At 40.3% G+C, this 144,179-nt stretch overlaps 3 protein-coding genes across 5 annotated transcripts; 2 read left to right on the top strand and 1 right to left on the bottom strand.

Moving 5' to 3' along the window:
* The first annotated feature begins 45,054 nt into the window (after positions 1-45,054).
* LOC132769142 (high mobility group protein HMGI-C-like) lies at positions 45,055-60,532 on the top strand. Its single transcript, XM_060765790.2, has 6 exons — positions 45,055-45,409; positions 46,190-46,325; positions 49,421-49,504; positions 51,738-51,785; positions 54,913-54,985; positions 57,050-60,532. Exons 2-6 carry the CDS (start codon positions 46,233-46,235, stop codon positions 57,091-57,093), a joined length of 342 nt encoding a protein of 113 aa, XP_060621773.2. The 5' UTR covers positions 45,055-45,409; positions 46,190-46,232; the 3' UTR covers positions 57,094-60,532.
* Positions 60,533-62,205: 1,673 nt separating this feature from the next.
* On the bottom strand, positions 62,206-82,263 carry C2H3orf18 (chromosome 2 C3orf18 homolog). Of its 3 annotated transcripts, none has more exons than XM_060765791.2 (6): positions 82,077-82,263; positions 73,144-73,546; positions 72,459-72,484; positions 71,958-72,087; positions 69,438-69,464; positions 62,206-67,483 (listed from the first exon to the last, which is right to left on the bottom strand). In XM_060765791.2, exons 2-6 carry the CDS (start codon positions 73,375-73,377, stop codon positions 67,412-67,414), a joined length of 489 nt encoding a protein of 162 aa, XP_060621774.1. In that variant the 5' UTR covers positions 73,378-73,546; positions 82,077-82,263; the 3' UTR covers positions 62,206-67,411. The 3 variants fall into 3 exon arrangements, with proteins under 3 accessions (XP_060621774.1, XP_060621776.1, XP_060621775.1); XM_060765793.2 differs by having other exon boundaries at positions 69,438-69,459; XM_060765792.2 differs by lacking the exon at positions 69,438-69,464 and having other exon boundaries at positions 82,077-82,260.
* A 4,038-nt stretch (positions 82,264-86,301) lies between these two features.
* Positions 86,302-134,109, top strand: HEMK1 (HemK methyltransferase family member 1). Its single transcript, XM_060765794.2, has 11 exons — positions 86,302-86,383; positions 88,391-88,857; positions 90,751-90,842; positions 97,779-97,872; positions 113,255-113,416; positions 114,996-115,060; positions 120,621-120,670; positions 122,299-122,404; positions 123,745-123,840; positions 131,459-131,572; positions 132,809-134,109. Exons 2-11 carry the CDS (start codon positions 88,597-88,599, stop codon positions 132,843-132,845), a joined length of 1,077 nt encoding a protein of 358 aa, XP_060621777.2. The 5' UTR covers positions 86,302-86,383; positions 88,391-88,596; the 3' UTR covers positions 132,846-134,109.
* The last annotated feature ends 10,070 nt before the right edge of the window (positions 134,110-144,179 follow it).

The following is a 144,179-nucleotide window of genomic DNA, read 5'->3' as shown; positions in this document are numbered from 1 at the left end:
GTCCAGCAGAACCAAAAGGGACACACTTCCCCTGTCTAGCTCCCAGCGAAGATCATCCACTAAGGTGACCAAGGCTATCTTGGTACCATGTCCCAGCTTAAAACCAGACTGTGCCAGGTCCAGATAATCCGTGTCTTTCAAGAATACCTGGAATTGAGAAGCCACCACACATTCCAGGACTTTGCCCAAAAAGGGGAGATTGGAAACAGGCCAATAGTTGTCAAATTGAGTGGGGTCCAGTTATGGTTTTTTTAACAGCAGTTTTATTACAGCCTGTTTTAAGCTCACTGGAATGTTGCTTTCCCGAAGGGAGCTATTAACCACCACCTTTATCCACTTGGCCAATCCCCCTCTGGCTTCCTTTAAAAGCCAGGATGGGCAGGGGTCTAGGATGCGTGTGGCCACTCTCATCTTTCCAAGTATCTTGTCCACATCCTCGGGTTTCACCAATTGAAATAAATCCATCAAAATCAGACAAGCAGATATTCCAGCTACATCCACAGAGACTGCAGTTAACATGGTGTCCAGGCCTGAATGAATCAAAGCGACTTTGTACGCCAAGAACCGAGGAAATGCTTCACAGCGAGCTGCTGAGTTCTCAGGGCTCCCGTCTTGAGAAGTGGGATATAATATGCCTCTGACAACTCGGAACAGCTCCACTGGATGGTTCTTTGAGGATGCAATCTTGGCTGCTGGAAAGGATTTCTGAGCAGCTTTTATTGCCGTGGCATATGCCCTTAACAGGGCATCAAGCCATGTTTGATTTAGCCTGCTCGGATCCGAATGCCACATGCCCGCTAGTCCCCTCTTCCTTTGCTTCATCACTGCCAACTCCTCGTCAAACCAAGAAGCTGGTTTAGCTTGGCTACTTGAGAGGGAACGCTCCAAAGCAATCGTGTCTATTGCCCTGGCCATCTCCCTGTTCCAAAGAGTGACCAGAGCATCAACAGGATCACCAACCAAGGGGGTGGGAAATTCCCTCAGAGCCATCAGGAATCCATCCAGATCCATAAGTCTCCTGGGGTGGACCATCTTAATGGGTCCTCCACCCCTGCAGAGGTTAGGGGGTGCAGCACATCTAAACCTGATCAGGTGATGGTCGGTCCATGACAATGGAGCAATGGTCAGCTCCTCCACACCACCATCTTCCTCCCATCCCTGACAGAAAACCAAATCTAGTGTGTGACTAGCACTGTGGGTTGGGCCAGATACCCTTTGGGACAACCCCATGGTCGCCATGGAAGACATGAAGTCCTGAGCCACTCCTGAAAGGGTGGACTTGGTGTGGATGTTGAAGTCCCCCAGGACAATGATTCATTGGGACTCCAACACCAGCCTTGAGTCAAAACCACCCCTGCTAGCTCAGGTAGGGAAACTGTAGTGCAGTGGGGTGGACGGTACACTAACAGAATCCCTATTCTGTCCCAGTCACCAATCCTCAGGTAGACACATTCAAAATTGGTAGACTGTGGGATGGGGCACCTGGTCAGGAAGATGGAATCTCTATAGACCACAACAACCCCATCTCCCCATCCTCCAGATCTCAGCCGGTGCTGCACGGAGAATCCTAGTGGGCAAAGCTGGGTCAGATTTATACCTCTGGCTTCATCCAACCAGGTCTCCGTTATGCACGCCAGATCTGGCCATATTATTATTATTATTATTATTATTATTATTATTCGACCTGGCTCTTCGAACAGGCTTTCAACTAAGCAGTGCAATTGACTGATTATTGGAATATGGATTAACGGATAAAGAGAGTGGATGCTAGTTCTATTGATGAGATGTGATGGATTGTTCTTTTGTTGTATTGTTGGATTGATGTTTTGATGTGAATTAATTGATATTGCTGTTTTAATTGACTAATGATCTGTTTTGTACTGTTGAATTGGTTGTTAACCGCTCTGAGTCGCCTGAGGGCTGAGAAGAGTGGTATACAAGTGAAGTAAATAAATAAATAAATAAATATTATTATTATTAATAATACCCTGCTTTATCTCCCCCAAAGGGGACTCAAAGTGGCTCTATATTTCTTTGGGTGAACCCATATCTCAGTCACCCTCTCCACTTTGGCAGTGTAGATTACAGTTACAGATACAACATCTAGCAAGAGTGTTGAACTTTTCTGTTCTTCCACCCATCCCCCAACCCCTGATAAAGTTCAAAAGCATGCTTGACTACTAGTATATTGGTGGCCCAGTAAAGTTATTGGATAACTTTACTCATGAACTAAACAAGCTTCCCTCTTTCCATTTCTTCTCTTTTTAAAATAATATTTCCTTTTTCACTTTTTTGAATTTTTGCATTTAACAGCAATCTGACTGGAGAGTTTTAGAAGCTGAAGCTTTCCTCGCTTTTCTCTGTGCTTCACTGGCTAAATCTTTATTTGGTAGACTGCCATTAAATGTATAGGTACCTCTTCCCTGCCTCATGTCTTGCAGTTATACATTTTACTTAGTGCAAATTGCCTATTACAGAGCAGTTTTGACAGATAAGAGGCAGGTAGGGGGGAGGCAAAGAAATAGAAGAAAAAGAGGAAAGAATGGGAAAAGGAATGAAAGGGGGAGAAAGTAATGAAATAATTGTTCATTGGACTGGACTGCTATTTATGCAAGTCTCTTACTCTGCATATTGTTGCAGGAAGAGATGCCAAATTGTTGAAAATCTGTCTTCACTTTGCAGGGAGCATATAATGTTTATTCATGGGCTGCCAATATCAGATCTTGAATTCATGTGTTTTTATTCAGAGTAGTCTTGAATTTCCAGTTTTGCATGATGATGCATTTGATTGTCAATAGTCTGATTAAACCCTTTGCATCTAATGAGTAAAAAAAGAAAATAACTGAGTTTTTTACACATATTTATAGGACGACTTAATTCCATAAGTTTCCCAGTCAATTCTAGACAGAGATTTTTTTTTTCAAAAAATATATTTCGCTCAGCTTAATGAAAGAACATTTCAGTTCATCCAATCACGATGCATCAAAATCTCTCTATGCATTCCAGCATTCGGTTACTCAGAGTTAATTATGCCAGGTTTTTCCTTTCCTTCATACAAAAAAAGAAGAATGACAGCTACCTCTAAGCAGTCATTTTGAAGTCACCTCCTGGTTTAAAAAAAATATTCAAGCCTTTGAACTCCTGCTCTAAGAGCCAGTGTATCTGTGTGCTTCATTCTATCTTTAGTGACTGCCAGATCTGGAAGCCTAATCAATGCAAGTTATTGATAGCAAATCAATTAACTCTAACAATGGATCAAAATGAAAGTGCTTTCACTAAATTAATAAGTGAGTCCAACTCCTTTAAGGAAAGTGTCAGATAAGAACAGCTTAGCCTTCTGGGAGAAATGCCTCCAGAATTTAGTATCCAAAAGCAATCATCAGGGAAAAGCTCTGTCTTAATGGTATCCCCCTCTGTCCCCACCTTCCTCAAACATTCTGATTTTCTTAATCATTTGAAGCATGATTGCAAAGAAGCTATGAGAAATCTTAGGAGGAACTGTACATTGATTTGAACTACCTATGGTCTTGCTCAGCATGAAATATCGCATAACCACAAAGCACCTTTGTCTCATGTGAACCACACCGGCAATGGATTGCATATTAATATATGGATTAAAAGCATAGCCCATCTCTTTGTATTTAGGTATTTTAGGCAGAAGCTATAGCACAGGTTTGTACCCTCCTGATATCTTGAATTACAAATCCCCGTAACCCCAGGCCAGTTCCTTCTTGAAAGGGTATGAAGCAATAATTGGTTGCAAAAAAATCAACCTTTGCCTCCTCCCCCCCCCCCCCCCACCTCTTTCTTTGTTATGAACGGGTGTACATTGCTTGTTTTCCTCACCAACTCAGAGCCAGAACAATCCAGTTAATTCTGTTGGAACAAGAACAAGAGAGTGTCAGAGGCAAATAAAGACTTCCCCTTGGCATTCGAGCTTGGCAAATTTACTTTTTGGACTAGAGTTCCCCAGATCAACCATGTAGCATAACCAGTGGACATGCTGGCTGATGGATTCACAACTAAAGAGTAACTTTTCCAAGATCTGCCTGGCTTCATTGGGATTTATTTCAAAGAAAGGTTCCCTCATAATTCAACCTCTTGGTAAAATCGTAGAATAATGGAATAGGAAAGGGGCCGTTCAGTCCAACCCCTTGCAATACACAAACACACAATCAAAGCCGACAGATAATACATCAGTCTCAGTTTGAAACTTCACTGCAAGATGGCAGTGTAGATCCAGCTTCAGTTCGGATCTGTGTCTGGAACAGACTAGACCATGTTCAGGTTGATGCATCTGAATTGCGGAACTGGTCTTCAAACCAAATCATGCAAAACTTTGTATGCAATAATGGCTTTTTATTGTATTTCTTTTTTTTATTTTCCTTTGTTTATTGCTGTGTTGATCTACTGATGTATGTATTGTTGGGCTTGGCCTCATGTAAACTGCCCCAAGTCCCCTTGGGGGGATGGTGGTGGGGTATAAATAAAGTATTATTATTATTATTATTATTATTATTATTATTATATTTGTGCAATCCTAGTTGGCACTGTGGTGAGAGAAATTCCCTATCCCAAACTCACACTCCTCAGACTGTTATTTACCCAACAAAAATGCACATTAATTGCATTCATGGGATAGAAATAACTTCTAATTCATTATATAAAGAAGAACCAAAATAACTGTCTGTTCAGCTGGTTGTTCACTGAATGTGTAATGTTATCTTGCTCTGAAATGTGTGTGTATCTGGAAAAATACTTTTCTAAGTATCTTTTAATATTCCCATATTGGTAAAGAAAAAAAAGCCTGACTGAAGACACTATTTAAGTGACAGTCTCATTTGTTTACTCTGACACAGTTATATAAAATAATAATAATAATAATAATAATAATAATAATAATAATACACATCAATAAATGGTTAGATTGTATTTCCCACCCCACTCTAGAGTTTAGAAAAGCACAACTGTCCCCTGAATCCCACCGACTGACTGGGAGGTTTTGTCATTTATATAACTCCCATGACATCAAAACCCTGGAGGTAGGCAAGGCAGTGATATGGAAACTGCTCCATAGCCACTTGATTAACTTCATGGCTCAGCAAGGCCTTTCCAAAAAATTGTGTCCAAAATGGAATTCATGCCATGATTTACAAACAGCGAACACTGTTTATGACTGGTTTGGCAGCTTCTTTTGGGGGGTGGGGGTGGGATTGGTTTCTCCATGATTGCCATTCATCTGCTACATTGTGTTGACACAGCACCCCCACTTTGATGATTTATAGATCATCAAGGACACCTAAGTCAAATGAAATGAAATTATTTCCTTTCACCCATTCTCTGCGAGGTCTCAGCAATCCCCACAGCAGACCAGCAGCAGCAAATACCCTCAGAAGCTTATCCCTTTAGATATGTGTGTGTGTGTTTAAAGTCCACAGGTATGTGCTGATTGGTACCAGCGCATGTATGAATCAAGTCTACAACAGCAGATCTCTTGGAAAAGCAGCAAGCTCTAACCTTCTTTTCATAAAATGTATCTCTCACCCTCTCAGTATGCCTATTTTGTATCCCTCTCTGCAACCTCTTGCCCACATTATATTTTTATTCCCTACCTCGTCCTTTCCTATATTGTATGTCTGTGTCTATATGTCAAAATATATTAACCAAATATGATTCTCACCAGAGGCAGACCCGGGGTCATCACTTTCCTGTTGACCTCATGGAGGAATTTCCTAGACTTTCTGGTTAGGCTAATTTTGAAACAAAGATGACAATCAAGGACTCATTAATCATAATCACTCATTCACTGATTTTTAAAAGATATCTTTAATAGGGTCAAACAAGTAGAGTATAACATTTCCTCCTGAAGTTTAACAGATAATATAGGTGAGATTGTATATGTGTGTATATGTATGTGTGAATACACACACACACAATATAACAAAAAGAGAAAAAATCATAAGTAATCGCCCATGTCCCCTACTTATATTTATCCGTTTTCCATTATTTTCCCCTTCCTCTCCCATTCACCCCACTCCCTCCAGGAACAGCAGTGCCTTTTCTTTATCATTCATTCTATTTGTTGGATTGTAAAGATAGTCTGGTTAAATTTTTTATATTTTCTGTTGCCCTTAGCCTTGGCTATCAGTTCTTTCACTTTCCCTTCCCATTTCCCCCTATTTCCTATCCATAATATAATATTGAATACAGTCTGCTAAAGATTCATACAATTTTTGTACATCCCATTTTTAATGTTCTTTCCAACCCAGGGTAGCTCGTGATGTAACTAACATATATTTAGTCATCTAGGCTCATTCTTTATTACCACTTTTCCCTTCCAGTTTCAGGGTGAAAACTGTTTCTTGTTCAACCCTATTTTTGGTTCTAATAATTCCTCAATTTCCCCTTTATTTTTCTATAGAATTATCGTACCTTGGCACAGTCCCGCCATATAGGGATAAATGTTCCAGTTTCCCCACATTCTTACCACCAGATTTTATAAATTCTTTTTGTAATATGGACTATATGCTGGGAGGGTCTTATACCATTTTGTCAGTATTTTCCATTGTATTTCTTTGATCTTTAAATGTTTAAGTTTTTTTAATTCAATTTATCCACAGTTCTAAGTCCTTCTGATTACAGTTTATGTCCTCTTTCCATCTGTCTAATGGGGTGGTTATCTGTTAATTTGTTATATATGAATCTGAAAATTATTTTCCTTATCTCGGTCCAGAGACAGATCTAGATCAAATATTACAATGGAAAACTGAGAAACTGAGAACTGAACTCATCCACTGATTCGTATATGTGCACATACACATGAGCCGGGCACCGGCTGGGAAAGACAACAGCAGCTACTGGTCTCATACCCAAAGACAATATTTTAACCCCTTCAATGAAATGTAACAACTTGATTCCTTCCCTATCCCTTTTTATGAAATGTGTTTTAAGCTATATGAAATGATATAAAAGGACAAGCCACATAGACTTTTAGGGCTGTGTGATCGATGAGAAAAAATGTTTCAAAACTCATTACAAAATTAGGGAGTGCCAGCATTTTGTTTCTAAAGTGTTTCTAAAGTGACGTTAGTAAAAATGTTATTACTATAATGGGAATAACAAAATGTTGTTACTTTTTTGTTATAGTAATTGTGCAAGTGGGGAAACTTCAGGGGCTCCTTTCTCTCTTATTTTTACAGCTATTGGGGTGAAACTTACTACTGTTGGCCAATTAAGTTTCAGAATGTTTCACTTATCCATAGAGTTTGGGGAAATTTTTAAAGGTTTTATAAACATTTTTAAAAAGAAACTACAAGGGCTATCTCCCTGAATTTTCTGTACAATGACAAAAGATAATGGGATCATACCCCCCCCCCAACATTGAGAAATATACATCTACTGATTTAAAAAATTTTATTTTATTTTAAAAAACCAAAACAGCTATCTCATTGAATGTCTCTTGTATTAAGCAATTTAACTTCCATTTAGGGATTTTTTTTCCCAGCCTAGCACAGAGATTTGTAGAGATCTCCTCTTTGCAGATTGAACAATTTATTGGAACTCTGGCTGGCTGCTGCTATGGAGGGACAAATCTCTCCCCTATTGTGATTGGAGCTTTATGATGCTGAATTATCTGGCATAGGTTTACTCACCTTCCCAAACTACATTTCCCATAATTCTGTGCTTTCAGTCTCTTTCCCAGCGGACTCTGCTTTCTCCCTACAGCCTCCCTCTCCTAATAGCAAGAGGCCATTAATTTAAAGAGGAAAGGCAGCCTTTTTGGCTTTTCTTTGCTTCCTGCACTAAAAATGAAACTGACTTTTGGAGACTCCCAAGATTTACAAAATGCAAATGAAAAAGTATTGGGCAAGTTTTGATTTGTAAGTATTTGGCATGGGCCATGCCCGTGCTTTAGATATTGCATCGTAAGTATGAATTTAACAGATATGATGACTAACAAAAAAAATGCACACCTCTGTTGAGTTTCCCACCACTGCCTGACCCAAGCCAAATGTGTCTAAATCCAGGAATGTCCAACTGTGCCTCAGACAGAGGGCACAGCCTGGGCAGAAACCATCTGGCCATTGTCTATTAATAGCATTAGTTAGTGAGTTCACCAATCCCCATCTGGGGCTACTCCAGGTGGAAGCAGAACATCAGCTAAAGGGAACTCAAAACAAAGAGACAATAATCACTTGGACACTCAAATAGACATTTTGAGAACTCTCCCTTTACTTGCCCTGTCTGGGACAGGACACAAGGATCATTACCTTTTGTGCCAGGGATCTAGGACCCTTCATCTCCATAATTCCATCACCGCTGCACCCAATGGGGAAAAGGCCTAATCCTCCAACCACCTGATTGGGCAGTGCTGGGCTTCCCCACCTGGCAAGGAGGAGATTCCCTGCCACATCATCAGACCTTCTACCATTTGCAAGACAAGCTGGTCTAGCCCCTGCTCCTAGCCAATAAGGAGCCGAGGTGCAGCCAGCTGGCCCCCACGCATGACCATTCATGGTTGGAACAGGAAAAATTAAGCAAAGACAATATTAGAAAATGGAATTATACTGTATAAAAATGCTTGGACACAACAATATGGTTATGCTTGTACTTTTATAGTCTCTGTCACTTGTCTCCATACTGGTTAGTCTTACTCTGCCTGGGAATATTGATGGTTAGCTGAGCTCACCATGAACGTATCCTTATTTAAACTTCGACATGCCATAGTCACTTTTATTGTCTGCCCTCTCTTGAAACTTCCACTGAGCCTAAACATCAAACATCACAAACCAGCACATAGCAAGTGGGGGGGGGGGGGTTGAGAGAACACTCTTTCATGCTTCTCTTTCCCCATCTATTATTTCCCTTGGATAGGTGAAAAAAAACTGTAACTAGCAAATCAAAATCTATTTGGTATTTGTTCTCCCTTGATAACCAGGCAGCCAATGCCTATCACCCCTGCAGAGGCTTATCGGCTGCTTCCAGCTTCTCTCAACTCCAGCAGTTAGTTCCTCAAGAGTCACCGAGAGGGACTGATAGTACAGACCAGGCAAGGGTTCCTTTCCCTCCTTCTCCAAATCACCCACAAGCTGTGTGCTTAGACTGAATGTTCCTGAGCAAGCAGGAGATAAGGAAGGAGAACTAGGCCTGCATTAATGGTTCTTGGATCTTATGAAAAGGTTGTTACCCTTTCTATGTATCCATTGCCTTGAGCCAGATATACTTCTAGGTGTCTGTATACACTCACACATATAACAGTTTAGCCATCCAGACCTTTGTTTCTAGGGCTGCCATCTTCCACTTCTTCAAATCTGATCATATAATTTGCATATTATGTATATTATGCAAATTACTCTATATTGCATTCTGATCATGCAAATTCAGCATTTTACCATAATTGTCACATTTTTCATTCCATTACGTTTCAGTCTTCATACTATGTTTTACTGTTTCAACTCTTCTAAGAAAATCAGTACCGTATATAGTATTTAAAGTGTTGGACTTGGAACTGGGGAACCAGTTCAAAACTTTGCTTGATAATGGAATTTGCCATATGATTTTGGGTCATCACTACATCCATGTTCCATGTTCCTTGCAGAAGGAGTGTTTCACATTTTGCTCCCTTACCTCCATTCCTACAAGGGCTAGAGACTTACCACCTCATCAAATGGACAAAATTGCCTGTCCCATACTTATTTCACCCATCTTCAGGCACAGAACCCATCGGCTCCCATCACTTGATGTCAATCTACTTCTGGCAGGGCTCTGTGATTTAAAGGGTGAAATCAGCATAGGTGGCAGCAGCGGCAACATGGGATGCTTTCCATGTTGCATTGAAAACAACTGGGGAAAGTCAGGTGGTGGCACTTCCTCCACCCCATGACATGAGGGAAGGGCAATGCAGAGCATGGGGTGATAGGTTCCCCCATGCCCACCACCAGGCCCCACCGGATTCGCCATGAACTGTGACAAATCAAGGGCTTAATTTGATAAGGTCCTTATTCTTTAAACATTAAATCATGGAATCCAGGCCATATGATGGCCTATATGGGTGGCATGCCTAAAACTCAGACAAACCAGGGGTATTGCAACCCTGTATCTACAATGCCCAGAGAAGATCTGACCAACTATCATTCAAAACATCTAACGGGCCTTCTCCACCCCAACCCACACTATCCAACCACAGAATAAAACATGGATTCAAGTCTTTGAGAGCAGAGCTGCAGAAAAGCATGCTTAATAAAATTATACTCTGATTCTCCTTTACATTTTTAAATGAAGTTGTTATGTCTTTGCCTGGAGACAGCATTCTGTAAACCAAAATACCAAGAAGCCATGGTTTCACCTCCTGTCCTTTACCTGCAGAGTTTTTGAGCTCAGGAGCACTTCTTCTGCCCTGAGATCTTATGATATAGGGCAAGACATACATATTTTAATAAACAAAAAAGTCTATCAGAGGGGAAGAAAGGCAAACAGGGAAGAATGAAGTTAGAGTCATTCGTGTTCTTAATGCATTGAAATTTAGGCACAATCTCCAAACCAACTTGCCTAACGCATACATTGGCCTTCTACAGAGGACAGGATCACTGTGCCTGTAATAAGGGAGATTTTTTGATTAGGCTACCCTCCCTTCTTTCTTGCTAGTGCACCCTGTTTAGTGAATGACAGACTCTGCATTTGCCTCTCTAGCTCCTATACAGAGAATCTTTAGTATTTATTTATTTTATTATCGTTATACTCTGTTTTTCTTCCTGTGGGGACTCAAAACAGCTAACAGTCCACACTAGGCAAGTTTAAAATGTGCAATACAAAGGTTAAAAAGCAAAGAAATATGTTGCTGCAACAGGGGGTTGTCCGCTCCCTGTAGCCAGCCCCAGTTAGCAACCTGACTGCAGTTGTTTGGACCAGCTGAAGTTTCTGAGCCTTCTTCAGAGGCAGCCCCATGTAGAGTGTGTTACAGTAATCTAGATGGGGTATAACTAAGGCATGGACCACTGTGGCCAGATCTGGCTTCTCAAGGAATGGGCACAGTTAGTGCAAAAATTTTAATTGTGCAAAGGCCCTCCCAGCCACCACCAACACCTCAAACAGCAGGCGTGTGTCTTCAGGGGGAGTGTGACTCCATCCAGCACAGGCTGGATCCCTATACCCTGATCTTCCTTGCAACTGACCAGAAGTACCTTTGTCTTGTCTGGATTGAGTTTGAATTTGTTTGGCCTCATCCAGTCCATTACTGGTGACAGGCATTGGTTTTGGGTCAGGACAGCTTCCTTGACATTAGGTAGAAAGAAGTAGTAAAGGTGGGTGTCATCCCTGGGCAGAAAGGCACCCTCCAGCGATTTCATGTATATGTTAAACAGCATGGGAGGGAGTGCAAAATGGAACCCACAGGTCAATAGCCAGGGGTTCAAATAGGAGTCCCCCAGCACCACCTTCTGGGTATGGCCTTCCAGGAAGGACCGGAGCCACTCTAAGACAGTGCCACCCAGTCCCATCCCAGTGAGATTGCCCACAAGGATACCATGATAAATGGTAGAAAAAGCCTCTGAGAAATCCAAGAGAACCAACAGGGACACCCCCCCCCCACCCCCGTCTAGCTCTCTTTGTAGGTCATCCACCAAGGTGATCAAAGTTGTATCTGTTCCATAGCCACCCAGAAACCAGAATGAAATGGATCTAGATAATCTGTTTTATCCAGAAATGCCTGGAGTTGGGAGGCCACCACATGCTCCAAGACTTTCTTCAGAAAGGAGAGGTTGGACACTGGCCAATAATTATCCATTTTAGAGGGATTCAGGGATGGCTTTTGTAATGTAGGCCTCACAACCGGCTGCTTTAGACAAGCTGGAATTTTGCCTTGTTCCAAGGAGGCATTGACTACCCCCTTCACCCACTCTGCCAAGTCCCCCTCTGGCCTGTTTGATCAGCCTGGAAGGGCAAGGATCTAGAATACATGTGGCCACTTTCACCTTTCCAAGGATCCTGTCCACATCCACAGGCTGCACAAATCAAAAGGTATCCACACTGGACAAGCAGGAGCCAAAGTTACATCCATTGGAACTGTATCAATAATAGCATCCAAGCTGGAACGAATCTGAGTGACTTTATCTGCAAAGTGCCTTGCAAATTCTTCACAGCGAGCTGCTGAATGGTCACTGATTTCTCCTTGAGGACCAGTATGCAATAGCCTTCTGACTATTCAAAAGAGCTCAGCTGGACAGTTCCTTGCAGATGCAATTGTGGCAGCAAGCAATGATTTCTTTGATGTCTTCATTGCCATGAAGTAGGCTTTCCAATACGCTCTAGCCCATGCTTGGTCTGATTCACTTCGAGTTTCTTACAGTGTTCAGAACTGCCAGATTTCCAGGGTGAAAGTTGGATGTTTCAGGAAATTACAGCACTTACCTCCAGATCCAGGCTAGAAAATATTTTCTTCTTATATGTGATGTAGCTTTAAAGCCTGATTTTAAATGTGATTTTAAATAACCTACCCTACTTTAAAGGTGTGACTTTAAAAATATTCCTCCTTAAATTTGTCTAATCCCCTTTTAAACCTATCTAAGGCTAGAGACTCTCTGAACATGAACAACTAGTGGCAGTGAGTTACACAGATTAAGTTTGCATTGTGCAACCATAGTGATCATGAACAAAAATTTCCCTCTCTTTCTTTTTCTCCAGAAAGGCTGACTGGAGCGAAAGAACATATTTTTGTTTTAGCACAGTGCTACGTGTGTGTTTAAAATTAGCCACATGTTAAAATTAGTTCCAAGTTTTGCAGATGCTGGTGTAAATTGCACTTAGTAGTATCTTGAGCATCCTTATTATTATGCTCCTAAATCAAGGGCATATGTAAACTTTACAACCAAAAGTGGGGGGAATGCTTTCTGATTAATATCTCTGAAAATGTGTAGCAACACACATGTATTTTATATAGATGTAACCAGGGCATGTTTGGCAAGAGGTGAGTACAGAAAATCCATTAAGAAATAGTTGCCTGCACTGCTCAGAGGTGAGAACTGAATGGAGTTGCCCTTGTTTGCTCTGCTGGATGAATTAGCATTTCTTTAGAGGCTGGTTGTATAGATTAGTGTGCACTGTTGTCAGCTTGACAATGTGTAAAATGCCACCTAAGTTTCAGTGGCAGCTTTTTTCAGGAAGATAAGGCATAAGGAGGGGATGAGAGTGACAAGAACCATGCAGACCATGCAATCAATTATTCGATGCTAACAAATGGCTAGATATAGTTTTTCACGTGGGTGAAGTTATGACTTAGGTGCTAAATTAATAGATGGTCAGGGCCATGAAGATTAGAAAAAAACTCTGGAAATCCAGTGTTTGCTGCTTAATGCAAAGATCCAGTGAAAATGCTTCTAAAGGATGGGTTGTCAGTGACCAAGTGGCATCCTGTCCTCTATCCTCTAATTGTCATGCAATGAGACTTTAACTGTGGAAAACATAGCCAGATTTATGCACAAGCTAAGTAAGCCATTGTTTAGGGCTTCAGATTATGAAGGTGTGCGAATAGTTGTCATTCATCCTCTCTCACTCTCACTCTTTCACACACACTTAGCCAATAAATACTCATATGACTCATGAATAAGATCGCTTCTGTCTTCTTTGGTGGTTACCAAAGAAGACAGCAGCCTAAATGTATGATTTGTGATTCATATTAATAACTGTTACTGTTTCATTAAATTTATCATCTATGTTATGGTTGATTATATCCTTCTGGAACACAGGTTCTGCCTGTTTGCAATGCCTTTTAGTTACTTTACTCACCTATTTATCAATGCGCGCACACACACAGAGGCGACCCTAGGTAATATTTAATGGTAAGCAAACAGTATTTTGGTGCCCCTCCCCCCAACCAATCACTGATATATATTTTCTGTTCATTGTGGGAGTTCTGTGTGCTATATTTGGTTCAATTCCATCATTGGTGGAGTTCAGAATGCTCTTCGATTGTAGGTGAACTATACATCCCAGTAACTACAACTCGCATATGTCAAGGTCTATTTTCCCCCAAGAGTGCCTCAAGAGCGCCCCTGGGCAAAATCAACTATACTGCAAATGCTTACTTTGCATAATGGTTTGAGCCGCCCCTGCACACACACACACACACAATGGGTGAATGAGGAATAATATACCCTTTTATATATAATGCTATGGGACCTTTAAATATTAGCATGGTTTAGGGAAGGGGCCCTCAAACTAAGGACCAGGGGCCAGATACGGCCCTCCAAGGTCATTTACCCAGCCCTCACTCAGGGTCAACCTAAGTCTGAAACTACTTGAAAGCACACAACAACAACAATCCTATTTCTTCAGCCAAAATGAGGTCCACGCTTCCCATTGAAATACTAATAAGTTTATATTTGTTAAAATTGTTCTTCATTAGAATTATTGTATTGTTCTAAAGTGTTTTTTGCACTACAAATAAGATATGTGCAGTGTGCATAGGAATTCATATGTTTGTTTGTTTTTTCAAATTATACTCCAGCCCTCCAACAGTTTGAGGGACTGTGACCTGGCCCTCTGTTTAAAAAGTTGGCATTAGGAAATGGATGCACGTATGGGTTACTACAGAGACCTGTCCTTCCATCTTACGACCACAGTCTCGGACAATGCTTTGCTGCTGTTATGTCTAATGGTCAAGAACAAATGCCAGCCAAGGTGCTAGAAGGAAGGGGCAATCAAGGACCTTTCACCCACGCAATCACTTAGCACAAGTGCCATTCCTTTCAATGAAAAAGGGCTGTCCCTGAAAGCAGCCCACTGTTGCAAATGAATGTTCATGATTGCAGGAAGAAATAAAGTTTATAGAAATGGGGTTTGATCACAGCAAAGGAAGGAAGGAAGGCAAATGGAAGGCTTTGTTGCCTCCCTTTAACAACAAAGAACTTTGGAGAAATTCAAATGGATGGAGATGAGCTGATAAGGAATTATTTATATGCCTAATAGCTATGATTTATCTAATAATAATTTGTATTATTCTAAATCTACAGTACCATGCAGGGCTACTGTTCTCATTACTTGTAAAATTCATTCCATATGAACTTTGGTATTATATGAACTGCTAAGTACTGGTAATACTGACTATTTATTTAATGTCATTTTTCTCAAGATATAACATCATGGAAATAGTAGTAGGCATGTAACGATCAATTTTGAAGTTGAGGCTCTCAGCATGGAAGCCAGCATAAGCATTCAAATATAGTTCAAAAATGCAAGAAGTTGGGTTGGATTGATGCTCATTCCTCTCTCTGTTCTGAGATATGTAGCATAACAATCAATTGATTATGATCAGCTAAAATGGATGGAATAGTGAGTTACTTGATAGAGCAGATATGGGCAAACTTCGGCCCTCCAGGTGTTTTAAGCATCAATTCCCATAATAACAGCTGGTGCCAATGCCTGTGGTAGAGTGTGAAAGTAGGCTATGGCTAGGGACACCCAGTTGAACCATTTCATTTGCTGGATGGCCTATGACCAGTCATTGTCTGTGCTTCACTAAATTCATAGTATTATCAAGCCACAATAACCCCCCTATCCCAAAATTTATAGTTCACCAAGGGCTCAGAAATAAATATATGTGTTTTTTTCTGGTTACAAAAACTCTTTCCAGACTTGTGTAGGCTCAAAGCATCATAAGGTCAATACCAGCAACATCTATCATATCAAACCCTTTACTAAATTGTTTTTATTCTTCATGACTTTCTATATAACTTTCATATTTTATATACTGTATCTATTTCATAAATCTGAGATGTATAAACTGTTTATAAAATGTATCAAAACAGCCAACGCTACATGACCCTGCAAAATAATCTCCTGAGAAAAGTAAGGTTAAACAAACGCCTCTGGATCTGTTCCCAAACCAAACCCATTGTTCATGTGTTTGCAAAGAGGGTGACTGCCTGCAAGCTCAGATAAACCCAAACCTGTTTTGTCTAGCTATGTTGTTCACTTAAAGCTGAGATATTGTTGCCTACAAAAACAGGGAATTATAATGTGCATGTGTTAAACCTCTTTTGTTGACAGCCAAGACTTTGAATACCCAAGATCGATATTTTATTTATTTATTTATTTATTTTATTTAGTACACTTGTATACCGCTAATATCTCAGCCTAAAACAGCGACTCATTGCGGTTTACAACATTTACAACATATCTCTGTCTTACACCTTTGTTTTCTGAAGCTCCTATCTTTCTTTGGCATAGAACTAGGCATTTGAGTTCATCAAAAGTCATCAAAATATTTTTACTCTGTGTTTTCCATACTGTGCCATCCCAGGGGGGAAGCTCTGCAGCTGACCCATCCTTCACTCTGACCAATCCCTGGTTGCCCTTCTCCCCTGCAAACCAATTCTGACATGAATCCTAGCTAGTGTCTTTTCTGGCCAATCAGGAAAGGGGACGGGAAGTCTGAATAGCCAACAGAAATGTATATGATATCCTGAATTTCTCTATATGTTTATGCTTGTACATTTTGAAGCAAAATTGCTGTACATGCATCCCTTTTTGGCTGAATTGAATAAACCTTTCTAGTGTGTCTTCAACTGGGGAGTTGGTTTCTCTCTCCTGGTCTGTCTGGTTTTTAGCATATGGCACAACAGGCATGGATCCTCATTAACTGAGGTCCATATCCCTGAATTCAACAACAATAGGATTACAGCATGATCTCTCTATCCATGTAGGATAAATTATAAGACCTCCCATGGATATCTGAAACTGCAGATAAGAACAAATCATATATGTTGACCATACTTGGACCAGAAACATACCAAAGATTAGCACTTGAGGACCAAGAAAGGCCCACAGACACTTCTGGAGGAAGCAGGGGTATACTTTTTCAGATTATGGGTAAAAGGAACCAGGATTGAATAACTTTATTGTCATTGTGCTATTGCACAATGAAATTCAATGTTTTCCCCAGGACACACCAGAAAAACAACCTATCCCTCCACACCTCAACCACCATTGCATAGCCCTCAATGCCACATCAGTGTGAAAATATGGAGTTCAATATAGTCACCGCTCTAGGATAAAAGCAATTTCCCAGTCTGTGAGTGCTTTTCTTTGTCATCCTGTATTGTCTGCCAGCTGATAATATTTTTTAAAAAAGAATATGCTGGGTAAAATGGATCCCCAAGTATGCTCTGAGCTTTCTTGAGGTTACAGAATCTATAAAGTTGAAAATGATTTGATTGGTGGTGAGAGATGGCAGTAAGAAGAGACCCATATTCTAGTCAACTGTTGCCTAGTGCAAGATTACAGACAGGATGGAGGTGCAATAGTGCAACCAAAGTTGGGAAAGGAAGAGCTACTGGAAACAGAGTCTTTTCATTGGTGGCTTTTCAATTGTCGACTGCTCTCCCAAAAAATACCCACTTGATATCCATGTTTGGGGGTGTTGGCACGGCCTGAAATCCTTTCTATTCTCTAATGCTTTTCAGATACCTGTGGTGTTACTGCTTTGTGCCATTAGTTTTATTTTGAGTTTGATCTGTAAGTATTTTAATTTGTTTTAGATTTCACATTCAACTTATTTTTCTTGTGCATTACCATTTATGCAGAATTTGGAAATGTTGCTCTTGGACTGCAATACAGTCAGCACAGACTTGGCATGAGTGCTATGGGATGCTGAATCTGAAGTATAATTTTTCCAAACTCTGATTTTATCTTTATTTTGGGGGTAGGGTGGAAAGTCCGTAAAACTGTAATGGGCAAGAAAGAAACGTAATAAACAAATAAATGTTGGTGTACATACACATATGTATATGTCTATAACTAACCATTAATGTACTATTTCCCTTTTGAATTCCTCTCTTAAGACCGAGCATTGATTTATGAAATGGGATTTCTTTTGGAGGATATTTTGGCACACAGTTTGTGACATCTCAGCTCCAGAACTGATGTTAACAGTGTTATGTTTAAAAGAAGAAAGAGTACAAAGACCTACACAGTCTACATCCCTAAGCTGTCCAATAGAAAGCTGGCTAACTCGCCTGAAATCCATTTCTGCTCAGTGGCAACATTCAAAAGCTGGTTTTCTCCTGCAATTTTCTTCTTCTCGTTGAACTGTTGGGTCATGTTTCCATAATTGACAGGAGATCTGTACGTTTCACACATGCCACACGCATGCAGCTAAAAATGGACCTCAAGAAAGCAGACGTTATTCTTTCATCACAGGCCTGCCTGTGTACACGATCACCAATAATCATCTGCAGAGTAGCAATTTGTTTCCTGCTATCTGGCTAGTTGGAAATGATGTATGAAGTATAAAGAATACAGTGAAATATTTTCCTTAAGCTTTGATAAACCCACTGTGCTGACAGCAGCAAAACACAACTTGCTTTGATGGGGAGCTACGCTAAAGTGACACTGAAGTTAAACATGGGAAGGACAAGTATCACAATTAGGCTCCAAAATCTATTTTTCATTTATGAGTCACAAGGAGAGGCAAAGGGAAATCTATTTGTCCCTGCTTTCCAAGAGATCTCTTTTATGATTCAGAATATAGTTGCAGATGAATTTATAGTCTATCAACACAGCATCTAACAACAAAAGCTATAATTTATGACTCCATCGCATGTAATCGTGAGGTTTTTAGGTTGATGAGGAATGGAGAATTGTCTGCTAGACAACTCTAATCCACTCCCTTCACATACAGCACTTCTGCTACTGTATCCAGAAAAGGATTTTAAATAATCATCACCAAACCAAAAATTCCAGGATACCATAGAATGAAGCCACAAGAGTGAAAGTGGTACAGATTAAGCAAGGAGTTCCAAGATCCAAAATTCTCAAAATCTAGAAAGAAGATGAAGCGGCTTTGGGTGTGCTCTACATTAGGGAAAGGAAAACATGTGTTTGTTGAAGTTGTGTGCCTCCAAGTCATTTCCAACTTATGGCAACCCAAAGGTGAACTCATCACAATGTTTTCTTGGGAAGATTTGCTCAGAGGGAGGCTGAGAGAATGTGATTTGCCTAAGGTGATCCAGTGGGTTTCCATGGCCAACTAGAGATTCAAAGCCTTGTCTCCGGGTTTGTAGTCCAACACGGAAGCCACTAAATGCTCACTCGTAAGTTTAGATGGTGTTAAATGACTGGGGGAATTCACACACAGTTACATATACACACCACCCAATGACAAGCTTCTTAAATAATATTTAAAGTCTCAAGCAGATATGATAAATGAATAAGAGGAACTCATGTGCAAGCAATTCATGGGCCATTGCTTCAGTGTAAACAGCTTGGAGTTGTTTATAGGGCCTAGGCAAACAACTGAAGTAAAATGCTCTGGGAAACAAACTTCTAAGCCTGTACTAAGTCTCAAGAAGTAACATTGAAGCTTTTCAGCTAAAACAAGGATCTAACTGGTGAATAATTTAGATCTAAATGCTTTGCATCCTCTTTATATTACATCAGAAATCTTAGCCTAATGTGAAATTGGTCTTTATGTTATGGGTTAAATAGTGATCTCCTTTTTAAAACCACCTTCACTTTGTATTACAATTTTAGTTATTATTTCAGAATTCTCATCCCATCTAGAAAGCATAGCCCACTTTCTGAACTTTCAGTCTTTGGGATGAGTAACATTACAGCATAACCAAATTTAACCATCCTGTACACTGAATGATCCCAGACAGAGTCCCAGATCCCAGTCTCCTATCAGGAACGTTTTAGCTATAGATTCTTATTGGCCTAAAAATCTCTTCGAATGCCACTAATTCAACAATTCTGTGATTGTTTTCCACAGTGAGGCCAACATATGGCTAAATCCGTTTGACTATATAGCATCACGATCACTTTCCTAAATTACTCTAGATTGGCTGGAATCATTCGTGTGATTCATCCACGTGTACTATATTGCTGGGGACACACCACTTGTCTCTATACAAGCCAACAAATTTGTTGACACATTTACTTCTTAGGAGATCTGAAGTGTGTACTTTTGCTTTCCAAATTATATTCACACACTAGGAAGCCATAGAGTTTCCAGAAATAATGGCTAGAACCTATTGGTGCATTGCATATTCACAAGTGGACTTAATGCTTGTGGGAATTACTGCACAGTTACCTAACATCCATATCCAGTAGAAAGGCTGCTAGCATAGGTGCAAAGTGACTGATACGAATTAGTGCCCAAAGTACAAAGGGATCAATGCAAAATGAGACCCATATGCATTCCATCCATCTCAATATGACTCGCATTGATCCAGATGACCACTGGGCACAAATGCACATTAGGCAATTTGTAAGTGTGTCTGTGCTGTCACGCCCTGGGCCTGTAATAACTGTCTTTTGAACAGGACATGCACTTTGTGCCCAGCGGGAAGCCAGGGTGCCTTGATAGAGAGGCCCTAAGGATTTTCCTCTGGAAGAGTCTTTAGAGGCGTCGTCTTTTACTGTGCTGTCACGCGCTGGGCCTGTGAAAAGGTCTGTAGACAGGATGTGCTCTGTATGCTCAACGGGACGCCGGGGATGCCTCGGATTAGAAGCCCTGTAGATTTCCCTAAGCAAAGTCTTTAGAAACTTGGTAAGTTTAACGAAGTTCTTTATTATTGAACAAATTAAACAAATACTTCTTCAAACTTCAACGACAATCATACAAATGACTGGTGGCTTTCTTTATCTTGTCCACAAGGGACAGGCAACTGGCTTTGAGAACTGTTTCTTTTCTTTTGAAAGGAAAACCCTTTTTTTAACCTCTCCCAGGCAATGTACTATCTAGGCTTTGCTGATGTGGGTCCAACTACCAGTTCCAAACTACGTCTTGGGTCCCGAGTAGACCTACCAGTCAAGGCTTTGTAGACTCTCCAGCTGGAGTTCTTTGGGTCTGCAAAACTGTTTCCCCCAAATGCTGTAAGGCTGAGAGGCTGTAAGTTCCCAGCCAGAGCTTTGGGACTATTTCTCCCAGGAAGCTGTTTCCCCCAAAGCTGTAGGGAATGAAGCTTTTCTGCAGGTGGAGCTGGTCCATGTCCTGTAGCTTAATTTCCTTCTGTAAGACTGAACTAAAAATGGCTCCCTCTCCTCCCAGGGCCCTGGGGAAAGGGGTGGAACCAAAATTTAACAATGATTGATGGGTCATTGGCCCTATAATTGCAAAACAAGGGAAGTCACCTTTGCAGAATGCCTGAAACCTTGGAATGCATGCAGACATTTAATAGAAAGAAAATGAAGTTGGAGCTCCTGGTACAGCCGTACCAGCACAGTGTCAGTACACTTTTTTTTCAGTTCGGTAATTGAATTTATTAGCACCTCTAAATAAACAAGCACAAAGATAACGGGTTGTGATGGATCCCCTTTCCAGGTTGACCCCACAGCACGACTCTTGGGCTTCTGTCACTAACTTTGAAATTTCCCTCTACTGAAGCCCTTCCTGGTTTGAGTCCTTGGGTCTCTGACCGATTACCAGAGGAAGTTGTCCTAATGGGTCTCCAACTGCTGGACAATTGGCAAAGCAGCTTTCTCTTCCAGGCGAGATTTCATTGACCTTCACGAATATTCCCTCAGTCATCATTGTACCCATAACCATTTTATACCTTCTTTTGCTCCATCTTCGATGACACCGCTGCCACCACCTATGCCAATATAGTTTCTCTAGCCACAGGGATCTCAGACAGAAGGCAGGTTCATTTGATAACATTTATATCTCCTTTTTGTTTTCAGATTTTGTTTACAATAAGATGGGAAAAAATTGCAATCAGTCCCAAAATCACCCCAGAAAGCACTGCCCCTTTACCAGATTCAACTGGAGAAAAGCTATGTGAGCCAACAAAGCCTTTGCTTCCACAGATTCTGAGGATTCTGTCCACCAGGCCCTGGAGATAGCATAATCATGTTTCTTTGGGTTACCCACCAGGAAGGCACATGAGCAGGAAATCTGTGATCAGACTTAGGACCATATCAGGGACAAAGAAGACTACATCTTTTGGTTTCTGCACATTGGCCAAATGGAGTCCCATCACATGGTGCAATGAACTCCACCAGTGAACCTGCAGAAACAAAGCCAAGAAGGGCTTTGGAGAAGTTGGGTGTTACCCGACTCCTCATTGAAGAATACAAAGACGAAACGGGACAGGAAAAGGAATTCATCCTAGAAGGCAGGGAAAGATGGTTGTGAATGAAGGTGGATGGTTGCTTCCACTTTCCCCCTCTTCCCACCTTCCCATCTGATGAGGTCCTTAGAGAGCTAGGCAAATATGTCTATGGTCAGTTAAGATGATCTGGAGGGAGATGAATATGAGAGGGTTATTCAGACTACCTGGTACCAATTGGGAACTTATCTGTTTCAGGCATAGGGAGCTTAATCTTCATAGGTAAATTTTTATTCATTTTATCTGCTTCAGATACTTGCAGGGGGAGAGGAAAATACTTTTCTCCATCCATTGTCATTGAAACATCCTTACAAATTGAGACTCTCACTAGCACAAAGTCTAATTAGAATATCTTCCCTATGTTTGGTGTAACTTACTCCCATGTTACCCTTGCAGATTGTAGGCAGCCTTTATTATTCATTGGAGGGCTCAGTGATAATCACTCTTAATATTAATATAATTGACATTAATATTAATATTGCCTCAATATTAAGACAATCACTGTCTTAGTATCCTCAGATGGCCAAGAAGGGGAATGGTTTCTGCCAGGATTGAAATTCCTCCTGACATCGTAACTCACAATCAAGTAATATCTGAGACAAAAGCTAGTTCCGTGATTCTGGCATCATTACCTTCTTTTCCTGTATGATTTTAAACATTTTTGCCCGATGAAGAAGCTGGTGAAGCTTTGAACGTTTACATAATCTACTCTGTGCTGCTAATTGGTCCTATAAAGATATTGCTTTGTGTATTTTGTAATGTTTTGCTGCATGGCCAACATGGGTATCTCTGCATACTTTTCCCAGATTTGAGGTTTTCTACCTTCAACAAAGATAAAATTCTCTCATTGGTTTCACCTATACAGCATCTAAAACATTTTTCAGATTTAGCAGTAGAGACTTCTTGAATTAATGTTCTGGCTTAAGAAAGAAGCAGTTGGTTTTGCACAGGACAAAGATAACCTGGCTCTAAAGGGAACTTACTTTTCTGATGCTAATAGAGTTGAAAGTGTATTAGCTTTTATGCCCTTACTCCCTAGTCCTCAATTGGCTAAGAAGAGTAGACCCTGCATCCTTTGAGATCCCGCCAGATCGTCTTAACTGACCATAGACATTTGAGACAATGTAGGCCTGTGGCTCTAGCACTCACTTTTCTTCTCCTGTATGATTTCAGAGCAAACAACTGGTAAAATCACCTTTATGCATTATTTGCCCGAAAAAACCCAATTAAATTAATGGAGTCACAATAAGTTTACAGGTGACATGAAGACACACATCAACACATCTTTGCCTTATGAAGCCTTAAATAGCTTACACAAGAATTTCTCCATTTTAGTTGACACAACAAAGCTATTACTACTTTGTAGATTTTTAACTTTGTTATATTTTCCTGCATAGCCAAGACCACAACTCCTGAATATGTTTCCTTAATATTTCCTAGACTTGATCATTTAGTACACCTCTAACCAGGCATGTAGCCGGGGGGGGGGGGGCTTGAGGGGCTTCAGCCCCCACCCCCCGAAATTCTCATGGTGGTTCGCGAAAAGGCTTTACTGGTGCATTATTTAAACTGTTATGTTTATTCATATCATGATCTGATCACCATAATCAATACATCCCATATGCATGGGGGTATTGGGGTAATGATACAAAAGGTTTGCTAGGCTAGACCCTCTTTCACTCAGAATCACCCCCCCCCCCCCCCCCCGGCTACGAAATCCTGGCTACGGGCCTGCCTCTAACTGCTAATTTCTGGGAGGCTAAACAACCCAGGATATTACCACCACTTTAATTTTGGGCTGGAAAAACAGACAACCAGCTGAGAAACAGAATACATGCTTTGACCACCTAGCCTTGAGAATAACCAGGCAGGTACACTCTTCACCTCTAAAGCAAACCAAGACAGCTTCAGATTTTTTTTTTCATGTCAGGAGCGACTTGAGAAACTGCAAATCACTTCTGGTATGAGAGAATTTGCCATCTGCAAGGACGTTGCCCAGGGGATGGCCGGATGTTTTACTGCGAGCTCACCCTGTCCCCAAATTCGAACCACCAACCTTTCAGTCAGCAGTCCTGCCAGCACAAGGGTTTAACCCATTGTGCCACTGGGGGCTCCAGCTGAATTAATACAAGAGTCAAGCCTATAGCAAAGTCCACTTTCTCCAGATGCAGTGCCACTAGTGAAGCATCATCTATAGAACATCTATAGAAATGAAGTCCCACGCAATAGAAGTCTCCTACTTCCATCCAAACTAGCATCCATATATTCTCAATTGATCCCAGGGTGTTTTGCCATCACCCATTCCCAAACTGCTCTCACATTCAAGAACCCTAGAACAATCTATATGGTTTCTGTATACTGATAGCACATAGCTTTTTGTGACGACTTTGAAACATGTGGAAGGATATAGAACTGAGGCATATAAAAGTCTAATTGTTGAAAGGGAGACTCCTAATACCATATTTTGGGTATGTCCTCAAAGAAAAATGGGAATCACTCAAGCACTTTGAACTTCAGTTCTACTCCACCTCAATGATCTCCCCCCCCCCCCAAAAAAAAGAAGACAATGGTTGATGGTATGGCCCAGGAGAACTAAACAGGCCTTTGATCTCTGATATTGTTGTTTTTAAATTGTTTTTAAATTGTGTTAGATTTTAGCCTGTTCTTGTAAGCCACTCCGAGCCCCAGGGGAGTGGCGGCATACAAGTTTGAATTATAAATAAAAAAATAAAAAAATAAGAGGACCACGCTCTCTTTATTTATCCATTCCATAGCTTTCTGGATGTGAATATGTCCCCAAAAGTGGATACAAATAGCAGCAGAGGCATTAAATTGTTTCCCTGGTGTCGCCCAGAGCTACTTGCTCTGCATGACAGTTCAACAACGGAAGTGTGTGTGTGTTTTTTCTAATTGTCAGATGAAATTAATCTTAGATTATCTGCTTCACTAATCCAAGCATGGGCTCTGCATTAGCATCTATTTTCCTAGGCATAAATCTTTCAGGGAACAAGATGCAAATTTCAAGGGCTACGTGATTCCGTGAAACCTGTCAAATCCTGGTTACAGTACAATGCAGACTGGGAGGTGGAAGGGACTATGTTTGTTTACCACAAACTGAGTGCTATGTAATTGTCTTAAAGCTGCAGTTGCTGACAGTGGAAAACACAGAATTTAGATCAATGATTTATCAACTGGTATCAGCCATGAGGTGCTTGGTTAATTTGAAATTCACATTTCTCACTCAGATTGCATTTGTTTGTTTGTTTGTTTAGTTTAGTTTAGTTTAACATCATAAACAGACAATAAATGTGAATTTATTGAAATAAAGGAAAGCAGTTGTTAACTATCAAATCGCAAAGTGTTCTGAAATAATTAAAAGGATCCCAATACTAGATGGCTCCATGCCCATTAATAGAATGTTCAGAGAAACATTATTTCAAATGTTTGCTTCATGGATCAGTCTTGCTTCTTACAACCCCGGTTGACAAAAGGTAGCAGAACCAGAAAGTTGATGGCTCTTTCTACACTATTTCTATGACTTTATCACACACAGTAAAATCAGCATTTCTACACATTTAAGAAATGACAACCCACAGTGCCCTTCACACAATACAAGCTTTAGCTGTGGAGGTAAAGTATTTTGCAGTTTCTAAAATTTTGGTTTTTCCAACAATTCCTACACTAGTTGGCAATTGACTTATTTTTTAAATTCCCTACATAGAGACAGGCAAAATGGCTGATTTCTCTGTGTGATGTTAATCCTTGTTGCCCACTTTTGTTGCCTGCTTGTAAATAAAACAATTATCCTGTGTGTGGGAGGAGCCGAAATGCTCATTTCCCCAGATCACCAATGCAGAGAGACTTGGAGAAAGATCAGGATTAATTTAAAACCACTTCCTACAATCTGGGTGATGCCTTTAAAAAAAGATAAATAATCAAAATTCTGCAGGGACAATGGGAAGAAATCTCAGTGCAAACAACCTCAGAGAAAGTATCACCTTAAGAAAGGTGCTTCTGTTTCAGTGGAACACCATTGAAAGTGCCACCTTAAGAAAAATGCCTTAAATCAGCTTCAGTGAAAGGGTCTTGAAGCCTTAAAGGATGCTTTTTCAAAAAGTGTGCTGGTATCCTTAAAATCCTTAAAATGGGAGAAGTCATCTCCTCTCCATGTGATGTGAGTTAAGTGGATGGTTTAGTTAGAAACTGGAGGAGGCAATCTTAGTGTGATGGGAGTAAGTAAATTCTTTGTCTTGAAACTCCACCCTTTCCCCCACTCTCCCTTGTTTTCTCCAGCTTCTTGTGATGAATCTACTTGAACAAAAGAAGCAACTTTATAATATTTGTTGTTGTTGTTGTTGTTGAAAACCATCAATAATAATAATCATCATAATCATGCCAAAAGATCACAGCTGGCATTTGGAAACAATAAAAATTGACAAAATCACGATCTGTCAACTGCAAAAGGCCACCTTACTTGGATCTGCGCGCATCATTGGAAAATACATCACACAGTCCTAGACGCTTGGGAAGTGTTCGACTTGTGACTTTTTGATATGAAATCCAGAATATAGATCTCATTTGCTATGACATACTGTGCTTTTGTGTCAGTAAAATAATAATAATAAACTTTATTTGTATACCGCCGTATCTCCCCGACAACAAAATGGCAAACATTCAATGCCCAAAACAACAATAAATGTAAATACAAAATACAAAGTCATATTCAACTTATGGAAACTGTAAGATGAATCTATGATGGGGTTTTCTTGGCGAGATTTGTTCAGAAATCAAATAATACTAAAATTCTTTAAGTATCTAATATTTGTTCTATCTTAGTTTCTGCTCACGGAATAATATGCGCTTTTCAAATTTCTGAACAGATGGAAAACATGATAAATGGGAGCAATCAGTGACCAGTCTTCATTAACATCCACAATTAAAGAACTATCAGCAAATACAGATGTGCAGTATCTAAATTAACCAAAGAAAAAGAAAAAACGACATGCAATAAGAACTAAGATTGATTGTATTCCTTAGAAGTCAAGATAACACTACTTAATGTAGCAAGCATCACTCCTTAACATGTTATCCAAGCAACTGCTTCTCACACAGATTTCAATACGTGTTATGATGCTGAGCTCAGTGTGAGCAGCTTGGAGGACAGAGGTCCTCATTCTCATTCAGCAATTAATTCTTACTTAACTAAAATCTGGATGGTAAGACAGAAGTATTCAATGTGAGAATTATGCTAGACATTGTTGCCATGATGACCTCTTTTGCAAAGTGAGACAAGCTTTTTTTGAGAATATCTAGTCTAAACACCAATAAACCAGCAGGTGGAATTTAGGCTGTGACCTGTGGTTCTTGTTACATAAAATCTTCAGAAATTTTTTTTGTATTATTTTGTACATACACACATATCTTTTCAGTTGATGGGATTTGAGCAAATAAAAGCAGAGATCACCTGGCAAAAGTACCCAATTTGCAAATGATGCTGCTCATATTTGATATAGAGCTCTCAGATTTTTTAATGAAAAGCAAAGCCTTTCTGAACAGGTTGGACTTCTGCAACTTTTATGCCTTTTGCCTTGCTTTGTGTGATCTATGTCTATCTAACCCAGGAATTAAAGTTATGAGCTGCAAACTGAAATCCCAAAGTCTGAAATATGCACCTGATACAATTTCACATGTTGTGAAATGTATGTATATGTATTATTTGCAACTGGTTGCTTTCCTATACACATAAATAGCAGCTGGGAATAATTCATACAACATATCAATGTATCTTAGGAAATGGAGAGCTAATAATGAACAGAATCTGTAGATGGCATACCGGGGTGGAAGCTCCCATAATGCTGCAGTATATACGTTTTGGATTGTTGCAGAAGGTGGTATCTATTACCTTTTTGCACAATGACCCAACCCCAAGTGCAATCCCATCCTGAGGTGCCATGGCACACCCTCACCGCTAATCAGTGACTGAAAGGATGAAATAAAAGGCTCCTAGATACCATATGGCCCCATATCTTGCTTTCAGTGAATACATTGAAGGGCCAAGAACTGGTGGCTCTTCTTTTTTTCCAGTGATAAAACTGTAGCTGGGTAGTACTCAGAAGACTTATACACACACTCAGCAACCAATTGCACATGGGGGGGGGGGGGGCACCACAGGCAGAAGGAGTGCCAACTGCCCAGTAGAAGTAACCTGGCTGAGCTTTACATTCTACCGTCACTGTCCAGGATCTTGACCAATGTCTTCCCATGCCCTTCACAGTAGACACACCCTGTTTCTGTATCACGTGCTCAAGTTTCTGTACTCAAGTTCAAATCAGTTGCATGAGAAGCCATCTTCAGAGTAATATGTATGGTGCTATTATGGTGCCATTATGGGGAAGGCTTTCCTGGAGTTTCCCTAAAGGTTTCATCTTTTTTAAAAAACAATGTCTTGCTTTCTAAAGGGCATTCCTCAGAGTTGTATCACAAAAGGTGATTGCAATATGAAGTACCTGAATTTGTTCAAGTCTAGAACAGGCCACAGTCCTTCTGATGTTGTTGGACTACATCTCCCAGCTGCCATAGCCAACATAGCTGATGTTGGAGTATGCTAGATATGTTCAGCAGTATCTAGAAGGCTTGATAACTGCTGCTCATCATAGACAATCCTGCCTTAGGATCTAAGAAAGAAGCTGTCTCCAGAAAATACAATAGATTCCCAAGGGAATTGATAGATGCTAGATAAAGGTTGTTTCTGGTTGTCCAAGAATTACTATTAAACATAGGCCTAACTACTATTCCCCATACTATACCATACCATAAACTCTGTATTGACTTGATATTAATATTAAAATACATTGATTAAAACAAATAAAGACCAATAAATAGAAATGTAACAATGTAGCACATTTTACTGTATTATAAAAACAGCTTAGTGAATGCAGTATTATTTCTTTGATTTGTGCTGGTTGTTTTAGAATTCCAGTTGCTTGAGCTCCAGTTACCTGAGAGTCAACTGCACCTAAAATCCAGAAGCTCATAAAGAGTTAAGAGTTGCAGTTATAAATGAACTCCAATTTATCACTGAATCACTGGCAATGAGTGTGAAACACTGGTGCATCCCTATTAACTCCAACTAGCATCTCTAAATCCTGAAAATGGTGCCCAGATTTCCAAGTCAATATTAATTTTACACTTGGCACCACAAGGGAGTGAGAGTAGCCAAGTTCACATGGGGTCAGTCTAATAAAGAGACAATAGAGAAGGAGGGAACCACAAGGCTAGAGACTGAGTTCACCTACTAGGCAGGCAGATAATCCTTTTTTCATCACCAAGCAAGGCTGCAGAGCACAATGAGGAATCCAGATTTGTAAGGGAGACAGGAGGGGGTAACAGTGAGAGGGCAGCCCTGTGGGAGATATCAGATTCATATGTGCAGCATTAACAAAGGAAGACGTCAGGAAATTTAGCATTACCTGGGAGCAATTTTCATTATGGAAGGAAGGGTGCAAGGGAAGAATTGTATGAAGCTGCCAGAGACTCTGGTCAAGAGGCTGGATTTTTATCCAAATTGAAAGGTGGCAGAATCAAATCTGCACATGATATAATTAGCATATGTGGGCCATTCTTGAGCAAGGGATTTCACACCTCACTTGGCAATTAACATTATTATGCACTAGAGTGAAAGCTTTTTACAAAAAGTTTTTATCTCTAAGCCTCCATAATGAAAAGGGGAATATTTAAGCCTTACTTGGCTCAAATATGAATTGATTTGTAAAACTGTATTCATGCTGGGGAAACCAGTTTTGATGAACTTTCCCTTCTGTTTCGGGACTTTATCACATGCTATTGCATGGTTATCATTTGATCACTGATACTGGATACATACTGTCATGAGCACCCTCATTATCACACCTCTCTTAATTTGCACAATTGCATCAATTCACTGATTTGTGGTCCCGCAGTTGTACTTCCTCATATTCTCATATAGGTTTCATATTACAACACAACATTAACAACACAACATGATCAAAAAGCCTTATCTTTCAAATCAACAACAACTGATGACAGCCCTTATCTTGGCAAGATTTATTCAAAGGAGGTTGGCCATTGCATTCCTCTGAGACTGAGAGACTGTGATTTGCCTAAGGTATAAGAGCAAGTATTTGAAACCTGGTGCCATGATGCTGTCACATTCATGTTCAAACACAGAGAGTCAATATCCAAGTCCAAAGGTCATTTACAGAGACTCTTTAAATCAAAGCCTAAATCCACAATCCAAATGCCAGTCGTCAGTGTCCAAGTTCCGAGGTCAAACAAGTCAGTAACAGTATAAGTACTGTAATTGCAAGACAAAATCCTAAAAGTCCAAGTCAGGTCCAGGGTTCATGAAGCTAGACACACAAAAAATTCACAATAACACAATCCAGCAAGACATTGCCTCCAGCAACAAGACTACAAAATCATGACTCTTTTATGCAAAGACCATAGGAGTTGCTTGTGCACAGCCTGTTTCTCAGCTAATCTGGAAGATCTGCATAATTGAGCTTGCACATGAGAAAGAGCAGTTAACTCTTCAACAAACTGCCCTGAAGTGCTAGCTTCTGTTTGCTCCCCTTGCTGGGATGTGGTAGCTACTGCTAAGGGTTCTCCTTCTGTGGCTACTACACTCTGCTGTGCAGGCTGATGAAAGCTGTTGGTCTGCAGCTCCAACTACTCATCCTTGCTGTCAGAGCTGACCAGGACACCTGGTCTCCCAGAATCATAGTCCAACACTTAAATCACTATACAACGTTGCCTGTCATTGCAACATAAATATAGCAAATCCCCAGGACTTCAGTCAGTCAATGTCCTGGAACCCATCAAGATAAGATAAGCAATATATATTTTTAAAAAAATCTCATATTATATATATATATATATATATATATATATATATATATATATATATCAGGACATCCTAAACACTATATGAATTTGTGGTTGCAGTCTGCTGTGTTTTATAACCTTTGCTAAACGTAACCTTGATTTATCATTTGAACTCTTTGTATGTTAGCCACTGTCACAGTATTTATCGTAAATGGGTAGGATGTTGTTTTAAAAAGGATGGATAGATAGAGTATTTGTCACTTACTTTTATGGATGGGTCTGATAGAAGTTTCACTCTGAGAAAATGCATTTTAAAGACAACAACATGTCTGTCTCTCGTTCTATTTTCATATGATGAGCTCTGAAATAGCTGCTTAAAGGTAATTTTATTTAATTGCAACTTTTTATGGCTCTTCTATATTTAACTGCGGTTGTTGCAGTAATAACTTTGGCAATTTATTTTAAGACAGTAACCTTGGCTTGCTTATTATGATAGCACTGGTGGAAGCTATTGTCAACTCAAAGCAAACAAAGGCTTCATGATGCTGCTAAAGTTCAGCCATCCATTATTTTACTAGGGTTTGGTTATTCTCTTCCCAGCTCATTCCCTGCCAGGACCTCCTCCCAATCTTTTCACGGAGAAGGGAAAATCTTTTCTTGTCCATTTCACTAAAGCCATTCAATCTAAAGAGTTCTCTAATACCGCCAATGTCCATCAAATGAGAGATTATGGTGGAACCTTGTCAAGCAAGGTCAACATGTTCACTGTGAAGTTTCAGCATTCCAGGCACATCCACTAAAATTACTGGTAAACAGGTTTAGCTCAAAACCCAAAAGTGGCACATGCCTTCATTTTGAAGGAGATGCAGCTCTGGGAAACTATTATCAGGATTAACAAAAACCATCTACATCCAGGAGTGTTAGCCTCAGAGGGTCCTTCTACACAGACTACTAATGTGGGTATAATCTGGTGTTACTGGGCAGCCACTCTAGGGGTTCACCTTGCTCCTCTCCCTGATGTTGTACCTGTCACAAGTCATGACAGCCACCTAACTTGCTCTTTGATGCTCTGGCTGACAGTCAGTGTGTCACCAAACGAAGGGAGTTGGGAATGTCCCCTCCCCCTCTTCTCCTTTCTATCATTGTGCGAGCATTTGGGCAAGCATCCACTGGAGCACCATAAAGCAAGCTGGGTGGGATGTTGCAGCTGTGACAGAGGGAGTGGTATAGCTGCGACATGGGGGGGGGGGGGGGTGGACACAGGGGACTGTCATTTGTGTCCCCAGGCCACCTGAGTCTGGTGAACACAGAATGGAAGTCAAGACATCTGTGGCCAGTTTCAGTTAGCTACTGGCCTAGCTGTCTTGATGCCCAGCATTTACTTACTTAGTTTAAGCCTACCTTGCCTCAGGTTAAGATGGATCACTTCCATTATGGTGTGTTACCACCACTGGACTGATCCAATTTCACACTGACCTAAGTGATTGAAGATCCCTACAGCAAGAGAGGGGAACCTACCAGATGTCTCAGATGGTGCTGAATGAGTTAGATGGAAATTGCAGACCAAAGCATCAGGGGGCAAGGAGGCAAAAGACTCCCTACTCTTATGGACTTTTCACTATTGTGGCACTATCATTTCATTTTAATTGTCATGGGTCTATTCTGTGCAACCACAGGGCTTTGTAGTTTAGTGAGCTCTCTGGCTGAGCATTCTATATACAAGTCCCAGGATTACATATGATGTTACTGTGGTAGTTAAAGTGCAAGTATAGTATAATTGTGTAGTGTGAAAAGGCCCCAGCTCTAAGAAAATGACACATTATAGATTATAGCAAGGGGTAGGAATTATATAGATTCCTAGATTCCATTGGACTCTAGATCCCATGAGTTCTAACTAGTACAACCAATCGTGAGGGATGCTAGAAGTTGATTTTCAGCCACATTATGAAAACAGCATAATTCCCATTCTTGCTCTTTAGTATACATACGATACTATACAACACTAGTTTGCCTTCAAGTCATTTCCAACTTACTCCAAGACAAATCTAGCACAGGGTTTTCTTGGTAAGATTTTCTTCAAATGATGTTTGCCATTGCCTTCCTCTGAGGCTGAAAGAGGCTAACTTGCTCAAGATCACCCAGAAGGTTTTCATGGCCAAGTGGTGATTCAAACCTTGATCCATCTGGGTCCTGAGTCAAATACTCAAACCACTACACCATGCTGGCTTGTACATACTATACTATTGAAAAAAGACAACCTAGAAGCACAAACTGAATGTGTCCTTCCAGTATTCACCATTCCAATTCCTCAAATTCAAAGTAGAGCTGAAATTCCACCCAATCCTTTATCCAGTCTCATAGTTGTAAAACCTGCACTTTGATATCAACCTGTATGGTTGCTTCCAAACAGACTATATTTGCAAATCCTACCATATCCACACATTTCAGCCTCTTCTGTTCAATTGGCCCCTAAGGCAAGTAGGATTACTCAGATGGCAACTGGCCTCCGTGGCTCCAGAAGGGGCATCTAACTGCATGAGTGTAATATTATTTTGCAGGTGTGAAGACATGATAGGGAAATGAATATTGCAGCCCAGTTTATAGTCATCAGCCGAACTGTAACCCAGCTGAAAGCCTTCAATGGAGATTAAATACACACCATTGGTTGCAAAGTCTTCTTTACAAACACTGCACAAACAGGATGCTAGTGCCAGTGCTTGGGGCAGAACCAGATCAATGTCACCAGGAGAAACAACAGTGGCACCAGGGATTTGCATCCTAACATACTAAAGAAGCCTCCTCATCTTAAGGTCATTCAGTTGAAAAATAGTGGGGTTTTTTCCTCACTCTTCCTCCCCCTCCTTTCCCTCCTCCTTCTACTTCCTCTTCTTCTGCTGCAGCTGTAGTCCAAGATGTCAGGACTAGGAAACTAAAGGTGTAACCAAGACTTAATGCCAAAAGACAGGAAGCAAGTGGTATGCCAAGAGAGAGTTCCAAAGATAAGGTGAGGCAAGACAAGGTTTGGAAAGATGTGCTTCTTCTGAAATAGTGCCACTAGAATGGATAGAGAACAGGGATTGTCCTCTTCTAACAGGACACTGTTTTATTTCCACTCCAGATTGAGCATCCCTTATCTGGAATTCCATAATCTGAAATATTTCAAAATTCAAGATTGCCCACATGGATGGCTGAGCTAGGGACCCCTTTGTTTTCTGATAGGCCAGTGTGCACACGCTTTGTTTCATACACAAACATATTAAAATGATTGTACATTACATTTAGACTTTGTGTATAAGGTTTATATGAAAAATAAATGAATTTTGTGTTGAGACTTGGGTCCCATTTCTAAAATATCTCATTATGTACATATTGGCAAATATAAGGTAAAGGTTTACCTTGACATTAAGTTCAGTTGTGTCCGACACTGGGGGGTGGTGCTCATCTCCATTTCTAAGCCCAGGTCATGCAGCCAGCATGACTGCATGAAGTGCCATTACCTTCCTGCAGACGCGGTTCCTATTGATCTACTCACATTTGCATGTTCTTGAACTGCTAGGTTGGCAGAAGCTGGGCCTAAGAGTGGGAGCTCACCCAGGCAAATATAGTCATTCCTAAATTGGGAAAATCCTTCTGGCTCCAAGCATTTTATGTGAAGCATTCTCAATTCATATAAGGTTACCATCCTTTGGTATTCAATGATATCATGAAGTGAAAGGGAGATGACTCTCCATACTATTCATTTTTACTAATCGTTAAAGTTGTGTGCATAAAACTGCCACAGTAATGTGTTAAATTTATCAAGAGAAACTCCTGTGACTGAGTGGGTGTGTATGTGCGTGCAGATGTAAACAGGCAAACCTCAGGTAACAAAGCTTTTGGAAAAACGCTGTTTACAGAAATGTTTAACCCCTTCAGTTTTCCTCATCCTCTGCCTAACCAATTTTTAAAAATTGTTATGTGGTATGTTACATAATGTCCCCAGGACATTAAAAAAGCATACATCAATACATCTTAAGAGAAATGGAGACTGAATGAAGGAGCCTTTCTTGGATTCATTTTGGAAGCTGCCTTCAAGTGGTCTCTAAAAGATTCAAAATACTTTGTTTCTTTATGCAAAGCTTACTTGACATGACTATATTGTTGTTGTTTTTTAAAAGGATGAAATACATTTCAGTGGTCTTCCTTTCTGTCGTGCAGGAAACTATCCCTTTCTTTTCCACATTATTTCTGCCTCTTATATGATATTTTATGTTAAAGTCATGCCCAACTTTCTTATCTCTGGTATTCCTGTATATGAACAAGGGAAAATGTAACAAAAATAGAATATGAAACAAACATTCAAAAATGTATCCAGTCAACATGTATATTCAGTTCATTGAACCTATTACCCGATAGCCTAGAGTCTATTAGTAAGTTACCACTGGGTTATACAACACAATACTGCAGTTTGGACCATATCTTGTTTACATTCCTTTGCCAAAGAACACCTTCAGTCCTCAGTGACATGGCTTGGGAGTCCCTTCTGATGGGTTTTTGGGTATTTCTACATATTCTGTGTCTCTCCATTGTCTGCTAATGCTTTCCTCTTGAGTATGAATGTTCCCTTTTGGCTAGAAAATCATGTAGACTGGGAATCAAAAGAACTTTAGAACTGAGAGTGGATTCATGAGCAACTACCCAGAGCTTTAGGTGGGTTCTAGGAAGAATCAAAGAAAGGATACAGGGTAGTATCTGAAGGCTAAGGGGAAAACATGTCAAAGGGTTCTATCCAATATGTAGGAATTTGGATCACTTACTTTGATTGCATTTTCCGATATGAGATGAGCCTGCACAAAACAAGATTCAAACCAATGGATTCAAGTTATAAAAAGGGAGTTTCTGACTAAATGAAGAGCTGCCTATTGATAAGAACTTTTTAACAGTGGAACAGACTACTTCATAAGCTGGTAGAGAATCTTTCATTGAAGGTTTTGAAACAGAGGTTGGGTGACCACCTTTTAATGATACTTTAGTCATGGATTTCCACACTGGTAGAGGATTGGACAGGATAGCATTTAGTTTTAGACTGTATGAGCCCATCAACCTCGGTGTTACAAAAGCCATATATCTTTCCTGTGAACTGCATTGCCGTCCTCTAGGGGAAAAAACAGCTCTGCAACAAGCCTACCAGCTGTCTTTCCCTGTAACCATCCCAAATATCCCACAAGCTGCATTCCCAGCATTATATAGAGCCTCTGTTTTGCATCTCCAGTATTTGACCATTCACACAATAGTTCATCACACAATACTGTCTCCAATTGATGCTGAGGTCAGAAAGTAGGAAACATGGACACACAAACCATTCCAAGGTAACTGAGTTATCTGAGCTTTAGCAACCTTTGGAATAGTATAGCTGGGGATAACATACAAAAAAAGAAGCATATTGCCCATATATATGCAAACTCAGTCAGTGTTTAATGTCCATCTGAATTGCAGCAAATTTTGAGAAAACAAGCATGTGTGCCATTTAAAAACCCACCTGGGTTGCAAAGGTAGGATTTTTTTTGTCAATGGTCATTTTCAGACATCTCACAGAGACCTGGACTTGGGTCATTTTTTGTATGTCACAGAGTGTGAAGGAGACTCAGTAGTAAACATATGGAGGAAGGGCACCACCAGGTGGACGACAGGGGTACTTCATCAGACAAAATACTGTACACTGGCTAATTTTCTCCCCAGTCAGAATAATTTTAAAACATCAAAAATCAGTGTTTTTACCCTTCTTCCAGTTTTCTTTCTATAAAAACACCCAATTGGAGAGTTTTCTTCATTGAACTAAATAAAATATTTAGCTATAGTATCTGTTCACAAGATTTGTTAAAGCCATTACTACATTTCAGATAAATAATTAGATGGAAAAATAGAAACTGAAATAAATTCATATTCTTTTCCTGGCAAAGGAGTTAGAATAACTGAAAGGGGAAGGGACATTAAACACTGACTGAATTGCTTCATAATGTCATTTCCCCACCTTTAATTTCAAGTATTGTGACACAAAGATGATGGAAAGGTTTGCTCATTACTAGCTAAAAAGTGTTAAGAGGCAATACATGTCTCTCTGAGTTTTTCTGGGCTTTATTTACATGCTGTTTAGAATTTCTGCTTTCCTGTAGAGTTTTATTTCAATTCTTTCCATTGTGACACTTATTGTATGTTGATGGATTTTATCTATAAAGCCGATTTTTGGAGCCACTCTCTGTCAAGGAAGAAAGGAGGAAGGACACAAAGCAAATAGTGCAATTAAAGTGTCTCTTTTCTCCAACAGAACTGATGCAGAGAAATAAACTATCAAGAATTGAACTGGATCTGAAAGATTTCTCATCCTGACTACTCAAAATGCGGATCCATAAAACAATTCTAGTCTGTGAGCCACTAGATGCCAACCCACATTGGGTTTCCATAAAATAAAGGAATAGTATATTAGATGAAAAATAAGATAAGAAAGCCTTACAAGCACTGATTAGATCAAATTCTTGTCTCAAAGACATAGAATTTCCATCTTGAAACATTAGATGCATTTGCATTGGGTTGAAGGAGTAGGAAGGGACCATTGAGGTAATTCAGGGTAGGAGGAGATGCAGGAGGAGGAAACAAATTGATTACCACCATAGCAGTAGATTTCTAACTACCCCCAGATGGTCTCCTCCAGTAAGTAACTTGGATATCCATGGTGGCAATCCCTCTGGTCTAAAACTGCTGCTGTTAAATGCCAGGTCAGTAAATGGCAAAACATCTACTATCCAGACTTGATCCTAGAAGAACAAGATGACCTGGTGTGTGTTACTGAGACCAGGCTAGATGAAACCAGTGGGGTTAAGTGTTCCAAAGGTCTGCCAGAGCTTTGACAGAATCCCCTTCCATGGAGGCAGGAAAATCCCCAAGAGCCATCAGGAATCCAACTGAATCCATAAGCGGAGGTTGCTAGGGCCATAGACACAATTGCTCCTGAATGTCTTCTGGCACAGAGCAGAGCGAAGTCAGCTCCATGGTATAATGCAGAACTAACAGAGATGAATCAAATGTGCAGAAAGCTAAAGTGACGTTGGCTCCTAACTCACTCCGAATCTGATTGAACACGGAGTAAAGCGTGTTGGAAGTGCTATTTTCATAACACTGGAGAAAAAGTGAGATATAAATAACACTAATAACGTTTTTAAAACACACACATGCAACCCCCTTGGTTTTATTCAGTTCAGTTGTGTCCTATTTTTATCTATCCCCATTCAACTCCATGGCTATTTTCATACAAATAACGCTATGTAACAAAATTTGAAAAATTCTTTTCCTGGTTGAAAGTGTTATTTCCTGTTTAATTGTGCGGTACTTACTTTGAAAGTAATAGTTGTGCTCTAGAAACTTAATTTTTATTGTATTGTCGAAGGCTTTCATGGCCGGAATCACTGGGTTGTTGTAGGTTTTTTCAGGCTATATGGCCATGTTCTAGAGGCATTCTCTCCTGACGTTTCACCTGCATCTATGGCAGGCATCCTCAGAGGTTGTGAGGTCTGTTGGAACTAGGAAAAATTGGTTTATATATCTGTGGAATGTCCAGGGTGGGATAAAGAACTCTTGTCTGTTGGAGCTAGGTGTGAATGTTTTAACTGGCCACCTTGATTAGCATTTGATGGGCTGGCAGTTTTTTGGTGTAGCTTGTTAGTGCCTGGGGGAATCTTTTGTTGAGAGGTGATTAGTTGTCCCTGATTGTTTCCTCTCTGGAGTTTCCCTGTGTTTGGATGTTGTTTTGCTGTTATAATTTTAGAGTTTTTTAAAATACTGGTAGCCAGATTTTGTTCATTTTCATGGTTTCTTCCTTTCTGTTGAAATTGTCCACATGCTTGTGGATTTCAATGGCTTCTCTGTGTAGTCTGACATGGTGGTTGTGAGAGTGATCCAGCATTTCTGTGTTCTCAAATAATATGCTGTGTCCAGGTTAGTTCATCAGGTGCTCTGATGAACCAACCTGGACACAGCATTTTTATGGCTGAGAGTAGTATTATTATTTTCTTCAGTCTAGGCACTTCATTTGTAATTTTCCTTAATGAAAATATGCCATTTTTAACCTTTCACTGTGCAGACTGCAAAAACATTTTTTTTGGAGTTTATAAACTTTTTCCATGTTTTTATGATAGAACCAATTAGGAATAACATTTTAAACCCAGGAACCAAAATTGTGTTACATAGTTTAATTGTGTTGGACAGAGATGTGTATGTGCATGCATTTTAGAGGTCTTATCATTGACAGAACTTGCTAAAGTTCATTTTTTGAACTACAACTCCCAGAATATCCCTTTAAGAATCCCCTTTTTGTAGTAAAATAGAGGGAACTTCTCAAGGTCTAGGTCTGTTGGATGTAATGAACCTTCATTTCCATGGGCAGAAATCTATAGTTGAAAGGATATTATATTGAAGATGGAGCCAACTTGTTTTCTGGTGTTTCAGTGAATAAAGCACAGAGCTATGGATTCAAATTATAGGAAAATAGTTTCCACCTTAACATTAGGAAGAACCTAACTCTCCTTTGGATATTTTTTGTATTAGAGACTGGATGGTTATCTGTCGGGAATACTTTGATTGTGGCAGAAGGTTGGAATGGACAGCCCATTGTCCGTAGGTGGAGAAGATCTGCTCTTGAAGCCTCCTTATTGTGGTAGCAACTATCTGCATTTAGTTTTGACAGTTCTGATCCTGGGATGCTGTAAGTTTTCAGAACATGGGCATAAAGGCTGAAAAACTCACAGCAACCCAGTGGTTCCAGCCATGAAAGCTTTCAACAGTTCTGATTCTCTGTCATCTCACTTTTTCATTCCACCTCCTCTCACTTTTACCTATAACTTACTTTAATTCATGTAAACTGAGTTCAAACTGCAAAAGTAGTTTGCACTCAATGAACTCACGAGAGGAGAGGAATGGGCAGAACTTTGTCTTTCCTAGACACCAAACTGCTACAGCCCCCTTCCAGATCTTATATTTGTTTTCATTTGTCATCCTGATCATACTCAGATGTTGGTTGGACACATATTTATTTATTTATTTATTTATTTTATTATTTGAACTTATATGCTGCCACTCCCCTGGGGCTCGGAGCGGCTTACAAGAATGGCTAAAATCTAACAAAATTTAAAAGCAATTTAAAACAATTTAAAAAGAAGCAATATCAAACATTAAAAGCCTGTCGAAACAGGTATGTCTTACATGCCCTGCGGAAAGCTGGTAAGTCCCGCTTACCAGCTTTCCGTGGCAGAGTATTCCAGAGTGATGGTGCCACTGCTGTGAAGGCTCTGTGTCTGGTTGCTGTTAGACACAAGGTCTTGACACTGGGAATTTCCAATAAATCTCGGTCCTTGGAATGGAGGGATCTCTGGGGTTGGTAGGGGGTGAGGCGGTCCCTCAGGTACATCAGCCCCAGACCATGCAATGCCCCAGCTTTCATCTATGAAACCTTGGATAGCATGGAAGAGAGCTCCATTGGTGTACTTTGATGGGATAATCAATGAAAGAGGACATATGGGGGTGCTGGTGTCTCTCTGAGATGGGGATTCATGAGGTCCACTGTTCCCTTGTTTCTTGAATAGGAATGAAAAATGTATATCAACCAAGCAGCCACCACAGCACAGCTCTGCTACATTTCATCCTCCAGTTTTAATGTCCATCTTTCACTCTCATTGATGCTGAGAAAATCACATTGGTGTTAGGAGGAAAAGGCTAGATCTTAAAAATGAAGGAAGGGAAGGGGGAAGCTGCTTACCTTCTACCTTCCATCCTGACCACTGTGATCTAGTGAAGGCCTAGGAAATTATCATGGCTGCTCCTTTCTCTGCACCCATACAGGATGCCTTTGTTCTCTATTGCAAACATAATGGATTAACATCGAACAAGTCATAATACCCAGCTGTCATATCTCCACAATGTCATAAATAATGTCCCTTCCTCAAGTACCAAGAATGTGACATCTTCTTGCGATCATTGCATGAAAAATGACCTTTATTTCCTATTTCATAATCTACTTATTAAAATGCCCAGATATCATTTTAGAAATGCAGGGAAACTAAGATCATGTCAGCTTATCTATCAACACTTTGCAAGTTTTTGCTTCCCAAAATCTTTTCTGATTTCTTTTAACATCAGATTTCTAACTTGAAAGAAGAAAAGGGAGAAGACTAGAATAGCAAAGTCTACAAAAGATCTGTTTAAAGAAATGCCCCTTAATAATTTTTAAAGGGTGCAGGGGGCTGTTTTTTTTTTTTTTTTTTTTTTTTACTCCTCTCTTTATTTTCCAAAGGTTTTAATTTTGTGAATTTTGGAGCACTGGCAAGAAATTTCTTCATAGCACATCCTATGTGCATACATACCCACCAACTGTCCCAATTTGACTGGGGCAGTTCTGATTAAACCTCAGTTATCTCACTTTTCCAGCTGTTTTAAAATGTCCTGATTTCTCTCCCCTCTCCTTCACATTTGTACACAGCTTATTTCAGTTGCTGCAAACTGAATGAAAGTGTAGTTTGTACACAACTCAATCATAGTAGAGATGGGAACAGAACCTTGCTCTTCTCATTTGGCTTGAGCAAAAACAAACAGCTGCATCCTCTCTTTGCTTCTCTGTTCTTAATAGTAACTTTTGTAATCTTGATCGCGCTGTCGTGTTGCTTGGCCACACATGTTTCAATTTTCATCTGTAAAATGTTAGCATCATAGAATGATGAGTTGGAAAAAAACCACAAGAGCAATCCATCCCAACTCCCTGCCATACAGGAACATAAAATCAAAGCACCCCAGACCGATGGCCATCCAGTCTCTGTTTTAAAAAAACCTCAAGAGAAGGAGACTCCACAATGCTCCGAGGCAGCTTATTCCACTCCTGAGATGGAATCTCTACTCCTGCAATTTGAATCCATTGCTTAGTGTTCTAGTCTCTGGAGCTGCAGAAAACAAGCTTGCTCCATATTCAATATGACAGTATTTAAACATGGCTATCAAGTATCCTCTGAGCATTCTTTTTGCCAGGCTAAACATACTCAGCTCCCTCAGCTGTTTCTCATAAGCTTGGCTTCCACACCTTTGGCCATTTTGGTTGCCGTTCCCTGGACACTTTACAGCTATCAATAGTCTTCTTGAATTGCAGTGCCCAGAACTTGACACAGTGCTCCAGTTGAGATCAGACAAAAGCAGAACAGAGTGGGAATTCCCTCCATGTTGAAGAGTATACTGCATATGAAATTCGTGGTCTGGGCTTTCTCATAATTACCATTAATGAATTTATAAGAGAAGACCTCTGTAACAATGATGAGTTCTGAGGGATCTGACTGTTCATATCCTTAGGTCAGTTTCACTTGAGTGACCAAATGAGCCTAGAGAGGGAAAGAACCCGTCCTGTGTGGTCTTCCCTCTCTCGGTAATGCAGGATTAACACATTTTCCCACCTCTGTTTTTGCTTCTCTAGATAAATGTATTCATACATGCCCTCTCTAATCTAGCCTCTGCACCTGGCTTTCTGCACTCTGGAGAAGCCCTCTTTGCATTCCTTATCTACACAGATTCAGGGAGCAATAACTTAAAAACCATTCTCTTCTGCAAACTGCAGTGGTGTGAACCATAGATCATTTGGATATCAGGAAGCCCTTGTTGTTTCCAGTACTGGCCGCACAGAGTGGAAATCCTGCCACATCAGGCCACAAGGTGTGTGTGCGTGTTTGAGGGCTGTTGCTGATGAGGAATGAAATAGAGACCACAATGAGCCAGGAAGGACCCCCTAAATGTCTTAACATTGTCTTTCCACCAAGATAAATGGCTTCCTTTCTATACTAGTCATGAGTCGTTTTCTCACCACCATTAGTGCCTGCCAAGTAGGTTATTTTTTTAATACTGATGGTGTTTCTATACTGCTATCAGACTATAGCAAGACTCCTTCCCCATCCCAGCCATCAGAGCTTTGTGTTTTGGGGTGATTTAGAATTGTCCATACTTACCTGGCATGGGAGATAGTTAGAATTATCCAGGGATTTTACAGATATTGATTAGAGGCAGAACTTTATTTCTGTGCTTGGGATCCATGGTTCCTAAAATGAGATTGAAGTAGATTTACTGGGATCTATGGAAAGAAATAATAGCATTAATTGGCATAGAAATGAAAACCTGTCATTGGGCATCATCATTTGTTAAATGACAATGCAAGATTCATGGTTCTAGATCACTCAAAAAAGCTGATATCTGGGCAATGGGAGTAACATGGCTATAGTAGAAAAAGGCACAGCAAAGGCACAGTAAAGGTTGCTTTTTATATTCTTGCTATGGGGTGCTCAAATTTACCGTCTACAAAAAGTAATGTTTCCAAGCTTTGAGTTTATAAATTAGCATTAGCCTGTGAAAATATTTGATACAGAGATGCTCAAGGATTTTATTGATTTGGCTTCTTAAAATGCACTGATTGACTTGTTTGTCCTGGACTAATATGTGGATTGTTCTCCTTTGGTTTTTGCCCTTTTCCAAGTGATGCAATGCAATTGTCTTCAAACATGTGATGCAACAGCTACAAAAGCAACATCAATAGTGTCTAGATCCAGAGAAGTCATGCTACCCTTCTATTCTGCCTTGGTCAGACCACATCTGGAATACTGTATCCAATTCTGGGCACCACAATTGAAGGGAGATGTTGACAAGCTGGAATATTTCCAGAGGAGAGCAACTAAAATTATCAAGTATCTGGAGAACATGCCTTATGAGGAGCGGCTTAAAGAGCTGGGCATGTTTAGCTGCAGGGAGGAGGGAGCAAGCTTGTTTACTGCTGCCCTGGAGACTAAGATGCAGAACAATGGCTTCAAACTACAGGAATGAAGATTCCACCTGGACATTAGGAAGAACTTTCTGATTGTGAGAGCTATTCAGCAGCAGAACACTCTGCACCAGAGTGCGGTGGAGGCTCCTTCTTTGAAGGCTTTTAATCAGAGGATGGATGGCCATCTGTCAGGGCTGTTTTGAATGCAATTTTCCTGCTTCTTGGCAAGGGGTTGGACTGGATTGCCCATGAGGTCTCATCCAATTCTATGATTCTATGCAACATGTTGCATGTTAACATATACAGTATAGATATTTTAGAGTTAAAAACATACAAAATATTTTTTAGGGAATGTATCTTAAAAGTGTGAAAATTTTCACTAATTTCAGATTGAAGTGGAAGCACGATTGTATGTGCTTCCACTTACACAAGTGTGTAAGCACTTGTTTACTTATCTGACATCAACTCAAAATTGGTATCAGAGTAGATTAAAAACGTCCTGTGTTTCATGTAAGAGAAATGCATTGTGTTTCCTGTGCTTCTACTTGCTCACTACAGAGGCAATTTGAAGAAGGAGAAAGCAGGGAGAACATAGCAGCACCTTTCAGACTAACTTTTAAAATATATGAGCTTTCATGGGTATAAATCCATTTCTTTGGATGCAGAACAGAGGCCCCTTCCACACAGCTGAATAAAATCCCACATTATCTACTTTGAACTGGAATATATGGCAGTGTGGACTCAGACAACCCAGTTCAAAGCAGATATTGTGGGATTTTCAGCCTTTATATTCTGGGTTACATGGCTATGAGGAAGGACCCAGAGTGAACATCTGCAGAAATAAATTCATATCCATGAATGCAAAATTAAAATCCAGATAATCTTAAAGGTGCTGATGCATTTTTCTCTCCCCTTCTCTTTATTCTGCCGCAGACTAACATAGCTACTCCTTGAAGACTCAGATCAGTACCTCGTATATTTGGCTATATTTGATCCCTAGTAAATCTAGCTGAACTTCAGTTTCAGCAAGTTTCCAGTCCTGTGTCTTGTTTCAATTCTGACTTACAGCAAAAGCCCCTAATTTTTTTGCATGCAGACCCAGAATTGCTGTGCCACATCTGGTGGCCAGACGATGTTTCATTTCTTCATATGAGAAAGAAATGAAAGTGCAAAGCACCCACTTCTTGTAGTATGCTTGGCTAATAGTTGAAAACATACTATTTTTTCTATTGATATCACTGTCTCTCTCTAGGAAACTGACTATTTGTAACAGGGCAGCAGAAAAAGCAGGTTATCTCTGGTTGGGGATTTCCTCCTCCACTCTTGTCAGTTTACTGCAAGACTACAGCTGAGTTAAAACTTGCCTTTTAGAAAGTTTCACTTGCTACCACAGCTCATGACTGCCATCGCAAGTCTCCTCTCTGTATCACTAATTGGGAACCAAGTACAGTTTGGTGCAGCAACTTGTAAGGCTTCTGAGATGAATGTTTGAAAACAGTTTTCCTCCTCTTCATGCTAGGAAGGGAGTGACTCATTGAATTTCTCTCAGTCTCTTCTCCCTTTTCTTCCTCACTGGTTTGGATGACTGAGTGCCTTGGTGAAAAGCTAGTGCAGCAACTTAACTTCTTAACAGGTAAGTCTGCTCCAGGCGTTCGGCATTACTGATAAATCTGCATTTGAAATACACAAATGCATATGTGGGAAAGATCCTTGTGTATTAGAGCAATCACCTATCAGGAATCCAACAACGTTCCTAATATATTCTTGGAATGTGGAGGGAGGCCAGGAGTGACAGATTTAACAGATTCCTGTGTCTTGGACCTTGCAGGAAGCTCAATATTCTGGGTGGGGAAAAGTGTGTTTTTGTTGGAGAAATGGCAATTAGCCATGATTGCTAATATCTGATAAAATCTTCTACACTTCTCCCACATATACGGCTGCTGCTGGTTTGACATTTTGCTCCTCTAACACTGACACCAACCCTGTGCCCTAGCTTACTATGAGCCCCTGCTCAAGATTTTCTATGGGCTTCAAACAAATATGTTCAGCTCCTTGACTTTAACCAGATTGTTTTATAAGACTATCTACCCCAATTTTCTTTCCCTAATTTGGCCCTATGATGAGACAGTATTTAGGTTTGTTGGGCTTAAATCACATTCATGGCCATGATTAGGGGAGGCTGATGACAATATGTTATGGAGAAAAGGAAAAGGCAGGATAACATGGAGATGTTATCTTAAGGCTCCTTTGGCAGTGGCAACCTCCAAAGTCTTGAATTATCTAGAAGGCAATGTTGCAACAGATGTGACTGCATTCTAATTTCAATGTGTATATGTCATTGGTGAGTGGCATTTTTTGCTAACAGCAGAAATAATAAGAAGCAGGAAGGTCATGAGCTCTTTTGTTATTTTAGAAGACAGAAGGAAAAGTCATTGCAGGACTCGTGAGAAGCCACTATGAGCAATGCTGGAAAGCCAGTGGGACCAGAACCAGCTCTTATGACTGCGGTACCAAAAAGAAAGAGGGGGCGACCAAGGAAACAGCCACAGGTAAAAACATCCATCCACTTAGTTGTTCAATATTCTGCTTTTTTATCAATTTGGGATATATGGTATTGGGTGCTAATGCCCTATATGGCATAATCAGAGTTATACAGAATAACTAGAATGGAGATTTTATTACATTATTCCAATCTGGGGTCCAAAAAGCTTTTTGTTTGCATGTACTCACCTATGTAAGCAGAAAATAACTTGGTGGTTTTGAACTTGGCCATTCGGGTTATGATTTGTTCAATTTTAGAAGAAGGAAATGTATCTTACCTCAAATCTCAGTTCTTAAATCCTAAAGATGGCTTGCAAAAATGCAAGCAGACCCACGTAGGCACACAAGGTGAACACATTTTCCTCTGGTGTGATATGTCTTTGCAATAAAGAAGCTTATATACTATAATGATGATGTTTGCATATCTGAATAATGTGGGCAGGGAAAATATATGTATTTGATCAATATTGAAATCATAACAAATATGCATCTGATTATTACAAAATAGTATTTCAGTAGTGCATAGAAGAATGAATATTTATTCAGATAAACTGATTAAGACTGATGGAAGCCACACTTAAATTGTACAACACAACCATAGCAACAGCAGTTAACAACAACAACAACAACAACAACAACATATAGTTGTTTTTGTTGTTGCCTTTGTTTTGTTTTTGTTTTGTTTTTGTATTGCTGTTTTTATTTTTTATGGGTTTTTTTGTTTTCATATTTCTGAAAATAAACAACATATAGCAATTGCAACAAGAAACCATGCCTGCTTGTACCTCTGCTAATATTTTTACACAATGCATATGCTTTTTCCCCCTAAAGTGTTCTGGGGTTTTGGGGGTTTTTTTTGTTTTTGTCTTTGTTTTGTTTTTGTCTTTCTGAAAATCCTGTATTACTGCTTTGCTTCATATTTCCCTTTTATTTATCTATGGTGACATTGTTCGGCTACCCAAAAAAGTCAGGGGGTGGAAATTCTCTTAGTATATGAATGTTTGTCTGTTACAGAGAACCTGAAGGGTTAGCTGTGATTGCTTCTTATGTTATGGCAAAACATTGCAGAATTAAAACTAACAGGAAACCATGCTTCCACCATGTGGTGGAAGCTCCTTCCTTGGAGGCTTTTAAACTGAGGCTGGATGGCCACCTGTCAGAGGTACTTTGTGCTTTTCCTGCATAACAGAGGGTTGGACTAGATGGCCCATGTGGTCTCTTCCAGCTCTAACAGATTTATTATAGATCTGTCATGGACAATATAAAATAACCCATTAAAATAATCCCAAATCGGTTCATATCGGCCATAAAATTATCAAAATTAATTAAACAGTCTAAAATACCCAGAGAGGTAAAATGTGATTATAAAGTGCAGGTTTTAGGCTTCTGTCACCATTAGTTAAAAGCTATTGTATACCTGCCAAATAAATAAATGCATTCAAGAGCAGGACTAAATTGTCTCCAGAAATCAAGAATAACTCAGGACTTGCAAACTCAGGGTCCATCCACCTGTAATGCATTCTTCTTCTCATCTTACTGCCCACTACTTTACCAATAAACCATGTCATCTCCTGATGTGTCCAAAGTACAATAGCCTTAGTTTGTTTGTATTTGCTTCTAGAGGTGCTTCAGGGGTCAGTTTGTTCTAGGAACTATTTCTTGATCATTTTCACATTACAATACAATCCCTATATCTGCAAGGGATATGTTCCTGTACAAACCACAGAAAACCATGAATTATAGTAAACCCTATTGAAATGAGTTACTTCTACTGGAAGTTACTTTACAATCACCCAGGAGGACCTAGAAAATTTCTAGAGAATACATATTTTGTCAGATGCAGGTGGTGAAACTCAGTCCTGTGGCTATGAGATCATTCTGAATATAATATTCATAGAATTCCAGCATAATGTTTTAAGTATTTTCTTCCTGTCAGCTTTCCTCACTGTTGAACTTTCACAACTATACGTAGAAATAGAAAGTTATAAATCCAGAGATGCCAAGGTTTCTAAAGCACATAGGTTTTGAATTGTGAGTTTTTAAAAATGTAACATTAAAAAGAATTTGAAAGATTTTGAATTAAGAAATGCATTTCTTAATTTAAAATCTGCATAATGAAATTGGAAAATAACTATATTTCTGATAGTCCCCAGTATTCCTTTTATTTCTGCTCCATGTTCATTTGCTTTTTAAAAAGATTGCGTTCATGCTAGCACTTTTAAAATTTAAATAAATGCTTCTTAGCTAAATGTAACTTGGTAACAACAACAGAACAGAAAACCTAGGATGATGGATTTTCTGACAGGATACACAAAGAATATAATAAAAAGCCAAAATCCAATATACCACTTACAATTCTCCCACTGAGTAAAAATTCTTGTTTGTCTTTTTTAGTTCTGAAAAAAGATTTAACACCCAACAATCTGTTACATGAGTAAGATAAAAACCTGTTTGAATTTTGACAAACTCCCCAAAAAGTCAGCTATCATTCTAGGAATTATTGACATCTTTTGGAACTAGTCATCTAAGGCCCGTTCTACACTGCCATATAATCCAGATTATGAAAGCAGAGAATCCACATTATCTGCTTTGAACTGGATTACATGAGTCTACACTGCCATATAATCCAGTTCAATGCAGATGATCTGGATTTATATGACATTGTAGAAGGGACCTAAGAAATTGTAGAAGATGTGAATTATTCTTTGTATTCAAATGATAATCTTATTTCTTGAAATGTTTGAAATTTAAAATAGTTTGGATTAATCAACTTGTTTCCTGCACCTGTTGAATTTCTATTTTGTTTTGTGTGGGTATGTGGTCTCTGTGTATCCTCTCAGAAAATCCATCATCATAGACTTTCTGCTCTAATGTTGTTATCAAGTTCCTTCAAGCTAATTTGGACTAATGGCAGCCTCAATATATAATGAAGGAGGTCTGCCATTGTCTTCTTCTCAGGCCGAGGGAATGCAGCCTGCCCAGGATCTCCCAGTAGGTTTCCAAGTGGCAATTCTAACCCTGGCCCCCTGAAGCCCAAGTCCAAAATCACTGCACCATGCTGCTATTTACCGTGGAAGTCAATTTTCTTTCTCTGTCCAAACAGGAGATTGTTGACCCATTGCCACCAAAGAAACCACGTGGAAGACCAAAAGGAAGCAAAAAGCTGAGTGCTGGTAGTGGGCAGATGGTAAGAGGGGACAAGTGGCTGAAACTTATACAATAGCTTTTAACTAAAGGGGAAGAAGCATTTTTATTCTCTCAAATACTCTAGCTTTTGTTTGGGAGAAACATGGCATAATGTAAGAATATCATTGAGATGGAATCAAATCTGGACTGGTTTCTATTTGTATGGAAAATCTGATAAGACTTTGGACTAATGTATTTGCCTCCCACAAATTCTTTATATCTTGTTGATCTTGTCCCATATTGTGACTTACAGTTTGTACTGTGCAGTTATAAACTGAGTAATTTTATTTATTTATTGTATATCTTCACACACACTCCTAAACATATTTTATATTCATATTCGTTTGTTCATTACTCAACCCATCTCTTCCTACAGATGGAGGAGTAGTAGCAGGAGAGAAGAATGTGTGTGCATTTTTAGTTTATCTCTTTGGCTTCCTCTCATTCCTGTATCTAGTGAAAGTTTTGCAAGCGACGAGGTTCACACAATTCCTTCCATTTTGAGTCCTGCCTCTTCTTTCATTGGCTGTTTCCTCCACTTATATAGCACAGTGTCATGTATTCATTGCAAAGCTATTGCTTTTTGTCCAATTGCACAATATATAATTTCTCTCTATTATTATTAATTTAATGTAGCTGAGGGAACCTGGTTTGTTTGTTTTTTTGTCATGTCAGGAGCATCCTGAGGGAACCTGTGATCTGAATGGATGCGGGGCTATTCACCCCCAAATGGTGGAGGGGCACCCCATGGCCCAAAACATTGTGTACTCTTTAATACACTATTCTTTGATATCCTGAATCAACCTTGACTTAACAACAGCCTGCTCTGGATCAAAATGATGGTGGTTGTCCTCATTATTATCATTCTCTTGTTGTTTCCATTGCATTTCCCCCACATTTTTACTATCTCAGTGGTATTTTTCTCCTGCTGCCATTCTTCTTCCTTCCAGGTTCCCTTATTTATCTTCATTTCAAGGCAATTGACAAGATTTCCGTTATGTGAGACCTGAGTCTAATGCACTTTGGAGATTTCCCATGTTTTAGTTGGGACACTTTTTCCTTTTTTTCTTTGTTGTTGTTGTGTGTCTTTAAGTAATTCCCATGCTGTGGCTACCCTGAGCAACCCTATCACAGGGTTTATGCAGAAGAGGTTACCATTACCTTCCTGTAAGACTTGGTCAAAGCCACCCAATGGGTTTTATGAGTAGGGGTCTAACCCTGGTCTCCAGTATCATAATCCAATGATCAAATGACTTCACTACACCAGCTATTGCTTCAATAAACACTAAATGGACTCTTTTTTTACCTGTAAACTTCTATATGCCTCCTGATTCTCAAAGCCTGGATCTTTATCTTGGTCTTCCTGTAAATAATAAATGGTAAGATTTTTTCAATGGATAGTATCCTTCAGAATTGACCAAAAGGTTCAGTCAAACTTTAGAAATTTTTTATAATTTATCCTCACTGATTTCCTAGGGTTGGCACAAGCACTAAAAACTCTCATAGTTTTCTTGTTGATACCTTCCCCCATATCTTGAGCTGACACTAAGCAGTCTTGGGGATCTGGATTTGGTCTAGCCATGTTTTTCACAAAGTACTCTGGGCTTAACATTCTTGGGACAAATTTGAAGATTTTTAAATAAAATGGCTAAGACAGATATTCCCATAAGGCATCCTGGGGGGGGGGGGGGGGGGGCTGACCAGGATTTCCTCAAACCTCATGCTCATTCTTCCCTCCATTGTTGTAGCAAATTACCCTCTTGGCCATCTCCCACTTTTACTTTGACTTCTTGTGTGTCAACTTTTGCTCTCAGTTTTCCACTGCATTCTTTTACTAAATAATTAAACTATGTAAGATGATTTTTGTTCCTGGGTTATAAATGTCATTTTCTCATTGGCTCTATCATAAAAACATAGCACATTTTGCTATAGTTTATCAATGAATATCTCATCAAGTCTCAACCAATTCAACATAGTTTGTGGCAGCCACAAAAACAAAATTTCTGAAATATAACAACTACTTTCAAAGTAAGTGCCACACAATTAAGCAGGAGTACCACTTTCAAACCAGGAACAGAAAATCCTTCAAATTTTGTTACATAGTGTTATTCTCCCTTCCCTGTTATCACCAGGTGCTCCTCACCAAGAAAACTTTAAGAATGTTGAGTACTTTGGTTATAAAGACAATGTGTTTCCTGAGGTGGTGGTTATTTTTTTCTTATTATTTATTACAGGTGCATGCTTCAGTTGAAAAAAGGCCCAGGGGAAGACCACGAAAATGGGTGAGTTGAATAGAATCAAAACTCGGTTGTGTTTGGCACTCCCCAGCTAAGAATCATTTAAAGACGAAGGCTCAAGAGTGATTATATGCATCGTTCTCATTCTAATCAGAAGTAAAACTTGGAAGGCAAGTGACATCTGGGATGTTACATCTGCATGAGGCAATGTGAGGTAATTACCTCAGGTAGCAGGCGCTGGATGGTGTGGAGAAGATCACAGCAAAAACAATAGCAGCCTCTTGCCCAGGCCTTTCTTAGGCTGTATCTATACTGTCATTTGACCCCACTTTAACTGCCATGGCTAAATGCTATGGGATCCTGAGAGTTATAGTTTGATGAGGCATTAGCACTCTTTGGGAGAGAAGAAGAAAGATATTATAAAACTATAACTCCTATGGTTCTATAGCATTGAGCCATGACAGTTAAAGTGGTATCAAATAGCATTAATTCTAAAGTCTAGATCAATGGTTCTCAACCTGTGGATCCCCAGATGTTTTGGGCTTCAACTCCCAGAAATCCTAACAGCTTGGTAAACTGGCTGGGATTTCTGGGAGTTGTAGGCCAAAACACCTGGGGACCCACAGGTTGAGAATCACCGGTCTAGATGAACTCTCAGAGGATAAAGCTGTAGATTCCTCCACCACCAAAGCTAACCCGCTTCCCTTATTCATGGTGAAAGAAGCTGGCTTATCACTAATACTGGAATAAAACTCAAAGTGGGACTTACTTCCAAATAAATATACACAAGAGTGCACACTCTAAGTCTTTCACCAGTTAGTCTTCTTACCGCCCACAATGCCCAATAATTTTTCTGCATTACATCATAGATTTTGTGAAAACTCAACAAGCCTGGCCTGTGGAGACAGAAGAGACTTCTTAGAAGAAAAGACTTGGCTGTAATTGCTCTTGTTTCAAAGCAGCCTGTTAATACAATTATTTAGTCACCTGCAGAGGGAGATCTCTTATCAGTCAGAAGCAGGAAGGCAAATGGCAAAATGTTTCTTCTCTGTTTTAAACATTGACAGCCTGTTTTCTTAGAATAGCCAATTCATAAAATAAAATAACCTTTAAACACACACATCTCCACAAATTGGCAGGGGTTGCTGGAGTTGCTAAGGATCCTAAGTGAAGAGTCAGAACTGCTATAGTGGCTAACTCTACAACACCTGCTGACATTGTCTGCCCTGTGGTTAAACTGCCATCAACGAAAGGCAGAGGGGAGAAAGGCTCAGTCATCAGTCACCCCACAGCTTTGCAACTTTTCAACCTATTGGCAAGTGGCTGGCAAAAATGTGAGATCAGAAACAGAAGAGGCTTCTCCTATCTGGACCAAAGTTTTAGCCCAAGGGGTTCTTAGGGACTGGTCCAAGAACGAACACATCTGATCCCCAATGCACTTCTGAGTATTTCCTAAGAACACTCTGGCAATAAAGTGGAGGAGTTTTCTACACAAACAAACATACACATTGTGCATTCCTTAACTAGATTCTGAAATACTCCAAAATCCAAAATTGTCCAAATGGATGGCTAAGATAATGACCCTTTGCATTCTGTTGGTTCGGTGTACACCAACTTCATCTCATGCACAAAATACTATAAATATTGTCCATAAAATTACCTTCAGTCTAGGTGTACAATGTGTATATGAAACATAAATGAATTTTGTGTCTAGACTTGGGTCCCATATCCCAGATATCTCATTATGTATATGCAAGAATTCCAAAATAAAAAAATTAAGTAAATCAGAATCAAAAATACTTCTGGTCCCAAGCATTTTAGTTAAGAGATACTATTCATACATGCACTCGCACACACATCCACAGCCCACCTTTCCACCATCTTTGGGATTATAGCAAACACAGAAGAGCACTTGTGAGGACATATGTAGCACAAGTGAAAGTTGCTACAATGCAATTAAACTATCCATAAAATTGAAGTATTTAAGAAAGATCCATAAAAGGTCAAAAACTAAGTAAAATGTATATTATTAAAACCCCTTGAAGTCAGTTCATAAAACACAGTTGGAATTTTTTAAAAAGTTTGCATGTGCTGATAGACCATCTTCACCTCCCTAGGGAGTAAGCTATTAAGTGTGTGAATAGCCACAGAAAAGGCCTCATGGATGGAACCATGACAGTTAAAGTGGAATCAAAGTGCTAAATTTCTTTCATGCAAATAGACCCATTGTTATACAGGTAGTCTTTGGCCTGTCGACTGAATTTTGATGGAAGATCTAATGGATGGGTACTGTAGTTTCTTCTATTTATGTGGTTTTAAATTACATTTACAGGTAAGTGTCTCCACTCTGCCTACTTATTGCAGGTTGATCCTTCTTTAATTGTCACGGCTTCATCTTTTGTTAGTTGTATGTAGACTTCTAATGTACTTAGATTTCTCTACTAAAAAGCTTTAAATGGTAGTTCTACAATTCCATAAAACAGGACCATTACGTAAGTTAAGTGTTTACACTAACTGTGTTAAGCTAGACACAGTCTAGAGTCCTTGTACAACTACACAATCTTACCTGTTTTGACTTTTAATAACTCTCCAAGATCCAAGGCAGAGAAAAAAAAATTCCCATCACCTATTACCTCATATACAAAACATGGTAACAAATATATCTTAGATGCAAAATAGAGGACTTTTAATTTCTCCAAGAAGTACAGTGGTATTTGTAACTCAATCTATTGAAATGGGCTGCAGCCCCTTAAAATTTCACCAAAATAAAATTCCTCAAAATGTAAGGTGTCACAAATCTCTGGATTCAACTCAGACTCCATGCTCATTGCTATTTACTGCACTATATGTCCGTCTTCATTGCATTCTATAAAATCTTGGTATCCTATATCTAGATTGCCTGTCACAAGTTGATCTTAGGGCCCTTCCTCACAGTCATATAATCTAGAATATTAAGGCAGAAAATCCCACAATGTCTGCTTTGAACTGGGATATCTGAGTCCACACTGCCATATATTCCAGTTAAAGATAATGTGGGACATTATTCAGCTGTGTGGAAGGGGCCTAAGAAACATTCACTGATATTAAGTTGTTACCTCTTGTTGCATGGGCATTTTAAAATTTTATTATCTATTAGCAGTTGTTTCTCTCCCCACCCCTAACACCCTTGCAGCTTGTTGTCCAGGAAGAAGAACATCAGGAAGGGGGAGACGACCCAAGTTGCAATGTATGCCCTGCCACTGAAGGTTTGTGTGACAATTTAAAAAAAAAACAATGGGAAGAGCACTAGGTTCTTGTGGGTTTTTTCGGGCTATAGGGCCATGTTCTAGAGGCATTTCTCCTGACGTTTCGCCTGCATCTATGGCAAGCGTCCTCAGAGCAACTCTGCTTTGAAACTGGGGTGGAAGGACTGCAGCTTCCACCACAGAAATAAGATATATGCCAATGGTTTTCAGGCAGCCAGAAAGGAAAAATAGTCGTCATATCACTAGCTTTGCATCTCCTTTTTACATGCTGTTAAGTTTCTTAAACATGTTAGGTTACCAGGTAAACTGGGGACTGTTAAACAGTCAAGCGCTGCTGTCTTGATTTGTATGAAAGTGAGTGGAGATGCCACTTGATAAATTCCGAGGTGTCTAACCTCAATTGTTTGAATCCATTTCCTTTCCAGTTCTGCTGTCGTGTCACTTCTCCCCACCAAGGTGCCTGGTGACATCAGCACAGCCACAGACTCCTTTGTGATGGCCTCACTTCCTACCCAATTCTCTGTCAAACCTGTTTTTTAAATAGATATTTCATGCCACTTTAAACAACAGCTTCAGCGTGCTGCACATTCCACTTCTCTGCTCTGAATAACCGCATTCATATCCACCTACGCACCTATACATATTCCTATCCTACACAATAAGATTGATAGAAATATAAATGACAACGCTTAATACAGCTGCTTAGAATGTCAGAAAAAACTATGTTAGTAGGTGCCAAGTCTTCTCTTGGACAGGGCAGAGGTGTGTAGCAACAAATATGCTTGAGACTCCCAGTGTTTTTGCCACTAAATTCCAAACTCTATGATGACTGGCCGTGTTTGCTGGGCTTCTGAGAGATGCAAATCAAAACATCTGGATGACCAAGAACTAACGCCCCTTCCACACAGTTGTATAAAATGTCACATTATCTGCTTTGAGCTGGATTATATGGCAGTGTGGACTCAGATAACCCAGGTCAAAGCAGATACTGTGGATTATCTGCCTTGATATTCTGGGTTATATGCTGTGTGGAAGGGCTCTGAGACCCACTCTCCTAGCTGATAGCAAAGTAGACCTAAAGGGTAATATGGACCCAAATATGAGAATATAATAAAAGTAATAAAAATATGGATCTAAACAGGGCAGTTTGAGGATATAAAAATCCAAGCAAATAGTTTTAGTCTGCTTCATGTAAGAGGCAAATGATCAGCCACACAAAAACTTACATGACTGTCCTAAGACATCAACATTGACATCTTCATTGTGGAAGTTTGGCAGGCAGACTCACAGCAACTGTATTGATAAGATCTGCAGTTAGCTTCTTAGAACTGTTCATTCATTTTTCATTCCCACATTGCTTTGCTCTGGGGCATCGTGGGGATGTCAAAATGGCATCATTCTGACAATCTATCACAGACACTTAGGGAAACTGGGTGTCCTTTACACACAGATATATTGATTTTGGAATGTGGAACACAAGAGAATGAAGAAGCCTAACCTTTTATCTGTCCATTATTTTTCCATTCTGTATTATCCATCATGCAACTTATTTGCTGCTGTTTATGAAGTATTTAGGATTCTCAGACAGAGAACTCTAGTGCCTTTGACAAAACTACCAAATCCAGGATTCTATAAGAGGCAAATATGACAAAGTTGTTATCAGTCCTGAATTTGTTTGTAAATCAGAACAGGTACATTTTTAAGTGTAACTCCAGGCACACACACACACTTTTGATAGCATAGGGAAGGGTTAACACTCTTATGGTGTTTGTTTTGCTGTTTGTGCCCCTGTTCAGAAGATTTCACCTCACTTTCTCTCCCAGTAATAATTGGATTTTGAAAAAAATGGCTTCTTGTGGGAGCAAGGATTGGCGAGAAAGCTCCAGGGAATACATCTTTTCCCCATGATAACTCCTTCAGGAATGAATTTCCCTTCTGAGGGGTAGATTTCTCTCTCACATGTTGTCTCATCCCCATTCTTAACTATGAGTCATATGTAAGTTGGATGTTTGTAACTCAGGGACTCTCTGTACTCTAATTCACTCTTCATCTCACTCTCTCTAGGTACATCTGGGAAAGGATGCCACCGGACCAAGACAAATGACTGAATTCAGGAGGTCATTGAGCACCTCCTTGGCTGTGGCTCAGCAGCAGCATTCTGCTTGCTGATTTGTCACTGAAGTAAAAGGAGTAGAATTGTCATTTTGCCCATGTAACCCATGCAAAATGAAGCCTGTGCCTGATTTCCCCCTGCCTCCATTACTGATGCCACTTTGTGTATTTGTCCCCCACCAAAGTTCTCTAACTTTCTCAAAAGGTTCACTTTTTGAATAGTAGGCTTTGACTGAAAAGGGATTCTGAGATCTCACATGCATTTGTGTAAAATGTAGCCCACATGCTGTTCTTTTCAAACCTTTATCCTCACTTTGTACCTTGTGTTGTGTGGGGAATGATCATGTTCCCAGAAAGCAAGGACACATGATCTTAATTATGTTTGCTGGAAAGCCTTACTTAGGTTCCTTCCTTGAAAGTCTTCTTAGATAATTTTCTGCTCTGATTTGAACCACATAGAAAACAACCTCTCTAGGCTTTATTTATGTGAGTGTAAAATAAGGACTCAGAGAGAAGGCTTCGACTACCGTTCAGCCAAGGGAACTCTCTGGATTATTTTTGGCAGTCACTTTCTTACATCCTCAGAGAAAGGCTATGACAAATCTCAGGGCAAAACTTGCCAAGGAAACTCCATTGTAGGTTCTCATTTGGGTTGTTATAAGTTGGAAATGACTTGAAGTTGTACCGCAACCAGAATTACTTAGAATTATGCATTTAACTGTTCTTTCCCAGATGAGCACCTGAAACCTATCTAGGTTAGATCTTCAAGGGAATTTAAATCAATTCTGTGCCTGGAATTTCTTGAGTTCCTCCTCTGACCCCGCCCCCTATGCGTAACTGACTTAAACAACTTTCTCTACTGGGAGAACCATCGGGTGATTGGTTTCAACCAGCCTCAAAGTGTGAGCAAAGAACAAATGGAGAATTTCTTGGCTTGGTTTGAGAGCAAATGTGATGAAAATATGATGCCTATTACACCACACCCCGCTGAGAAACTATAGAAATGTGATATAATGCTACTTCAAGTGTTCTCAGTTTATGTCAACACAGAAAGAGCCTTGCGGAATTGAACCAAAGGCCTTTTGGGATAGCCTCTTTGCTTCCACAATGGATGCTTAAATACCTCTACAGAAGTCTGTAAACAGGGCTTGAAGGTACAGTTGGTTTTACTTATTCACAGATGCAACCATTCAAGCCTTGAAAATATTTTTAAAAAAGAAAAAAACCCACTTGATTTTGCCATTTTAAGGGACACCAATTTTTCTACACCACTGTAAATCATGGGACTTGACTATCCACAGATTTTGGTATCCATAGAGTATCAAAGGGGGTGCTTTGAATGCGATGTTCCTGCTTCTTGACAGGGGGTTGGACTGGATGGCCCATGAGGTCTCTTCCAACTTTATGGTTCCATGATTCTATGATCCTGGAGCTAAATCCCAGAAGATACCAAGGGACCACTGCACAGCAATAATCTGTTCCTCTCATACACACTGATGTTGTCTCTGAGCCCATTTCTTTTGAATTTGGAGATTCCACATAGCTATTATGTATAACACAATGATCCAGTGGAGTGTGAGATGGGGGATTGAATTGATGATGTCTGGCCTATCGATCCAAAGCATGTTTGGTGGGAGAGGAAGAAGACTGCTGGGGACAAAAGATGCATACTATCTCAAGCACTGCCATATTTTTTTCTCCCTTTATTAGGGCACATGCTGGGAAAGGAAAGACATTGGTTCCAGTGTCTTTCATATACACATTTCCAGAATATTGTATTTTTGCCTTGGCTGTGAATACAACTAGAAAAGGGAGAGTGACATTTGCACCAGGAGCATTGAACCCTAACAAGCACTGAAAATGTCATCCTTGGTGTATTTGTGCCATCATCCTTTAAAGATATCTAATTAGAGATCTGAAAAATATTCAAAATCAAAATGCAAAATTATTTGAAAATGTGTTTCAAACAGAATGCCATTTTTATGTAGAAAATACTATTTTCTATTTAAAAAACCCCACATGAGAATTTTAACAACAACAATTTTATTGATTAGCCAGTTGGTCTTATCAAAAACAGACAGTGCAAACACAACATACAACATACATCTGGTCCTATTAAAATAGAACACAAATATATAGGAATTTATCAACTTAAAACCAATGTAGCTTAGCCATAGATATATGCATCAACTATCCTCGTCTCCCCTACACTGCACCCCTATCTGATCTATGTACTCTGATCTCCTTTTAGCAGCTTTAAACAAATAAAGGGCAACTTGTGTCAGCAGAATGGAGTTAAAACCAGCCAACAAAAATGAGTTTTTAGCCGCTGTATCCCAGCTTATTTTATTGCAAATGAAAGGCCATAAATATTTTTTCATTTCTTTTTCATGTAGGTTGCAGTTATGTAAAATGTGGATCAAATTTTCAACTTCAGGGGCCCCACAGATACAGAGCCTGGATGGGGCAGCCATAAAGTTCATATTGCCAAGATCATGTTGCTTCTAACTAATTTGTAGGCTATGAACGTGCTTATGCATTTCTTTCTTTTCAGAAGAAAAGAAAGCACACTAATTCGCTTGTACATAATCTAACCTTTTAAGCGACATAGGGAGTCGGGGGAGCAGGGCTTGAACTGGGTGGGTGAACTGTTTATTCTGTTACACAATGAAATATGGTGGTCTCTCAAAAACCACACCATTGTTGAAGACTGTCTCACAGTGAAAATTACTAATACCATTATTTCTTCTTTCAGGAATAAAAAAATAATGAATAATTATAGCCCAACATTTAATTAATGATTATTACTTCATCTTGAGGCAGTACCTTTTATAACAGCATTAGATGAGCCCATGTTCCAGGATTGCAGGAAGTTGAAACTCTTCCTTCTGTTGATTGTTTTTCATCTTTACTTTCTTTTGGTATCTTCCCCAACAACTTCAATAGAAGTTGTTTCTATAACAAGCCTATAAATTGTACCAGCAAAACCAAATCTAAATACTTGTTTTCCTGTGTCTTTAAACATTTGCTCCCGTGAATCACTTATATACACCTTTTGTGTGCATTGGGGCTGTAGCTTTAATAAATTGGCATATGATTGATTTTTTTTCTTCTGAATGTTTTACTGTTATTCATGTGCAGAGTTTTCATATGAACCTAGACCAAAGAAATATACCCAAAGATGCCTGGACTTTCTTCTGAAGTTGAAATCTTAAAATGCAGCAAGCTCCAAACAGTCAAGATCAAATGAATTTAATGTATTTAAAATGCCACTGTTTGCGATGATGTAGAAGAAAGCCAGGACCACTTTCATCTGAGGTCTAAAAGTTTGGGCTATTCCGATAGCTGATCTTCGTCTTTTCATATTTTTATAAAAGCCTTTTGCAAGGTTGGTTCTTTGAGTTTACTGTTAATAAACTTGTATCTCCAACACCACCTTTGGGCTTCCAGTTTGTTTGGACTTTGTGCTTTCCTACTTGATATGATAAGCACAGTGGGAGTGCAGGACATTTGCACATCATAAGACAGCTAAGCTTTGAATGCTTGAACTGACAAAAGCTTACGCTTATACAACGAGAATGGGGACAGTCCAACATAGAAAAATGGTCCAGCTGAAAAACTGGCTCAAAGGGAGAACACAGAGGTGGTAGTGGAAAACATGCCAGCCTGAGCTATTCCCTTATAGATTTGTTATGTTTACACTTTGCACTCATGTAGAGTGCACATCTTAAATGTAAAATGCAATTGTCGTACCCACGTGCATGCATCCCCTCTGTCAAAGAGACATATTCAGCAAATATTTAGGAATGACTGAGGTTTCATGTTGATTGTATACTACACAGGCTAACTTAGTGTTATCAGCAATGTTTCAGATATTTCTTTCCCAGCCCAGCCTGAAAATCCCAGGTATTCCCTGGTGGTTTCCCAAGTACAAACCAGGCTTGATATTACTTAGCGTCCAAAATTAGAGGGAAATTGTGTGTTCAGAGTAGTATAATGGTCTACGAGTATCCCTCCAAATGTTGCTGAACTGCAACATCCAGCATTCTTCACCACTGACTATGATGTCAAGGGCTGATGAGAGTTCTAGTCCAACATTATCCAGAGAGGCAGACATTGCAAATGGTTCTCAGAATTCTGTCTGGATCATTGCAACCCATTTTATGTCTGCCTCCGAAAAACACTCCGAAGTGTTCCAAAGAGCTGAAGCTGGATTGTTGATTACAGCCCATTGCAAGAACATGACTCCCTTATTATAACAGTGCTAACAGCAGAATTCAAGATGTTCATATATAACCTATAAAATGCTTTACGATTCTGTCCAAGATATCTGATGGAACTATTCACCCATACAAGACTTCCTAGGCTTTGAGATCTTAGAAGGAGGGCATTCTTTGGGCTTGGCAAAATTTGGAGGGATGTTTTGTCAGAATGGGACATTCCATGCTACTGGGAACCTTTAATTTAGGGCACTTCTATACTGTCATATAATCCAGACTGTCAAGGCAGATATTCCACTTTTTTTGCTTTGAATTGGATTATGAGTTTACACTGCTATATAATCCAATTCAAAGCAGATCATCTGGATTTCATACAGCTGTGTAGAAGGGGCCTTAGATAAGCCTCTGATTTTCGGTAGATAAAGGAAGGTGTTATGTGTGCATGTGTGTACATATATAGGGGGGGAGGGCATTTGGGAACTGATAGTCTGTAATAGCATTTGTTGTTGTTCGTTCAGGTGGGGGGGGGGGTGTTCATTTCCATTGCTAAGCCGACAAGCCGGGGTAGTCCGTAGACACCTCCAAGGTCATGTAGACAGCTTTACTGCATGGAGTGCTGTTACCTTCTCGCAGAAGCAGTACTTATTGATCTACTCACATTTGCATGTCTTCAAACTGCTAGTTTGGCAGAAGCTGGGGCTAACAGTGGGAGCTCACCCTGCTCCCTGGATTCGAACCGCTAACCTTTCGGTCAGCAAGTTCAGCAGCTCAGCAGTTTAACCTGCTATGCCTCCTTTTGAGTAGTCTGCCACAAACCACAAACTGTTATAGCTAAGAGACGATCTTTCAAAACTCCAAAGGTTGAAGAAGAGAAAGCAAAAGTCATACTTGATTTCACATAAATATTTTAATAACATCTCAAATACAGATACATGTTATTGTAACAATTATCCTACCATTATGCAGGTGCTTCAAAGTACCCCGTAAGGAGGGCCTATTGCATTAGAAGAATACTGCGGCACAAGCTCAACACACACACACACACTCTCCCACAAACATACACACACACACACAAACACACATACACTGGCCCTTCTCTTTTGATAAAGACATCAGCACTACCTTACCACAAAGCTTTCAACAGAGGACAGAGTTGGCAGGATGAAGGGAACAGACAACAGTCCCCACTGGCCCTAATCCAATAGTTAGTTCCAATTAGAATAGACTTGTTGAATCAATGCAATTTACAGAAATGCCTGCTTACCAAATTCTTGTTGATTCAACAGGTCTATTGTATTTGAGACAAACAACTGGGCTTAGGCTATTCCCTGCCCTAAAAAGGCATTTTCTACTTATATCAGTCTCACACCTTCCAGAGCCATTGAACTACAACTTCCAGAATCCACAGCTATTTGGCCATGCTGGCTGGGAGATGATGGGGGTTGCAGTTCAACAGACGTAGGGCCCAAAATTGTTCCGTTGTTTCTTTTGCAGAAATAGCCGATGAATGAATGTGCATGCTCATCTCACATATGCAGCAAGTTAATCACTGTGCTTTCAAGTGCCTGAGAATTGCAAGGATTTCAGTTAATAGCACTTCATGGAGCATATTGTTGCCTTTGGGGAATACATTACATCTTCCAGTTGCACCTTTTTGTTTCTTTTTTGCTTCCGTGATGAGAATGCTTAAGAAGCAATGAAATCATTGTGGAAAAAGAAGCAGCAGAAGAGGAAATCCTTGTCACATTTAACTCTGCCAAACCTAGAGGGGCCTGAGAATTTGGTCTGCTACTATATGCAACTGTGAAATGCCATTCTCAGATGGTGTCAATAGCCAAATTGTCTATTTCTGGAAAAAAAAGAGAAAAAGACATCCAAAGCTTTTTGAATTGGGGGTATGGGGACCATGGACAAAACTTCACAGATCTAAGTTGCCTTATAGCAGCTCAGAAAAGAGCCTGCTGCTCCCATTTCCTTCATTTGATACTCAGCAGACTCTATGGCAGGCTTTGGTGGGAAACCTGTGACCTTCAGAATATTCAGTTGGTAGTTTCCGAGTCAGTGGGATGGCAAATCTATCTAGTCGCGTCCTTGAAGATACTATCCAAAGTGCTGAACCCTTTTGGGGAGTGGACATCAGTACCAAAGACAACTCTTTGAAATCAGGACTTACTTATTGCCTCCTGACATGGAAGTCACCAGTTAATAATAGTAATAATAATAACTTTATTTATTTATTTATTATTGTGGAACTGGTGCCACAAATACCATTTGCCTGCGACAAAGAACTGGTGGGATCACAAGCCTGAAAAAGTTACAGAAAATGAACACGTCAAACTACTCTGGGGCTTCCGAATTCAGACTGACCGGGTTTTGGAGCACAATACTCCTGACCTCACAATCGTGTTAAAAAACAGAGTGTGGATCGTTGATGTTGTAATCCCAGGCAACAGCAGGATTGAAGAGATACAACTGGAACAGTTGACACGATATGAGGATTTAAAGATCGAACTGCAAAAACTCTGGCACAAACCAGTAAGGGTGGTCCCAGTGGTGATTGGCACACTGGGTGTGGTGCCTAAAGACCTTGGCCTGCACTTAAACACAATTGGTGCTGACAAGATTGCCATCTGCCAGCTGCAAAAGGCCACCTTACTGGGATCTGCACGGATTATTCGCCGATACATCACACAGTCCTAGACACTTGGGAAGTGTCCGACGTGTGATCCAATACAACAGCCAGCAGTGATCTTGTCTGCTGTGGACTCATCTTCTTATGTTTCTAATGATGATGATGATGATGATGATGATGATGATGATGATGATGTCATCAGTTGTCATTGGTGGCCCTCCAAATATTAATGTGCTCAAACTCCTGTTAGCTGCAGCCAACATCACCAATGCAAGTGATAATGAAACATATAGTTCCCACTTCCCCTTCTCTATGTAATGCCGCCTGACTTATTATTTTGCAGCACAGGGCTGTCAGAAAAAGGTTAATTAGGGTCCACTGTGAACTGTAGATTCAACAGACTCCTTGTTGTTCAAAAGGGATGTTAAATAGGACTGTTAGAGCAAAGTGAGCTGCTCATGTTTGCATGAAAGCCCTTAGGAAAGGGTTTCTTAAAAGGTTTCATTATAATTCCATTTTCCTACAGTGATTATTATAGATATATCTCAAAAGGCTGGAAGATCTACAGGAGTAAGAAGAGTGAAACCAGCCAAGACGTTCCATTTAATGGAGTTATGTGATGCATATATTCACACAACCAGCTGTATGCCTTACAGACCTCCACACAATTATTGCACAAGCCTAGAGCAGATTTCACATCTGACTGACAAACTGCGTGTATTGAAAAACCCATCAAATGACAATACACCCATAGCACTGATATACCGATGCATGTGTTGCATAGATCACACCACTAACTCATCTGGGAGACAACTGAGTGTCTTGTATCTGTCAGACAGATCCAGTCTCATGTGATTTAAAGCCTTGCTCTTTCACAAAACAAATAGGTCAAACAAGCACTCTTCAGCAAGGAGGCGGGGAAAACTGAGTTGAGATCATGAGGGATGGGTTCGAGTGCCCGTTTCAGTTTCAAGAAGAGACTGGAAGAAGTGAGGCTGGATCTGTTTTTCTTAGTTGTCTTAGGAGCTCAAAAGAGAAAAGCCAAGATATAGACAAGCATACATATAGATTTATATTCATTTATTCACTCTCGTTCTCTCTCATGCGCGCACACACATCAATAAGCAAACCACTTCATATCTCTCAGCGTGAAACCCTGCTTGTATCAGACTGCACTTCCCCCATCTTAATAAGCAATACACTTCCCCAGTGGTTTTTGGCTGGGTTCCAAACAGCATAAAATGTGTTAACTTCACACAAAAATCTTCACTCATCGTGTAATACTTTGGGCCCTAACAGTAAAGAACAGTTCAAGGATCTCCCACTGGAGCAGACCTTTGAGGAGGCACAAGGGCAATCCTAGGACTCTCTGTCAGCCGGATCAGGCTGGCCCTAGACCAGACGTCCCTTTCCCACAATTTAACTCTTGCTGCTTGAATGTCCCACCTTATCCCTCAGTGTCCACTCTTGGTCATCACGATATTCATGGAGAGGGGGCAGTTCAAAGAAGGAACAGAACATAACGTTTTGCTTATGTCATCTTATGACAATTGATTTTCACAGTGATCACAGTCAACATAAGGGATTTTAACCTACCAATTTCCCAAGTGCGAGATTTTATTTTTTGCCCTTCTCCTTCTGTCCACACAACATATGACAGCAACAAACACCACCCACAAGGGGGTCCAAGACCAGCATCATTTTTCCCTTACACGACTTATGATGCTTGTCATGCATTTCCTTTTTCATTATAGCTTTCTTTTGCCTCCTCTGTTGTGGAAACGGAAAGACAATGAAATGAACTCTGAAATCTGAATGAATTAATACATAAATAGATAACATTGGGGTTCAGAAATAGGCAGAGCCATGATCACACTACAAAGGGTGAACTGAAGTGAAGCTGACTGCCACCGCAGGTCCCTGAGCATGTAAGCCCTTAGTGGGGAGTGGAGAAGCATGCATCTTCTGTGAAGAAGAAACTGAATGTTGCTATTAAACTCTTAAGGTTCAGGGACATTCTAGTTTAGAGTTTGTGGAAGGTTGCTGAGTTCAGCACATACCACTGCGCATTTGCAAAACTATACTTCTTTATCCCATATTCCCATTCCCCCATCCCAATATCCTTAAATGAAACAAAACACAGTTTCCAGTCTTCTAATCATTTGAGCACCACCTTTTCTGAAAAAAGGAGATTGCGATCTCAACTTCCTCAATAAATAAATAAATACATAAATAAATTTCCACAACAAATTGGAAAGCAACATTAAATGTGCAATTTTAAAGTGATGGAACCTAGTTCACAATGAAAACTTTCTTTAAATACATCTGGCTTTAAATAGTAACCAAATATTGGCTTTTTTTAAAGCCTGGAAAATTAGACAACCCACCCATGTACCCTTATCAACTTAGAAATATAACATTACCCTGACTTTTTGTTTTGTTTTACTTGGCTTGGCTTGTTCTTATCTACTTTAAAATGGTCAAAACAAAACAAATAAATAAAAATAAAATGTTTTGAATGTGGATGACTAATAGTCAACAAGTCAAGGTCAGATTTTTAACCTGTTCCATATAAAGAACCAGTTTCTGATTGTTACATGTATATGAGAACATGCATGTGTACACAGTATTCTTCCAAAATGATGGCCCTTCAACCGAGACTCCCTGTCTTTGGCTGAAGAAGAATCTGATTATTGGCCTTGAAATCTATGCTAGTATTTCTGCTCCTACTGTAAGACTCTCCTGCTTGCAGTATCAATGAATGCTCAGAGGAGGTGATGGTTTGGATGAATAAACCACTTCCAACACACATACAAGCCATACTGATCACCATCAACAGCACCATCTCCCAAGATTATCACTACTCTAAGAGTAACTAGCAGAACACCTGTGTTGGCAAAATCAATGAGAAGGATCATGTTCAGCTTCTATGTACATGAAGAACATGAAATGGAACAACTAGGTGACCCAGCAGATGTTCTAGGATGATATTTTATGTTTGCCATAACATGGCAAACGATTATTCAGGCTTCCAGCTCCAAGACGTTACACCCAAATAATTGGCAGTAGAAGCCAAAAATATACTGCATAGATTGGCTTAGGTCTGCCTGCAGAACTCTGGAGTTAGGGTTCTCTCACAACAACCCAAGGGAGAAAAGCCTTAGAAAGTGATGCTCTAGCTTCCAACCCACGTCCGCCACAATATATATATTCTGACCATTTTATCTACAATTACCCTTACATCTTCTATTGCACACTGTTTGGTATCACCGTTACCAATAAAACGTAGAGCACAGACATGTGGGGCACTTGGATGGCAACAGAAGTACCAACAGTCTTCACGTTCCTGAAATATATTGGTTCTCAGCTATTTCTCCCAGCTAGAATCGAAGGTCACTATCCATGTGAAGTTGCTATTTGGTTGGTATCCTCCTCTCATGTCTCAGGTTGAGAAAGAAATGTTCATGCATTGATGGCGTTTGCAACATCTGTGAACACAAGGCGACTAGGTCTCTGGAGCACTCCTGGGTTTGTCTATAACAAAAGTAGAGGGATATGAAAAGAAAACAAATAAATAATAAAATTCAGAAGGAACACATGGTTTGTACCCTATTAGTTACTCCTAACGAGAACACACTCAATCAATCCATTTCTGAATACCAAGTCAACAAATAGAGAAATCATGTTGATTTGAACTTATGTACTTGATTGGTTGGTTGGATGGATGGTTGGTTTATTTATTTATTTAATGCCCCACTTTTTTCCCAATATGGAACCCAAAGAAGTTTACAGCACAGATTACACCCAAACTACAGTTCAAATCCTAACAATAAAATGGTTAAAGGACAATTAAATGCTTATATGGAAAGGAGAGAAGGGTCTGGCCAGATTAACTTCTCCTGAAAGAAAATTTCACAGAATGGAAGCAGTCACCAATTAGGCTCTTCTATGGGTCAATACCAGACAGGTCTTTGACAACAGGAAAGTCCTTTCCCAAGGAACTTAAAATGTAATCATGCTCACATAAGGTCTTTCAGATAGTCTAGACCTTTCAATAGGTCAACTCTGGTATCATCATCATTATCATCATCTTTATCATCATCATCTTTATTTGTATCCCACCCCACCTCTCCAGAAGGACTCGGGGTGCCTTACAAAATTTAGGCATCTCTACTTTGTGTACTTTGCTTTCATATACGTTCCCAGAACCTGCAGGATGTCACATCACTATTCAGCACCACAGTTTGAATTGTTCATAGGATAATCTTAGAACAGTCATTAAGTGGGCCATGTTCTTAAAAGTTATGTGCATCATCATGCAAGTGCTCTTAAAATTCAGCTTACATCTAATATTCCTGTTGGAGGACCTATGGGGCAAGAAGAGGTCAAAATAACTTTTGGGAGAGAAGATGGACAAATTCGGAAAAAGATTAATCTAAAAACAGAGAGAGAGGATTTGCCTTTGGAACAAAGAGGTTATGGAAAAGGTATGGAAAGTATGTTGGAAGCTAGACACAAGACCTTGGATGCAGAACTAGGAAAACCCATGGCTTGCCCTGTTAAAAAACAACAGAGCAATACTCCTTTGGCCATCTTCTACCGATACTTGCTCTACAAAGAGTTATGTCCCAGACTCTTGGCTTCTTCTTGTATAAAGTTCCTCTGTTGTAGAAAAATTTGGGTATCTTTAATACAGGAAACACATTGAGGCTTAGCCCTGTTGTCCATGCAGGAAAAGACAAGAAAATCCAAAATTCACCCAAAAAAAATGTTATATTGGACCAAACAAAAAGTATAAAATACATCATGCAAGCCTTTTAAGTTTCACTGGCTTCTTCAGAGAGCAAAAATTACACCAACACAGCACCTAAATATTTTTTTCCAGATGTAACAATATAGAGGCTTCTTCATAATTCAATATTCTCTGTCTAAGAAAGGAGTTGGTAACCTCGTACAGGGCAGAGATGGTCTGGATTTCTAGGGAAGTTACTTTGCAGCTGGTAATGGAGATGATTTTTTTAAAATGCTCTAAAGAGAACTGATTTAGCTCCTGATCTTTGGTGACATCCTACATTGTGGTCAAATCCCATCAGCATCATGGCAAAAATGTGGTCTGGGAGGAAAAAAAACCACATCTTTTAAAAGTCAATTCACATACTCAGAGTCATTCTCAAGCTGTCAACTCTGCCAAACTCAGGTGCTCTATGGAGAAAATAAATCCATGCTACTTGTATTTTTCTATGTTTTTTAAGTATTATACAAAAAGCTGATATTTTCTGGAGATCTGATTTCATAGATCTGATGTACAAGCTCTAAATTTCCTTATCAATATGGAAATGAATGTTTTTGGTCAGTGTGGGTCTGTCTTAGCACACAAGCCATGATTTTCTTCCCAAAACAACTACAACTTCTCTACTATATGAGGAAAGGTTATATCACAAAAAGGAGTCTACTCTAAACAGGTCACACCACTGCCACAGAAACATACCGGCTCTTCTTGTCCATGCTGGCTGGGCTTTCAAAGAAAAATCAATGGGGAAAAGAAAGACCTCTGTGAAATCAACTAAACAATTCCTTATCCCTCCGCCCATCCCACCCCCAACACTTTCTAGAACTAAGGCTTAGATCAAGAATTTCTTCAGTGAAGAAGCTTAGTTGGGAAGTAATACAGGTGGGAAGAGTTCACCCCAAGCCTCTGCAAAATGGTTCTGCCTCATCAGTTCTGAAAAATGCTGGTTTTGGCTAACTGACAGTTGCATCCAGAGATACATAAAATCTTGATTTCATTATAACACTATTATTTGTTTGTTTGTTTGTTTGTTTATTTACTTCATTTATATCCTGCCCTTCTCAACCCCGAAGGGGACTCAGAGCAGCCTTACACATTAGGCAGCAATTTGATGCCAAAAATAAACATATAATAAAATAAATATTTACATTAAAACCAAAAAATTAAAACAACACAATTTAAAACCAATTATTAAAATCCTGCCACCCAAAATCATAATCTGAAGTTGTTTCATTTGTCAGTTCCTATTCCTTATTCTCTGTTCTGTAATATTTTAATATATTTATTTATTTACTATTTTTATATACCACTTTTCTCCCCCTAAGGGAACTCAAAGCAGTTTCCAACATAATAAAGGCAAAAATCAATGCCGTACATATGTGTAAAAACCAAAACATAATAGCTAGACAATAACTATAAATTGAAAATGTAGCCATATTAAAACATAAAATAACATTTGGATATAACATAAAAATTAAGCATCGGTAATACAATAACATTTAAATTAAAACCCACCCACCTGTAAGTAAAATGATTTTAAAAAGTTATTAAAATCACACCATCCAAAATCAAGTCTGTAGTCATTCCATTGGTCCCTTCATATTCCTTATTCTCTTATTGTAGTATAATTACTACTGTTTTGTAATATTTTAATACAATTCTTTCTTCGTGCACTATGGCAGGGAGAAAAAACCCACTGTTCAGTGGTAAATACCACACTGTGGATCTTATTGAAAATGAATTCCCACCAGCCCTGGTTAGCATGACCAATTATTATGCTGTGATGGGAGTTGTATCCAAGACCATTTGAAGAGCCACCATTGTTATCCCACCATTGGCTAAAAGGTGCAAGTTGCTGGGTCCTATCCCTAGAAACTCTACTTTAATCTGGTATAGTATGGAGGAATTAGTGATATTCCACATAGGAAGCCTTCCAAAACCACCTCAGGTTTCATTGGAACATAACTCTAAGAAGTGAGATAGGAATCTTACAGGACATGTATCCTGAGGACTACAGGCATTACTATCACTCTTTCCCATCCGTTTCTATTATCATGGCATAACATTTTAATTTTCTAAAGATCCAGTTTTCAATATGTTAACATTCAATTAGTTTGTAAGAATTCAATGATGGGAACCCATGTGTAGTTACTGGAAGTAAATCCAACTTAACTTCAAATTAAGTTATATACTTCAAATTAAACTTTGAACAAATTAAACTTGGAACATATCATGGGGTAACATGATTTACTGGAAAATATTATAATACTGAGGAAAGGGGAAAGCAGGAAGAAAACAAGGAGGCCACATTGTAGATGGATTGATTCAATGGGGGAACTCGCAGCCTTGAGATTCTAAGATCTGAGTGAGGCAGCTGATGGGAGATCCTGGAACTCTCATTTATAGGGTCAGCATGGGTCAAAGGTCACTTAACAGGAAACAACAACAGACTGAGACAATGTTGCTTTCCTCTAAGAGACAGGGATTTGCCTTAGGCCACTTAGCACATTTCCATAGTTAAATAGGGATCCTTTTAAACGATTTCATTCTTCTAAAAATGTCCATGATGGAGATATTAGGTAGGGAGTGAATTTGATGGAGTGACAGGTCCATCTTCTAATCATAAGGTATGCTTTCCAATGGGATTGCCAGTCAGGAGTGGATTAAGAATTATCTGTCTTTTAAAACCGTGGTATTTTCTGTTGATTGTCTAAAACTCTTTTGCATGTTGTTCTCTAATGTATTAAACAAGAAATAACAGCAGTGCCTGAAGGATCTCTGTGTCTCTCCTTTCAGAATCTAGAACAATCAACCTTTGCTGTTCTTGTGCGCTTTCCAGTCACTTCCATCTTCTGGCACCCCTACAGTGAAACTGTCATGGGGCTTTCTTAGCAAGATTTATTCAAAGTTGGTTTCCTCTAAGATAATGTGAATTTCCTTGGCTGAGTGGGTCCCAGGGTCCTAGCTCAACACTCAAAATACTATACCAAGCTAGCTCTCAAAAGACTGCTAAAGACAATAACAATTGTATATAATACCTCATTTTTGTTTCAACGGGGGGGGGGGGGGGGGGTTGTACTATATTGGATCATAAATACTCAAACCCACAGATGTTTGTTGAAAACCAGCAATAGCAAACCAGCTGTGATTTCACTGCAAGCTTCTTGTGAGTTCAGCTTGGAGCCAAAGATAAGGAATGGCCTGTGAAAATAGCAATACCTTGTTCTGAGAGGCCTGCACAGAAGCAGCATCTTTGCCATGTTCCAGCAACTCTTGCTCCAGCTCATCCTGTTCTTCAGCAGGATCAAAGTTGTACATGGGCATCAGCTGGTGTCGTAGTTTTTCCAATCTGCAAAAAGCATAATCCTAAACAGATTTTTTCTGATTTTTTCTCATCGTCAAGTAGCTAGAGAATCAAACCCAGGAGTGGGAAACATGTGGCCTTCCAGATGTTGTTGGATTGGAAATCCAGCAGTCCTTGTCAATATGGACAATGATGAGGAATCCTGGGAGCTACAATTAAACATTAAGAAGGGTGCTGATTTCTACCCCCACCCTAAGCTCCCATGCCTGCCAAACCCAGTTTTACATTAGAAACTAGAAATACATTTGGTCCAGCTTTTTCACTTGGTTCAGCCTTTTTTTATTGCCAAAAGAAAATCTCCAGGAAGAGAAACAAGGTGTGAAACATTGTTGCATTCAAGAGCAGAGAGTACTTACCGTTTCCTCTTCCTGATATACAAAACCTGGAAGGGGGGGGGGGGAGGAAACAACAGAAAGGTTTGGTTCTTGGAAGCACACTTTCAGCAGAATTTTTTCACACACACACACACACACACCCGCTTTGGTTAACTGTCATAAATACTTTGAGAAGGAAACAACAACCCAAACGGTTCCTTGGAAACTTGTCATTTCCTTGTTGTACTGGGCAAGTATGTGCATCTTTTGCACAAGAAAAGGTATGGGGCAGCTCTTGAAAACTAGAGAAACCTGTAAGTATATGGACTTCCTAAGTCTATAAGAAACTATCAGATGTGGCACACTTATGTGACCTCATGGGTGAACTGGCTTTCAGGATGGATATAGTGTTGAAAAAACAATGGATATGTGTGGAACCGACCTAAGTTAGAAGTACTGCCAATTTATTATTAAAATGTTTATATCTCACCTTACAGATCAGGTAAAAAAACTAACATGCTCTTTGAGTCAAAGCAATCAGAAAGTGAGGCCTTTCAAGGAATCCATGACAGAGCAACTGGCAAAAAGTTATATACCAAGCCTCAGGCATTTTTGTATTCTGCCTGAAATATTAAAGAGGACTTCCTTAACTCAGATGTTTCCCACCCTCTCCTGCCACCTTCAGGCAGCCATTCCATGCAAAAATCATCAAAAGACACTGTCTTACCATTGCAACAGCCAGACCAATCACAGTGATTATGCCAAAAGAGAGCAGCATGGTCCCCATGCCAGGACTATTGCTGGCAACATCAGGGATTTTGGTGCTATTAAAGCTGCTGGTTTCAGGTGTTATGGTAGCCGTTTCTGAGCCAGTTGCATCTACAGTTGTTCCTCGGTCTGGTTCAGGAGTGGCAGTACTGCCATGGTACAAAGTGTTCACAGTGGATGTGCTGAAATTCATCTTGGGCAAGTGTTTTCTGTCCTGTTTTCTATTTCACTGACGTATTGAATGACAAAAGCTTTCAGCTATGAAGGTCTCACAATTCCTTTTCAGTCACAAATCTTGATGGTTAAGCCCTTTCTGATTGTTTGCATTTTTAATGATTCTTCTGAACTGAAGTCCGGCTGACCTAGCAATAAAAGAAGAAAAAAAAAACACTAAAATCTGGTTTTGTCTCCCAAATTATTTTAGAGCACATGTGAACCAGCTCAATCCCTCTGGGGTTTCTGAAATGACCAATTGCCCTTCCTCATGTCATATTTTGGTAGTTCCCCAACTTCTGTAAAGAGCTTCCTTCATGCTAAAAATAGAAACACTTTTCCTAAATATTAGTTAGTTGGCATATTAGTTAGTATATCAGTATTTATGATCCCGCACTTTTGCCTTTGGTATTGTACACTGCTAAAATGCAGCCCTCTCCTCCAAAACAAATACATAAATACAGTACTTTTGGGCTTCAAGAAACTCCCCAGTTTTGTGCAAGAGCAGTACTTCCCAAACTCTGGTCTTCCAAGTGTTTGAGACTTCCACTCCCAGATTCCCTGATCACTGGGCAAAGCAGCTGAGGCTTCTGGGAAGCTGAGGCTTCTGTGACCCTCTAAGTGTTCAGGCCTCCAATTCCCAGAAGCCCTAGACAGCTCATCGGGTCATCAGGAATTCTGGGAGCTGAAGTCCAAAACACCTGGAGGACCACATGTTGCGAATGCCTGCTCTAGAGCAACCCTATAAATAAGCTGCTATTCCTATGCTCACATTGTTATTCCTATGCTCACATTGCAGGTGTAAATGGCAGATTTCTTTAAGTCAGAACACTTAATTGATGGCTGAGATGTAAATCAGAAACCATTCCGTTCATAAACATAATGCAACATGAACAATATGACAAGTCTACAAGAGGCATTAGTCTCACTGAATTCAGGTTTTATATCCTATCTTCATGGGCCAAAATGATTTTAGGATATAATTTTATAGACTGAAAAACAGAGATCATTAGAGTAAAAGACATGTGCTTTACAGCATGAAAAGTTGCATAATTTGTAGCCCCCCCCCCCCCCCCGTCCTTTTTAAAAAAGGATTTAGTGCAATACTCACCTTCCTTAGAGTCACTATGGTAGGATTCATATCAATATTACAAAGCAGCTCTACAGATGTTGAACTGCAATTCTTAGCATTCCTCACCTTTGATTATGCTTGGCTAGGGATACTGATCTTTGCAGTCCAAAAACATCTGGAAAGTCGTTTAATTCTTATCTTGTTAAATAGTCATGATATTATATCAACCAATACCAAACAACAAGCGAGCCAGTGTGGTATAGTGGTTTAAGTGTTAGACTAAGATTCTAGAAGAGCAGGATTTAAATCTCTGCTCAACTATGAAAACCCGGTGAGCAAGACATAGTTTCTGAGCCGAACAGGAAGTCAATAGCAAACCTTCTCATAATAATTCTTGCCAAGAAAACCCTACAAGAGGGTTGCCATTAAGAACTGACTTAAAAGCACCTAACAACAATGTAGGTTATGCAGCCAGAATTTTGGTTTCAAACCTTCTTTGAATAAATATTGCAAGAAAATCTAAAATAGGATCATTATATGTCAAAGTCAATTTAAAGGCACAGTTTGAAGGGACATCACTACAACCACAGAATCGTTTTGCAATCAGCTATATGAATAAGAGTTAAGACAGCAAAACTGATACATTTCTGGCTTATTCTTATTTAATATTGTCTCGCCACCATTGTCCAATCATGCGAGACAGGTGAGTCAGAAAAATGGTCACCCAACAAGCTTCATGGATGAATGGAGGTTAAAACCTTGTGAGATCTTATGCTTTATGAACAAGAGGAAAAGCAACATTAAGAATTCCTGATATGACAGCTTCCCTCCATCAAGTTATGGAACTATTTCTTTTCTTGAATATTGCTGAATACAAATCTGACTAACTTTCAGGAGCTGGTCTTTGGGCTTGTTCTGAGGGCTCAGAGTTAAGAAGTTGCAAGCTTTAATTCTGTTTGGTGATAAGAGTTGTTCTTTTGTCACCTAATTATAGCGAGATAGACCATAAAGATAGATACAGGCAAGTGATGTAATAATATAGTAATCCTATCATACTATTAGAGCATCCCTAAATTCACCAAAGGACCTGCTGGAGCAACACATGACCAATCATGTGGGACGAGCCTCAAACATAAGAACTCATACTAAACAAGATCATAAAAAATAAACAATCCTCAAGCAAGTGACAGAAATGGTAGATACCATTTCAAACAACAATAATAGCAACAGCCTGTGTAGACAAACAGTGAACCAAAGTAAATAACCATAAAAATGCAGAGAAAGCTCCTTCTCAACTTCTCACCATGAAGGCTTGTGAACATGGCAAGATCCAAGCGACATCACTTTTGTGTAGATCTCAATATCCTGGCTACTTATTTACTCACTTATCCTGGTGGCTCCGTATAGGTTCAGCCTCAGCTGTTTATACCCTTATGGGTCATAACCAACACTCTGAATTGTGCTTCAGGGGTGGGGGGAAAGTTCACCAGGGAGTTGTATGTTCGCCAAAACTGGCCCCAGTCAACATTCTGGAAGCAGCATTTTGGACCCATTGAAGTTTTCAAACAATTTCCAAAGGTCTCCTCATATAGAGTACATTACAGTAGTACAATCCATGTAAGTGCCACTGTGGCCAAATCTAACATTTCAAGGAATGGGCATCGCTGACATTGTGCTGGCACAGCTGTGCCAGAAGCTAAATTTTCTTTTTCTATGCATGGTTAGTTTGCACGTGTTTCTGTTAGCCAGGCATTTTGGAGTTAAGCAGCTTTCCCCAGGCTGCAGTCATAGGCTAGCAGCCTGCCTATCATTGTTGGGGCTTTTGGAACCGCCCTTTCCCCCAGGTTCAGGAGGGAAAAGGGGACAGTTTGTTCAGTCTTACAGTTTGAAGCCCAACTACAGGACATGTGAGTTTTTCCCTCCTGTAGAAAAGCTTCGTTTCTTACAAGCTTGGCTGAGGAAGACAATTCTCACAGCTTTACTAAGAAATACAGCACAGCCCTTGTTGGGGTTAAAGAAACAGATCCACAGCAGTCGTGGGAAAAATCCAAAGGACGCCAGCTGGAAAATCTTCAGAGTTTTAGCCAGTAAGGTCTACTCGGGTACCCATAAAGCAAATTGGAACCGGGAGTAGGGCCCCACACCTGCTAAGCCTAAAAGACAGATTGCCCAGGGAGGGTTCAAAAGGATGTCCCTCATAGAAGAAACAGTTCATGGAGCAAGTTGTCTGTCCATTGTGGACAATTTAAGAAATATTTGGTTGATTTGTTGAAGATCTAAGAAGTATTTGACTGATTTGTTGCACCAATAAAGAACTTTGTTAAACTTTCCAAGCTTCTAAAGACTTTGTATAGGGAAGTTCATAGGGCCTCTCAGCCGAGGCACCCCGGTGTCCCGCTGGGCACATAAAGATCACGTCCTGTTAATAGACAATTGCTACAGGCCCAGCGTGTGACAGCACAGACATGCCAATTTTAACTGTAAAAAGGTGCTCATGGCTACTGCTAAAATCTGAGTATCCAGACTGAGTTGAATCCAGAACACCTAAGCTGCGAACCTGCATCTTCAAGGAAGTGCAACCTCATCTAACACAGGATGAATCCCTATTCCCTAATCTGTTTTTTGACTGGCAAGGAGAAGACCCAAGCTGGGCTACAGTGCTTAACAGCAGAATCCCATACATGTCTGCTCAAAATAGGCTTAATCCAGGTAAAGATATTTAAAACTGCCTCTAATCTGACATTCTATTTAATGTACTGTTTGGGAGACACAGGCAATCAAGAATCCCATGCAAGCAAGAGAATGGACTGGTGAAGGAAGGATAAATCTCTCTTTCCCCTTCCCTCCATTTATAGCATTAAACATCCAGGTTAACTGTCATGAATCACTGGGATCTACAGTCTGGGAAGGTACTTTGAATCCTCTGCTAGAGAGCTATAGTGCAACTTTCTGAACTACAGAACTAGAATTCTAACTACCTCACTGGACTACAAACCTCAGGACTTCATGGGATTGTGGCGCAGCTGGCTGAGTGTAGAAATTGAAATTATGAAATTGTGCTACAAGTAAGTTTTCTGCATGTTAAGAAGGGCTTTTTCTGCATTATGAAAATAAGACAGAGATCGAGAGGGTGAGGGAGGAGCATAATGTGCTCCTAGCTTTACAAATGTTTTCCTCTAAAGATGCTCAGTCATTGGAATATTCCATATCTGAGGTCAGGAAGACACATTTTCTTTGTGATTAGCTTGCCATCAACTGAGCCAAGCTGAATGCAGGCTATTTAAGAACATCAGATATCTATAGTGCACTAAAAAAAGAGAGGAAAGAATGGATAAGCCCAGTTTCCAAATAACTTCTACACACATTTACCTACTGAAAAACCACAATAAAATAGATGTGGGAAACTTGTGATTTTCCAGTTGCTGCTGGATTGTAATTTCCAGCATCCCTTCCTATATTTCTGAGGGCGGATTGGAGATGCAACATCATTTTTAGAGACAAACAGTTACCCACTCCTGTAATGGAATAATTAAGAGATGTGAGATGTCTTTTCTGGCTGGGGTCCCTATTTTCTTATTGCACACTGTGATCCTAAAAGCAAGGCATGAAAGCACTATCCATCTCATTTATTTATTCAAATATTTATATCCCAACCTCTACCTAAAGGCCTGTGCACAATAAAATCAGTTTAAAAGAATATGAAGACTACAATGATTTTAAAAGGCGAAACATTTATCCTTCTGTTCAGCTAGTTTAAAAACGGTAGATTAAAACCACGTGCATCAAATATTTTAAAATGATTTAAAACCGTGCACATGTGTGGATTTGTGTATCTTCTGTTATTAATCCCCCAGCATCTGCTCCTCTGAGGTATGCCGCAGATCTGTCCTCACTGTCATAATCAAGCCATTAAAAAGTGGTTGCTCTCACTACTATGTCAATATTCTATAACCTGGAAACTATGTATTCCATTCATATGTGTTGTGTGAATGAACAATTCCTGCTTTTGCTAACGGTTGACCAAAATAAAATATTGTTGTTGTTGGTTTTGCTAACCAATGACAGTAAAGCAACACTAGTTCTTCTATTTGAAGAGAATGAGTAACGCTTTCCTCCTAATCATTCCTGCTCTATTCATAGTGTGATGACCTGTTTCCCCACTAGTGTTGACTTTTCTCCTAATATTAAAAGTTACCAATGGCTAGAAATGTCTTTGGTATCACATTACTGTTGCTGTTTCGTGCCTGCAAGTCAATTCCAACCTACAGTAATCTTATCCTGAGATTTTCATTTGGACCTCATCGCACTAGAGAATGAATCCACTTTAAATCCAGTTTCTGCCTCCTGCAGAATTCTGGGATTTGTAGTTTAGTGAGGCTGTTAAAGGTGCCTCCCTAAACTACAAACTCCAGAATTCTGAAGGAAGCTGCAGCCAGATTTAAAGTAGATTCATTCTCTAGTGTGATGAAGTGGTAAACTTTTTCAGAGAAGGTTTGCTATTGCTTTCTTTGAAGGTTGGAAAAGTGTGATTTACAAAAGGCCAGCCACTGGGTTTTTATGGATGAGTGGGGACTGCCTCAGAGTCCAGTGCATCTACACTGTAGAATTAATGCAATTTGAAACCATTTTAACTGCCATAGCTCAATGCTATTGAATCCTGAGAGTTGTCGTTCAATGAGGCACCAGCACTCTTTGGCAAAAAAAGGTTAAAGACCTTGCAAAACTACAACTGCAAACCATGAAGCCATGACATTTATAGTGGTGTTGAATTGCAATAATTCTACAGTGTAAATTAGAAATACCCCTAATCCAACATTCTAATCACAACATGACAATCAGGGAACTTTCTACGAAAAGTGCACAATATCCCTTCCCTTCCCTAGGATGCAGCCAGGGCAGCTAAAGTAGTCACAGCCTCTCCAAAACCATGCATGAAGTATATCAAGTGAGACTTGTGATACATATACTAGTATTTGGAGCAGGGATCTTCCTCAAAACCAGACTGAGAGGAGACATGATGGCCATGCATAAATATGTGAGAGGAAGTCATAGAGAGGAGGGAGAAGGCTTGTTTTCTGCTGCCCTGGAAACTAGGATGCAAAACAATGGCTCCAAACTAAAGGAAAGGTGATTTTACCTGAACTTAGGAAGAACTTCCTAAAGGTGAGAGATGTTTAGCAGTGGAACTCTCTGCCCTGGAGTGTGGTGGAGGCTCCTTCTTTCATAGAATCATAGAGTTGGAAGAGACCTCATGGGCCATCCAGTCCAACCCCTTGCCAAGAAGCAGGAATATTGCATTCAAAGCACCTCCGACAGATGGCCATCCAGCCTCTGTTTAAAAGCCTCCAAAGAAGGAGCCTCCACCACACTCCGGGGCAGAGAGTTCCACTGCTGAACAGTTCTCACAGTCAGGAAGTTCTTCCTAATGTTCAGGTGGAATCTCCTTTCCTGTAATTTGAAGACATTTTTCCACATCCTAGTCTCCAGGGCAAAAGAATACAAGCTTGCTCCCTCCTCCCTCTTTGGAGGCTTTCAAACAGATCCTGGATGGCCATCTGTTGGAGGTGCTTTGAATGTGATTTTCCTGCTTCTTGGCAGGGGTTTGGACTGGGTGGCACAAGAGGTCTCTTCCAACTCTACGATTTTATACATATATATATATATATAAAAAAGAAAGTAAGCTAAATTCTTTTTTTCTGGGGCTTTTTCACACTACACGGTTATAGTACTATGATTCCACTATAATCACCTAGGCAACATGCTACTGAATCCTGGGATTGATAATTTCAGAGGGGCATTTAGAGTTTTCTTCCAGGATTCCATAGGATGCAGCCAGGGCTGCTAAAGAGGAATCATAGTATAAGCTGAGTATCCAGAATTCTCAAATTGGAAATGGTTCACATGGGAGGCTGGGATGGTAACACTTTTGATGGCTGAGGGTTCAATGTTCACAAACTTTGTTTCATTCACAATATTATTCAAAAAGACTAACTTTAGTCTATGTGTAGAAGACGAATTGGAAACATGCCTGAAAATGACGTCTAAACACGGGTCCTATCTCCAAGTTGTCTCATTATGTAAATATATGCAAATACAGGCATTCTAAATACTGAGGAAAGGTCAACAGCATTAAAAACACCTCTGGCCTCAAGAATTTTGGATGAGGGATACTCAAGTTCGTATTATAATTGTGTGGTGTGACATCCGTAGGGATACCAAAGTGCTTGTTTATAAAGCTGTTGTCCGCCCAACTCTGCTATACGCCTGTGAAACGTGGACTATCTACAGATGTCACATGCAATTCCTGGAACAATTCCATCAGCATTGCCTCTGAAAAATCCTGCAAATCTCTTGGGAAGACAAGCGGACAAATGTCAGCGTGTTGGAAGAAGCAAAGACCACCAGCACTGAAGTGATAGTCCTTCGCCATCAACTCCGCTGGACTGGCCACGTTGTCCGAATGCCCGACCACCGTCTCCCAAAGCAGTTGCTCTACTCCAAACTCAAGAACGGAAAACGGAATGTTGGTGGGCAGGAAAAGAGATTTAAAGATAGCCTCAAAGCCAACCTAAAAAACTGTGGCATAGACATTGAGAACTGGGAAGCCCTGGCCTTGAGCGCTCCAGCTGGAGGTCAGCTGTGACCAGCAGTGCTGTACAATTTGAAGAGGCATGAATGGAGGGCGAAAGAGAGAAACGTGCCAAGAGGAAGGCACATCAAGCAAACCCCGACTGAGACCACCTTCCACCTGGAAACCAATGCCCTCACTGTGGGAGAAGATGCAGGTCAAGAATAGGGCTCCACAACTACCTATGTACCCACCCCCAGGACACCGAGTAGGCTGTTAGGAATTGTGGGAGTTGAAGTCCAAAACACCTGCCTGGCCGAAGTTGGCCCATGCCTGTTTTTCAGGTCAACTTTCCCTCCTAGCATGGAAGGAGAGTATAGTGTTTGAACTACCCCTCCAGGTTGGTGACCTCCTCCCTGGCTCTCTCCTATCACCCTTCTCTCTTGCGTGTGCACGTGTTCGTGAGGATGCTCAGTCCTGTGAGCCAAAACCATGACATCAGCACCCAGGCAGGGAGGAGGGGGAGGAGGAAGAGAGTCCCTCCCCCTTGCACAGCTCCTAGGACAGGTTCTCCACTGCAGAACCCATACAGTTTGACACCTGGTGATGAGGGAGGCCCTGCGTCTACACTGCGGAACGAATGCAGTTTAATTCCAATGCCAGGGGGATCCTGCGCGCGGGCCTCTTTGGCAGGGGAGGCGGACCACTTTGCAAAAACTCCCAACTCCCAGGATTCCGTGGCAAGGAGTAAAGCGGAGTCAAACTGCATCCATTCTCCGGTGTAGACGCAGGGCCTCCCCTTTTGCCAGGCCTTCTCTCTCTCCCTGCCTCTATGTCCCTCATCCACTTCCTCCCTCTTGCCCTGGAGGCCAGCCTGCTTTTGATCCCGCTCCTCCCGGTGGAGAAGGGGCGAAGCCTGCAAGAGGACCGCTCCCCCCCCCCTTCCTCCTCCGCCGCCTCCGTGGGAAACTCAGCGGCAGATAGGACTGGCTTCCTCGCAGGCAGGCAGGCAGGCAGGGCTCCCGGCTATGGAGGTTACCTGCGCCGGAGGAGCCTCAGAAGTGGGTGCTGATGCTGCCGCCGCCCGGCTCTGGCTGGCCATTGTGTCTCCCCGGGAAGAAGAGGATGGATGCTCCAGCAAGAGGAGGAGGAGGAGGAGGAGGATCCCGGTCCCCTCCCCTCGCCGCCCTTCTGGAGGTTCGGCTTTGGGCTCCCCTTCGCTTGGGATTGGCCCACGGGGGGCGGCGCTAAGATTCGCGATTGGGCCTACGTCCACGTCACTCACGGGGAGAGCAGTTCGCCGCCGTAGAGCCGACCAATGAGCGCCCTTCGAGGTTAGGATTTGCGCGGGATTTGCCGTCAGGAGGAAACCCTATGAATGGCCGGGAGGCGTCTTTTGACGCTTCACCCTGGCTCAGTGCTAGGGAATCCTGGAAGTTGTGATTTGGGGAGCCACCAGTACTCTTTGGCAGAGAAGGGGAAAGGCCTTGGGGGTTTTTTTCCGTGTCAGGAGCAACTTGAAAAACTGCAAGTCGCTTCTGTTCTTAGAGAATTGGCAAGGACGTCTGCAAGGACGTTACCTAGGAGACACCTGGATGTTTTGCTGTTTTACCATCATTGTGGGAGGTTTCTGTCATGTCCCCACATGGAGAGCTGGAACTGACAGAGGGAGCTCATCCACACTCTCCCTAGGTAAGGGTTGGAGGTTACAGTTTAGGGTTAGGGTAAGGTTTAGGGTTTGGGTTTGCGTAAGGGTGAGAGGTTACGGTTAGGATAAGGGTTAGAGGTTAGGGTTAGGGTAAGGTTTAGGGTTTGGGTTTGCATAAGGGTGAGAGGTTACGGTTAGGGTAAGGGTAAGGGTTAGAGGTTACAGTTAGGGTTAGGGTAAGGTTAGGGTTGGAGGTTATGGTTTCGGGTTAGGGTAAGGTTTTGCGTTTGGGTTAGGGTAAGGGTTAGAGGTTACAGTTAGGGCAAGCTTTGGGTTAGGGTAAGGGTTGGAGGTTCAAATCCAGTGTGAGTGCGGATGAGCTCCCTCTGTCAGCTCCAGCTCTCCATGCAGGGACATGAGAGAAGCCTCCCACATGGAAGATAAATTATCAAAACATCTAGGTGTCCTCTGGGCAACGTCCTTGCAGACAGCCAATTCTCTCACACCAGAAGTGACTTGCAATTTCTCAAGTCGCTCCTTACATGAACAAAAAGCATGACACTGGACAAATTCTGGTGAAAGGCCAAAAGGTTCTTAGAGAGATGCTTCCTTAGGTTGAAAAATAGCATTTTAAAAATAAAAAATGTTGTTTCCACTGTTAACCCCAAGAAATACTGTACACTTTATACCAGGCATGGGAAAACTTTGGCCCTCCAGGTATTTTGGACTCCAACTACCACAATTCCTAACAGTCTACCAGCTGTTAGCTGAACTCCAAAACAGCCAGAGTGCCAAAGTTTACCCATGCCTGCTTCATATGCATAACCTGAAGATAATTTTGCACATAATATTTTAAACAATTTTGTGGTGTTACTATCTCAGTCACCCATGCAGATTTGGGGGTTATTTCAGATTTTCAGATAAGGCAGATGTGTCAAACAGAACCCAAGGCCTATAGACCAAATACAGCTACTGTATTAATCATAGAATCATAGAGTTGGAAGAGACCTCGTGGGCCATCCAGTCCATCCCCTTTTGGGAAAGAAGCACGAAAATCTCTTTCAAAGCACCCCTGACAGATGGCCTCTGTTAAAAAGCCTCCAAAGAAGGAGTTTCCACCACACAAGAGCCTCTACCACATAGTATTCCTCATTATTAAACCTCATGACTAGAGCAGATGTGAGTTGTGATACAGTAACATCTGGAGAATTGCAGTTTGTTCTGTTTAGGCAGGAGAGTGGTGTTTGAATTTAGACACAAGGCTTATGGATATAATGTCTGACTTTAAAAATGTCCATCAAGCTTTCCCCAACCTCAGAGCTATTTGGGCTGCAATTCCCATTCTCCTCAGACTGCATAGCAAATAATCAAAAGTTATGGGAGTTTTCGTTTCGTTTTACCCCAAATGGGGTAAAAACTAAAGAGCACCAACTACTATATAAACAAATTATGGTACTATCTACAGATTCTCTATCCATAGGTTCAATATACTTTTTGAGTCCTTAGATTGTACTTTGGTCTACATGTTTCCAAATCTGCAACAGCAAATGTGTGGTATGAATGTTCAAGTTGGATGACTTCATCGGTTTTTAGGGTACAGCCACACTGTAGAACTGATGCAGTTTGACACCACTTTAGCTGCTGAGCCTCAATGCTACAGAATCATGGCAGTTTTATTTATTTTGTATCAAATCATTGCATAAATTAGTATAAAACTGATAAAAATAGAAGGCATGCAGGTGGCTAAATATCTTTTGACCAATAACAGGCAACAGCATTGTCTGTAGTCTCCATCATGGCAGTTGCAGTTTGGTATTAACTGTATGGACTCTACTGTAGCTAGCCTTGGGTTTGATTTCATATTGTTGAAGGCTTCCCTCACAACCTCTGAGGATGCCTGCCACAGATGCAGGCGAAACATCAAGAGAGAATGCTTCTAGAACATGCGATACAGCCCCGAAAAGCTTGTTGTTCATTTGTTCAGTCACTTCCAACTCTTCGTGACCTCATGAATCAGCCCATGCCAGAGCTCCCTGTCGGCCATCACCACCCCCAGCTCCTTCAAGGTCAAAACAGTCACTTCAAAGGTGCCATCCATCCATCTTGCCTTTGGTCAGTCCCTCTTCCTTTTTCCTTCTATTTTCCCCAGCATTATTGTCTTCTCTAAGCTTTCCTTTCTTCTCATGATGTGGCCAAAGTACTTCATCTTTGCCTCTAATATCCTTCCCTCCAGTGAGCAGTCAGGCTTTATTTCCTGAAGTATGGACTGGCTGGATCTTCTCGCGGTCCAACGCACTCTCAGAACGTTCCTCCAACACAGTTCAAAAGCATCTCTCTTCCTTCGCTCAGCCTTTCCTATGGTCCAGCTCTGAGCCGTATGTGACCATGGGGAATACCATTGCTTTAACTATGCAGATCTCCTTGCCAGTGTGATGTCTCTACTCTTCACTATTTTATCGAGATTAGTCATTGCTCTCCTCCCAAGAAGTAAGCGCCTCATGATTTCCTGGCTGCAGTCTGCGTCTGCAGTCATCTTTGCACCTAGAAATACAAAGTCTGCCACTGCCTCCACGTTTTCTCCCTCTATTTGCCAGTTATCAATTTATTTATTTCATTTATTTCAGACACTTCTACCCCACCCTTCTCACCCCGGGGGGGGGGGGGGGGGACTCAGAGCGGCTTACAAAGGCACAATTCGATGCCAGCATCAATGCAACAATAAAATACAATACAACAATAAAAACAGTATCAATCTGTCTGGTTGCCATGATTTTTTAAATGTTTACCTGCAACCCAGCTTTTGCACTTCTTAAACCTTGATTAGAAGTCTTCTCAGCTCCTCCTTGCTTTCGGCCATCAAAGTGGTGTCATCTGCATATCTAAGGTTGTCAATGTTTCTTCCAGCAATTTTCACCCCAGCCTTGCATTCATCAAGCCCCGGACATCGCATGATGTGTTCTGCATACAAGTTGAATAGGTTGGGTGAGAGGATGCAGCCTTGCCGTATGCCTTTCCCAATCTTGAACTAGTCTGTTGTTCCGTGGTCAGTTCTTACTGTTGCTACTTGGTCCTTGTACAGATTCCTCAGGAGAGAGACAAGGTGGCTTGGGATGCCCATCCCACCAAGAACTTGCCACAATTTATTATGATCCACACAGTCAAAGGCTTTGGAATAGTCAATAAAACAGAAGTAGATGTTTTTCTGAAACTCCCTGCTTTTCTCTATTATCCAGCGGATATTGGCAATTTGGTCTCTCGTTCCTCTACCTTTTCTAAACCCAGCTTGAACATCTGGCAACTCTCGCTCCATGTATTGCTGGAGTCTTCCTTGCAGGATCTTGAGCATTACCTTACTGGCATGAGAAATAAGGGCCACTGTACGGAAGTTGGAGCAGTCTTTAGCATTTCTCTTTTTTGGTATGGGGATATAAGTTGTTTTTTTTCCAGCCTGATGCCATACAACCTAAAAACCCTACAACAACCCATATAGCATGTGCTGCAATGCACCGGAACAGCCACGAGGGGCCGCCCTCTACTCGCTCTCTCGCTTTCCTCTCTTCAAAGGGACCCGTCCCTTTGACGAGGTGGGACTTTAGCCCTCTAGGAACTATATTACCACAACGTCATTTCCGGTGCCGCAGGAATAGCGCTGCACAAGCCGGAAGTGAGGCGTGTTTTCTTCCCAACGCGTTTGAGAGGTCGGTAGGAACCGAACGGCATTGGCCTCATGTGCCTCAGGATCACAGTTAGCAGCTCGGCACCCCGATAACATTTCCGTTCCTCCTGTCCTGCTCGGTTCTGTTGAGGGGACAATGCTTTCAGAAGCCTGGAAGGCTGGGTTTCATTATTATAAGTCAGTGGTTCCATCTCTCTGGGCATCAGCTCCCAGAATCCCTCATCATTGGTCGAGAGGCAGCTGAGGCTTCTGGGAGGTGCAGTCCAAAACACACGGAGGACTGGAATATGGGCTAGAATCGTTTCGTGTCTTGTTGAAATACAAGTGGGGAAAAGCCACGATTCCAACCAAAATACAGCTAACTAAGGGTGTATCGCCAGTATAACATTATTCCTTTTTGGGCCCTTTCATACAGTCCTATATCCCAGAATATCAAGGCAGAAAATCCCACAATATCTGCTTTGAACTGGGTTATTTGAGTCCACACTGTGGGATTTTCTGCCTTGATATTTTGGGATATAGGACTGTGTGGAAGGGCCCTTTGATATCACTTTAACTGCTATAGAATCCTAGGATTTGTAGTTTAGCGAGGCATTACTTATTTGGCATAAACCCTCTCTGACAGAAGGCCAAAAACCTTGAAAAATTACAATTCTCATAATTCCATTGCATTGAGCTATAGCAATTAAAGGGGCAACAAACTGCACAGATGCATCCTAAGGGTCCTTAAACACAACCATATAACCAAGAATATCAAGGCAGAAAATCCCACAATATCTGCCTTGAACTGGGTTTTCTGAGTCCACACTGCCATATATTCCAGAAAATGTAGGATTATATTTAGCTGTGTGGAAGGGGCCCCTTCTACAAAATCCAGTTTATCTGCTTTGAACTGGATTATTGCAGTGTAGACTTATATAACCCAGTTCAAAGCAGATGATATTGATTATTTTTCTTCAATAATCTGGATTATATGACAGTGTAGAAGGGGCCTCCAGGCCTTTCCACACAGCCGTATAACCCAGAATATCTGCTTTGAATTGGCTTATCCGAGTCCAGAAAATGTGGGATTATATTTAGCTGTGTGGATGGGGCCCCTACCTGTTGTATTTTAGGACAACAAAAATGCGAGCATGTGTCACGGAATAAGAGTAGCATCACACCACTTTCCTTGGTTCCAAATAGTTTTGTTTATCTTGTCTTTGTCTTTCCTGAGAATGGGATTTAAAAAAACTAACCGTGTGTTCTTCCAGAAGGGAAAACTGTCTTGAATACAGTGCTTGAGCAGGCATTATGTTCATGTTCCTGAGAAAGGCAGAATATACATAAATAAATAAAATCAACTGAAGTATCTATTGCTTTTTCTGTTTTTATTCTCATGCATTTTTTCCAGCATTAAATCACCAATCTGTTAGAAGTCTTTTGAAACTTGGTAGTACATAACCCCATACCAAACATCTGTTTAAAAAACTCCAGTGTTTTCTAAGCAGTTTAAAACTGATAAAAGAAGAATCTTACTCAAAAGCATGGTTGTGTTTAAAGATATTGCAAGCACTACAGCACTAACTAGGACTTGCTTTTCTCATATATACTGTATGTAATTGCTGTAGATAACAGGTCATGAGTACAAGAGATGCACACCATCTATATGACTGCTGAGAAGACACAAGTAGTTGTGACATAGCCCAGTGCAAACAGTTTGCATATTAGTGATGTTCAAGGAAACAATTTCACATTAAAGAACATTAGCCTTTCATTTGTGCTAAAATTCTGTAACATATAAAGTGCCCTTTAGCCAGTGTTGCTTAATAAGGCAAGTGTGGGCATTTTCAGTGGTGCTTAATTTTTTTTGCAAACATGATTGAAGCCACAGTTGTGGAAAACAAAGTGCATTAAGTGTTCCTCTTTTCTAGAACTGTAACATAGATTCACAGGCTGTATTTAATGATCTATGTTTAAATTATTTAAATGGGCTGTTTACCTGTTTTAAATCTGAGAGGTTTCCCTTTGGCTGTCTCTTTTTCTTTAGGTTTCTAGAGGATGGCTACCAGGAGAAGGGCACGTGAAACCGCCTGTTGACATGCTGGTTCATGAAGAACGAAGAGATGGGGCTGATCTATTAAAATTAATACTTGTCAATACACCAGATACTATTGGAGATGCCCATTATACTTTAGAGGGCTTTTAAAAGGAGATATTTCTTTCTGTTTTTGGAAGTTGTTACCTTCTGGAGCCATGACTGTTTTCACCAGTTCTTTGTACAGGAAACTTCTGTATTTGTCCCCTTACTGTGGCCATCTTGGAGTGATTTTGGCCAGGAACTGTGTCCTGCATCCTTGCCACAGACTGCTAAGGCAGTGTTCACATTCTAAGGCTGGCTTGGTGACAGCTGCTGAACTGGTCAGCTACTGGCAAGATGTGTTTGAGGCCAATGAGATCCCTGAAGCACGGGCTTCTTCTGAATATATTGTTTCTCATGTTCTGGGAGCAAAAACAGTTAAGTGTTATGAAGTATTTTAAGTCTGCGCAAAGCATTGGAATGAATATCTGGAGGCCTGTCACATGTATGATGTTCCAGTTAATTCTAGACCTAGTCTGTGAGATAAAGAGTACTTCTTGTAGACCAGATATGAGAAATGTTTAACCTTCCAGATTTTATTACAGTGAAACTCCATCAGCCCTAGCCAGCATAGTCAGCAATGACAGGAGTTACAGTCTAGTAACATCAGAATAACCACATGGTTTCCTTTTCTGTTATAGATTTAAAGTGTGAACTCCTCTGCTTTTGTCAAGGTATATTGAGGATGCACTTGCATGTTGCAATAGCATCTCAGTACAGTTCATCCTGTTTATACCTCTAGCAAGTGCAAAAAATTCCTCTTCCAACTGTCTCATTCTCCTGCATGGAATTTCTTCACTATTACGACTACCATGCAGCTTCAAGGGAATAGCCATGTTAATCTAGGTCAGTATCCCAAGGAATATTGAGGTACTTTGAGACTAACTGAGAGAAAGATGTTTGTAACGTTAAGATTTCAAACACTGGATCTACTTCATCAGTGGCATCTGAGGAAATAGACCTAGTCTACAAAAACTTATCCTACAAATTTCTTCCTCTCATTTAGTCTCAAAGGTGTTAAAAGATCCCTTCGCATTCCAGACAAGTTGTTAAATACAAGCCTTCTTGAAAAGTGAATTAAAGATAGATTTATGGGAACTGGGTCTATTAACAACTGTAATAGCTCTTGGTACCCTGTGTGTTTAGAGGCACAATGTCCAGAGATAATGAAGTTTTCAGAAATTTTGAAACTGTATGAAAAAAACTGGAAAAAAGCAATATTAACATGCTTGGAAGATTGAAAGTCACTTTGTTGTTTTAGGAATGTGAAATATAACTTTGTCTGGTATTAAACTTACCATGTTTTATTTACTTAAAAATCATTTATTCAGACTAATTTAATTTAATTTTTTTTTGTTACAACAGAGTTACAAATTCCAAATTTCACAAAAGCATGATACAATTTTTGACCAAACCTAATGCACAAACCACTTTATGCAAGCTTTTGAAGCTCTTCTGGCTTTTTTGTCATGTTAACTTCTTTTGTGGATTTTTGATTTTGTTTCATTTTGCTGTTTGTCCAACACAGTACCTTTGAATAAAAATCTTGAATTGTAAGCAAATCCTGAATTATAAGGAACTGAATTGAGTTTGTCAGTGTGTGATAAACCTGCAAAACAAAACAAAAAACAGAAGAGTATCAAAGAACTGTTTTGTCTCCTATAGTCCTCTGCAATATCAAAGCAGACATAAAGCACTTATTCCCATAAAAGGAACAGAAAAAAAGAAAAGAAAAGTCCAGAAAATGCAATGGTGTGATACTGCATATAGGCTTATATAAATGTTTTTGCCTAGTTTTCATATAATAAATACATAAACCTTGCCTTAAACTGTTTATCATTTTAGAAGGAAGAAACAAGATCCATTTTTATTTATTTTTATAGAAAATAAGGCTTTTTGGGGGAAAAGGAAACAGTGTTTTTTAACTGGGCTATTTTATATCTAATTTTGTTTCCCAAGATCTAACATTGTTTCCCAAGATTTAGTCTCCTAACTTGGGAAACAAGATAGGATGCTAGATGGACTCTGGCCTCATCCTGAACTGTGATTGGCTGCCTCTAACCAAGCAAGACTTTTATTTTAGAATCAATGCATATGAAAGCCGCCCCCTCCCTTTTCCAGGTCCTCAGCAGCGTGGCCATTCGATGCTGTAGTCCCCATTTAATTTTTCTAACTCTGCCATTGGCTTCATATCAGTATTCTGACATTTACACACTTGATTTGGTGAGCTAACAGTAAATTTAAACACTTGCAATTGACTTCCTTTTCAGTTTCAGAGCTTAAATGCTGGCAACATTTCTCCTTACTTCTCAGTCCAGCAGCAGGAACAGGTTGAGCAGCTGTGTGCAAAACGCCTTCAAAGGTGAGTGGCTATACCAACATACTTGCCTTTTTCCAGAACTTTACAGAAAAGTTGGCAGAAGGGAGGAAGGAAGGGGATCTGTCAACTCTCAGGTGCTTAGCAGATGATTGTGGCTTGTGTCATGAAAAAATGGAAGAAATGTGTTACATTTGTTGTTTCTTTAAAGGGGAATCTGACTGTCCAGTTTAGAAAAAATGCATCCTTATATATTGTTTACTTAAAATGCTTATAGGTGTAAATAAAAAAAATGTTTCATTGCATGGTTCTGGCAGTGAGACTTTTGTATTCTCAGAGGTAGAAAAATATTGACAATACAACAAAAGATGACAGGATTTTTGAAGTCTTTCAAAATGACAGAAATGGGGAAGATTATCAACTTTGATGTAAGAGAAGTCTCTAGACAACTTTAAAAGACTGGGAACTTTTTATCATTTATAAAGGATAAAGTAGAGAAGACAACACTTGAGGGTTTTGATAACTGGGTTTTATTGTTTAATTTTTAGAAAAAAGTATCAAAGTTTTAGAGAAGCTTATGATACCTTTGTATTGAAGTTGTTGGCTTGATTGGTGGGAATCAATTTTAATTTCTTTTTCTTGGTAGATGGTGGGAGTAAGAAGGTGGGTAGGTTAGTAATTGATTCAGCTTTTTAAAGTATAATTTTTTCTAGTTTGTTTTGTGTGTATTTTCTCTTGCAACATAGCAAATATATATAAAACAAGTAATAAAAATGAAAGCTCTGTTCAGTACATACTAGTGCTGAAGGGAGTTGTTAAGTTATCCCTCCCACTCTGCAATACAGCAGAAGGCCTATAGCTTTCCATTTAGTATTTAAATAAATCATGAGTAAATCCCTTTAAATCCACAGGGCTTTAGTAAGAACAGATCTGGCAGGGAGAAGTAGAATTATTAGGTTTACAAAAATGGCATCCAGAAATTAAGTGGCCTTGTATAATTTAAATAAATGAAGTATTTTCCATAAAAGACAAACAGGAAAGAGATCATATTTTCCATTCTCAGTTTCAAAACCTGCTTACATAGAGTAGCTATATAAGGGTAGTTATGAAAAATAGTTCATAAAAGTATTCAATTGAATATGTTTCTTAGACACCAGATTATTGACATTTGTAGTTACAAGACCTGAGTTGGGTGCATTTCTGTGTTAAAGTTGCAATTTCTTTATTGATTATTTATGAATTAGGATTTGAATGCGTAGGTGGAATGTAATAGATTTATTTTACAACGGTACATTTAAATTGCTTGCTTGTTCTTTGGCCTGATATTACAGTGATGTAACTATTGTTTAATCTTGTTGTTGGATCAAAAGAGTTGTTTTTGATGTGGATTTTTCAAAATGAAAGATTATAACAATAGCATTAAATGGACCATCTAAGCTTTGGATTTTCTGCTTAGAGACTCGGGTGTGGTTTATCTCCTTTAACCCCATCCCAGAAAATAGAAGCATCTGCCATTGTGGGTGCTGAGAAAAAGGATTGGAAATGTCTAACACCTTTTCCGTGCTAGCACTCCCAACTTTCCTAGACATAATAACTGCAACATATACATCATATTGTACATTATGTCCCTATTTCATCTCTATTTCATCCATAATGAAAACACTTGGGTTTTGATTAGCCACAGATAGGCTTTGTATTTCAATGGTTTTAACAAGAACTAATTTGAAAAAAGGATGTATGTTCTCATCAAAACTTACAGCACAGTCCTTGATATATCAACTCAAAGATAAGCTCAATTTGTATTCAGTAGGTCTGTCTTCTGAATAGGTACACATAGGATTGCAACTGTATTAAATTAGAATGGATATATCCTTAACTTCAGTAGTTTATCTTTATGTTGTGCTAAATTAACTTGTTTTTGTAATCTTCTTTGCTATTTCTCACTGCTTGTAACAGTTGAATGAGCCATATTTACAATCCAAACAAGTTTTGGCTGGATTAAGTAACACAGGTTGAACATCTCTTATGTGAAATATTTGGGACCAGGAGCGTTTTGAATTTTGGAATATCAATTTTTGCATATAAATAATGTGATATCTTACATATGAGACTCATATTTCAACATGAAATCTATTTCTTCTTCACATGCACTTTATACACATTGCATGAAAGTAATTTTATATAATAGTTTTAATATTGTACATGAAATAAATGTGTGTACATTGCACCTCCAGAAGACAAGGGTGTTGCTAATTTAGCCACTCATGTGGTCAATTTTGGAATATTTTGGATTTTGGAATTCTGGATAAGGGATGCTCATCCCACACTATCATTACCAAAACTTTATAGTAAAGAATTCCAAAACCTTTATGATATAAAGTAGAAAGAGACTCTCTTAAACCCTTGGATAATATCATTCCTATTTAGGGATTTCACTTTTTCGGCCATCTAGTTATTTTCCAGCAGTCTGTTTGAATAGAATAGCATTTATAGACTGCCTTTCAACATAAGACTTTTCAACAAGGTATCTTACAGTAGCCCAAGGAAACTGTTAGAACAGTGTGTAAAAGTCTTTAAAAGTAAAAACAGTTTTAAAAAAAATTAGAGCTGGATGGTAGATTTGGCCCTTTTCATCTTCCACTTTGAACTTTAACTTAAGATGCAATGAAGCAACTTGGTCTTTTGGCTTAGGAAAATTTTGGATGCAATGGTTTCCTTTATTCCCCTTATCATTGTTAATTGATACAGGTAAGTATCGGAAAGGTTATTAATCATAGTAAGCCGATTTCCCCATAAGAGATTAAAATTAGATAAGAAAACTAGATGCCTAAGTGTGGCAGTAATTACCACATGTAAAGATCTCAGTTCATGATATCAGTGAGAAGATTGTACAAATACATTTGCATGTGATTAGGCTTTGTAGGCAAAGCAGAAGAAATGAAATTTAAAAACCTAAAAAAAGCAAGAACTGTAGCCTTAGTTTCAGCTGTGAAGTTAGTAGTAGGCCCCAAATGGCATGATCCTATTCATGTTTACCTAATTCCTATTGACTGGACTACAGCCATTTGTTGAGAATTATGTAGATAATACAATTTCATCAATAAACAGAAACATGAATGAGTTTATGGTTGTGCATATAGCTGATTCAGTATTTTCATTTTGTAATTCAGTATATAAGCCAGGAAATCTTCACTTATGTACAGAATATCATTTTGTCTGAACCAGAACAACACAAAAGTTTACAGTTTTGGGACACATCAGGATACAAAACTATGGTTTAAAGTTGGCATGATATGCTGGCTGGTTCTGAAGCTATTAGCCAGATTTTCCTGGTTTGAAGTAACAACCCACAATTTTAAATTAAGGAAGTCTTTGCTTATTTGCCAGCATACGTGGAGAAGCAAAGAGATTCATTTTCTCATCCTGCTTTATTAACCTGAATACAATATTTGAAATGTGTTCATGGGTTTTTTCCAGCAAAATTATACTTGAGGTTTACAAAACAAATAAGAACCCTACTGGCACAGCCCTTGAGAAGAAAAATATGAGGAAAACTTGATTATAGCTTCTTTGACCAGACAGATTTTGTTTTTAATACAGCTTTTTCTTAATCTCAGCAAGCAGAAGAGATACAGACATATGGTTTGCGTTATTGCAGGCGACAACACAGGACATTGTCACTACTTTTCTTTAGCATTTTCCATTTCTTATTCTGTATCCCAAAATATCAGTAAAAAAAACATATTCCAGTTGGAATAACTTATTCCATTTGGAATAACTCATGGGAGGCTGGGGCTGACAGACAGGAGCTCACCCTGTTTCGTGGATTCGAACGTTGACTTTCGGGTCAGCAGTTCAGCTGGCACAAGAATTTAACCCATTTCACCACCACGGCTCCTTTGTATGACATAATAAGTGGGGAAATACTGAGCAATTCTGACTGAATACTGTGTGATTGGTGCTGTTGTGGGACTCAGAAAGGCCCCATGGTTCAGGACATTAACTGTAGGTCATAAACCTTTGGGCCTTTGTGACTGCTATAACAGCACCAATTACATAGTCTTTGGTAGAGGCTTTGCTAACTGAGATATATGTCAGTAGTTTTTCCCCTTGTGACACAGAAAGCAGCAGAATAAAAAGGATGCAAGGGATTGAGTTTAGATTTGTTAAGTAATGCAAATACTTTGATTACTCCACTTCTCTTAATCACAATGCCTTTCCAAACACTCTGATCAACATTACTTGGATCTGAGTGTGCCTGGGAGCTAAAATGTATAATCATGTCAGTTTCTGAAGCCATGAGTGGATGATGAATTAAGCATGCTAGAGCTTTCCTTTGATTCTGTTACAAAAAAACCCACAAAGAGTTGGTTAGTTTATGCTTCCTTAGAAGGGGATGTGTGTCTGACTTAAGAGAGAAGGCAACAGAAGTGATTGATTGAGATCTGGTCTTCCCTATTGTTATATTTTTTGTATTTAGCGTTTAATTTATGCTAGCTGCACCTAAGGCCATATATATAGTGATCATCAAAATGCTGAACCAGGTGACAGGATCCTGAATTTATTCTGTCCTACTGGATGCAATTGGCCACATCACATGCCGCTATGTTCTCTAATGAATAGAAGTCATTGGAAACTAACCACGTAGAAAAAAGAAATAATGCAGAAGATTCAATTACATTGTGGCTTGTATGGACAGTCACAATATATCTAGAAGTAAAAGTTTGGTCTCCCTTTTCAGAAAAACAAAGTCTCCAAAAATGAACAATGTTGTTGCCTCCAATTCCACCTGTGAGGAAATGGTGCTGAGTATTCCTTTAAAAGCTCTCTCTTTTCCACTGGTAGAAACTTGATGGCATGACTTATAGATGCCATGGGTTCAGGAAATGTTGGAGAGCTCTGGCTGCCTGGCCAATTCACACCACAATTGCCATTTGTGTCCCATGCTTCATTTCTAGAGTGCCCAACTGCCACACCAGTGGGACAGGCAGATGGAGAATATAGTGTGGATTGGCTGGGCAGCCAGAGTACTTGGATACATGTGGATGTTTCTCTCCAGTGACATCTGCTTTTTTACAGAGGCTTTATGCAAGACGAGATGCAAAAGCTTCAGTCCTTCCCTTCCTCCTTTTTGTCTGTCAAATTTCTGAGAGTAGTGGGGGGGGGGGGGTCAGCTCCTTGAGAAAAACCCAGAGGACGCTGGATATGTAGCTAGCTATCCTCCTTTAACTCCTATTCCTCATTTGCTATGTAAACATATTTACAGACATCCCAAAAATGAAAACACAGTAGAGTCTCCCTTATCCAACCTTCGCTCATCCAACGTTCTGTATTATCCAGCACAGTCTGCCTCCCACCCTAGGCAGCAACCTAGTTCATTTTAAGTTCATTTTATGCAATTCTGTCTTTATTTGTAGTCAAGTTTTTAGTAATCAATGTTTTTATAGTCAATGTTTTCAATACATTGTGATGTTTTGGTGCTAAATTTGTAAATACAGTAATTACTCCACAACATTATCATGTATTGAACTACTTTTAGTTGTAAAACATGATGTTTTGATGCTTAATTTGTAAAATCATAACGTAATTTGATGTTTAAAAGGTTTTTCCTTAATCCCACTTTATAATCCAACATTTTTGCTTAGCTAACGTTCTGCCAGCCCATCTATATAAATAAAAGTGTAATGTTCATTTGTGGGATAACATAACGCAAAAACCACTGGACGAATTGACACCAAATTTGGACACAATACACATATCAGGCCAACGGGTGACTATCACTCACAAAAACACTGAAAAACACAGCAGAAAAGACTTTAAAAGCCAAAAAATAAAAAAAAATACATTACAACGAATGTGCAAAACCATACATATATACACATATATACAAGTATATTCGCACACAAAACACATATACACAGACTGGGCCACAGCAATGTGTGGCAGGTGACGGCTAGTGTTGGATAAGTGAGACTCTACTGTAGCTGAAAAACCTCTGGTCCCAAGTATTTCAGTTAAGAGAGGCTCAACCTGTTTGCATTGCACATTGAATGCAGCCTTATGGAAGACCAGGAATGTATTCTACATTACTGTGCAGTGCTTATGAAGCCTGAAATTCTACAGTCCACTTACTACTTTATTAGTGACATTTATCTTTATAAATAAAAATGTAATGTTCGTTTGTGGGGTTAACATAACTCATAAACTACTGGACCAATTGACACCAAATTTGGACACAATACACCTATCAGGCCAATATGTGACCATCACTCATAAAAACACTGAAAAACACAGTGGAAGATACTTAAAAAGCCAAAGAATAAAAAATACATTACAACGCATGCACAAAATAACATATATACACATATACACTAATACATATACACACATATACTCATATATACACAAAACACATATACACAGACTGGGCCACAGCAACGCGTGCCAGGGGACGGCTAGTATTCCATAAAGGAACATTCATGAGTACCTCATCAGACTTCTGGGATACTTCTGAGTTTCATTGCTCTGTGAGGACTTGAACCCAGATATCCCAATTCCCAGTCTGAAAACATTAAGCAGTTTGACCAGAGATGAGATATAGGTTGCTTTTTTTAGTTGGTCTTCAGTGACGTGTGTTTCAACTGTTCTCTAGTAATGGCAAGTAAATAAAACCTGTGAAAGAAGACTCCGACCCAATAACTGGCAGCACAATAGTACACAGTCTGTCATGGGAAACTGATGGTATCTTTTTTGCATCACTGGTTAAAATCTTTTAACTTCTCATCAAATAACATTTGGACGCTTTCTCAGAGCACTGAGCGTTCTCTTTCCCTTGTGTTTCATCCATTAAGGGAAAGTACAGCCAGTACAGTTGTGTGTGCTTTGGAGGGCACAATGGTAACTTGAAAGTGATAACAAGCTCTTATAAATAATTGGAATCCAGGCCAGGTACACCATGTAACTTGCCTCCTTCTTTTACAGAATGCCAGTGCAGTACGTTCTTGGAGAGTGGGATTTCCAGGATCTGACACTCAAGATGAAACCTCCGGTCTTCATTCCTCGACCAGAGACTGAGGCAAGTAATCAGAAATGCCTCTCTAGTGAGCTGGGTTGCTACAAATGTCCTCCCACCCAGACTTGTCCTTTGGAGGAAACAGAGTGCCAGTTGTCTGTCAAGAAGCTGTTTATACCTTGTCAGTATCAATTTTATAGGTGATTCTTATTCCGGGACAATGGCACATTAATTTCTTCTCCAACATATTTTGTGTTGGTCTGAAACTCCAGGCTGATATATAAACTCTTAGAGATGACTATTGCTTTCCTCTCTGTTAGAATAATTTCAAAGACATCACTGTAGATATATTTGTTAAAGGAGTTGATTGATGGAGTTTTACTAAGGTAGAGATAAGAGATATGACCTGTCTCTGTATTGGTTAAAACTTGGCAATGGAAGGTAAGCAAATAAAGTGATCTAATATAATTTGAAGCCTAACTGGTGGGTGTTTTGCAGTATGGGCAGTACAACAGATGGGAAACTATTGATTCCCCTATTGGCTTGAACTATTGAGAAATGGAGGCAAAAAAAAACCTTGGCTTGAACTATTAAGAAATGGAGGCAAAAAAAACTTTAATTGCATCATGTCATTATTGGTTGCTTCGTCTGTAAAAGTCAGGAAATCATTATAGTAACACACTTATAGTGAAATATTACACATGTCTATAGCAATTATTTCTGCTAACAATTCCCCAGGCCTTCAACCAAATTTTTTAAAAATTTCCCCATGAAATGCAAACAACAAGTATTGCTGGGATGCATTCAATTCCTTCATGGACTAACTAGCTTTTAGAAAAACAGCCCTGGAGGCTGTAATGCTGAATAGATGCACAGTGGGAAAGGCTATTTAATCCAAAAGCCACTTAACCACAGGACCACTCATCTTGTCAGGGACTAGTGAATATTGATTCATCCAACACAATCCTGAAACTCCCTCCCCAAGGACATCAGGTAGGCCCCAACGTTGGCAGTTTTTAGAAGGAGTTTGAAGACGTGGATTCTTCAAGTGTGCCTTCCCAGAATAAGGACTCCCAAGCAATATGTCCCAAATGCACTTTACGAGAGAGTTAGTACTGTCTACACGCCCACCTATCTTTAAAATATCCAACCTATTTCCCTGGACATGTCCAGCATTTTAAAATTTTAATTCTTACATTCGGCCCTGCCACATGACATGACGTTTTTAGTTGCGTCATGTCATTATTGTATTGCTTTGTTTTGTTATGAGTTATTTATTGTTGTATTGTTGTTGTTATGTTTTATGATGTATTTGGGCTCGGCCTCTTGTAAGCCGCACCGAGTCCTGCAGGAGATGGTAGCGGGGTATAAATAAAGGTTTATTTATTAATTTATTTAATCCTACTTCCAAGTACTAATCCATCACCTGCATGGCCTCACCTGACTTGGATAACAGGGAGAAATAGAACTGTGTGTTTTCAGCATACCTCATTGGGTGCTTCCAGAAGGCCTGCAGAGAGGCCTAATAGTGACCTGGTAAGTTTTCCTTTATTGTTAATGCTTTGAGGAGCGGGGGAGGTTGACGGAGGGGTGTCCTCTTTGCTTCTCTGGCCTCATGGGGCCCGAAGAAGAAAATTGGGCTGTGGGTACAGACTACTGGGACTGCTTCTGCAGTAGCCTGTCCCCACAGGGCCCACACCCCATTTGAAAGGCCCAGATCTAATGAGGTACAAAGCCAGGTTTACCTGCTTTGTCTCAAATTACTTTTACCGGAGGCATAATTTGGACAAGATCTGCATAGTTAAAGCAATGGTATTTCCTGTAGTAACCTATGGATGTAGAGCTGGGCCATAAGGAAGGCTGAGCGAAGGAAGATAGACGCTTTTGAACTGTGGTGCTGGAAAATTCTGAGAGTGCCTCGGACCGTGAGAAGATCCAACGAGTCCATATTTTAGGAAATAAAGCCCGGCTTCTCACTGGAGAGAAGGATATTAAAGGCAAAGATAAAGTACTTTGGCCACATCGTGAGAAGACAGGAAAGTTTAGAGAAGACAATGATGCTGGGGAAAATGGAAGGAAAAAGGAAGTGGGGCCGACCAAGGGCAAGATGGAAGTGACTGACTTGACTCTGAAGGAGCTGGGGGTGGCGACGGCCAACAGGGAGCTCTGGTGTGGGCTGGTCCATGAAGTCACGAAGAGTCAGAAGCGACTGAACGAATAAACAACAACAACAAAAGGTAAAAATCCGACAGGGCCTGGGATATGGACCCTGTCTGGAAGGACCCATTGACATCTTATTCCATATCCCCTCGTGATCTCTCCCAGAGTTTCATATACAGTACATTATGAAAAATTTTCTTGAATGATTTGGATGCCAAATTCCTCTTTGCTGAGCAAAGCTTGCAAGGCGATGGCCCAAGATAAATCACTGCTGATGTTGTGCCTTTCTGTGCCATGCTCTTATTGTCCTCAAACAACACCAGCCCCACCCATCCTCAATCATTAAACAAATGCCTCTTCATGTGATGCAAGCAGTTATAGTATTGCTCAGTCTGCCCATAGGTTGCATCATTACCACCAGTCTGTGCCAGCCAACCTTAATTCACCGACTGACACCTGTTTGAGTTCACTTACAGCAAGAACTTAACAAGAACAATGAAGAAAGAACTACCAAAATCTATACTCTTAAAAAGCAGGCAAAAAGCAAGGTTGAGCTTTCTTTTCATCTTCAAATCTAGTTGAACTTCTGCTTCTTCTCCATTTCAGTGTAGATGTTAGCTGAACTATATTGAAATTTTGGAATTCTCACCTTACTGTTTGTGAGGGCTAACTTTGATTCTGCATTCCATCCATTGAGAAGCTGGAATGGACATTTAGGGACACCATATTTGAATAGAGATATGTGGAAAGGGTGCATATATTCCCTTTCTCCATACACACACACACACACACACAAGTCTGGCTTCCCAGAATGCTGGCAACATTAGGGAAGTAACATGATTAAAGCAATCTGAATATGCAAAGTCTTTGCTGAATAAGTGCAAAATTGAAATAAAATACTTTACTTAAGAATTCCTGCATGTCATTGGTGCTAGTTCAGTTTGTTGGTGGTCTAGATCAGAGCTTGGACAGGTTACTTGAATTATAACTCACAGAATTCCATAGCCAGCATACAGCAGGTTGGGGAGAAACACAGTTCACATTGTGATTACATTAGTTAGCTGACCATCAGGATATCTGTAGCTTACATTAAATTATGGAAACCTTGGCCAAAAGCATCTATCAAGGCTGAATATAAATGTATAGCTTCGTGGATTCACCAGAAAGCGATATTTATACAATTGTTAGATGAATGGCTGACTAGTTCCTGTAATCACTAGGTTTCCTACATTGGTGGGTCAGTGTGTTGTATTAAAGCAGTGGGGCTTCTCTTGTTGGTGATTTTCCAGGGATTTCTTGTTAAGATGAAAAGAAAATCATTAGCATTAGAATGTATCTCTAGTGAATGTTCTTCAGAAGAAACATACAGCAAATTTCTTGTCATCTTTTCTTTGATTGCAACTCTGTGAGTCTGTTGAGTGCTTTGCAAAATGTTCTTAATAGTATTTGACAAAATTGGTTGTTGCAGGGACTCTTCCAAAAATTAAGTTAGTTGTCAAATCACTGTAAAAGAGACTGGCTCCTATTTGCTCAGTGCCTGGGTATGGATCCAAATGTATGAGGCAGTGGGAGGGGAAAAATCGAATGAGAAAACCACTGTTTCTGATTTTGGTATCCTAAAGAGGACAAGTACATAAATATTCAATTTGGGGTGCCCATTTTGTTTACGGGTATAAATTTCCACCATTAGAAATTCTTTTCACTGGGTTGTTAGAATGCAGACTTGAAATGTGGGCTGAAGCAGGCTAACTATAATGAAGCCAGCTGGATGTGGGCTATACGGTTTGCTTCTTGAAAGATGACCTAATATAGACTTTAGATAGATTTCTAAATGTGATCTGGGAAAAAGAAATCCCTCAAGTAATGAACTTGTGGTAACAACTGTTCAGTTATTCGTAGACAGTATGTAGTGCAAACTGATACATAACACTAAAGATGGAGGACCATGAGGCGCAATCCTGTAGCTGAAGGGAAGTGAATAGCTAAGGGTATTGATACGTCTTCTTTTGGAAAAAAAAATCAAAGGCCAGATCCATTTTGAATTGCAGTCTTCCTCAGTGGTTAGTGTTTCCAAGTTTTCAGAGTAAGGGACAATCAAAATTAAAGGCATTCAGGGTTGATTGTAAGGCAGTAGCTATTTGTGTTCTACCTAAATATCAAATGATAGCATTGATTTTAGTTAACCTATTCATGTATTTCTCTGTACAATTAACACATTACCCACATTCATAATTTACACCCGTATCTGTCTTTATGAAGTGGGCACAGACCAAAACACGAGATTTTTGGACATCTCGGTCCATCTATTTAAAAGGAAAACTGTTCCAGACACCAGCTGTGGAACATCTATATATATAAAAATGCTCTGTGCATAAAGAGTACCTTAAAAACAAAAGAACCAATGAACGAAATCACACCAAATTTGGCAACAAAACGTCTCACAACACAAGGAGTGACAATCACTCAAAAATTCTGATTTTGTCATTTAGGAGTTGTAGTTGCTGGGATTTATAGTTCACCTATAATCAAAGAGCATTCTGAACTTCACCAATGATGGAATTGAACCAAACTTGCCACACAGGACTCCCTTGACCAACAGAAAACACCAGAAGGGTTGTGTGGGCATTGACCTTGAGTTTTGGAGTTGTAGTTACTTACATCTAGAGAGGACTGTAAACTCAAACAATGATGGATCTGGACCAAACTTGGCACGAATACTCAATATGCCCAAATATAAACACAGATGGAGTTTGGGGAAAATAGACATTGACATTTGGGAGTTGTAGTTACTGGGATTTATAGTTACCCTACAATCAAGGAGCATTCTGAACCCCACCAATGACAGATTGGGACAAACTTCCCACACAGAACCCTCATGACCAACAGAAAATACTGTGTTTTCTGGTGGTCTTTGGTGACCCTTCTGACACCCCCTGGTGACCCCCCCCCTCCGGGGTCTTGACTTCCCAGGTTGAGAAATGCTGCCTTAAGGCCATCCAGTCCAACTCCCTTCACCAGGGCAAGAAAACAGAACCAAAGCCCTTCTGACAAAGGGCCATCCAGCCATTCACACACACACACATATATGTATATGACAGATGCAGTATCAAAGATTTGAAAGGGACCCCTAAAGAAGGACAATTATATGTTGCATGTTCCCGCGTAGGCAAACCAGACAATCTCCACATCAAAACTGGCAAAGACACAGCAAGAAATACTGTTTACCCTCAAGCATAAAGACATTACATATATTAGAATCCAACACTTTCTTTTCCTTCTTTCTTTCCTTTCCTTTTCTTTCTTTATTTTCCAAATCACCAGACTGAGCCACAGCAACGCGTGGCAGGGGACCGCTAGTCCTGTATAATAAGAGAGACCAGACAGTGCAACAATAATAAAACATTCTTCCACTATAACAGTTCCTTCCTACAAACTGAGTCTTACAATTCAGCATAAAATTCTCATAGAGTAAAAGTAAATTAGCACTCTTCTCTTTCACTACCCACAGAAGTGGAGGAGGCCATCCACACTACTCAGTTATAACACTACAGTTCCACTTTGGCTGGATAAATGCTATGGAATCCTGGGATGTGCATTTTCGAGAGGGACACCCAGACTTCTTAACTAGATAGTTGTAGTACTTCTATGAGCTTACTGAAAGATCTGGTGTTTCTTATTTCTAGGAAAATTGACTGTGGAGTGTTATCTGGCTTTCTTCTGTTGTTATTTATTTCAGTAACAAATAGTTTTGGCCTCCAGAGGGCAGTCCAGTTTTTCAATTGAGAGAGAACTTATTTGTTGTGACTTCCAGGAATTATTGTTCTCAATTTAATTGGCTTTCCGGTGCCTCTTTCGCTTCCCTACTGATATTTCTCTTTTCAGAGACACTGGAATAAGTTTGGTTAAAGTTCATTTCTATTTCTCAAAATCCCCCTTTTCTTCTAGGAAAGACTTATGCCTGGTCTTTGTTCTGTTGATTCGGAGAATTACAGAGAACATGCACGCTAACACACACACTTCCTCAGCAACAGCGTTTCTGGTACTATTGCTGCTTCTAAAAGTCACAGCTCTTCTCAAGTGTACTACCAAAATATCTGGTTTCGAAAGATATTGAGCAAGAGAGGTGGGCATCTGCTCTAGACAAAGTCTGCCTCCAGGACCAAAGCTAGCTGCTTGGGTACAGATTGGCCTGCATCAGAAGAAAAGGTGAAACTGTCTCATAACAGTTTGAGAAGAATTTTTGCCCCTGGTGCTCAGCTCCAGCACAGAGTTTCAGAGCATGCGGTCAGTTAGTGTCATATTTTCTGACAAAAATCCACTCATAAAATTAAAATAATTGGTAGGAGGGGTATTCCAGAGCTAAATAAGGAACCACTGCATACAAAACAATATGTTCTAGCAGTACAATAGGTCTCCTCCTGAGGTTAGGTATTACCTGCTCTCTTTCTGACTAGTTATTCCAACTACTGCATGTTACTGTTTTCTAGCAAATGTAGCCAGCATGGACTTTAGAGCCATATGTACAGCTGGGTCTTTGAAACTACTAAGGACTTTGAATTCTTATGACAGTCCTTTAAGTCTTAACTATTTATGTGCCACCCTCCTTGGCAATATATAATTGTGCTACTCAAAGCATGGACAGAATATTTCTTTCAATATTTGGAAAGAAACAGAATAACTTAGTATTACTGAAAATGTCTTGCTGCGCTGAGCTGGGATTTGTCAATTATTTCATCATCCAAATTAAGATAATTACAAGTTGCCCACAGACAATTCATAAATGTTTGTAGTGCTTTGCTACATCGTTTTATAATCTGGCCCAATTGAGTTTTCAGCAGGCCACTGAACACAGACTGTGAACAAATATTGGTTATATTTACATTAATTGTATATGATTGTTTCCTGGAAAATTCCCAGAATTTCCAAGTAAGGACAAATATTCTCCAAGTTAGCAGTTTGCTCCTTTGGTAACAGACAGTTCAATCCTGTTAAAAACATAATATAAAAACCTTAACACTTTGATTGCAAAGCAGTACAATAGTTTGATCACCATCTGCTCAGCAAAGCATCTAGTAAGAGTATGATCACTGTTGGCATCATAATTTAGTATTTTTAACTTTAAAAGCACACAGAACCAAATTGGGAAAAAAATGTAAGCGTCTGCCAAAGAGCCCACTTTCAAAATAAGGGCATGAGAGGAAGGAAGAAAAGAAGAGAAAAAGATGATGATAATAATAACTTTATTTTTATACCTCGCCTCCATCTCCCAAAGGGACTCAGGTCGGCTTACACATGACACAAAGTGCCTAAAACAATGCATAAAATAAACATACAGTACAATTAAAAAGTAAAAACCAATAGCATATAAAACAACAATTTAAAACTCAGAATAACACCCAATAACCTATGGTGATAAGTGCTATAAGACATGGCCAAACTGTAAACAATACAAGGGAATGGGATAGTGCAAATTGTAGTTAAGGAACAAGAGCATGAAATAAAAGTGCAGTGCTGTGTCATTAATTGCAGACCATTGGAGCTAGACATTCTCAAAGACTTGTTTAAACATCAAAGTCTTCAAATCTCTACAGAAGGAGGACAGTGTGGCAGCCAGCCTAATCTCCCTGGGGTGGGTGTTCCAAAGCCAGGGCCACCTCCAAGAAGGCCCTCACCCTCATGCCCACCAACCACACTTGTGACAGTGGCGGGACCACGAGGAGGGCCTCCCTGGCAGATCTTAATACTTGCGCAGGTCATAGGGGGGAATGCAGTCACGAAGGTAGGCAGGACCTGAACCGTTTAGGGCTTTATAGGTAATAGCTTGTACTTCGAATTGAGACTAGAAACCTATCGGCAGCCAATGGAGCTACTTAAATAAGAGCATTGTGTGCTCCCTATAGCCAGCTCCAGTTAGTAGTCTGGCTGCCGATCTTTGTACCAATTGCAGTTTCCAAGCCATCTTCAAAGGCAGCCCCACGTAGAGTGCATTACAGTAATCCAATCTTGATGTAATTAAGGCATGGAGCACCGTGGCTAAATTGGGCTTCTCGAGGTACAGTCGCAGCTGGCACACAAGCTTTAACTGTGATGGAAATGAGGTAATTTTAAAAAGTGTTAAAATAACTCACCTAAGAAAAGGGAGATATAAAGAGGCCACATGGTGTAGTAGTCTGGATATTGGACTAGAAATCTGGAGACTAGGGTTCAAATCCTCACTCAGCTGTGGAAACTGACAGTGATCTCTGTTTCGCATATTTAGAGGAAATCCATGGCAAACCACCTCTGAACAAATCTTTCAAAGAAAAATATTTGATAGGGTTACTGCGAGTCAGAGTTGATTTGAAGAACATAACAACAAACCAAGCATTTAACTAAGAAAGTATTTTAATAATCAAAAAAGGAAGAAAGAAAGGAATGCAAAAGAAACTCTTAACAGGATCCATACTTCATAGGGGATGGTAGAGTCCATATTTGTGGACTGGGAAATGTAAGGCACTGTTTGCATGCAGAAACACTGTCTCACCCCACATATTACTTTTCCATTCCAGCATGGCCCTTCCAACGCTGCTTTATAGGATATTGTACATTTTTTTGCTCCCCATTTCTAAACATTGAGATGTTTCAAGGATTCAAAATTTAGCATCCTTTGAATAAAAACACCAGAGCCTTACGGTATGTAAGAGTTATTTGTACGAAGATATAGACAGAACGTAAGATTGGAGTTGACATTATTACTACTTTGACAGATTCCTTTTCTGCCCTCTACCAGCTTTCTTCCTTTTCAAATCTAGTTCCAGGTCTAACTGGTTCTGACATTTAAGCCGTCTTCGTTCTTATTCCAGATTGGAATAGTATATGTGGTTGGTGAAGTACCTTTTATCCAAAGATGCATAGATGAATGCTGGGATCATGAAAAATTTGGCAACAGTAAAAGGTTTCTGAATACCGCCCATTTGCACAAATCTGTTGGCATTAACATGTAGTGTTTATAGTGCTTCCTCTGTCCTTAACAAAAAGGAAAATCAGCCTGTTTTGCAAGCTTGACAAATGTTGATTTGTTATCAGTAAATGTTGGATTTTATACCTATTTTATATACTGATATACTTGGGATCATGTAAACATTTCTCAGGTGGAAAGGGGTTAAGATTAGAAAAAGTTTAAAAAGCCCTGTTCTAAACCAAATCTGAAAAAACTGATGGTTGGGGTTTTTTTCTCCCCCTCACTCTGCTAGCTGGAGCAGTAGTGGGCAATTTCACTTGGAAAAAGCTTTAACTCCACTGCTAATTCTAGGAAAGAGGCACCGAATTCCCCATGCTGTTTTGTAACCTGTGCCAATGACTCAGGCCAGTAGGATGTCTAGCATGTGGGATGTGTGAGTAACTAGCTTGTGCTAAGCAGGATTTGTATTGTAATAGTCCTGTTGGTTGAATGCTTCTCCACCAACCTGATGACTCATCTGTCCAGGGATGTGGGCATATGAAAATAGGTCAGATGTAACTTCATTGTTGCTGTGTGATGCATTGAAGAAGCTATAGACAACATGGAGAAAGTGGGCAACCTTGTGTTCATTCCTCCAGCATTAAACTGCAGCACAAGCAATTTGCTTTCTAATGGTTGCATAAGCAGGCTGGGCCCACAGCAGGGTTCATGTTCCATGTAATTCCATTTTCTGCTTTTGAGACTTGAGCATTCTCTATACATACTGTCTGTGTTCTCATGAGATTGCCAGAAATAAATAGATATGTAGATATCTAAATGCTGAATAAGTGCAGTTGTGATGAGTCATTCAGTAGGTTTAGAAAAAAGAGAGAATTCAAGAGCTGTTGTAATGCAATGGCTGAATTGTTTGGCTAGGACTTCAAATATCCATATTCAGACCTTCACTGAGCCATGAAACTCTGTGTGTGACCCTGAACTAGTCATACTCACACATCCTGAGTTGTTGTGAGAATAAGAGAGAAGGTGGAAGGAAGGTCATGTGCTGATATGATGAAAGGTGAGATTAAAATCTAACATATGAGTGTAACTTTCCTCATGTGTTTTGCAAACCTCACCTCCGCCCAGGGGTGGGGAATTTCTGGGTGTTGATATGTTGTTTGGATTAGTAGCTCATCAACTCCTAGAGATCCTAGATTCCCTCCCTGGTCATAGACTTTCACTCTCGATCTTCCCCTTCTCTCACCACTTACCCCTTTTCTTCCCAGATAATCTCACTTCAGGAACTGGAATTTAGTTAAGGAGAACAGAAAAGATGGTGAGGGGCTTCTTCCTTTCTGCTATACGGCCTTCTGAATTGTGTTTTTAGGTTAGTGAGTGAATTAATCTGCATTCTGTCATGATAACTTATAATTCTCCCAATGTCCTGGATCCTTTGTATAACTAGCTCATTGTAATAAAATACCAGAAGGTCCCCATGTTCAAGGTTGAATTTGCTGAATAGGATTTCTAGGTATAGATACAAACTTCATCTTCAGTTTCGAGGAAGAGCCTTTGTTATCACCACTGCAAACAGCACATTCCCATATTTGTTTTTCTCCTCTTCTGCTTGAGCCAAACAAATGAAACAAATGCAAGTCCTGGATGTAGAGTTTTGCTTGTGTGTGACCTCAGTCATTCCTGATGTTGCTATAAGAATATTCCATGGGCAACACTGCACCCACTGAAACCAAATTTTCCATCATTGTAAAAAGCAATGTTATCCTGACCTGACCTTATTAAAGTAGGCAATTGAACATGTTCTAATTCTACCATAACATTCTTTGAAGCCATACGCTTTCCATTTCTTGCCCTCAAGCAGCCCAAGAGTGCCAAGAAATACTGGGTTTTGTCATTGTTTGTAGCAAAATCAGCCACATTCTAAAAGAACCGTGGCTTCTGTTGAGGGGTGAGATGGCCAAAGTAGCCAAATACCATTGAGGTGTGAGAGAATGAAAGGATCATGTCCAACCCATGTGTTTATTTCTTAGGTGGTGTGAGGTTCTCATTGGGTAAACTTTATAATCTCATTTTCACAAAGGGACTCACTGAGCTGAAATTGTGTTTTTGTCAACATTTCTCACAGGTAAATAACGTACCTAGAATAACTATTTCTTCTAACATCAAAACTTTAGAGAGGTTCATTTTTGAGATGATTTGAGTAAAACATAGTCCACGAGAGATAAAGTGATTGAAATCACGACATGAAAACTTAACAGAAGTGGGAATAAGTCCTTAACATGAGTTGCATTCATGGAAAAGAGAGCACAGTATATGACTTGAGTATACAAGAGAGAGTATAAAGTGACTCTGTAGTTATTTTCATGGCACATTGCAGAACGGGGGGCACTGGCACATACAGAACTAGGACAGGGAGACAAGTCTGTGTAGGAATCTTGTCTCATATTTATATCCTTTGGTAATGTCATAAACTTTAGTTGTTATTAGTATGCTATAACTGTAACCTGCTCTAAGGGTAAGATTACCCAGGGTAGAAGTCATGTTGCCCCTTCCAATGTTACTGAACTACAGCACCTAGCATCCCCAAAGCATTGGCTATCTCAGCCCGCTGGTTCAGTGAAATACATCCAAGGGTATTATAAGAACTGTCAGAAGTAATTTCAGAACCACTGACAATCCTCTTTCAGAATTCCTGGAAAACAGGAGACGTTCTAACAGACTGAAAGAGAGTAAATGTCCCCGTCTTGGGAGCCAGGAGAGACACCAGCAATTACCATCCTGACATCAATTCCAGGAAAGATTCTGGAGCAGATAATTAAGGAGGCACTCTGTAATCATTTAGAAAAGAACACTGTGATCCCTAAAAGTCAACACGGGTTTCTCAAAAACAAGTCATGTCAGACTAATCTTACCTCTTTTTTCGATAGAGTTACAAGCTTGGTAGATACAGGGAATGTGGATGTAGCATATCTTGATTTCAGTAAGGCCTTTTACAAGGTTCCCCATGATCTTCCTGCAAACAAACGAGTAAAATGTGGGCTAGATAATACTACTTTTAGGTGGATTTGTAATAGCTAAATGATCGAACCCAAAGGGTGCTCACCAATGGTTCCTCTTCATCCTGGAAAGAAGCGACTAGTGGGCTCCACCGGCTTCTGGAAGCAGAGGGCGCTAAATTAGGAGGGATAGCTCCTGATCTAGAAGTCAAGATCAGACTTCAAAATGACCTCAACAGATTAGAAAGCTGGGCAAAACCAACAAAATGATTTTCAACAAGGAGAAATGTAGGATACTTCACTGAGTTAGAAAAACCAAAATGTACAAATACAGGATGGGTAATGGCTGGCTCAACAACAGAACATGTTAAAAAGATCTTGGAGTCTTAGGACCCCATCAGATGGAACTTTTCCCCATCCTAGAATGCTGCCGGGATGGAGCCCATCACATGATGTAGGGCTACTTCCAACGGGGCTCCATCCCAAGTCCGTCCTGCCTGCATCGTAGCAGCATGTTGGGAGGCTGCCCTGAAAATACAAGTGACTACTCGTATTCTCATTGACTAATTGGGACAGCACAAGATGAAGCTGGGGGCAGATGGGAAATGCTGTGGGATGGTAAGGGAGCAATGCGGGGTGCTGACTCAATGAATTTGCCCTACTTACCCATGGATTCCCCTGCTGTCCCCCAGCTTATGTACTTCCCTCTGATGAGGTCCTATGTGGACAGCAAGTTGAACATGAGCAAACAGTTTGATGCAGCAGCTAAAAAAGCCAATGGGATTTTGGGCCTCATGAAAAGGAGTATACTATCTAGATCAAGTGAAATAATGGTGCCCCTCTATTTGGCTTTAGTCAGACCTCACCTGGAATGCTGTGTCTAAAGGAGGGTACCTAAAATGATCAAAGGTTTAGAAACCAAGCCCTATGCGAAATGGCTGGGGGAACTGGGTATGTTAAGCTTGGAGAAGAGAAGGCTAAAAGGGGACATGATTGCTATGCAGCTCTTGAGACTAGGACATGGAGCAATGAATTCAAATTGCAGGAAAAGAAATTCCACCTAAATATTAAGAAAAACTTCCTGATGGTAAGGGCTGTTCTGCAGTGGGACTTTCTGCCTTGGAAGGTGATGAAGTTCCTTCTATGGAGATTTTTAAGGAGAGGCTATTGGCCATCTGTCAGGAGTGATTGTGGTGTCCCTGTATGGTAGAATGAGATTGGATTATATGGCCCTTGTAGTCTTTTTCAACTTTATGATTATATGACATCACATAATTCCCATCCTTCATTTAAGCAGTTTCATTTGGGGAAGGAATTTCAGCTGATTATGCTATCCATATATATATGAGAGACACTTGTATCCTGAAGATATAATTCCCTGCTCTTTATTATCCTTGCTGTTGTGCCTTTTCTAATACGTAGTCTCACAAGAAATGTTTCTGGCTGGGTTTTTTCTTCTCTCCCCTATGCCCCCAATATAATCCATTGTTCTTAAAATATTTAATACCATGAACTGGGAGAGGGCATTTGTTTTTGAATGGGAAGGAGAAATCAGCCAACATACAGTCTGTAGAGATCTCCTCATTTTCCTGTTTTAATGCAAGTTTACCCATTAATTAAAGGTAGAGGTTTTCCCTGACATTAAGTCCAGTTGTGTGCAACTGGGGGGGTTGGTGCTCATCTCCATTTCTAAGCAAAGAGCCGGCGTTTTCCGTAGACACCTCCAAGGTCATTAGACTGGCATGACTGCATGGAGTGCCATTACCTCCCCGACCGGAGTGGTACCTATTGATCTACTCACATTTTCATGTGTTTCAAACTGCTAGGTGGCAGAAGCTGGGCCTAACAGTGGGAGCTTACCCTGCTTCCTGGATTTGAACCTGTGATCTTTCGACCTTTAATTAGTTCCTTGGAATACATGTAAGAAATCTGCAGTGATTTCTCTTCCTCAGCTGCTGCATTTTGTTTGTAGCATGATGTTTTCGCAACTCGATTTCATATCACACAAACACTTTGATGAGGGGGAGTAGTAGGAAGAGAAGTGAGTCTCTTTTCTAAGCTTTAGAGGACTCTTCTGCTGTATGGTTCACCTTCTGGTTGTGTGTTGGCCAGAGGAGAAAGTATCTAAATGCATAGGTGTCCAGGCAGGAAACAGGACTCCCCTTATTTCAACACTGCCTTTGAATGAAGGCTGTGATCCTAATTCAAAAACCTGGGAGAAACGCCCAATGTATTTGTTGAAGCTGACTACTCAGTCAATATAGGAATGCAGTGTAGCTGGAGAATGTAGATTTGATTGTAGAAATCACACACTTTCCTACTACTGCTTTAACCTTCAACATAGAAACCATTTTGAAATTCTCATTTTTCTCTCCCTAGCATACCATTTTGCCCTCCCCAACACTTTGCTGCTGCTTTTCCTAATGCACAAGTGACTAGTGTACAAGAATTTCATTTTTCTCACCCTACCCCAATCCTCTATGCCTTGGTCTCTTTTCTCTTGCTCTTTATGGTCTTTAGTACCCAGTGGTATGGTATTCTGCTGCTGTCAGTGTTGTGTTCCTTCAAAGGAAAGGAAGCTACTATAACTTAGAGCCAATCTACTCACAGACATGGTGTACTCTGGAATTGTAATCACTTCAGCATATATGTCGATAATAGCCTATCTCAAAGTAGCCCAATATGAGAAAACTCCACAGAAGTGGAAGGCAAATGCACTCTGTCTAACCCACTTATTTTCTGTGTGCAATGCAGGATGTCGGGTTGCAGCAAAAGTATTGCTATAAAGGGTGTTAGAATTTGGGGGAGGTGGATATGGGAGTTTGCCTCAGCCAGACTGTGCCATATATTTTACTTTTAATGAACATGTAGGTCAGGCCTCATAAAGGGCACAATCAAGGGAGTGCTGTTTTGTACAAATTGGTGGGGTGGCTGGAACAGGAAGCCCAAATGTCTTCTTACTTTTCCACAGAATTGTCATGTCTGAAGTACAATTCCAGCATCTTTCATTTTCCAGATGCGCTAGCTTCTAGCATAAGGAAAATACATAACGTGTGTTTTGGATGAAATGGTATTAGTGAAGACTGCAGATGTCTAGGTTTTGTCCTTCCTGTCTGTTGAACAGTTCTGTAGCACAAGGTGTTAGCATTCTTTGAGGCATGAGCTTTCATTGAGAAGAGCTAATTTCATCAGGTCAATGTAGGCAGAATAAGCAGTGTCTTTGGTATCCTGGACTGTCACTTACAAACCAAGAGCCTCAAGAAACCAATGAATGTTGGTTTCATGGCACACTCTGTTTGAACAGAAAACAGATAATGTGGTGGAATAATTAGTCATTAATTTTCCTTGCTAGGAACTGGTCACTCTTGTTTTGGATGAAGAGTACAGGAAGAGGTTGCCCTCAGGCAACAGCAAAGAGCCCAGGCTGCCCCCAGAGACCCGTGGCCCTGTGATCCTGGAGGTTGGCTGTGGCTCAGGGGCAATTGCACTCAGTCTCCTGAAAAAGCTCCCTCATGTGAGTTACAAGTTTGTTATATTCACTAAAAATGTTTATTTATTTACTATTTTATAGCCCACTCTCTCTCACCCCGAAGGGGACGCAAAGTGGCTTACAAGTTATATACATATACAATATATTATATTATTAGCATATCACAATATTAGTATTATATATTACTATATTGTACTATACCACTATAATGCAATATTATTAGTAATATTACACGTAATATATAATATCATCTAACCCCCATTTCATCTGGAGTAACACAAGCAAGTGGAAGGGAGTCCCACTGCTTACAAAAGCTTGTATGCTAAACCTTGTGTCCTGTAGTGTATTATGAGAAAGACTTAAACTTAAATAATCTTTGATAAATAAATGAAGAGTAAGACCAAATACCACATTCGTTTCTTAGTTTGGAGGCAATCTTCATTAGTTTTCAAGATTCCAAAGGCCAGCTCATCTGGGAATTAATTAATCTGGCTGGAATAACATGAGCAGGCTGTAAGGAAGAAACAATACTAGTATCCAATGAAGCTGTATGGTATATGATTCAGGACAGACAAAAGGACAGTGGGTATTTAAACTGAGAAATTCTTTGAAACAGGATGTTGTGATAGCTACCAACCCAGATATCTTTAAAGGGGCTTTAAAGATATCCATGGAGATTAACTCTATCAATAACTATGTCTTGTGGTGACCTCCAGAGTCAGAAGTAGCAGGAGTTGTTTAAGAGCATCAGCTGGAGAAGCTTGTTGCCTTCCTGGTTTTAGATTTTATGTGGACATTTGGATTCCCACTATGAGAAGAGTTATTTTGGCAGGGGGCTACAATTTCCCCAATTTATTTATTTATTTATTTATTTATTTATTTATTTATAGTATTTATATTCCGCCCTTCTCACCCCAAAGGGGACTCAGGGTGGATCACAGTGCACACATATACGGCAATCATTCAATGCTGTTTTCTAGACATACAGACCAACAGACAGATAGAGGGTTTTTTGTTTGTTTGTTTTTTGTTTGTTTTTCAGGGATTTTTTGGCATTTCCACTTTGGTGCCTGGAGGTTATACTCAATTCCACAGCTCACTCACAGCTCAGCTGTTTTCAAACTGATTAGGTGGACAGTAAGCTAAACTTAACAGTCAGGTGCTCAATTCAACTCGGGCTTCGAACCTGTCACCTTCTGGTTGGCAGTGATCTATTGCAACTGGTGATTAGGTGGTGATTAACCAGCTGTGCTACAGCCCAGTCCCTAGCTATTATGGGTTAGGGTCTGGGAGTTGTATTCTGTAGTTTTTTGATTAATCTTTTTCACATTTTTAGAACAAGATAGCTCTTATCTGAAAGTAAACATAGTGTGTGTGCAACAGAAAACATAGAATTACACCATACATTAAAATGAATATATTTTTCTTGGTTTCTTAAGCACTTTTATCATAACACTTTTGGAAATTTAGTACGGTTTCCCAAAACATAGACATGTCTCCCCACAGTTTTTCTTTTCTTCAAGGACATTTATTTTTACCGAAGAACTGTTTTCATGTTTGCATCTGCTATGCTTGTTTCTCTCTCCCCTCCCTCCATCCTCAGAGCAAGGTCATTGCTATTGATAAATCAGAAGCTGCAGTGAATCTCACCAAGGAAAATGCAGAAAGGTAAACATATACACATCCTGTATGCTGATGTCAAACACAGTTTCACTGAACTAGCACTTCATCTCATCCCCATTCCACATGGGAGCAAATGAGAAAACATCTTCAGGGGAAAAGAAACCACTGTCTTTGGGACTGAGCCTCCTGGGTGTGCACAGAATGTTGACTGTCTATTGGAAAGGAGAGGAGATAGAAAGAAATATCTTAAAACATGAACAGGAGCATCCCATGTCACAGTATTCTGTTTGTTATGGTTTTTTTCTTGTTAATCAAGTGTCCAGTTGCCCCTGTAAGGCGCTCTGGAGGCTGTCCAAGAGACAAGCACATGTGTATTTGTTTTAATAAGTAATCGGCTTATCTTCCCCAGCAGTTGTTTTCTCATATGCCTAAATCCAAATACCGAGCATTAAAACAAATGATTTTAAAAGGGTCTTCTGTTTTAGGGAAGAATTAATACACTTAATATTTATTCATATGACAAAAGGAATTGCAGGTTAAAAATCCCAACATATTTCACTACCCCTCATAGTTGTGACATAGCTTCCAAATACACATATGGTATTTCCTTTCTTTGATCTTTTAGCCCTGGTTCTTTTTCTATGCAATACTGACTGTATCCTAAGTGTCCTTTGTGAATGAAACCCAAAGAGGATTTTTTTAAAAAAAAATGTACCTGTAAGATATCTTTTCACAAAATGTGCCATTTCTTAGTTGAGCCCACTTCCTGAAATGTGTACACCTAATAGAACTCAACACTTCTGGTCACCTGTCAACTATGGCAAAACCATGAATTTCATAGTTTCCTTAGGCAAGAAATGAGTAGAAGTGGCTTTCCATCCTCTGAAATATAGCCTACAGCACCTAGTATTAATTTATGCTCTCACATCCAAGAACTATCCATAGCTGATCCTGCTTAAAGATCAGGTGGGATGTGGTGTCTTTAGAGGATGTGTCTCATGCCAAAAGATAGGAAATACATATGGAGTTGTTGCATTGGTCATGCAGCAAAATGTCAGGAAGTTTAGCCGCAGAGTCTCAATTTTATATGTTTCATTATGTTCAGGGCTTACAATGGTGGACTCTAGCTTATGATATAAAAAAAGAGAAAGAGGCTCAGAACAGTAGATGACTGTTTAACCAGAGGTTACAGGTTACTAGCAATATGATTATTTTCCCTTTTGGTAAGTGGGGTGAAGTAGTGCAGTCACATTTTAAAAATAATATAACAACTGGGAACCAGTTACTTTACTGAAGTAACAATTAATGCTGGCTACTTATTAAAATGCATTTAATGCATTTTTCAAGTTCTGTGCCATTTTTATCAGTCCTCAGTTTTTAAATAAACAAATAAAGCAATAAGCAACAGAAGAGTAATGCATTTTACCATTTCTAAACATTTCACAACAATTTATTTCTTGTGTACTCTAATGTGAAACAATTATTTTTTGCTTTTGGTAAGTAATTTTCCAGTGTTTGAGTTTAACACAGTAGTATAATATGAGAACTCATTCAAATCAATTGTATGCTGAAGAAAAGTCTGCTCAGGCTGTATCATTGTAAGACATGATTGTGAGATGTTCATAATTTCTTTTAGTTTGTCCAGAGTTTATCCAGGTTTTTAGATAGATGTCATTAATCTTCCCAAGTCTTTTTGTACAACTTAATTTACTGACTGCATCACAAGCATGACTGAGTGAGGAGGAGGTGTACATATGCATGACTTCCTTTAATTCTATAGGTACTATTCTTATTTTAAATATATATAATTAAAATTTTCTCTTCTGGTTGGTTGGGGCATTTCTTTCTTGCCCTTTCTGCAGCACCCAGACTCATTTGAATGGTTACAAATAATAGTGTGTTGTAATACTGGTATATAACCATGGGTGTAACACGTATGTAGGATTACACCTTTTCCAAGAAGAGTGCCATTTCTAGTTCACAGATTTAATTAGCCATCCCTCTGGGGGTGGGGGAAACATGGAGGACAAAGTGCCAACAAAATTAGCCTAGAGCCAACACATGAGCAAGTGGCAGTTGTTTTAGCTACTCTCGGGATATAGGTGTTATGTGCCTTCAAGTTATTTCCTACGTATGACAAATCAAAGATAAACTTGTCATAGGTTTCTTGGCAAGATTTGTTCAGAGAAGATTTGCTATTGCCTTCCTCTGAGACTGGGAGAATGTGGCTTGCCCAAGAACACCTAGTGAGTTTCCATGACTGAACAGGGATTCAAACCCTCATCTCCTGAGTCATAATTCAAGACTCAAACAATTGCGCCATGTTTGATCAGTTTGATCAGAACTAAGGAAAGCACTGAACCATGAGCTGAGTGGACCAGGGATCTAATTTAGGATAGAGCAGATTCATACAAAGGATGTAGATTCCTCAGTCCTTGGAAGTACCTAATGCAGAAGAAGAATTATTCCCCAGCAAGGGGGAAAGTGTCTGACTCCTCTCCACCAACAAAACTGGGAAATGCAGTACAGTGGGCCCACCATATCTGAGGGACGTGCTTCTGGATTCTCTACACATATCAAAAACACAGATAATCACATACCATATTATTAAATATAGTAACATGAACATGCACACTTCAGCATCTTTGCTTTTACGTCACCTGCCATTTAATAATATGGGGTGTGATGATCTGTGGTCAGTTCTCGTATCCAGAACCCATGGATCGGGCGGGGGGGGGGGGCACTCTATCATATTATGAAGAATTGCAGTCTGCTCTTATGTTCCCAGATTGTACCTCTAATAATATTCCTTTTTGTGTAGATGGGATATACTGTTTTTTCAATTTGTGTTATGTAATCAAGTATATAACTAAAGGTCTTCTTGCAATATTTCCTAGACCATATGAGGCCTTGAAGAACTAAAGGACTACTTCTGTTTACATGATTCAGAGATGATGTAATCAGTCCTTAACTTAAATGAATGCTTTGTACATCGAATTAATAAATTACATTGTCGTGAACTGAAGGAGAATCACCAAGCAAAGCCCCCTCTCCATCTCAATTTATTTTACCCTTATGAGTAATCTACAGATATTAACCCAAGAAGGACAGTAGCAGGATATACTGTAGCAAAACCACGCATTATTATTTTTATATATCTAGAGAACATTATCTCAGAATAATCACCCTAGGGATTCTAGCTTTTAGTGTTGTCTACTGAATTTATTATGTGATTTTTATTACAACGTTTTCATTGTTGTTTTGTATTGTGTATTTTTAATTTAGCTGTAGACCATCTGGAGTGTTGTAGATTAAATAAATAAATAGATGAGTTGTACATAAAGAGATAAAGTGGTTGCAGTAATGTAGATTTGCCCTGTTGTTTCCATGTGACTTTATTCTTTGTCCTGATATATAACTGTAATAAATTACAATAAACAAACATAATGTGGTATAGTGTTTTGGGTGTTGGACTAGGACCCCGGAGACCAGGATCTGAATCTGTGCTCAACCATGGAAACCAATTAGGTAGCCTTGGGCAAGTCACACTGTCAGAGGAAGGCAAGGGCAATCCTCTTATGGACAAATCTTGCCATGAAAACCCCATGAAAGGGTCACCTTAGGGTCACCATAAGTCATAAGTGACTTGAAGGCACACAGTAGTATAGGAAGCATACATGAAAAGGTGAAGTGCAGTAATTGTAGCAAACCAGTCTCCTCCTGTCCTTCTATGTGGCCCTTCCATTCTGACTGTTGGCCCATGAGGCAGAAGCTACCTGAATTTTAACAATGCTGGGTGTTGTAGTTCATCAGACTGTCTAAGAAGGAGACTATCTTTAACTGCTGTCACAGCAGAATCTGATTAGGAGCGGCTGGTGGGAAGCAAACATGGAGCTTTTCAAATTCACCTTTTAATTTCGAGTTATAACCTTGAGAAGGCTGCCAAGACCCATTCCCTGCAGCTGTTTTCCATGATGCCAGCATGTTAAGCCATGTTATCTTCTAATCTTAGTCAATTGCAAACTCACCCTGCCTTTTAAAACTCTGTGCTACAATGTTAGCGGATACCTGTGGGCAAAACTTGGGAGAGTAATACTTTGCTAATGAACACCACACCTGTATCTCAAAAGATTTGTAGTTGCTGGCTGATGAATTTTCTTTTCTTTCTTCCCTCCCTCCCCTTTTCCCCTCATTTGATTTTTGTTGGGATTTGCTTTTTGCTTCATTTCCCTGGAACTGGATGAGAAATGGGCAAGGTTGGGTACCTCCACCCCTTATTTCTTAATGGCACTCGAGACTGTTGTTCCTGGTTGTGTAAGAACTTAAAACAGCTGATCTGCCTGCATCAGTTCATAGCATATCTACTCTGCCTCAGATGCAATTACACACATTTTATTTAATCACACTTCTACTCTGCCTATCCTACATAAAGCCTGGGGGGACTTTTACACAGGGCTGTTCCATTTATGCCTCACAAGAGTACAGCAGCTAGCTGAAAGCTGCATGATGGGCTCTGTGAGGACATGAACCCACTTTTTAGAAATCTTGATGCATGTCAGAATCTTCTGTACACCAGAACTGTACCAAAATAATTGTTGCTTGCCTGTGTACCCACAGGTTGCACAGTCATCTGCACGCGCACGCACACACAATGTGGATGAGCTGAGACCAGCATGGTCTGACTAAGCCAACTAAATGTACTCTTAACTTATATTGGTTCTAATCAGAGACAAATTATTATCTCTGATTATGGGCTTAGGAGAGCCTGCCATTCCATATATCTCAGAAATCGTGTCTTCCTTCAATATCTGTTTTGATGGTTCATTTGGGCCAAAGTTAGTATCTTGCTCACTTATTTTTCACAGAAATAACTCCTTTCGGTTCAAAGCACAAAGTCCACACAAGCTGTGCTGTGGATGCAAAGTGGAACTTGGCATTTGGCCACAGCATAGCATAACAGCACCATATTGATCATTTGATGTTATAGCTTGCCATACTTCCATGCATGTCACCTTCCAGGTTTTAATCTTACACATCTGTGATATAGGCCAAGCAACTCCAGGTCACCTATTCCCTTTTATAGCATGATAGGCACTTTACCCTAGTTCTTTGATATCCAAGTCCAGCAAACTCACACAGCATGGCTTCTAGGGACAGCTTCTTTAATAATGAACTGTCTATCCCAGTGAAAAGAAAAACCAGGGAATCTGACTTTAAATAATGGGTTATGTGTTAGTCTGTATGAGCTGTGCAGTGGTCAGTGTGCTGAACTTCCAAAATAAATCTAGGCGGATCACAAGCACCTTAGTAGTTAGCTTTGTGTCTTTTAAATGTACATCATTGTGGCATATAACATGATTAGTAGTGTAATTTGTGGGAGTGAGATTACAGAAAGAAATTCAAAATGAATTGCTTAATAAAATATTCTGGCATTATTGCTTGGTTTCAGAAACAGCAACACTTTGTTTTATACTTGAGCTAAAGAAAACAACAAACATAGTCTACAGTTCTACAGTTTGATAACTGTTTATTTACTATCATGTGGTTTTGTTTCTGGGATTAAGAGTGTTTTTCAGTTATTAAATATATGGTATCTACGCTGTAGATTAAGTCTGCAGGAGAGGATCAGCGTCCTTCATCATGAGGTCTCTTCAAGTAAGTACCTTTCCTACTTCTTCTTCTCCAATTTATAAAGAACATGGATGAGAGCAGGGATCTGTTTTGCTTGAAAGTACACCTTTACTCACTTCAGCCACTTTTACTCACCTTGCCTTTTCCCCAAGACTGGGACTCAAGTTGCCTTACAAATAAAAAGAAAAACAAATAAAACCAAGTGTAGCTTAACCCCAAAAGCTTAAAATATTATTAAACTGTCCATAAAATTAAAACAATTGAAAGCATTTAAAGCCTTCACTAAAAATAGAACAGCACATTAAAAATAATCTTATATGGAAAACAATCACTTCCCAAATGTCTGCTTGAATAGGAAGGCCTTTGCCTACAGACAAAAAGAACAGCAAGGAGAGAAGCCAACGTAGCGTCCCTAGGAAGAGAATTCCAGAGTCTGGAAGCAGCCACAGAGAATGCCCTGTCCTCCATTCCTAACAAGTGTGCCAGCAAACACTTCAGTTACTCGCATAAATAAATAAATATAATGTATACCTACAACATCATTTCTTTGTGCATTACACCCACACCAGACATTCATACGTATACTGCTTGCAGAGTATACTGCTTGCAGAGTGAAGAAATACAGTGTGAGAAGCCTTCGACAATATACAGTGTGAGAAGTTTGTTCAGATATACAGTGTTTTTCCTGTGTGCAAATATTGTGGTTGACCTCAGTAGCACAGAATGCCTTTTAGTATCTAAGCCTTTTTCACCTCCTTAACTGCATATGGGTGGAGAGAATCTGAGTGAATTATTGTCCATATAGTTTCTGGGTTTATATTACTCCAGAAATGTTTGTAATGTTCAAACTAGAAACACTGGCATAATGTTGCTTTGCACACCAAAAAGGCCTTTTGAACAAATCTTGCAAATATATATATATATATATCCCTGTGCTGGGTTCATGTTAGGGTTGCCCTAAACTGGAAAAGACACAACAATAGATAAGTCAGGACTGCATCCTGCTTAATTTTCCCACAGTGCAGTTTAACTGGCATGAGAATATCCTGTGAAATCCTAGGGTTTGCATTTTAGGGAAGGCACTTAGAATTCTCTACTAGTGGTCTACTTCTTTTCCAAAATATAAACTCCAGGATTTCATAGGATGCAGCCATGTCAGTTAAAGGAGAAATACTGTATAGTACTCTAATCATGTAGTATGAAAAAGCCTCTTGTTTGTAAATCAACTTTATTATTATTTATAAACATTGCCAAGTCCAAGATAGCCTTCAGTTATGTGCCTTACCAATAGCTATCTAGTCATTGTCTATTATAAGTTATTGGGAAACACCTGATTCCATAGAAAGATTTTAACTTGTGCGCAAAAGGCCAGTAAAGATGGTCTCAGGGCCCATGTGGGCTGTAAGGAGAAGATGCGGTCTTTCAAGTAGGCTGGGTTCTCCAGTCCAGACATTACTATGAACCATTCTAAACAGAAGTCAGGATATGATCTAAGCTAGAGGTAAATGCAGCATGTCATGTGGAACAGGAATTTTCCCCAACAGTTTGTGAAAAACACCTCAACTGAAGTATACATGCACATAATTTAGGGAAATGATCTTTTGGTCTATCATTATGTGTCAGTTTTGTTTTCAATCTTTACATCTTTGTAGGTTCTTGGAAATACCTGCTGCCCTGGGGTTTAGTAGACACTATAATCAGTAATCCGCCTTATGTTTTCCATGAAGACATGACTCACTTGGCAACAGAAATCCACAGGTATTTATCTCTTCTGTTTATTTTCCTCCTCGCTTTGATGAAGATTGCTTGGAGTCTATGAACCAAACCAAACACATATTTGATCCATGTTTCTACAGAAAACAGAAAAGAGTCCTTGAGCTGTTTAAAAACAAACAAAAAACATTATAACCAAGTTTGGCAGTACTTTTGTTGTGGCCCTTGAAATGTCACAAAATTGGAAACCTTTCTATTTCCCAAGTTATTTGTCAGTCATGCCTGCCCCTTAAAAGACCTCCAGAAGCTATGTTTGGCTGCATATCTTCATGTTTTTTAAGGGTTTGGTGCCAAAAATATCCAGATTTGGGCAAAAAAATATGGGAGGGTGCTGGAAGCTTCAGAATCTCATTGGAGTTCTGAAGGCTGCACTAGATCCCGCCAGGGGTTGCACATTAGCAGCAGCTGTTAAGTGGTACAAAATTCAATAATTGAGGAAGAAACAAAATAGTTCCAAAAGGAACTTGGGCAGATGCATCTGTCTGCAGCCCTACTGGTCTCCACACAGTAGTGTGCAGACTGAACTCATCGTTGCAACTAACTCTTTAGAAAAATATGAAATATCTTAATTTATCCCATCCCTGTGTCACATCTAGTTGGCTCTGAATATGCCGTCATCATTGGGACCCAGCTCGAACTCCCTTTCAGTCTCTAGGGAGCTATGACTATTTTAGCTGCTTAAGGACTCATATAGACTGAAATGAAATCATGTGTCTAGAACTATAGATTCATGTTCATTTGTTTAGTCTTCCTTAATTAAAGACTATTAAATCTTCCTTTATTATATGCCTGTCATTCTTCCAAGCATTGTAAAAAGAATGATAGGAACATGACCCACTTCTCATGCTGTATTCCCACCTACTTGGGGATTTTCTGTTCAGTCGAGTTCCAGTTTATGAAGTATGCAGAACTTGGGGTGTGATGAGGGAGGCATTCTGGCGTGACCTGTTGGTTGTTAAAATAGAATCATCAAAGCCTTTTTTGGTTCTTAGAGGAAGCCTCTGTTTAGATAAATGGACCAATTTAGTCATATCTAGCACTGCATTTTACATGCTACATGTAAATGGAGCTCTCTTGAATCACATATATACTCATGTACAAGTTGTTTTGGTTTGGTGTCCGAAATTATGGATTTTGATAAGGCCCATGGATAAGTCAAGAGTGTGTGACTTGCCCAAGGTCAACCAGTGGGTTTCCATGGCTGATAAGGGAACTGAACCCTCGCCTCCAGAATCATAGTCCAAAACTCAAACCACTGCACCATGCTGACTCTCTGTGGAGTTAGATGATTCCTTGTCCACTAAACCTTGTTTTTTGCTCTCTAGCTATGAAGACCTTGGTGCCTTGGATGGAGGCAGTGATGGGATGAACATCATCAGAGAGATTCTACATCTGGCTTCTTTCCTCCTTAAGGACTGTGGGTGAGATCAAATGTTGGCTATTCACAGAATCTATTACCGGGCTCGAAACTAGGGGAGTAAGGTTTCCTAAAGGATGTTGTCTGCTTTCATAATCAAAATTGCTTGGACAGAGAAGTACAGCAATTTGCGAATGAGAGGGACTTTTCTATTTTTCAGTTCCTGTACTTTTCTAGCATTGTCCTGATCTCGGATAAAGCAAGAATTGGGAAGAATACATAAATGGGAGGAGTGATCCTATTTTGTTTACCGATTGTAGCACCTTTCCCTGTTCTGGTGTTCTTCTTTCATATATGAAAGGGGGGAAAAGAGTTGAATGTTAGGGTGTATCATGAAAACTTTCTTTCTTGATGTGGGTCATTAGTGTGGGTCCTCATCTATTTTTCCTTGCTAATCTTATCCTTTTAGATATCGGAGAAAGGAAGCATCATATTTGGTGGCAGAACATTTATAGTGTTTAGTTTTGCATTTCCTCATTCCATATAAACACACACAAACTTTAGTTAAACATTTTCCCCAAATAATTACTGTGTGTGGAGTGTATAAAGAGATTGCCAATAGAACAGTTCTTCAAATATAACGCAAGAGCCAAAACATCAGGCCTTTAAGTATCAGCATTGTTAGCTGTAGTAACCATTGTTGAAAGCCATTAAGTAAACAAATATCATAAATTGAAGGAACATGATAATTGTTCTGTCAATTCTCTTTCAAATCATTCATTAGAAAGGTAAGAATAAAGTGTTGGGTGCTTTCTGGAAAGTAATTCTAAAATACTGTAGTACAGTGAGTTGAGGCAGTTTCTTTTGGGGGGCAATGCAGGAAAGTAGCTGTGTCTCTGAATAACCATTCCTGTTACAACTGCATTGTTAGAAGGTGTGGCTCCCTAGTATTAAGGAGACACCCATTAAGAGAAAGAAAGCTGTCATTCCACTCCTGGGAATATTCACAAGGAAAGACTAGGAAGAGGGAAACCATGGTAGATGTAAACAAACAAGGCTGAGAAAGCTCTCTAATGATTGTGTTGGCTTCACTAATCAGATTATTACAAGTAGAGGTTTAACTGAATCGCCTCTTGGACAAAAGAAATGAGATTGTTAAAAAAAACATACCAATATGCTGAACAAGTAACAGCTGACTGTCTCTTTATGCAATTCCAAGACTGGGAAAAATAGAAGAAAATGTCAATGACTCTCATAGGAAACAGCTGACACAAGACAGGACTTTGTTGGTAGAACAGACTTTACTGGACTTTTTAAAAACAGAGGTTGAATGGCTATCTGTCAGAGATTACTGACTAGATGACCTTTGGGAAACCTTCCAACTCTCCAGTTCTAGGATTGCTCTCAGGTTGTAAAACTTCCCTCCATATCTTTCCTTTGGCAAAGACTTTTGCATTAGAGGAGGCTTTTTACTATTAATGGAGTAACGAAAACAAAACGATAAAGTGGAGAACATGGTAAACTAATGAAAGGAACTCTAGACAGAGGGTATCTAACAATAAAATAATTGCTTGCTAATAGAGAAGAATGAACCCCATTTGAGCCACTATTGGTATGTCACATGACATTTCCAAGTGACTGCCAACTCCCCTGATGTATCTGGCAGAGAAGAAAGGAAGACTCCAAAAACTTATGCTTCACAACCTCAGGAGAAAAGAGAGGGACATGTAATCTCATGACATCTGAATGCCCAACATTGAGCTTAGGCTATGCGGCCCAGCACATTTTCCTGAGAGTCAAGCAATGCTGCTGTACCTTTCAATTCCTAGCACCAAAAAGTTATGATTCAGGACCGACAACATCTCTCTGTCCTCATGTTGGAAGGGAAACCGAGAACAATGTATTGTCAAAGGCTTTCATGGCTGGAATCACTGGGTTGTTGTAAGTTTTTTGGGTTGTATGGCCATGTTCCTGAAGCATTCTCACCTGACTTTTCACCTGCATCTATGACAATGGGGTTTTGACCAGGCCAAAACAGCTCTGCTCCAAGACTTCTACTTCAAGAAGAGAATGCTCATATGCTAGAGATGCAGGAGTGGGGAAATTAGCACTGATGCAGTGATGACGGTGTCTGGCCCATGGCGCAGTTTGGCAGGGCAAAGTCCCTGGCTTTCAGAAAGCTTTGACCAGTAATACTGAAGAATGTGCTAAGTTGGCCATCCCAAAATGAAAGGCTTAAAGATTTACTTTTGGAACAAAGGCCTTTTTAAAAAAGCATCTTTGTCTGAAAGAATAACCACTTGGAAGAGGGTTGAACATTTTCATGCAGTTTCAGAGGGCAAAAATAAGATTGCACTGGATTCCCCCCCCCCCCCCCGGAAAAAAACATACAAGAGTAAAAAGTGGTAGCAAGTATATTGGTACATTCTTGTGGGTTTTAAAGAGCCCTGTTGACTTAACAGCCCAAGAAAAGCATCTTAAAATCTGTTCTGTAAAGTGTGGGCAGGAGTGTTGTAATCTCATGCTTCCGGTTCTATAGAAGTACTTTTCATTTTTAGCCTCAAAGCATCTTCAGTGTTTTCCAGGATCTGAGAAGCATTTTCCATTTTTATTTATTTGTTTGTTCCAAAGTGTCCTCTCCACCTCCCCACTTCAGTGGAGGAGGCAGCATTTGAGCCGGGGGGGGGGGGGGGGGCATGTTTTCATAGATCTCAAAGGGGATCCACGACCTTATGTGAATGTTTCAAGGATCAAAGTCCATAAAATTCACATATAAAACTTCCTTTCATCATCAATCCAGTTTCCAACCATTCCTCTGTCTCAATGGCAATCTCTAGGTTTGCAGGTTAATAAAGCTTGCTCTTCGTTTGAGTAGAACATATAGTAAGCTGTTATTAACACATATTTACACAACACATTTCATTCTGTGTGTTTATGTCAGGCATACCTTGCAAAGATGAAACTGTATTGGAATTCAATTAATTAAATATCAGTGACAGCAAAATCTTCAAACAAGACTTAAAATATTCCGTGACAGAGCCCAGTTGATTCAAAGGGAGTGTCTTGTGCAGGGAAGCTCAGGAATCCTGAGAAGCATTTAAGAGCCTGGGTTTGGCTCTTTCTCCTTTGGTTTTATTTTGTAACCTGAAAACAGCCACAGACTCCATCCAACTGAGCATCTTGGGGATAGGTTTAGATACACAGTCATTAAGATGGATCTTTGTATGTACTGGAAACTTTAGACTTTGAGGTGAAAGGTTTATTCTGAGGAAAGGTGTTGGATCCTTAAACTCTGGACAGAAATTATCTTTGCCAGGCCAAAATACACAATATATTAGAAGTATAATTTCTCTTCCTATTTCTGAATTAGTATTTTTGTCGCTGTCAGATAGCAAACACCAGATAAGGCATGGCATTAGAGGAGGAAGCTTATCTTATATCCTCATGTATAAGTCTAGAAATTTTAGTCAAAAATCGAGCCCAAGAACTTGGGCTGATTTATCCACAGATCACTATTAGTACTGTACTTAACTGTTACCAAAAAAAACCCCAATCTCCTTCTCTGAGAAGAGGGGTGGGAGACATCCCTAGAGAACCTATAAGAGGTACTCTTCACTCTCTCCACAGTGTTACTGCTTCTGGGCTTTTTGAATGATTCGGTGGGAAAATGGTGAGGGTGACCAGGGACAACTGGCTCCCTGTGGTGGCACAGATGCTTTTCTCTCTCCACTGAATGAGCCTTATCTAACCCACATAATGTTGTTGTTGTTGTTGTTCATTCGTTCAGTCGTCTCCGACTCTTCGTGACCTCATGGACCAGCCCACGCCAGAGCTCCCTGTCGGCCGTTACCACCCCCAGCTCCCTCAAGGTCAGTCCAGTCACTTCAAGGATGCCATCCATCCATCTTGCCCTTGGTCGGCCCCTCTTCCTTTTGCCTTCCACTTTCCCCAGCATAATTGTCTTCTCTAGGCTTTCCTGTCTCCTCATGATGTGGCCAAAGTACTTCAACTTTGCTCTTCGTTTGAGTAGAACATATAGTAGAGACATCAGACTGGCAACAAAGATCCGCCTAGTCAAAGCCATGGTCTTCCCTGTAGTAACCTACGGATGTGAGAGCTGGACCTTAGGGAAGGCTGAGCGAAGGAAGATCGATGCTTTTGAGCTGTGGTGTTGGAGGAAAGTTCTGAGAGTGCCTTGGACTGCGAGAAGATCCAACCAGTCCATCCTCCAGGAAATAAAGCCTGACTGCTCACTGGAGGGAAAGATACTAGAGACAAAGTTGAAGTACTTTAACCCACATAATGCATAATGCATATGATATTTCCTTCTTCTTATCATGTGTTTAATATGACTTATATAGTGTAGTTTTAGGAAATGAAATACAAAACAAAGTAATCATTATTCAGATTAGGTACTAGTAAAAACACATGAGTCTGTCCTGCTTCTTGGAAGGATTTCAGATCAGTAAAGCTCCCATGTAATTGTGTGAAGTTATTTTGTCCCTCCCTTTTCAAAGCTGTTCACATGAGTTAGCAGCTTCATTCTTTCACAAGTTTTCCAATCTGACGCAAATATAGGCCAGCCCATTCACTACCCACACACAACCTTGGCTCACCCCCGAAGGGTATGAAAAACTTTTTAAAAGCACTGAAGGGGAAAACCCCTCCAAATAGCCCAGTGATAACTTAATAGAATGGAAAGTTGGGCGTGTGGGAGGTGAGGCATGGAAACCTGTTGAATGAGTAGGTAGGGGTGTGGAACTCAATAACTGAAAAAAAAGAGAAATAGACACAGATAAGGGAGGCAGAAATACCTTTGTGTTTGATTGGAAAGATCCTTTGCTGGCTCACTGTAAGAAAGTATTGTAAAATATGTTCAGGGTCAGAACCCAGCATTACCCACTGGAATTAGTTGAGAAATCTATTTTTAAAAATGCATCTAGTCAGTATCCCTGACCATTAAAAAAGCAAACAAAAAACATCAACAAACCTAAAATGAGAGATAAAACAAGAGGGGGAAGGTATAACCTTAGTTGGCTCGAACCTTAAAATGCAAGAATCCCAACAGTTTTCTTTCACAGCTCTATTTGTTTTTGTTAAACTTTTCCCCATATGTTCTTATGACACAATGTTCCATTCTAACAAAGCAGTGATACCACCAGATCGTGATGTTTATATGTCTCTATATATCAATAAACACTTTGGTGGACAGTTTGTTACTCTCTGACATACCCGTTAGTTATCTGTACCAAAATTATTTCTGTGTTTCATTTCTGTAAATAGTAGAGGCAGAAGCCTTCCTCTTTTGGAGTGCTGACAAAATTGAGGAGGAGGGAAGTTTCTGGGAGGAAGGATGTGCAGGATTTATCAGTCCGGTAGTGGAAAGATTAATTAATATAGTCACTTAGGACACTTTTTGACCTCCCATCATTTTTGAATTTAACCTATGGGTTTTTTTTTCACCTTTAAAGCCCTACATAGTTTGAGTCCAGGTTACCCAAAGGATTGCCTTCTCCAGTACAATCCACCCTGAACACTTAGGTCCTATGGGGGGGGGGGGGTTACTCCAACCAGCCAGAACCTGACTGGCAACGTTTACCCAGAGGACCTTTACATCGGCCACCCCAAGACTGTGAAATAATCAACCAGAAGAGCTCCATCAGCTAAATAATAATAAGCTTTATTTATACCCTGCCTCCTCTCCCTGTAGGGACTTGGGGCAGCTTACTGTCGGAATTTAAAAACCATCTAAAGATCTATCTCTTCTGGTCAGCCTACCCAGACAGTTTTTAAACATGAATTTGAAACATGTGTTCTTTGTTTAATCTCTGTTTTGTGTAGTTTGATACATATTTTATAGAAATATGTTTCAATATGAATCTTTTATAGAAATCCATGTTAATATGTTTATGTGTTTTCAACATTCTGTAAGCTGCCTCGATCCACGAGGAGAGGCGAGTAAGAAATAAAAATTATTATTATTGTTGTTGTTATTATTATTACTACTACTACTACTACTATAAGGTGTAGTTTTCCCACCTGAGCAGTTGTCCTTAAGTGCTGGATCAACATGGGGTAAATAAATGTGCTCAATACATTCAAACTCAGTTTTGGATACCCCCTAGTCTTATTTCATAACATATAATTCTGGCCCTCAGAGCCCATTCAAATCTTTTGCAAGATTTGTATACATGGTACAATCCTCACAGGACTATATTGCCTTGAAAATGCACAGGTGCAGGACCATTTGCCTGTAAGGATATCTATGGTACATCAGCCCATTCTACACCTGACCTGTCATCTTTTTGTCATTTTTTGGAGACATTCATGCTTCCAACTAAATTATACTGTTATGTCTTCAAGAGAATAGAGCATAGTAGATTTTAATACATAACTGCATTCAAATATGCAATATTTATTGGCTTTTAAGGCATTGCTACTCAAAGTGGTGGTCGCTGGACCAGTATTGCTCCACAAACCATTGGGTGCCACTCTAGAGATTGTCCAGGAAAGTTGAAGTCAGTGAACACAAATATTAGCCCCTGGAATATTGAGGGTAGGGAGAGAATTACTATCCTACCCTGCATATAGCCCAAGAAGGCCAACTTTAGGGTTATTGGAATTCAAACCAATTCTGATTTGGTTTGATTCATTGTTGATCCCCTGACTACATTGATTGGGTGTTGTAAACATCGGTAGTACATGGATGGCCATCTGTTGGGGTGCTTTGATTGTGCTTTTCCTGCATGGCAGGGGCTGGGCTGGGTGGCCCTTGTAGTCTCTTCCAGCTCTATGAGTCTGTGGATTTGTATAGATTATTAGGTTATTAGAAAAGTCGCAACTAAAGTCCCCATTGGTTATTAAAGGTTTTTTAAATATATATAATTGAAGGTTTCTTTGGGTTTGTTTTAAGTTTAGTTGTTAGCATTGGTATTGTTAATGTTCTTCTTCAATGCTTCTGTCATTTCTTCTCTACCAGTGACCAGTGGAAGAAGCAAGCAAAATGAACAGTAACTTCCAGAATAATAATTAATAATGGTGACATTTAAATGTATTTAATATTTATAATTTTAGGCTTATAAAATTGTATAATTTGTTAAGATTATGAGCCAAAACATCTCCCATCATACTTTCTGCCAATTGGACTAAAGAGAAAAGCATGGAGATGGGCAGTAGTGAGGAAGCTGAGGTAGAATCACTCAGAGGGATCCCACAGAAAACATCTTCTCAAAGGTCCTGCAAAGTATCTGAGACATGAAATAAAAATGCCATACTTCATTCCCCCAAGTAAAGGGAAGAACTTCATTCCAGTGGATTTCATGGGCTATGTCATCTAGATCATTCTGTACTGTACTTAATAATAGCGACATGCCCAGCTCTCATAGTCTATGAATTGATCTGTGGACAAACAAGCATATAACTGTGTCAGCACTCTCCCGGCTCTTCATTTACTTCAGGCTTATGAGGTTACAAAGCTGCCAGAAGTGAGCAGTAAAAGTGGTAGTAATAGAAGCTCAGTGTGGTTGAGCAATCACACCAAAATCACTTCAGCCTGTGCTTCATTTGACATGGATCGGCAAAGCCCATATTTTCAGCATCCCAGCTTGACCTTGTGAAGTGTCTGCCTACCCTCAAAGAAATGCTGATTAAAATATTCTCTAATTTCTTCCATCTGCTTTCAGAAGTGTTTTTCTGGAAGTTGAGCCCAGACACCCAGAGATGGTGAAGAACTGGCTGCGTGGTCACCCTGACCTGCCTCTTGTTGTCTGCGGAACACACAAGGACTTTTGTGGAAAGTAAATCTAAATGTCAACATTCTTTCTTATTCTATTTGTTAGCTGGCTAACTGATTGTGCTGCCCAATATCTGAAGTGCTCTAGAGTGTGGTGGTAGTTTATTTATATCCCTTCTTTTTCCCAATACAGGGACTCAAGAGTAAGACAAACACAAGATAAATGTCCTCCAAAAACATAAATAAAAACATACAAAATTATTAAAATGCAGTTAGATAACATATAAAATTAAAACAATTTAAAGGCCAATTTTGGTTTATTTCTAGGATCCTGTAAAAATAAAAAAGTTTCCATTTGCCAACAAACAGCAAGAAGAGCGTGGCATCCTGGCTTCCCTAGAGAGATAGTTCTGAAACTTGGGAGCAATTATTGAGAGGCTCCTCTCACCTAGTTCCCACCAAACATGTCTAGATATGTGGTGGAAGTAAGAGAAAGGCCTACCCTGACGTTATTAAAGTGTTATAGAAAAAAGCCTTTTCAGAAGGCCTTTTAAATTCATGGAATAAAGTTAAAACAACAACAACAACAATAATTTATTTATATACCTTCCTATCTCCCCTAGGGGACTCAGAGCAGTTTCCACATATGCAAAATAATACAGAAACATACAATATAAAACAAAAACATAGGCATAAACTGTTAACATATACATTAAAATCAATTTAAAACCAGTTCCATTCTCTTCATGCAAGGTAAGCTGCCAGGGGCAAAGATTTCAATAAGGGGCCTGGATTATTTGGAATGGGCTGAGCCAAGGCTAGTGCAAGGAAAGGGGGAAAATGGGGCTGGCCAAATGATACAGTGCAAGGATTGGTCTCAGCAGTGGCCCTACTAGGGGAACGGAGCCACTCAATACACAAATGCTGCCCTCTGAAGTGATGTCACAGAAGTATGATAAATACTGGAATGAAGTGCTCTGTGTTTGAAATATTGGAGTACTTTGATGAAAGGAAACTTTAGAGCAGGCCCATACAACTTGTTTTGGACTTCAGCTCCTGGAATTCCTGACCATTGGACAAATTGGATAGGGCTTCTGGGAATTGGAGTCCCAAACACATGGAGGGCCACAAGTTGTGCATGCCTGCTTTGCTAGTGATTTTATGAAGGGGAATAGAAGCTACAGAATCCAGTAATCTCATGTAGTTTCAAAGGTTTATACCACATTGAACTGATTATTTTGTATCTTGCATAATTTATTGCATAAGGTTTAAGACTTTGGTTTGTCTGTTTCCTTTACAGACTAAGATTCCTGCATATTCAGAAGCATGGGAGGTAAAGATCACAGAAGATCAGGACTATTTCTGACTTCCTATCATTGTTGTCTTTAGCGTCCCTGGACCCAGTGAAGAATATGTCTTTTAGAACCAGAGAAAATCCTGTTGGCAAAATCTTGGCAGTCAGCTTAGTTGTCCAGTGGGAAAAGAGAATATGAGTAGTTTATATTTATGTATAAAATTACCGTGTTTCTTACACATTTCTGTGGACTGGTTGCATGGACTTTGATCAGATGTTTCAGAAAAACTGGACTCCTTTTAATGTATTTACTGGAATAGATGCACATTTACTGAATTATTGGAGTGGGCAACTTGTCGCCCACCCAGTTCTCATGGCATGCAGATCCCATCAGCCTTGGCTGTCATAGCTGCTGTGGAAGAATGATGGAAAGTGGCATCCAGAAACATCAAGTGAACTGGAAGAACTCACTCCAGCCTGAGAAGTTTCAAACATGAGATCAGTGATGTCTATTGAATTGTAGCTGGTATTTGAATGCAATATATATTGTACATCCTGCATTGCGTGAAAAGTATCACAGCGGATACTATCTATAATAGCTTGTGTCAGAAAGTAGAAAGAAAGAAATATAAGAAAATGGAAACAAAAAGGTGTTCTACTCACTTCAGGATGGTTAAAATATTCAATATTGACGGATGACTTCCTTTAAAAAAGCCTAGTGCTATAAAAGAAACCCAATTTTCTGCTCCATTTTCTAATGCCTGAACTAGTGGCTGCTAGGGATGGATTCTGAGACAGGCAGTGCTAGTGTGAGGATCATGTGCTGTCTTGCCTCGTGCAAGTAGACATAGCATCCATGTGATCAGAATGCTTTGCTGTAATGGAACATTCCACCTGAAACACACTGTGGACCACTCTAAGCCTTGTAACATTCAACACAACTTTGCAGCAATATTTTGACAGGAAGTTTTCATAAATGCAAATGTTTAGTTACAGCTACCACTTTGTTCTAGTGCACAGCTAATATATGATTGCTAAGGAAAACTGGAGAAAAGTCAATTCCTTTGTTTTTTGTCTCTTCTTATGGATGCTATCAGAAGTTTGATGGAAGGCCAACTTTGCAGAATAGACTGGATAAAGTTAAACTTTAGGATTTGAGAGGTGTGCATGCCTCAGATTCACTTGGAAAGTGACAAAAGCTATTCTTACTACCACATGAAGCAACAACATTTCTGTGCCAGATACATGCAAGCTAGCAAGTTCATTTACAAGATGTTAATCTCCAGTAAAATTGAATGGGATTTATATATTGGCCTCCTGTTTAGACTTGTTTTCCTCATATTTTTGATCAGGAAAAATTATTCCTCCTGCATGAATGTCTAAAGAGGAAGGAGATGAACCTGAAAGAAAACAAAAACCCCAAAGTGTGTGTGTGACAAATAGTGGAGGGTTTTCATTTCCAAATGGGTGGCTTGCTTCCTGGACAGAGCTAACCAATAGATGACTGACTGAATATGAACAGGAGCCGAATATAGACAAAGGAACGAGCCAGCTTGTGATTTTACACAAAAAATCTCTTCTGGTACTTACTTCTTTCCTTGTGAACCTCTGGACAAGTTACTTGAAGGTGCATTCATGAGATCATCCTTATTTAAGACTTAGATAATGCAAGGTAATATGATATCACTTCCTGATCAGATTTAGGCTCACTGCGCCCCCTAACCTCCGCAAAGGTGGAGGACCTATTAAGATGGTCCGCCCCAGGAGGCTTATGGATCCGAACGGATTCCTGACGGCTCTTGGGGATTTTCCTGCTACCTCGGTAGGTGACCATGTCGAGGCCTTGGTCGCTCTCTGGAATGGGGAGATGACCAGGGCAATTGACAGGATCGCTCCGGAACGTCCCCTCGCAAGTAACCGAGCTAAACCAGCCCCTTGGTTCACTGAGGAGCTGGCAGCGATGAAGCGAAGGAAGAGGGAACTAGAGAGCGTGTGGCGCTCGGACCCAAGCGAGCCAAATCGAGCACGGTTTGTGTCCTTTCTAAGGGCATATGCCGCGGCAATAAAAGCCGCAAAGAAAACTTTCTTTGCGGCCACTATTGCGTCTGCAAAAAACCGTCCGGCGGAGTTGTTTCGGATTGTCAGAGGTCTTTTAACTCCCCCTACTTCAGGCGGGAGCCCTGACAATTCGGCCACGCGCTGTGAAGCATTTGCTCGGTTCTTTGCAGACAAAGTCGCTTTGATCCGTTCTGGGCTGGACGCCACATTAAATGCAGTCTCCGTGGATGTGACACAAGCACCTGCTTGTCCTATTTTGATGGATTCTTTTCAGTTTGTGAAGCCCGAGGATGTGGACAAGATACTTGGAGGAATGAGGCCCACCACGTCCATCCTAGACCCCTGCCCATCCTGGCTTCTGAAAGAGGCCAGAGGGGGATTGGCTGAGTGGGTAACGGTGGTGGTTAATGCCTCCCTTCGGGAAGGCAAGATTCCAGCGAGCCTAAAACAGGCTATTATAAAACCGCTGTTGAAGAAACCGTCATTGGACCCCACCAAATTTGACAACTTTCGGCCTGTTTCCAATCTTCCCTTCTTGGGCAAAGTCATGGAAAGCGTGGTGGCCTCACAACTCCAGGTATTCTTGAGAGACACGGATTATCTGGATTCGGCACAATCTGGTTTCAGACCGGGACATGGTACCGAGACGGTCTTGGTCGCCTTAGTGGATGATCTCTGCCGGGAGCTAGACAGGGGGAGTGTGTCCCTGTTGGTGCTCCTGGACCTCTCAGCGGCCTTCGATACCGTCGACCACGGTATTCTTCTGGGACGCCTTGCAGAGATGGGTCTTGGGGGCACTGCCTTGCAGTGGCTCCAGTCATTTCTGGAGGGCCGTACCCAGAAGGTGTTATTGGGGGACTCCTGTTCAACACCACAGCCTTTGACCTGTGGGGTTCCTCAGGGCTCCATACTGTCCCCCATGCTGTTTAACATCTACATGAAGCCGCTGGGTGAGATCATCCGGAGTTTCGGGGTGCGGTGTCACCTGTACGCAGATGACGTCCAACTCTGTCACTCCTTCCCACCTGCTACTAAGGAGGCTGTCGAAGTCCTGAACCGGTGCCTGGCCGCTGTAACGGTCTGGATGAGGGCGAACAAACTGAAATTAAATCCAGACAAGACAGAGGTACTCCTGGTCAGTCGCAAGGCCGAACGGGATATAGGGTTACAGCCTGTGCTGGACGGGGTCGCACTCCCCTTGAAGGCGCAGGTTCGCAGCTTGGGTGTGACCCTGGATTCATCGCTGAGCCTGGATTCCCAGGTTTCAGCGGTGACCAGGGGAGCATTTGCACAGCTTAGGCTTGTGCGCCAGCTGCGCCCGTATCTTGGGAAGTCTGACTTGGCCACGGTGGTACACGCTTTGGTCACATCCCGCCTCGACTACTGCAACGCTCTCTACGTGGGGCTGCCCTTGAAGACGGCCCGGAAGCTCCAGCTAGTCCAGCGCGCGGCAGCCATGTTGTTAACTGGAGCGGGACGCAGGGAGCACACAACGCCCTTGTTGTCCCAGCTCCACTGGCTGCTGATTTGCTACCGGGCCCAATTTAAGGTGCTGGTGCTATCCTACAAAGCCCTAAACGGTTCCGGCCCAAAATACCTTGCGGACCGCATCTCGGCCTACGAGCCCACGAGGACCTTGAGATCATCTGGGGAGGCCCTTCTCTCGGTCCCGCCTGCCTCACAGGCACGCCTGGCGGGGACAAGAGAGCGGGCCTTCTCGGTGGTGGCCCCCCGGCTATGGAACTCCCTCCCTGCTGAAATTAGACAGGCGCCCTCCCTTATGGCCTTCCGTAAGGGCCTGAAAACATGGCTCTTCGAGAAGGCCTTCAACTAAGTGCTATGTTATTGGAATGACGACCGGAATGGACTACGACTATGAGATTGATTATGACCCCAAAATAAGACGAAGCGGATTTTTAGTTTAATTAGTTGTTTGTATTAGTAAGATGTTGTGTTGTGGTCTTGACTCATTGTAAATTGTTGTTTTTTCTATGTTTTGTACACCGCCACGAGTCGCCCTAGGGCTGAGAGCGGTGGTTAATAAGTGCAAATAATAAATAAATAAATAAATAAATATTATATGTGTATACAATATATTATATTAGCACAGCACAATTAGCAATCTATCAGCAACAGGTTCTAGTTTCTAATAATTTAACACAAAGGCAACAATGAACCATTCCTGCCACTCTCCTATGTTAGACTGCTGTTTTCTTTGATAAAAAGGAGTACCAACCATTAAGATGTATTAGGGTGCCATACATACTTGAGAGGACTTGGTTGGTGTTAGTTGCTATTGACTTCCTCTTCAATGTTATCTTAAACCTGCAATTAGTCTACTTAGGAAAAACTCATTGTAACTTATATCATTTCTAATGTTACCTTCATTTTTGGCCCCTTTGGTTCTTCTACATAGTAACGTGGCGACACAGTTCTCAAAAGCAACTAAAATATTTTTTATAGTAATAAACATCTTACTTACATTATATTTCTCAGTGTCTATTTTAGGGATACTCAAATTGCTCTGATTCAGCATATTTAGTGTTCACATCTTTAGCAGTGTATGCTTAAAAGGGTTGTTTGTTGCAATACTTACTTTATTCTTCCAGTAGTCGTCCTGTGAAGTCTGTTGCCTTTGGGTTGTTGTAGGTTTTTCAGGCTATATAGCCATTTTCTAGAAGCATTTTCTTCTGACGTTTTGCCTGCATCTATGGCAAGAATCTGTTGCCATTGTTCCTAATTTATGAGCGGGAACTGATGCAGAGTTCAATTTGCCTCAATAGAACTTGCAGCCACGGCCATCAAGCTCTGTGCTACCTCATATGATCTGAGTTTATATTCCTGTATTCTGTCCTCACATTTTCTCCATTTAATAAATGCTCCAGTGAAGGCACATTCTGTGAGATGGCATGGGAAATGCTGACCTTGCCACTTAAGGACATGGGTGGAGAGAAATGCCATTCCTTCTTTCCTGAACTTGTATTTCTTTGCCAGAAAGCCCTGTTAAAAAAGTAAGCATGCCATTTTTTCAGGACATTTTGTACCACAACATCTAATACATGTTTGGAAAAACAGGATAGACATTTTGCAGAATATATTAACATGGTATCCTCTGAAGGCTCAGCACTCCTCCCAGGTCCACTGTTTTCCCCAAGAGAGTGGTTTGGAGCACTGAATTTGACTGCAAGCTCTCTGAGGAGTTCACAATTGCTTTCTAAAGCTGCAGGCAGGCAATATTGCCATTTCTGTCATTTTACGTAATCATATCAGAATTTAATAGGCCTCATTCTTAGTTAGCTGGCACATGGTTTAATTTTGTTGGAGCCTCTATAAAGGCAGAGGATCTGTTTTTCTGAGCTATAATTGGCAGAAGTTGGGTTTTATTTTTCTCCCCTGAAGCGGCTGGAGATTGGGTTTCTTTGGGGACAGCGTGCTGCATCTGTCTGACAATTTTCAGATTTCCTGGAAAAGCCTCTAGAAATAACATGGGGCTTTGCAAAACTGCCAGGAGGTGGCGCAGTGATACCAACTACATATGTTTCATGTTGACTTCAAGGAGTAGAGGCTGATGTGGAGACTGGGGGCTGCTCCATGCTCTATTGCAGGGGTCCACAAACCTTATAAACAGAGGGCCAGGTCACAATCCCTCAAACTGTTGGAGGGCCGGATTATTATTTGAAAAAAACCATGAATGAATTCTTATGCACACTGCACATATCTTATTTGTAGTGCAAAAAAACACTTAAAAACAATACAATAATTAAAATGAAGAACAATTTCAACAAATATAAAATTATTAGTATTTAAATGGGAAATGTGGACCTACTTTTGGCTGATGAGATAGGATTGTTGATCGAGCGTGGTCTACTCCATGAGGATATGATTGTTGTTATTGTTGTGTGCTTTCAAGTAGTTTCAGACTTAGACCCGTCGCAAACTAGCCTCCTGCGGGAGCAAACTGTGCCAGCACGTCCCTGACGTCACGAGACTGCGCCTCTCTCCCCGCCCCTTTCTCTGCCTCTTTCTCCGTGCCAGAGTGTTTTTTCCTTTGCTAGGGCAGCATTGCCAGCGTACTCTCGTTGTTGAATTCTGTCAACAACGAGAGTACGCTGGCAATGCTGCCCTAGCAAAGGAAAAAACACTCTGGCATGGAGAAAGGGGCGGAGAAAGGGGCGGAGAGAGAGGCGCAGTCTCATGACATCAGAGACGTGCTGGCACAGTTTGCTCCCGCAGGAGGCTAGTTTGCGGCGGCTCTTAGGCTGACCCTGAGTGAGGGCCAGGTAAATGACCATGGAGGGCTGCATCCGGCCCCCGGGCCTTAGTTTGAGGACCCCTGCTCTATTGTTACCAAAGGTGCTTTGATTTCAGGAAGCTGTCTCTTCAATCTGAAACAAAGTAGGAATCTCACTTAGAGATGTTGGGCTCCCAGCAAGGTTTCCCTTCACTCAAACTGGCGTTGGTTTGGGGCCCTTCAAGCCTCTGAAAATGGTGGAGGTTTGTAACAGGGTTTTTTTTTTTACAAAATAGGATAACTCTAAAAGCATTTTAAAGAATACAATATAGACCAGGGGTTCTCAGACTTTTTCAGCCATGGAGTCCTTTTTGAAGCAAAAGTTTCTCATGGAGCCCCAAGAAATGTTTCTATAGTATATATTATATATAAAGTAGATATATCAGACTTGGGCCGGGTCAGTGGCTGGAGAGTGTTTGTTTGAACTAATTCACACAGTGCAACAAAAAAGGAAAGAGAGAACAATGCAATATTTAAAAATGGTTAGAATTTTAACCAACATAAACTATACAGTATTTCAGCGGAAAATATTCGGGGCCACACAGTACAGTCCCCTTCGGACATCCAAGAAAAACAATCAAAGCACCTCCTGAGCTTTGGGAGGGAAATAGGATTTTGGAAGAAAATAAAACAGACAGGAGAGTCTGGGTGGCAAGAAAAAGAGTCTGGGCAGCAAGTGAGGCAGGTGGAGAAAGGGAGTGTGCTCCAAGAGGATGCTGCTCCTGCTGTTGTTTCCAGCAGGAAGAGGCAGGAAGCAGCATGGCATCACAGAGCCAAGGGCTTAGCGGAGCACAGTTTGAGAACCCCTGATATAGCCCATTTATTTATTTGCTATTTATTTGCTATTCTTGTATACCGCCGTTTCTCAGCCTAGCCGGCGACTCAACGCGGTTTACAACAACTTATAACAAACAACAGTATACAGTTTAAAAGCATAAAAACACGATCCACAATACATATATCAATAAACAATCCAATTCATCTCTTGACTAAAATCGCGATCCAGTTTCGTCGTCCAAATTGCCAGTCCTTCAATCATTACACTTATTGCACTGAGTTAACCGAACGCCTGCTCGAACATCCAGGTTTTTAGTCTTTTCCGGAAAACCATCAATGAGGGGGCTGATCTTACCTCCATGGGGAGGGCGTTCCATAGCCGCGGGGCCACCACAGAAAAGGCCCTGTCTCTCGTCCCCGCCAGCCGCACCTGTGAAGCAGGCGGGATAGAGAGCAGGGCCCCCCCCCCCCAGAAGATCTTAGGGTTCTGGTGGGCTGATAGGCTGAGATACGTTCGGATAGGTAAGTTGGGCCAGAACCGTTTAGGGCTTTAAAGGCCAGCGGCAGCACTTTGAATTCAGCCTGGTAGCAGATCGGCAGCCAGTGGAGCTGGTGCAGCAGAGGAGTTGTGTGCTCCCTGCGCTCCGCTCCAGTTAGTATCATGGCTGCCGAGCATTGGACTAATTGGAGCTTCCGGGCCGTCTTCAAAGGCAACCCCACATAGAGAGCGTTGCAGTAGTCTAAACGGGATGTAACCAGAGCGTGGACTACGGTGGCCAAGTCAGACTTCTCAAGGTACGGGCACAGTTGGCGCACGAGTTTTAACTGTGCGAATGCTCCCCTGGTCACCGCTGAAACCTGGGGTTCCAGGCTCAACGATGAGTCCAGGATCACACCCAAACTGCAAACCTGTGTCTTCAGGGGGAGTGCGACCCCATCCAACACAGGCTGTAACCCTATACTCTGTTTGGCCTTACGACTGACCAGGAGTACCTCTGTCTTGTCTGGATTCAATTTCAATTTGTTCGCCCCCATCCAGACCGTCACAGCGGCCAAGCACCGGTTCAGGACCTCGACAGCTTCCTTAGTAGCAGGTGGAAAGGAGTGACAGAGTTGGACATCATCCGCGTACAGATGACATCGCACTCCGAAACTCCTGATGATCTCACCCAGCGGCTTCATGTAGATGTTAAACAACATGGGAGACAGTATTGAACTCATCAATAAGAAGGTGGAGCTTTGTCTCTTCATTTGCTTGTGAATGTCACCACAAATGCAGAAAAGACAATCTGCAACCAAGGAAAGAGGGTAGGTGTGTACCTCATCGGCATTCATTGGGTGGCTTTGTCTAATTTCTCTATCTTTTGCCAAAGATTGTTTATTTATTTATTATTTATTTATTTACCTTACTTATATACCGCTGTTCTCAGCCCGAAGGCGACTCACAGCGGTTCACAACAAATACGAACCGCAAAAATTCAGTACTACAGTATAGAAACAGTTAACAACCTAACACATTACACAATTAATAAACAGTTACTACAATACCCATTCACTGTCGTCTCGTTGTTTATTGATGTTTTGTTTGATGTACTTTGGGCTTGACCTCATGTAAGCCACACCGAGTCCCTTGGGGAGATGGTAGCGGGGTACAAATAAAGATTATATTATGATGCTGATGATGATGATTATTATTATCACAAGAACAGGCAACGTTTCTCTATCTTGGAAGGCTAAATGGGAGCCCTTCTCTAGCTGAGCTTTGCTATCTCCCATAGGTTGTGAATAGCTGTAGTTGATGTGAGGAGGCTTCCCTCCACCCCATCCCCAATAGAAGACTAAGATGATAGTGATAATGGGCCCTGGAAAAAGGAAGATCTGCAGATCTTTCAGTAGGGAGGAGGCAGGACACCTGTGTTTTGTTTTCTAAGAAACATTTCTCGGATTCCTATGTGTTGTGCATGAGTCACATTTGCTTCCCATAAGTACAGCCTGGAAGTGGAAGCAATGCCTTTGATTTCAAAATATGACTTCAAGTGCAGGGGCGAAATTCACATCTCACAAGTAAGATGCCTTTTGGTTAGTACAGATTGAGCATCCCTTTTCCCAAATTTCAAAACCCAGAATACTCCAAAATTGTTCACATGAGCGATTGTGATAATGATACCTTTGCTTTCTGGTGGGTCAGTTATACAGGAGGTTATTTTAACCTCCTGTATAAAATTACCTTCAGGCTATGTGTATAAGGTGTATAGAAAACAAAGGAATTTCATGTTTAGACTTGGGTCCCATTTCCAAGACATCACATTATGTGCATATATGCAAATGTAGGTATTCCAAATAGACAATGGATGTTCAACCTGTATTGTGATACAATAAATAAGCACAACTAAAACTATCTGTCTAATGTAACAGACTGGAAGTTTTTCTTCCCCTGTGGGCAAAGGACTGATACATGTTTGTACCATGTTATTATCATGTTTGCATTCTCTCCTAGAAAGTTGCTACAGATAAGCGCCTAATGACTCTATCTGTGTACTTCCACTTTGAGTAGTACTGCATCAAACCATAAGCTAGATGGTAGATAGTATGGGCTCTCTTAGAACAAGAAATTTAACTACAACCCCTGAATATATCTAACTCCATTAGACCAGCATGCCTCCATGGACCAGTGCTGGTTCATGAGCCACCAGCTGCCAGTCCATGGAGAGTTACCAAGAGAAAAAGGAAACTATCTTAGCTATTGGAAAGAAATATGGTACAAGTTACTGGTACATTGGGGTGGGAGTGAGGGATGTCAGTCTTCAACATTAACTGTCATTAGAAGCACTGCATAAGATCACATACAGAGTAACTGAGGGATCCTGAAGGAAAATGTACATTAGTAAAGAAAAAGAGTAGTCTTTACCTGTTTCCAAACTCATGTGGCATCTGAGAGACTCCTTTCAACTTGTGCTTTTCATGTTTATTTCTTGGTTTTAAAGGGAAAAAAACATCGGAGGCTGGAATGCTGCAAAGCCTACAAATCTTTAATCTATATATATAAATTTGTTAGGGGCATCCAACGAGGAAACAAAACTCAAAAACCCCCCAACGAAACTTAACCAAAATTCCCATGCCCATAACACAACCCACAAGGTACAAACATATCTACTCAAAATGAAAAACAACACAACAACACACTCACAAAACGGCAAAAGAACAAAACTCAAAAATCCCCCAACGAAACTTAACCAAAATTCCCATGCCCATAACACAACCTACAAGGTACAAATATATCTACGCAAAATGAAAAACAACACAACAACACACTCACAAAACGGCAAAACAAGAAAACTCAAAAATCCCCCAACGAAACTTAACCAAAATTCCCATGCCCATAACACAACCCACAAGGGACAAACATATCTACTCAAAATGAAAAACAAAACAACAACACACTCACAAAACGGCAAAAGAATAAAACTCAAAAAAACCCCAACGAAACTTAACCAAAATTCCCATGCTCATAACACAACCCACAAGGTACAAACATATCTACTCAAAATGAAAAACAACACAACAACACACTCAATATGGCAAAAAAACAAAACCCAAAAACCCCCCAACGAAACTTAACCAAAATTCCCATGCCCATAACACAACCCACAAGGTACAAACATATCTACTCAAAATGAAAAACAACACAACAACACACTCACAAAATGGCAAAACAACAAAACTCAAAAATCCCCCAACGAAACTTAACCAAAATTCCCATGCCCATAACACAACCCACAAGGTACAAACATATCTACTCAAAATGAAAAACAACACAACAAAACACTCACAAAACGGCAAAACAACTGAGCATGCGCATTGGCGCCCAGCCGCAAGTTCCCTGGCGCGCGCACATGCCCTTCCGGCCAACGTTCCCTCTGCGGAAACCATGCCCACTCCAAGCCCCGCCGCGCCGCTTCCCGCCCACACACACACCCCTGCCGCACACACACACGCAACCCCACACTCCATCACTCCCCCCGCCGCCGCACACACACACGCAACTCCACTCCCCCCGCTGCCGCACACACACACACAACCCCACACTCCATCACTCCCCCCGCCGCCGCACACACACATGCAACTCCACTCCCCCGCTGCCGCACACACACACGCAACCCCACGCTCCATCACTCCCCCCGCCGCCGCACGCACACACGCAACCCCACTCCCCCCGCCGCCGCACACACACACACAACCCCACGCTCCATC

The sequence above is a fragment of the Anolis sagrei genome, chromosome 2 (assembly GCF_037176765.1).
Source record: "Anolis sagrei isolate rAnoSag1 chromosome 2, rAnoSag1.mat, whole genome shotgun sequence".
NCBI classification, from domain to species: domain Eukaryota; kingdom Metazoa; phylum Chordata; class Lepidosauria; order Squamata; family Dactyloidae; genus Anolis; species Anolis sagrei.
The sequence above is the reverse complement of the archived record's forward strand: the minus strand, read 5'-3'. Positions and strand labels throughout refer to the sequence as shown.

Bases quoted from the DNA above. Each gene is read 5' to 3' on its own strand.
- HEMK1 (XM_060765794.2), top strand. From the start codon at position 88,597: ATGACTGTTTTCACCAGTTCTTTGTACAGGAAACTTCTGTATTTGTCC. The intron at 88,858-90,750 runs GTTAAGTGTTAT...CTTCCTTTTCAG, and splicing joins ATGTTCTGGGAGCAAAAACA to TTTCAGAGCTTAAATGCTGG. The intron at 122,405-123,744 runs GTATTTATCTCT...TTTGCTCTCTAG, and splicing joins TTGGCAACAGAAATCCACAG to CTATGAAGACCTTGGTGCCT.
- LOC132769142 (XM_060765790.2), top strand. From the start codon at position 46,233: ATGAGCAATGCTGGAAAGCCAGTGGGACCAGAACCAGCTCTTATGACT. The intron at 51,786-54,912 runs GTGAGTTGAATA...ACACCCTTGCAG, and splicing joins GGGGAAGACCACGAAAATGG to CTTGTTGTCCAGGAAGAAGA. The intron at 54,986-57,049 runs GTTTGTGTGACA...CACTCTCTCTAG, and splicing joins TGTATGCCCTGCCACTGAAG to GTACATCTGGGAAAGGATGC.
- C2H3orf18 (XM_060765791.2), bottom strand. From the start codon at position 73,377: ATGAATTTCAGCACATCCACTGTGAACACTTTGTACCATGGCAGTACT. The intron at 72,088-72,458 runs GTAAGTACTCTC...TGCTTTTTGCAG, and splicing joins TATATCAGGAAGAGGAAACG to ATTGGAAAAACTACGACACC. The intron at 67,484-69,437 runs GTATGTTTCTGT...CTTTTGTTATAG, and splicing joins AGCATGGACAAGAAGAGCCG to ACAAACCCAGGAGTGCTCCA.